Consider the following 107,355-nt stretch of genomic DNA (forward strand, 5'->3'; position numbering starts at 1 on the left):
CACCACTGCAGGAGCTTCTTGTTCTTCTTGTTCTTGTTCTTGTTCTTGTTCTTGTTCTTGTTCTTGTTCTTCTTCTTCTTCTTCTTCTTCTTCTTCTCCTGCTTTTACTGAGTAATAATTCTGGACTCAGGTCTGGAAATGACACTTCCACATTCTGGTCACATGACCCATGCATCCAGCTGCACTATTGGCCGACAGCCCAGAGTGAGATTCATCAGTTAGTGAGAGGACACACACACACACACACACACGCACGCACGAGAGCCACACACACGCCCACACCACCACACCACAACCGTACACACACACACACACACACACACACACACACACACACACACACACACACAGGTCAGTGAGCTGCAATGAAGAGCAGAGCAGATGTAGGGCAGGACAAACAGCATCGCTCCATTACACAGCTCCACCTCTACAACACACACACACACCAACATGTGCGTGCATGTGCCTAATGCATGAGTGTGTGTGTGATTATGTATGCATGTGTGAGCATTTCTTGATGACTAATCTGCTGCACGCTGTGTTTGCGTGTCGCTGCATCTGAAAACCAGATCCACCTTAAAGGACCAGTCCAACTGTTTTAGATAAATCCTCTCACGTTTCACATTCATCTCTGTGTGATACTGGTTAGCTTAGCTTAGCACAAAGACTGGAGGCAGAGGGAAACTGTTAGCTTAGCTCCATCCAATGAGAATCAGTTACAGCTTCAGGTCTGTAACTGATGATTCACATGATTTGTTTTTAGTCTTTGGGTTCTGATAAGAAACCAGAGAGACCACCTGACTCCTGTCCTGGTCTTCACTGGGATCAGGTCTTCATCTTCAGGACCTTCAGTCCAACACAGTGACAGCTACGTCTGACCATGACAGTTATCTCATGGCTGTAGAAAACCTGTGATCAGGTTACAAACATGATGATTTGTTGAGGACATGTCATAGTTCTGCCTGAGGCCCCTCAATGTGAATGTGGCCCCCGGCTGCCGGAGATGAAGAAAAAAGAAAACACAAAAAATCAGACGTGTGTGTGTGTGTGTGTGTGTGTGTGTGTGTGTGTGTGTGTTAACTGGGTTATTTACTGAGATGAAACGGTGGAAGCTGATTCATGTTCACATCAGAGGTCAATAAATTATTTACACTGACGCTGTCTGATGCTTCTGTTTCAGGAGGGGGAGGGGGTGGATGGTGGTTGGGTGGGGGTGTGTTACATTTTTCATTAACACACACACACACACATGCACACACTCAGGTCCGGTGTGTACCAGGTCAGTGTTACAGTTTGTTCTCATTTAAAACAGGAAGGATTAGAGAGGAGGAGAGTGTGTGAGTGTAACACTGTATGTATGTTAGTATGTTAGTATGTGTGTGTGTGTTACTACGTGTCGGGTGTAACCGTGTGTGTGTTGGGGGATGGTCTATGTGTTCATTGTGACTCAGAGCCCTGCAGCGTCTGTTCAAAGCCTCGACCTCGTTTATTCCTCTCCACCTCTCCTTCATCCTCCTCTCCTTCATCCTCCTCTCCTCCATCCTTCTCTCCTCCTCTCCTTCATCTTCCTCTCCTTCTCTCCTCCTCTCCTCTGTCTTCCTCTCCTTCATCCTTCTCTCCTCCACCCTTCTCTCCTTCATCCACCTCTCCTTCATCCTCCTCTCCTTCATCCTCCTCTCCTTCATCCTCCTCTCCTCCATCCTTCTCTCCTCCACCCTTCTCTCCTTCATCCACCTCTCCTTCATCCTCCTCTCCTTCATCTTCCTCTCCTTCTCTCCTCCTCTCCTCTGTCTTCCTCTCCTTCATCCTCCTCTCCTCCATCCTTCTCTCCTCCACCCTTCTCTCCTTCATCCACCTCTCCTTCATCCTCCTCTCCTTCATCCTCCTCTCCTTCATTCCTCCTCTCCTCTCTCCTTCTCTCCTCCATCCTTCTCTCCTCCACCCTTCTCTCCTTCATCCCCCTCTCCTTCATCCTCCTCTCCTTCATCCTCCTCTCCTCTGGGTGTGCACCTGGTCTGTGGAGTCTCAGGTCTGATCTCTGTCCGTCCTCCTGAGACTGTGTTGCTGTTAATAAATGTGATTCAGTCAGAGACGACATTTGTCACCACAATGTAACTGGGAAAATAAGTTATTGATTATTGATTTTCTTCTCCATCTGTCTCCTCCTCTCTTGGTTGTCACTTTATTGTAACCGTCTCTGTCTGTGGCTCTGATGATGTGGATCTGTTGACTTCATCAGACCGTGAATGAGCTCTGCGGTGGTTTACAGCTGAATCTGAAGGAGTCTGGGTGAGAGTGGTTCTAGGACTGGATTTCTCCCTCCCTCCCTTGGAGTGAGTTGCTGCCTCAGCTGAGGGAGTTTAAGTATCTCTGTATCTTGTCACGAGGTTTGGGTGGAGCTGCTGCTCCTTTGTATGTTTCAGCATCAGGTCAGGATCCTCCTGGGCAACTTCCTTTGGAGGTTTTCCAGGCATGTCTGAGTGGTTGGAGACCGCGGTGTAGACGCAGACCATGCTGAAGAGACTCTATGTCTCCTCTGGTCTAGGAAGACCTTGGGGTCCTCTGGGAGGAGCTGGAGAAACTTTGTAGGGACGTCTGGACTACTTTGATTCACCTGTAACCTCCGTGTCCCGACTCAGTGGACAGATGGACAGAGATTCACTGTTAATGTTGAGTGTGAGCTCCAGGATCTGACTGCGCAGAGAGGAAGATTAAAATCTGTATTTTGACGCAGGTGAACAAACACACAGTCTGAAGGCCCTGCAGATAGACCAGCAGGTGAGGCCTCTGCAGCTCGATGCGCACAAAACTGATCACACCATCGTCATCGTCGGGGCAGGAGGTAGAGGACGAAGAGGAGGACAGAGTATCGTCCTGCCGCTCTCATAGCAACAGAACTAAAAATACTTCCTGTTTATTATCGAAACACGACAGGGAGAGGATGGTGACATCATCAGCAACAGCACACACACACACAAAATGCGTTGGTGAGGTCAGAGTGATGTCATCGACCCATCATGCTCATCGCCTGCGAGTGTGTGTGTGTGTGTGTGTGTGTATGTGTGTGTTCATGTATCTGTGTCTTATAAAAATAACATGACAACCAAAGGCTTTTAGGTTGGAGAGTGTAAATATTTCAGAGGAGCTAACACACAATAGAAGGACAGCATGCTAACACACTAACACGCTAACACACATACAGCTCTGATGATTAAACTCAGTTAAATTGTTATAAGAATGTGTCTTTTTAAGCTGGTGATAAAACTAAAGCTACAGACTGGCGAATAACAATGATGATGATGATGAATAATGATAACAAGTGTGATAATAGTTGGAAATGTGAGGGTAAATGTGTCTCATGTCTTGTGTTTCATGTCCATCCTAGGATATATCAAGGTTTACATGTTTATCCTGATAAAAACTAAATAAAGATAATTACACAGAACATAAAAACATGTAAACACTGACAATGGTTTAATGACACAAGAACAGTTTAAACTGAGACCTGTCTGTGGACTGAGCTCAGAGCTCTGAACTAATCAGATCATCTGAGGGCTAAAGAGACTAAACAGAGGAGTTGAAATAAACATAGTGAAAACATGAACTAGTCATTTTAAAGGAAGAGTCCATCAGAGAACTGACACTGCAGAGACTCCTTTTTCTGTTTAAATCCAGTTTAACCTTTAACATCCTCCATCTTGGCTTTGGCCCAGTACACCTGCTTCAGGTGTGTTCAGGGGCCGGTTTCACAAAGATAGACTTTGACTGTGGCGTAGAAGTAACAAAAAGTCAGACTTCAGATAGATGTCTAAATTCATCTGATGCACAAAGTAATTTAATTCTTAACTATCATACGCTGGACTGTGTTACAATGAATTGTGTTCCTTTTTTTTGTTGTTGGTTGCTACTGGTCAGTGCAGGTGTCTTTGATTGTTACCATGGTAACATTGGTCTTAGGCTTGAGTTAGCCTGGGGGTAAAGTGTCCAATGTTTTTGCCTTAAAATGTGTCAGTCTTTATTTTTGTGAACTGGTCTTACTAATTTTTAGACTAATTTGCGAGCACAATTAAGACTGGACCAACAGCACAGACCAGTCTGAAATATCTTTGTGAAACCGGCCCCTGGTCTGGTCTCAGTCTTCACACAACATGGACAAATAGAGTGCTGCAGGAATGATTCCCGTACATTAGGGAGCATTTTAGTCTTTGTGCTTGGGTCTGGTTTACTATATTCATGGGATCTGAAAACCAGGAGCTCATTATACATGTGGGGTCTGACAGCTTTGTGAGGACCAAATCCTGGACCCCACAGGTTTAAAATAGCTGTTTGAGGTTAGGACCTGGTTTGAGGGTTAGAATCAGGTTTAGGGGCCAGGGAATGCATTGTGTTAATGATGGGTCCTCACAAACACAGCAAGACAAGGATGAGAGTGTCATCATGGAGAAATGTGGTTCTAGAGACACCGACTGTAACAGGAAGTATCACAGAGGAAGTTAGGACTTTGACAGGTGTACAGTATATATGTCTGTGTGTGTGTGTATGTGTGTGTGTGTGTGTGTGTGGTGGACAGATGATTTTTATTAGACAGATAAAAAGATGTATTGTTTCTAAAGTCTGTCATATGAAAACTTTTTCCTTCTCTGAGACCTGCTGATCTGAGTCTGAGTCTGAGTCTGAGTCTGACCATCTGACCCTCACTGACCAATCAGAGCAGCTGGAGCCTGTGACTGACGGGAGAGTGAAGCAGATTAATGTTTCCTCTTGGGACTGGAGGCAGACGGGGGGTGGGTGGGGTATCACAGCTGTTGGATCCATTAAAGGACAATTTAACCGTCTTTTTGAAGAAGAGGAGGAGGAGGTCTGGGGGGAGCTTCATCTTACCTCCTTCTCTCCTTCCATCCCTCACACACTAGAAGAGGAGCTGAGGACGGAGCTGAAAATAAAAACCAGAGCAAGAATAAATCCTCACTTCACTTTATATATGAACTGGACCAGATGTTCACAGATGTGTGTGTAGATTTAACATATTAAAAAACATCATCTCACCTGTTCAGTGTGTGTTCTTCCTGTGAAGATGTTTTATATGATCACAGTTTGTTTCATGTGAAGTCAGCAGGATGCTCCTTTAATTCTGATCTGATTTGTCTGAAATCCTCATTTTATATTAAAAAACCAATCTGAGCTGCTCAGGTTTGATTTATTTTGCATTTATAAAACAAACTTCACAATTTTATTTATTTAAATGAAGAAAATCTTAAACACAAACAGAAAGCGTTTGGTTCAGTGATGTCAGAGTCAGCAGAAAGATGAGAGCGCCACCTGCAGGACAAACTCTGAACACACATGAACCTTCATCTTGAAATGTATATTTCTGTATCATCATAACAGTGGAGACAGTAACATTTATATTAAGTGATCGTCAGGTTCACAAATATATATGTATATAAAATAAAAGGCAAAATGATTTTCTCTCATATTTATAAACTGTCTCTTAATTGGTTTTTAATCTTACTTTTTAATCTTTATTCCCTTTTGTTCCTTGTTAATTGTAACATTTTTATTTGTTTATTTTTTTTCTGCCTTTAATGAATAAACTTTATCAATTTATTATCTGCTGAAACAGAAAAAATTTAATGTGAAAAGGAAACTTTAAAGGAAGAGAAACATGATTTTCACAATAAAATCCTTTATGAAATGTGTTGTCTTTAGCTTTATTCTGTAGTCTTTAGGTGATCTATATAAAATGAATGAGTGAATTTTTAGTGTCAAGATATTTCATGATGTTTATGAATCAGTGAACTGTGATTAATTCTATTGTAGATTACTTTCAGGACTCGTCTCTTTATGTCGACCGTCACACACACGTGTGTTAAAAGTGAAACGTGTGTGTGTGCGTATTATAATATTTAATGTTCCAGCCGCTGCTGTTTGACAGCCGGTTTGATGATCGTCATGTTACAAACAACGTGTTTACACAGGTCGTCTACTTGACACACTTCATGTCATATATCATTGTATATGGTAATCACTGGTTAACGTCATTCATTTTGTTAGTCGTCTTCTGTCTTTGTTGATTTGACTCTTTTGACTGTTTTTCAAAGTGAAACTTGATTTAATGACATATTTTATTAATCATCTTTATATTTACTGTAAAAAGAAAAAGAATTAGAGATAATCAGATAAAAGATAATCATCAGATCATTTTCCTTCTTTATCTCCTCTTGTCTTACTCCTCCTCTTTTCCTCTTCATTCCTTTTCACCTCCCCACTTTTCTTTTTCACCTCCTCTTCCCTCCCTCACCTTTCTCCTTTACGTTCTCATTCCTCCTCCTTTTTTATATTTCCCCCTTCAACTCCTCTTTCTCTCTCCCAGCCTCCCTTTTCTTCTCTTCCTTCTTTTCTTGTTTGTCTTTATCCTTCTCTTTTCTTCCTACTTCTTTATCTTTCCTCTTTTCTTTTCCACAATCTTCCATGTTTTTATCTCCTCCTTCATTCTCATTCTTTTCCATCTTATCTCTACAGCTTGTTTCCTTGCTCCTCTCTTCCTGTATCATCCCTCCCTTCTTCTCCTCTTTCCTCCCTTTCTTCCAGTCATGTTTTTCTTCTCTCCACCTTGTTTTCTTTCCTCCATCTCCTTCCTCACCTCATTCCCTCCTAATTTTTCCTCCTCTGTCCATTTCTTTAACTTGTAAACTTAACATTTTCTCCCCCTCCTTTCTCCCCATTATTTTCTTTTCCATTACCCTTCATCTGCCCACCTCCTCCTCTCTCCATTAGAAGAAGTGTTTCTCATGTTTTATTGATATTTATCAGCAGATGGAAGCCGAGTCCTCACACAGTGTGTGTTACTGTGTATGTGTGTTTGTTTACAGGCTGAACTGTACCTCATGTTGTCCCGCGGCGTTGTGGGGTCATGTTACAGTTTGTTTCAGTTTCTTTGTTTTGAGCTTCCCTTCATGTCTTTCACTTCTCTAAAGGATCTAACACATTAGATTTAACAGACGCAACAAGAAGTCAGTGAAGCTTTGAATCATCTGCATTTATAGATAAAAATATGGTCAGATCTCCATCTAAGTTATGACAATTATGAACAAACACAATCTATTTTAACTAATAACACAACTCAGTGTGTTCATATTGAAAACATCATAGAGATTTGGCGCAGACTGTTTGATAATAATGTAGTAATGACTACTGACTACTCCTGTTCTAGACCTCCAGGAGGATCCCTGGTCTGGTTTTGATTGGTTATCTGCAGATTGTCCCTAAATCTTAGAAAAGGACTGGGGATGAATTTGGGTGTTTGTAGGTGTCTAGAGGAACAGGTGAACAGTTTGTGTTGGGTGAGTGTGACAAATTTAATGCAAACAGAAAAGTTATGACACAATGTCAACAGGGACCTGAAGGAAACTGGTCAAATGAGCTGAAAACAACTTGTTTTCCTTTCATGTTTTTATTGAAAACCCTCAGTATTGTTTCTGTTACACCACACAAAAAGTCAAATACAGTTTGTCCCCACAGACGGGACGATGGAGGGAAACTAACAGCTGACACAGGAGTGAGCTGGGGTCAAAGGTCAAAGGCGTGGGTCAACTATCACCTTTCTGCAGAAAACAAAAACATCTGTAAAATTATTTAAGTCATTAACAAAATAAAAACAAACCTGAAACTGAGCTGAGAGTCTATTTACAATATTGCCTTAAAAACCAGTTAAAACCGACCTCAGCAGGTCTGACAGACATGACCTTTGACCTTTACACTCTTAAGAACAACACGCCACGTTAAACACATCCTAATGCCTATGTCATGTTTTTGTCTGGTTCATGTTTTTATTTGAGACGTGCAGTTTGACGACGGACCACCAGGAGTCATTGCAGAGATCCCTCACTGACTTCCCACCCACAAACATACAAATCAAGATTAACAATTAATCTGCTGATCAGTTTTTTCATTTTATTGATTAACTGTTTCGCGAAACCAGAGAATTTTTGCCTGACAATTATACAATTGTCAAAATTTCCTGTGATTACTTCTCTGTTAATCAGCTGATCAGTTAGTTTTGGCTTGGAGTTCATGCTGACAGTAACCACTCGTCAGGTCTCTCTGATGAAGGACGAGAACTAATCAACATTTAAAGCCGACCAGATAACGAGTAGTCATTCATGAGAAAACTGTGCAGTATATACACTTTTCATTTAAATGAAGTTTAATGTATTTAGAAACATGAAAACACGATAAAATTATGACAAATCAATCTGCCCTTAAAGTCAGTTTAGTAGCTGTTCTGGAGCTTTTGATCATATCATATGATTTTCATCAGCAGATGGAGTTGGCTCAGTTGTCAGCTGATGTTGGAACTGATTATGTTAAGGCTTCCAAATTTGACCTCATGTTGAGATCATTTTGTCATCTGTTGTTTCCATTAGAGTGTTTTAAAAAATTGTATTAAAAAGTCAAATTACAAAGAAATATGAGTTCAACAGCTGGAACAGTAAAAACGTTCAGACCTAAAATTGAACATGAGCCAAATCAGAGTACCTGAACCAGAGAATCCCGGCCACGATTCAGGAGCAGAGTTTTATAACTTAAGACCAAACGATTGTTGTTGTCGCAGTCCAACAACTTCAGCTCGAGCGAGTTGAGTTGTTGCACAGTGAAGTATTTTTGTGTACGAAATCAGACGTGGGCGTGTTTAAAAAGATGCTGTTTTTAAGAGTGTAAATGAGAGAAAAGCTAAAAGTTTACAGCAGTTTAAAGTCAGAGCTGTACAGAGTCTGCTGCTCATCAGGAACAAACCGGCATGACCTGGAGATAAATGAGGATCTGTTTCTTTAGGTCTATTCTGTGATGATCATTTCATTTATTTCCAGCCAAGTCTTGTTTGCTGCTGTTTAATAAAGCAGGAGGAAGCAGGAAGTAAAAAGTAGAATCTGAAGCCGTGTCATGACACCTGAAACAGACGCCGCAGGTGTGTCCTGTTTCAGACTCCACCCCCTTCAAACAGGTAAACTACACTGAGAAACTCTGGAAGACACAGCTGTTGCATTCTTTAGTCCTCAATATCCCATAACCCACTGCACATCTGTCAATATGACAGTGCATTCAGGTGATCTCACCAGCTCGTTAAGTCAGAGACAGACATGACTGGGTGTTATATCCAAGGTCTAAGAGAATCCATCACAGGAAGTAAAACTGACTGTCATTGAAGAGACACATTAACCTGCTGCACTGACTCACAGCTCTTAATCACATGATGAAGATGGTACTGAAAGAGACAAACCTGAAATAAAACACCTCCTGTTTGAACTGAACCCTTGAACCTGGTGTTATTCATCTGAATTAATCTGCATTATATTAAACTTTTCATACAGAAATTTTTTTATATTAATTTTTTGATTATTTTCTGTCATATAGAGTTGTAAACAGTTTTCATCCCAAACAGACTGACCTCCCTGACAGGATTCATCTAACGTTTGAGGAACTTCCTGCTGGTGAACTCGGATATTTCTGACCTGATGAGTAGACGAGGAGCACCTGAACGCACCACGTTTGTGAGTCCTTTTTAGGAGGTGGAGCCTAAAGTGTGACACAGCGGCGGCAGTCTGGACATCAGGAGGGACGGGCAGTTTGAGGACGAGCTGCTCGGTTTTACATCAAACTAAAAACAACAGCTTCTGATCAGGGACAGAAACAGGTCTCTGTTAACTCCAAAAAACAAACACATCAGAACTAATAATTCCTCCCACCCGCCCCTAATCTTCCCTGTAGAATCCCTACAATAAATCAAACACACACTGGGAATATTATTAATACGATCTCCTGTGTGGACCTGAGCGACAGCAGGTCTGCATATAGTGGAACTGTGAGACGCGGCAGAGACAGCAGAGTCAACGGGATCACTACTGATCCAGTTCAGGGACAGTTCGGACTGAAACATGACGTGGACGTGGATCCTGAACTGTTCAACACGGCGGGTGGAGACAGAAACATGAAACGTCCCTGATTGGGTGTTAGACACACTGATGTCCTGAAGGGGGCGCTCTCCTCTCCCGTCAGAGTCCAGAGACTGATATGGCTGCAGAAAGAATCGGGTTCTTTTTAAAAAGGTGTGGATCACATTTGATGTGGATGGTTGTTTGAAGCTCAGAGGGACAAAGTGATATGATGAAGGCTCAGAGAAGCATGTGATGATGATGACTATGAAGAAGAAGAAGAAGAAGAAGAAGAAGTAGAAGAAGAAGAAGAAGAAGAAGAAGAAGAAGAAGAAGGTCCTGACATGAGAGGTGAGGTGAAACTCTACATCTGTACCAGGACGGCTGCAGACTTTGGTGGTTTTGAAGGTCTCCTGTCAGGCTCTTGCAGGAAGCTGTGGAGGGCTGGGACAACAGGTTCAGTCCAGTCCAGACTACAAGATCCTCAGACCAGAGTTCACATCTGAGTCCAGGACGTGTTGAGCTGTGGTGATTACAGATTATCCACAACTGGTCTGCATGATTTCAACAGAAACAACGAGACGTATCTGTGGATCAGATTGTTCTCAAGCTGCGTTCACAGCTCACCTGTCTGGTCTGGAGTTAAAGCTGTCAATCAAACTGTTGTGGACCAAACAACTGGACTGAGACGTCTTGAAGGGCAGGGTCTCAGTCTGGGTCAAAGTGTACTCTAGTGGTTTTATGACAGTAGATCTGATTTTAGCATAAGTTAAAAACACAAACTCGTCAATCATCTATTACTGATCTGCAGAGGTGATGTGAGGTAACTATGGTAATGCACATGTGCAGCACCACCTGAGAGCAGGAAGTTAGTTAAAACAACCTGTGTGTCGTACTGGGACTAACAGATGGCGGAGGGTCTTGTAGTCTGGACTGGAGGCTCCTCAGGACTCCAGCTGAGAGAAGGTTCTTATAAAAAGTTCTGAGTGGGACCAGAGACCCGTCCCTCTAGTTTGTACAAATAAACCTGGTTTTGGAAGAGTGCTGTGCTTGAAAAGGTCGTCAACAGCTTCATACGAGCAGGAGAAGAAGACGATAGAGAGCCAACTGCAGAGACAGAAATCTGGTCCAGTGTGTTCTGGATCCTGGTTTTCACACCAGAACCTCTGCTAACGAGGAGCCGGTCCACACCAGGACTTCACCTTCAGAGTCAGCCATCCAGAGAACGTTCAGACGAGGATCAGAGTTCAGGATGTGGAGAGGAGACGGACTTACCGGATAGACAGAAGCTTTGATCCTGAACCAGGTTTTAAAGGGAGACGGAGTCCAGCAGGTACAGTTCTGATAAAATCTTATATATTATCTAAAATAAAGAGGTGATATTCTACCGCAGGAGGAGCTATCTGACATCACTGTTCCTGTTGCTGCTGTTGCTGTCCCTGCTGTTGTTGCCGGTTGCTGCAGTGGCAGAGGTTGTTGTCTGGCGGAGGTCGGGTCCGGAGGTGGACTGAGACGGACAGAAACAGGACAGGACGACACACGGATGGCGGTCGGCCGGAGAACTAGTCGTCTTCGTCATCATCGTCTTCTTCACCTTCATCGTCCACGTCTCTCTTCCTCTTCTGTCCCTGGACGCCCGCCTGATCCTCTGCACCAAGAGAAAAGTCAACCAATCAGAGGAGGCCGGCAGGATTCTGACCAATCACAGCTCTTCAGTTAAAACCTCCGCATGAGTTATTTTACTAACAGGTAATAGAAACTGTCCAAGGTAAAGGATCTTTACAGAACTTTATATCATTAAGGTGAAGTTTCAGAGACATGATGCTACTGATTACTCAAACGGTAAAAATATTTAAAACTATTTTATCGTAATCCATTCATGAGTCCATTGATTAATGGATTAAGCTGCAGATTTTGGTCTACGGGTTCTTAAGGGTCAACCGGAACATCATGTCAAATGACTGAAACCTCCGCTCTTATGATCTGAATATCATAACACACACACTCTGAATTAAATCTTCAAAATACCCATGGTGTTTTACTCACCTTCCTCCTCCTCCTCCTCTCCATAGTCTTCCTCATCCTCATCGTCCTCCTAAAGAAGATGAAACAGTTTAACTTTTTCTCTACATTCGGCCGAAGTTTGACACTTTCAAAATAAAAGACAGGAAGCTTGTTTCTGATTGGACGACACTAATGAAGCTCTACTACTATTAATCACGTCTATGTCACTGTGACCAGGCTGATCTCCATCAGACCGACTCTGACAGCTCGTTGTTCTTAATGTCTTTACAACAACTGTTTAGAAAAATATAAATATATTTACATGTGACAAATTATAGAAGATATAAAAAAATGATGATAGAAGATATGGTGCCGTCTTGGATCAATCCAGGATTGTGCCATGAGAGTGGCAAAAACTATAGTTTATTCTCTAAATTGTAAAAGTACTTAATTATAGTTTGAGTGTTAAAAAAACAAAAACAAAGACAAAATATTTAAAATAAATAAATAAATAAATAAAATCAGTATTTCCACACAGTATTGTTAACTTTTAATATTTATATTGAAATCTTGAACATTTTATTTTGAAAATAAAAAATGATAACACTTCTGCAGAGTTTCTTACTGTGCTGTCTGATTATTGTTGTCAAATTCACTAATACTAGTTTCTGGTTTTAATCCAAAGGAGAGAAATCTGTTCTCAGACGCTCTACTCCCCCTGATCAGAGTCTGGTGTCAGAGGCGGCCATTTTGGTGCTGAACCTGGTCAAGAACACCACTCCTGAGGTCACACCTGAGGTCACCCCACCAAACCGGCTCAGTTCAGACCAGGCAGAGACTCATTCAAATGAACCTCCATGATGAATCACGCGAGCATCAGACTTCATGCTGTGGTTCACGTCTCGTTAACACCACACAATCAGATCATATCAACACATTTTATATGTAGAGCTGAATTCAGCTGCATCTGGTCCTGCTCTGCTCCACATCTGTCTCCTTTTGTCAAAACATCATTTCAGAGTTGATTGTGAAAAATCTGCTACAGATGGTTCTGACTGTTCTATTTGCAGCTTATTTTGAAAAAACACTTCCCGTCTACCTGCAGGAGAACCAGTCTATAAGAAGAACCTTTAACACCTGACCGTCACCTGCTGACACTGGCTGGCGGTTTTGTCTCACCACTGTTCAGTGTCTGTTCTCTGCCTGGTTGAGCACAGGTGCATTATGGGAGGGGACGCACACCTGCGTCTGAGCCGGCTGTGGTTTGACCTGCGGGCCAAAGCCTGAGTTGCCCACCTGATTGCCACGGTTCACCTGAAAGCTCAGCCCCACCTCTCCTCCCTCTGAGCCGTCCTCGTCCTCCTCTTCATCATCCTCATCATCGTAGTCTCCAGTCGGCCCAGCCCCGTCTTCGCCGTCCTCATCTGTGAACAGAGACGATGTTCAGACCAGAGGAGATCAACAAATATCAAACAGTGACTGGCTGTAATAAACATATAGTGGCATTTATAAAATAAATGTTCTCTCTTCTGTAGAAAAATCCATTATTGAAAATCTGATTCAAATTCTTCAGCACCTGCAGGACAGGTAAGAAGGGGGAGGACAGTCTGTGAGAAGTGGTGGTGGGGGCAGTGGAGGGTGGGGTCTCTTATATCAATATAATGTACTTCATTTTTTTTCTTCATACTAATCTGTTATTGGCCAAAACACAGAGGACATCCTCCCTGACCAATCAACAACCAGAACACAATACTGACATGGTCCAATGACACAGTCTCGGGCCTCGCTGCCTCAGCTCGACTCATGGCGGGTCTACGATGTGCCGTCAAACATAAGAAAGTAGAGATAAAGAGCCGACCAGTGTAAAGTCACATGGTGGGCTGGTTTTTTCTCCTGTTCTCACAAATTGTTTTAATCACCAGCTGCCACTGACACAGAGACAAACAACAATATTCACACAGAGACAACGTTCACTCAGCAGTTTCTAAACTAAACTCAGTGTCCCACCTTCGTCCTCGGCCTCGGAGTCTGGAGCCTCGTTGTCCTCCTGGTCGAAGCCGTCCAGGTAGGTGACCTGAGGCAGCAGCTCGAACACGCTCTCCCTGTAGTCCTCCAGGGACGTGATCTCACAGTTGAACAGGTCCAGACTCTGCAGGCTCTTCAGGTTTTGCTGAAGCAGGAAACATCAGGTTAGCGTAGTGTCAGCTACAAACAGATCCATGATGCAGAGAGTGTGTGTGTGTGTGTTCTCACCAGTGCCTCCACGTTGCTCAACTCTTTGATCTTGTTCCCGCTCAGGTTGAGGTAGGTCAGGTTGGGACATTTCTCTGACAGAGTCTCCAGAGAACCGGACAGGTTGTTGTCGCTCAGCTCCAACTGAGAGAGAAGAAGACACCTGTGTTATCACCTGTGGTGGATGTCACATGATCCACAATAAACTAAACAACTACATCCACACACGACTCGGGAAGACAGACTGTTAACACCGCATAGAAAACAGTTCAACACCTCGATACCACGATTCAACCACCAAGTATGAAGGAAAACAGGCAGAGATAACATGGACCAGTTATTCATTATCAGAATTACACAGCTCCAGTTCCTCCAACAGTTTCAAATGGTTTCATGAACGCAGCCTGGACCTGGATGAGTGGCAGAACATGGTTGGATTAAAAATTCTCAGCTCATGTGCCAGGTGAGGAGATTTCAGTCAGGTGATTGCTGCTGATGGTAAAGTCTTTTATTGTTGTATTTGACAGTTGCCACAGCAACCAGTAGACAAGCTTAAAGACAGCTGCTCATTACGTTTAAGACTTTTTAATACTTTCAAAAGATCTTTATAAGGTTTTCCAGGACCTGCAGATACCGTGTGCAGAACATTCAGTGAACCAAACAGCTAAATATAACACACAACAGAAATCAGCTGACAGAAGTGAACACTGACCACACTCGGGTGTGTGTTACCTTGCGTAGTTTGGGCAGTGAGGGCAGCTTGGCCAGCGAGCTCAGACCCACGTTGACCATACTGAGGAACTCGAGCTCAGTGAACTCGTCTGTCAGACCCTCCACCTCCCCGTCTGCAGAGCGACTGTTGTCAACCACCAGCTCCGCGATCTGAGAGGACAGGGAGAACACGAGGGGTGATGGGAAAATGAGGCACAATGTGAACCCAAGCATCACAAAAACAGAGCGAAACCGTTACATTTAATTCAGTTTTAACGTATGTTGTGTGATGTTTTGTACTGATGTAACATAAAGAGGTTCCGGCTGCACCTCAGTGTGCAGACCTGTACTGTGTAATGACAGTAAAGCTGACCTTGACCTAGAAGAGCTTTAACCTGTTGTTCCTCTAACGGCCACCAGATGATAATGATAATGAAGCTGCAACCAGTCGATTCAAGAAATTATTCGTTAAACGTTTCAATCATTTTTAAAAAAGAAACGTCTCTCCTCTGATCTGATGTTCTCAGGTTTGGAGATCAGATCTCTGTCAGGTTTGACAGTACAGTGAATCTCCGACTGTTGGTCGAACAATCTGAAAACATCACTGTGGATGTAAACTGAAAGTGACTGACATTTTACAGACTAAACAATCAATTAACTGATAAATAACTATCAGATTAACCAATGATGAAAGTGTTCATCAGAGCTGCAACAATTATTTAAGTAATTGATCAACAAAAATTCCAAATATTTTTTCCGATGTGAAGAATTTCTTTGTCACAGCACAGTAAACTGAACACTGTGGTTATGGAAATAAAGCAAATAGAATAAGCTCTCTGACATTTTATAGACCAAAATAATAATTAATTAATCCAGAAATAATTAATAGATTACTGATAATGAAAATAACTTATTCCCCTTTTCATTATCAATTAATCTACAGATTATTTTCTTGATCAACTGATTAGTGTTTATCGTGTCTAAAAAATAATGGGAAAATTTGATGCGCTGCCTTCCGGTTTAGACCCAAACAGTCTAAACAGATCGGGTTACTGTGACAGAAAACAGAGGAGAGGTTTAATCTGAACATTTTTACATGAAACTTGACTGAATTACATCCAATGATCAAAATGGTTTCCAGTTAATTTCCCAGTGACCGACTGATCATTTAATCAACTAATTGTTTCAGCTCTAATAGAAAGTAATTATTAGTTACAGACAGACAGACAGGCATGAGCAGGTGTGTCTGATGGTGAGATCCAGGTCTGTGGAGGACTTTGTTCAGACTGGTGGCTGCTTGTATTTCCCACAGTTCCTCTGGTTCCTGTGCTTATATAACCAGCAGAGTGTTAGAGTGTATCAGAGCTTCAGGCCAACAGCTCCACCATTACTACACTGTGTGTGCTGGGGGTTTAACCTACTATAATCTACATGTTGTGTGTGTGTTGGAGGGGGTGGGGGGTGTTCCTCTGAGCCTCTACACACACCATCTGCCGCCCCCCCCCCGCCCGCCTTCGTAAAACATGACACCAGTAAGTTGTCTGCTGGGTTAGTTTGTGATTCTTTGTTGGAGTGAATGAAGTCTGAACCGTGAGCAGGAGTGTGTGTTATTTAACTGAAGCCGGTTGGTTGGCAGTCCGGTTATATAACTCGATCACACACATACACCGTAGAGCTCTGCCTTATAAGAAGGGACGAAAGAATCCGAATAACGCCGATCAAACCCGGCATGTTACTGCGTTCACACCGTGTATGAATGAATGTGGATGGTTTAATAGCGACCACAGCGGAGCGGGCTCCGTCATGTGGAGGTCGATGTGTAAATAAAGCGACATCAGATGTGGATCAGTTACGTCCATTTTACACATCCACAAACGCAGTTTCTCCTCCGCATGGTTAAACTGACGGCGGTAATCTGCCTGGGTCGGTAACGCCATTTTGAGTCGTTACGACACTGATATACGAACACCAACCCTCCGCGTTACCAGGTCATTGCGTTACAATAACGAGCCGCGGTGTAACGCGGCGATTATGAGTCGATTTAACGGTCATTGAACAAATAATCGTCATCTGTGTAATTCGGCGTCGACTCGACAGCTAATCCGCTTCTGTAACGGTAAGTCGGTAACGCGTTACTACCGAGCTCCAGATCCCCACTCAAAATGTCTGTGACCGACCTCCGTGCGCCCCGCGTCCACCACTGAGCAGGGTCGCACCAAAAATATCCACCAAAGCCTCACAAAAGACGTTAAAATTGGTTCTGAACTCAATCTAACGACGCGCGGTTTATTAAAATGTCGGTTTATACGATATTTCCGTCGAAGTTTAAGCCGTTGGAGACTTAAAATGTCCGCTCGCAGAGAACCGAGTACCCGCCGACGTCGTTGTTGTTAAGGTCGATACGCAGTGTTTGTCCGGGACCAAAGCCCGCGATGAGCTCCGAAAACTCCCACTCTGGTTACCTACTACATATAAGCATGTTTAGTTCAAGTTCCTCTTTATTGGTGCGTCGTATTCTCCGTTGAATTCTCTGAGTTGTTCCGAGCGGCCGGTGACTGATTAAAAGTTTAACTTGCATCGTCGTTATCCATGAAGGTGTTTCGGATGAACCATATACACTCGAACGGAACATAACCAATCTGTGTGGGCGTCTTAAATGTCCCAGCGATAAGAACCGTGAATTTAATGTTAGTAAACTCATTCTGGTGATATAATTTGAGCCTCTCGGAGAGAAGGGATTTCACCGGAGAGGAGGAGGAGGGGGCGGACGGACCGAGCCGCGAGATGCTTCCACATCCATCCCGGATCGGTGTTTCAACCGAGCTGCGGGCGGCTGTTGATCAAACTGTAACCTGATCGATAAGAGGTTTAAAGGACCGAATATCCCTCAGCAAAGTTTCCGTTCAGAGTGTTATCGGTGGAGGACTCCATGTGATGAGCGAGGCGGAGCAGCCAGCCAGGCTCCGGTCGCACATCACCTCCCGGGCTATTTCAGGCAACAATTAAAATGTTATTAAAACAAAAGAGGCTCACCTCCGCCGGGTTTCTGCTCCGCAGCTCTAGAGTGATCCTTTTCTTCATGTCCATGTTGAAGTTTCCGTACGAGGTGATTAAAAAGCGTCGGTAAACACTTGAGAAAGTCCCGGGGATCAGAGCGGGGGCTGCTCTCCTCTGACGGCCACAGTTTGCCTACTGATCCTCCATGATACCTCCCGCCCTGCCCCCTCCGCCGCAGCCCCGCCCCCCACCGCACAGGGTTGGCCGCGTGTCTCTGCGCTGCCGCTGATTGGATGTTTGGCACGTCAATCAGGACTGATCGGCCATAATCCACAAACTGGGCGGGAATATCCCAAAAGCCACTGGCAGCCTGACAAAGCCTCATGGGAGCTGTAGTTGTTTAACACCAGCAACATAATCGTTACAGCCGTCTCATTAATGGGCTGATACATCTAAAAAACGATGTGTTTGGGTCATTTTCTCATTGATTGACAGGAGTCTCGGCCTACTGTAACACCATCATGCTCACTTGTTCCACCTCCTCTCCACTCACTGCCTTTATTTGCAGATGATTATTATTTTTTACTATCAATGAGATTTTGTCGATTGAATTACTCCATTACTTCTCTGCTCTGTTAAATGTCTGACCACTGTGAGAAAGTGTGAGAAAGTGTTACACAGATATCAGCTTATTACAGATATATCAGTCCGTGTGTAAACTGTATGTCGGCCAATCAATAACAGTAAATGTTGGTACAAGTCAAACTAGGTTTGAGGTCATTTACAAAATGTCTCCATTACAGAGCTGATCCACCAGAGAGCACTGACAAGATGAGTTTTACACTCGAAAATGACTGACTCACTTTGTATCTGGGTCAAACATCAAGTCCTTAACACCCTAGCTGGAGGGTGGCTGAGTCTGATCAATTATCAGAATGATTGCTGATTAGTTTTTCTATAGATCAACCAACCCCTTAATTGATGAACCGATTAAACTCTATTAAACAGCTGTCTGTATTTATGGGTTTTTTCTGTTCTCACAATTCACTTAACTAATCTGTTGGTTATGAACTGTCTTTGTATTGTTTGTTTATTATAATTATGCCTGCATTTTTTTTTTATACATTTGTGTTTGAGTATGATAGAAAAAATAAAAAATCTGAGTCACTTTTTGTTTTCTCTTATTTAAAAAGTGGACGATTCACCTCATGTTGCAAATATATTAACAAATCTAATTTTGTCAGAAGTAACCAGTTGATTTTCTAAACAAAGAAACTACTTTGCAGTCGGCAAAATAGTCTCACCACAAGGTCCTTTTAGTAGCTTCTCTTGAGCTTTCGACCTCTCTCTGCAGTGGAGTTTTATTGTTTTCAAGGACAAGATGAAGTTTTCACTCTAAGACATGGTGACTGATGAGAAGTTAAAGTGTGAAAAAAAACACCATTTTAAACTGTTTTACTTCTAAGAAAAAAAAACTATTGAGGGAGGCAGGTGTCAAAAGGGAAAAATGAACTAGTGTTATTTCACAAATATTACATTTTTTGAATGTGCTTTTCAAAGCCTGATATCCATTCACATCCACAGTTCATTGTTTAAAAACTATTGAACACATCACACATTTTCGCACTGTGATATATTCAGTGAGTGACACCTTTCAGTGCGATTACTGTTGACTTAAAGCTGATAAATTGACTTCAGGTGTGGTTGCTGGCGTTCGTTTGTCACCTGAATGCCTCGGGCAATGTTCACGTGTCACTGTGAGCAAGCTTCAAAAACACAACAGAGATGATCTTATTCAAAAAAACAAGTGTTTATATTTCAGATTACCAATGCAGGCAGCCATCATCATCATCATCATCATCATGTTGAAGCATTCAGGTACAGTTAAAAAAATACAACTTTATATGTACATAGAAAAAGGTTGGCTTCGCTGAGCTTATAAAAATAACTATCATACTCAACTCAAAAATGACAGACTCATTGATCAGAGGAAGAAAGGGCAGGACAGACATCTGAGAGGATACAGGGTGGTCTAAAGAGATACCCAACATGACAATCAGCTGACGGTAATAATCAATAACTGATTATACACCGTGGGACCCAATAGGACTGAACCAGGACAGGAGAAACTGGGCCAACAAAAACTCCTTTAAGGACCACACATTTGGTTTTAGATGTTTTATCTCCAACTACAGACTGTGTCGACTTCAACCTGTTTCTGCTTGTTCACTCTAGTTTTTAAACTGATTTCCTTCCTTCCACTGATTTCAGCTCATTTCTAAAATCTACAGACGTAAAACCTGCTGTAGAGATACAATTAATCACAGTCAGTGTTTGGTCAACCTCAGTTTTGTTTTACATGTTTTAAAGCAAAAGCAAACTTTGCTGATTTTGAGACGTTAAAATACAGTTGAGACTAATGTTTTGTTCAAATCTGTCACATTCAACTTTGCCTTATTAATATTTTCTCCATCTCAGATTCAGTTTAAAGCTTCTGTTTCTGGTTTGGTGAAATCTATAACTGGTTCTATTGGACTGAAATGTCACAGCAGATTCATCCATTGACAGAAAAAATGTATTATTTCTGATCTTTAAGTGACTTTTTAAAGAAATAAATGAAACACTCCCATGTTCCAGATTCAGTGAGTTCTTTATCTAATTTTATAGTGAACTGAATATTTTTAAGTTTGGTATCATTTGTTGAAAAATTTTTTTTTTCCCAAAATAATCAAGATGATAATCACCACATTAGCACTGCAACAATTAGTTGATTAATCAGTCTATTAATCAAAGACAGAATTGATCGGCAAATACTTGATTGTCAAAAATTCAAAAATACACTGGCTCCACCCTGTCCAACGTGAATATTCATCTTTTTTTAAGTTTTCATTGGTTTTAATGTCTTTAAAATTGTTATTAGTATTATAAGCAAAAATAAGATAATTGCTTCAGCTCCTGCTTCTAACATGAACATTCGCAGGTCTTATTTGTCGTCTATGATGTTGAACTAAATATATTTGGGTTCTTGGAATTCTGAACTTTTTTTTTTTTTTTTTAAACAATTACTAAAATTTTGTGGTCTAAACAATTAATCAATCAAGAAGATCATCAATGCCCTTAAACGTAGCACAAGGTTCAGTTTTAAACACTCAACTGTATTTCTCCAACACAACTTTACCAAAAAATAAAGATGACCAATGTTTACTGTGATAATTTGATCTGCTCATAGAAACTGAAAGCTGCACAGAAGGAGAAAAGAAATCAGAAGAATCGGTGTGTGAAATGTTCAACAGGACATAAAATACACACAACATGTAGTTAAAGAGCTAAAAACATCCAGAGTCCAATTTAAAAACCAGATGAGGTCCTGCAAGATAAAAATCACCTATGCAGAGGAAAATGTTTTTTTTGTATCAGCACACATGAATTTAAGAGTCATGGTAACACATCTGCTGATTATTAATAGGTATCCATTGAAAGAGTTGGTAATTAAACAGTGAAGTCTTGAACTGAGTGCAGCTGAAACCAACTAATCAGTCTATTGACACAACATTAATCACTGAACAATTGTTTGTAAACAAAAACATAAACATTCACATTTTACACCATCTCAAATGTGAACATTTAGATTTTTCTCCTTCTATGATATCATTATTATTATTATTATTTTTATATTTTTGGGTTTTGAACTGTTGGCCAAATATCTGAAGACCTTCAATTGTAAGAAAGTGATTTGAGGTTTTCACCATTTTCTAGACTAATTGGTGGACTAATCAATAGTAAAGAATGATTGAGAATTTCAGTTCTATATGAGTTTGCTCCTGTCAGCCCTGTTAGACACTGATGAGTTAATGATGGAAAACAAAGTTGGTTTTAAAGAATAAACATCATAATTACTGAATGACTTAAAGGTTTCCATGATGGATCTGTTCAGTTCAGGTCAGAAACCTGGACTCTATCAAACTCAAAGCCAGAGATGAGTTTTTCTATATTCACACATTAGTTGGCTTGTTGAGGAGTAACTGGAAACACAACGGACATGAGACAGAGCGCTGTGTCCCAAAAATCTTTCCCTTTGAAAACTGCTCCACTGTCACCATTTGGCTTCACCACTTAATATGGGATTAAACAGGAAGCAAATGGGAAATCTTGTCTGGCGCTCCAAAAGAAAATCATGAGTTTGTCACATCCTGATACATGATGAAGTCACATCTGAAAACTAACGTCCAAAAACAAAAACTATACGCCAAAAAATAACAAAAAGCAGGGAAACAGTTCAGAGTGAGTTATTTTAGTGTCCAGAAACAACAGAAAAGGCTTTTTCTTTGCTTTCACAGCTCTCAGTCGTTGTCTGTACTCTTCTGAGGAAGCAAAATGGTGCAAGCTACAGCAAGGGTTGAGGAACTGGATTTCAAAACGGGCAGCATGGTCCCAATTTATCAAGACTTAGAGTTATGAAGGCATCAGACAAACAGCTATCTTGGTTCAGCGATTTACCCAGTAAAACTGAATAAAAGAGATAGAAATGGCTCTAGTTGGGATAACCATTTGTGTCCAAAACTCTGTTGAAATAAACTAAAACTCTAAATTCCTCCTGAATGTATATCACTTGTTTTAGACAAACCAGCTGCCTTCAGTTTTAGTCATCCTGCCTTTGCTCCGAGTCCGATGGAGAAGCAAAATGGAGCGATAAAGCAATGTTAAGGAAACAGACAGGGCTGCATACACGGAGTACTGTCTTCCTACACCCCATGTCATTATGTCTGATTTGGTTTGGGATCACTGATTACGATAAAAACGAAAAACAAAAAAAACATAAATTGTCCTTCGACTGAAGGTCCCACCTTCTCCTGAGTTTATCTTTTTCTTATTCCTCTCCATCTATTTATACCATTCATCCTGCTTCATTGACATCTGCAGCAGCCATTCTGCATCTTGCTTCAGTTAAGCATTCAGTTACAAGAACTAGTGGGAACCCAAAATGGAGTATGACTGCAGTCTACCATCATGTTTGTGTAGTCTGTTTTCACTCCAGTTTTTTCTTACTACTGTTTTGTTTTCTTGCTGAAGTAATTTTGCTTCTCCCCTCTGACATATCGTTATCAAATCTTTCAAGGATTGAAAATGGTGCGTAACTAAACTCCTCCATCATGTTTGCTTGGTATGTTTTCAGTCTTTCTTTCTGTTCATGCTGTTTGTCATTTTGAAGAAACCACTTTGTCTCCCTTTCTGAAGTGTAGGTATCCAACCATTCAAGGATTCAAATTGGTACACAACTAAACTCCACTGTCGTGTTCGGTTTGTCCTCTATCAACCCGTCTTTCTCTTCCAACTACTTTGTCTTTTTGGGGAGGTCATTTTGCATCTCCTCTCTGACATGTTGGTATCCAATCTTTATGGGATTCAAAATGGTGCATGACTGAGATCCATCGATGTGTTTAGGCCACTGTCAGCCCGTCTTTCTCCTCCGACTGTTTTGTCTTTCTTGGTAAAGCCATTACCTTGTCTCACTGAAGTGTTAGTATCAAATCTTTCAGGGATTCAAAATGGTGCACGACTGAAATCCAACATTATGTTTGTTTAGTCTGTTTTCAGTCTGTCTGTCTTGTCCTACTGTTTTTGGGGAAGCCATTTTGTCTCTCTTCTCTGCTGTATCAAATCTTTCAGGGATTTAAAATGGTGCACACTTGAAATCGTCCTACCGTGACACAGCTCCTCCCCCTCCATCATTCTCTGTTAAATGGGATGCAAACTTGCGAGTCAAACCAACCCTCTCCTGTTATGACGTGTCTTTTTGTCGGTGTCACCCCCTCCTCACCTCTCCTCCTCCTCCTCCCTCTCTGTTAGGAGCTAACCTCCGTTGTCTCTCCTCCCGTCTCCACTAGCGTCACCTGACCCTCCTCCCCTTCCATGATGATGCCTCCATCCTGCAGCACCACCATCTCTCCCTCTTCCTCCACCACGCCAGCCGCCCCCTCTTCCTCATCCTCCTCTCCTCCCACCACCTCCTCTGGGCTGGCTGCAGCGTTGGCGGCGGCCATGGCGGCGGTGTTGGTGCTGGTGCTGTTGGCCTGACTCTGGGCCATGGCCTCCAGTTTAATGCGGTACTCCTCGGCCTCCTGCTCCTTACGCAGCAGCTGCTGTCGGTACTCCTGCGCCTTCCTGTTGGCCTCCTGCAGCTGCCTCTGCAACAACTCCTGCAGGACGAGGAGCAGAAGGTTATGTCACAGTCAAAGCAGCAAAGTCCAACAGGTTCATTACACAACCTTTTACACTGGAGCTGCACTATGCTTCACTTCTGGCTTTTTATAGACAAAACAATTAATCACAAAAATAATCAGCAGACCCTTTGTACACTGGACTTTGGAGCTGATAACCTGATACACATCATGGGTCAATTCTATTGTTTCATGTCTGGTCACCACTGCTGCCTCTTCTCATAGTGTACTAGGGCTGATACTTTTTCCAAAGATGAAATCTGAATAAATTTGAAATGAGACATTTCGTTGAAATTTATTTGAATGCTCCACCTCCCTACACCCCTCACCTGGTACTATAGCTATTATCCTTGTATATCAATCTCTCTCAATCTGACTATTTGACAGTCAAAGGAGGATGTACATTCGACATTGCTCCGCTTGTCTGTGGAGCCTCCACTTGTTGTAGTGTAAGACAGCTGCTTTGTGAGTTACTTTGGCATCTACTGTGTAAAACTCAAGAACTTCCACAGTCTGCTACTCAGATACTATGGTGTTCTGATTGTCTGCCCAGGATGGCTTTCCTCACTAGTGTCCTCCATTTTCATAGCAAACAACATAACACTACTAGCATAGTTTACTGATAGGTCAATAGATTGAGCTGGTGATGAAGTTTTTGAGCACCCTCTGCTGGATCACAAAGCAAACTACTTCAAACAGTCTGTTGTGCTTGTAGATTGTAAATTTTGAATTTGATCAGTTCATTATATATTGAATCCCGTATTCCAATAGTCAACTAATAGTACTATACTACTAAAATCATAATAATAATATTTTTACTCCACTCACCGTCTCTCCTGCATCGTTGTGGTTGTTGGTCACCTCTAGCTTCCTCTTCCTGGAGGGTGGAGGCTGAGGCTCCTCCGTCACCACCTCCTCCGTCACTGTGTTGGCTGGCACTGCCAGCACTGAAAACAAACAAACAAACAGATTCAGCATCAAAACACTGATTTGACTCAGAAAATGTTGAACTGAATGAAGGTTATTTGTCATACTCTGCTGTCCGTGCTGCATAGTAACAAAGAATGGCTGTGCCATCCCTCCAGTGGTCTGCAGGTTGCCGTGTTGGTCTGTTACTATGGTGATGACCCTCTGACCCCCCTCGTTGACAACAGCGGCGTGCTGGATGTTGGAGTCCAGAGCACTGGCCGCCATCGCCTCCTCTGAATCTCCTGAAACATGACATTAAAACCGTAAAATCAAATATCCACATATGTTTAACAGCTGCTAAACGCTGTGTGTCTGTGTTCGTACCTGCATTGGCCTTGTTGAGCAACTCGGCCAGGTTGACCACACCCCCCTGAATGGCAGGTATTCCCTGGATGATGAACTGAGGCTGGTTGGTGGTGGTGCTCGTCTCCACGTTCATGCTCACCTGGTTCATGTTCACCTGGTTCATGTTCACCTGGTTCTGCATGCCCTCCTGCAGACACAGACACACACAAACAACAAACACACACATTTTATTGAGGTGGAGATTTCTATATGAACTCATCTAAATGTGCTTTAATGTTTTAAATGTTTTAAACACTGAAAAACTGACTTGATGTGAAAACTGAAATCTGAATGAGCTTTCAAGCTTTTATAACGGTTTCTTTCAAATAAGCTTTTGAAGAACAGTTTTTTACTCCACTTGAGCAGAAATGAAAACTACTGGATATGAACTGTGAATTTTTGATAATTTATATGTTGAATAGTAAAGACTAATTTTGTCCTCTCTGTCCCTCCCAGGTTGCTTTACAGACACAATAACAATCACTAACAGCCCAGATGTTTGAGGTGACATCTCAGCTGTCTGCACGTTGTGTCTCACCTGCAACAGCAGCATCAGCTCGGTGTTCTGGATGTCGACGGCGATGTCGAACGGCGTCTTGTCGAACTTACTGAGTGCGTGCACATCGGCTCCGTGTTTGATTAGGGTCTCAGCCACGCCATGGTGCCCGTGCTGAGCTGCCCAGTGCAGAGCTGTCATCTTCAGCATGTCTTTGGCGTTGATGTCTGCACCGCTCTGCAATTACACACAGTTTTTTAAAACACGGATGCAACAATGAAAACTGTTAATCAGTCGAGTCAATTTTTAAGCTAATGTGCTAAACACTTGATGGTTGTAGCTTCTCAAATGTGAGGATTAGCTGCTCCTGGTCTTGCTCTACAGTAAACAGACTATCTTTAGGTTTTGACCTATAGGCCAGACAAAAAATTAATTTGAAGACATCATCTTGGGCTCTAGGAAACTGTAATGAACATTTTTCACTGTTTTTGTTTTAAATGTTTGGCTTTTATTAACAGGTGATTACAAGCTGTAACCTGAAAAAATTAAGATTGAAGTGAATATTAATCCTGAGTACTTCTCACCCGGACCAGCAGCTCGACAATGACTGTGTGTCCCTCGGCGGCGGCCATATGCAGCGGGGTCCTGTCCACTTTAGTGCGGGCATCTCTGCTGACGCCGGCTCTCAGCAGGACGTCTGCAGTGGAGTAATGACCATGCTGAGCGGCCAGGTGGAGGGGGGACGTCCCCAACTACAGAACACAGATATCATCTTTACTGTTATTGAGGGACACATGTTGTGACTGTACTGATCTGTTCCCTGTGGTTCCCCCTGCAGGAAGCTCTACATGTAGTAGAAAACAACAGGTCTGGAAGTCAGCTCTGACCTGCTGATTCAATTCTTGATGATTCACTTTCATTGTATAAAAACCAATATTGTGGAAAGAGCTTCTCAGAATTAATCCTTGAATATAAAGTTGTCTAAACTGTAAACACAATTCCTGGCTATAAAACTAGGGACCAGTGATTTAGTTTCCTTGGCAACCTCTGGACTAAAACAATAAATACAAGATCATTCAAATTAAAATTGTGATTAATCATAAAATGGATTTTTAAGCCAGCTCTACAAAAGAACAGAGTGAAATTGGTGTCTCACCCAGTCGGTGGTGAATGGAGCTCCGTTGGCCATCAGGTTTCTGACCTCATCATCCTGACCTTTACGAGCCGCCTCCAGCAGTCGCTTCCCCAGGTCCACCAACGACATCTAATGCACAGAGAAACAGAGGTGTGAAGGCTCGGTCACGTTATATCTCCAACATATGAGCATCCGCTGTCTCAAATCTTTACAGAGTTTTTATAATAAACCGAAATTTATGTTGTTGACTGCACCTTACTACACACAATCTGTTTACAGTACAATTTATTCTACACAAACAAACATTTAAAGTCAAACAATAGCTATTTCAACACATTTGCAGTGGCAATATTCAATAAACAGTGTCTCTGTGAAAATACACAAGTGTACATGTAGTGAAAGAAAGTAGTAGAAAGAATGTAGTTATTTTGTACCCTATTGGTTAATGGAGAAAACATGTCAGGATTAATCAGTAATGAAATAAGATGCACCAAGAGTACAAATATAACAGTTACACTCACAAAATAAAAGCGTCTAGTAACCAAAGTAAAGGTTTCCATTAAAAACAGTTTCCATATTTCCTGTTAGGATATATCAATAAATATCGGACATGTCCCCATCCATCTGCATCTTAGTTTATTGGAACGATTTGTTTATTAATTGATCAACTAATAGATGGTTTGACAGAAAATTGATAGAAATTTGATGCTTTTCTTTTTGGTACTTGACAGTAAGCTGTATTTAGGACAAAACAAAACGACTAAAGGCTTTATGTTGGTCTATGTGACATTACAAAATTAATTTCTCTGTTCGCTGTCATTTGGAGACAAAACCATTAATCGAAAAGGTAACCCACAGATTACTCAATTAAGAAAAGAATCGTTAGTTGCAGCCTGCATCTTATTTTTCTTTACTTTAATTAAAGGGTATTGAAGTTTGTACATGTTTTAAAGCTGCAGCAGTGAAGCTGCACAACATATGACTAACACGCCTCGAAGTGCCAAAACAATGACTTCAAGGTGTCCGACAATGGATTCAAACTTGCGGATTGTTTTGGGCGCTAACATCATTAGCATCCATAAAACAAAACTAAACAAACAATAACCTTATCAATAAACAAATGGGGACTGATTTTAAACATGTAGCACTGGTATGAGTGGGCTGTCGGTGTTTCTACTGGAAACAATGGTTTTCTTTTATCGGGGAGTGGGCAAAGCTATGCAAGTTAGCACGACACTGTGTCCGACAATGGAACCCTGCTGTTAAAGAGCGCTTGTGATTGCGAAACAGGGGAGAAGGACGAGGATTTTCTCCCCGCGGCCGAGGAGCCATTTTACGCGCCTTCATGAACAGAAAAGAGTCCGCCATGTGCCACGTACCCCCGTGTCCCCTCTCCGGGCTGTTATTTTCCACCGCCACCGTTAAACACCGTAACCTCCTCCGCCTAAACATTTACAGTAACACCGACAGGAAACCGTTTGATATTAAGTTGTTGGTTTTCCGGGGGAAGTCAGAGAGAAATTTCCTATTTTACACACGGAGAAAAAACTACTTCCACATCCGGTTAACTAGCTTTCTTCAGCGCGAACCGTCAAACGGCTTACCGGAGACCTGTATGGTCACACTCCTCCGTTACTTCTGGTTATTTCTGTCAGTGCTTAACGTGTGAAGGCTTAGAAAAATATCGTTTTACTCTCCGGGAGAACAGCGGGCCAGATACTCACCGTGTCCAGGTTTGTAAGGAGCCAGCTAGCGCTCCTCTCTGCTAATGTTAGCACGCTAGCCGGCTAGCCAAACAAACCGCCCGGTGTGTGGAGGTTTGTGCGCACTAGAATCACTGCGGTGAGTAGAAACAGCTCAGTAATGTGCACACTTTCATTCACAAGGCGCAAATCGTGGGCATTAGGCACCGCTGCAGCTTGTCGGGGTCCTCCGGACTTGTTTACTGCGGAAAGTTACCGAGAGGCGGCCAGTACCCGCCCGGATGTTACGGGTGTACCCTTCAAAATAAGAGCGCCAGGCGTTTTATTTATGATAAAACAGTTTGTGAGTAATGCTTATAGAATTTAATTGAAATTACTGCATTGCCCAGTGGAGTATTATTTTATCATTGCCCTGATAATTTTGCATATGATATCAAAAGGCTTGGGCGTTTCCTCTGATAAGCAGTGTACATGTGAACACACAGCCCGAAGATAGTTTGTCAGTTGGTATTTTATAGTGATAGTTCCGACAGGAAGCGTGGTCGTCATTACATGTTATTGACGCTACTATTTAGCAGCTAATCATGTTAGCCGTTAGCCTGTGTGCATGCAGACTGTTAGCAAGTTAAACTAAAGCGAGTTTTACCTTCTTCTCTCGTAGATTCCCGCGACTTTACGACTCCTGACGTAAATCAGATTCTGACAGGTGTTCACCTGCCAGTGAGAAGTTTAAAAACAGATATTTTTGTGTTTTATCTGTTACAAATATGGCGGCTCCGCGACACCGGAGGTGGAAGCCAGAGTGAGCGTTAACCCCCCTGTGGGCGGGCTCTGTGAGAGCGCCGAGGAACTGACCTCAGGTCGGTTCGAACGGCTGAGCCGCCGTCAGATTGAGTCATTATAGGACAGACCGCTGACCTCATATCAGCCGGAGAGCAACGCATTCCTGCCCGCAAAGCTCAGACATCAGGTTCAGCAAAACACTGTAAATGTGTCAAACAGCCGAATTACCCTCGAATTATTAATGAAATAGCCAATAAAGTCTCCTTAACCTGTAGTTAAATCTATGGTTAAACTAAACTATGTTTCAACTAAATCTATAGTATGAATGTAAACACGAACTGTGTGCTGTATATTGAGCAGAAACCTGCCTTGCTTCATATATTTAACTTTGAATTAAATATCTGCCATTTCTGTGAATCCGATGTAGAAACATTATATACTAATAATCTTGATTATTGATTATATGTATTGATTGCAGTGTGTAAGACTGCTCTTGGATTTATATTTTTTGTATAAATGTAATGAAGCACCTTTATTGTTCAGTTTACTGGACTGATCAAAAACACATATCATGTTTGGTTATTTAATCCATTTACAATATTTGAATAAATTTTACAGAAAACATTCTATAGCACAATAAGTCACTGTAGAAATAGTGTTATAGAGGATTTTACCCATAGTGAACATATGTAACTGCTGTATGAGTCAATACAATGTGGTTGCTACTTTCCAAATGGATAAATGTAGAATACTTTAAATAAAAAAATATTCAGTGTTAAATTGGAGGATAAAAAGTAAGAAACATCTCAAGCTCAACAGCAGAATGTGTTTCTAATTAAACATGATAAAAAGCACTTATAGTGTTCTAATTAATTTAATTTGAATTGTATTATATTTTTTTCTTCATGTTTTTATGGTTAAAATGAACAGTTGTAAATGGATTTTTCAGTCTTTGCTCTGTGATAATGTAACTCACTCAAGATTGTAAAGATAAAATCACATTTTACAATTTGTTAATTTGCTCTGTATTTTGTATAACAATAAACAAAACAATCAAAAACTTCTTTATTATGCTGAATGGTGTATTTATACACAACGTTGTTTTTTTTTAATCTACTGTCCTTTTTACCTGCCTTTTTTCTAAGAAACTAAACTTGGGTTAATTTAGGCTCTGTAATTTCATAATATTTTTCAAGTTTCCTGGGTAGGAATGTGTAATTAAGATTTAATCACAGGGAAAATAAAGCGTAAATTAATTAGCACTTTCTGCTGGAAGATTCCAAACCTCAGTGGTCAAACTGTTGTTTTTTTTGTTTTTTTTTTAAAACAAGTATTTTGATCAAAAAAGGACATTTTATTGTTGACTGGGTGTACAGAACATTTCTGACAGGACATGATGATCCACAGAGTTCTTCTGATTTGTGGCTCCAGTTTGAGGCCTGCTCATAGTGAAACAATAAAACAGCAGCATGAGAAATAAATACATCAATAAAACAGGATAACAAAGCAGCTCAGGGTAAAAGAAAAAAAGGCACAGATGATAAAAACCTCTGTCTCAACACATCAATGATTCTAACTGGTCTAATAAATAAATCATATTCATTCATGTGACACAAAAGGACATTTCTGTTTAAACTTAAATCAGCTGATGAAAGCTGGATGAATTCCAGGAGGTGCATTATATTCACAAGAAAAACTTTGTTGGAGACCTGATCTGATAATTATGAGCAAAGGTTAGTGGTTATCAATCATCAGGCATCATGGATCTGTCTGATTTAATTGGCTTTTATTTCCTCTGGTTTGAGACATTAATGTCTCTGATAACTGGTTTTATTAATAACAGGACAGGGGTTTGTTTGTTTTTACAGCTGGGGAAAGATTAAAGGAACAGAAAGTTAGTCATGTGACGTTCTACCAGAACATCTTAACTGCTCCTCATCATTAATTCTTCAGGTGTGTTCAACTCTACAGGAGGATGAACAGGGTTCTTCCACAGGACATTCCTTCATTTGGTAGTCTAACACATCACCACAAAATTTCCCATAGGTGTTTAACTTCCTAGAGGACCCTAAACTAAAGGCCAACTAGAAAACCTCCTGTAGGACTACTAAAACCTCCATAATGAAAACCATCTGTAGAACCTCTTCAGTGACCACTTAAACAGCCCATAGAACATCCTAAAGGACCTCTAGAACCTTCCTATTGACCACTAACACATCCTAAACAATCCTGAGAACCTTTCTTTAGCCTGTATTTGTTCACATTTATCAAAATTGAGTCTAAGTATCAGCTCCTGTATGTGGTGCAGCCGTGTTCGTCCAGTCAACATCACTGATACTAAAGAAAACTTCAACATAATGACCCTCATTTATATGATCTCATAATAATGAGATAGTTCCCTCATCTCTCAGTTTTCTGTCTCTTCTTATAATCACATGATGAATCTCCAGATTTTCTTTGGTGAATTTAACACACCTCTGAACAACACAACGATGTAGTGTTTCTAATATTTTGTCCACTTAGTTTACAAACAGACAGGGGCAAACTGGAAAGTGTTTAGTTCAAATTCTCAGTGGGATAAGAATCTGGTTTCTCATTCAAGTTTAAAGACAGTCAGATTAAAATCAGACGGAGATCAGCTGACATGCAGACCTGGTTTAACAGCTGATCATGAAACACATCCTCTCAGATTACAGCCTTCTGATTTAATTCACAATGTTCACACAGATGAGTCGGTCTTTGTGTTTTTAGGAAAACTAGTTCAGGATCAGTGAGTGAACACAAAGCTCAGGGAGTCTAATCTGAACCAGGACCAGTCTCTGTAGACCTCGGTCCTGTGGGACTGTTAATGTGAAAACCAGACTCTTATTTTGGTGACTTTCCTGAAAAAGAAATATGTTCCTTAAATGTTTCCCGGGTAAAGCATTGGGCAGGATGAGATGAGGCAAGGCCTGCAGAGACTGATCCAGGGTCAGAGGTCAGGTGAGGCTGGTCTCAGAGCAGCAGGTTGAGGTCGGCCAGCAGAGTGTCCACGTCAGCGATGGGAGCTCTCCAGTAATTAAAGGAGGAGAACTCAGACAGCTCAACCTGCAGAGAGACACAGTTCACATCAGACCAAAACTCCACCAAGTATCAACACCTGATCTGGAGAAAACTTGTGCATGCAGCAGAATTACAGGTGAGGGGTGGGTCATAGCTCCACCTGTTGGCAGAAGAGTAAAGTGTTGTTTTAGTGACACTGACTAATTTTAATATGAATTTAATTCTAACAATAAAAATCTTCATCTGCTGCTGTCATTGATCATTATCCTGCAGCTGAAGATCACAGTGTGAAAACAAAAACACACATGTCCAAAATTTTTGGTAATGAAGGCAGATAGTACAAATCTGATGCAGGTGCAGCTGACTACCTGGTTAAAATAATCACTGATTGAACACAATTACCCAAACTGACCTGAGAACAGATAGATTTTCAGTCAGCTTCTCACCTGTATTAAAGCTCATTATGTCAAACTGGAAAACATCTTATCCTCTCACCTCCTCATCCTGACTCCTAAGTTTGCACATCTTGTCTTTTCCTCTGTTGCCATTGGCCGGACCGTCAATCAAACCCAGGTCCTCCAGCTCGGACAGGTCGAGGGCCGGGATTGGCTGCCTCCAGAAGAGGAAGGAGTCGTATTGGCTGTTTGACTTCTCCATCATCTTTCACTCTGAAATAAAAACAGATATTCACAGGAGGTTTGGGGGTAATCCAACAATACAAAAAGGTAAACAATCCACCACCTGACCCATTTTTCGTTTTGTCACAGAGTTTCTTATAGATGCAGAGTTCAAAGTGAAGAACTGCACCCTCCATGGTGAGGCCCTGGTCTCGTAGAGTGAACATGAGTCAAATGTCAACAGTTAATAATCACTAATGTTGAGTTCACTGTCAGTTTTATCAATTAATCAACATTTCAGCTCCACAGTCCTGGTCTCATGGTTTCTGTATAGTGGATGAAGACAAGTATAATGAAAAGTTTTTTTTCCTGGGTCCTTCAGGTAGTTTATCTGAACACGGGGCCCCAGGTTGTCTTTGCCCTGCAGGTGAACTGAGGGGCCTCAGCATGTAGATGGGTGATATCTACACTTTTATATTTATATATTTCTGAACTCCCTGCTGCACCATTGAACCATGTAACCCTCTGGTTCTTTTTACAATCACTGGCCTGAGTGCAGCTGAAGTCCGCGTCTGACCAACTTTAACCTTCAGTCTCAGTGTGAAGTCACTGAGTCTCTGCACAAAACGGAAGCCACTTCAGTTTATTTTAAAGCTTGTTTTAGTTTTATTTTTAGTGTCTGCTGCTTCAACAGACTGTTTACAGGTCAGAGCAGTTTACAGTGAACAAGCAGAGCAGGACTACACGGAGGAAACCTGTCAGAAATCTTTTTATTGTCATACAGCTTTTTTTGTTTGACAGTGTTTTACAAAAATGATAAACTTTACACAGGTTGATCTCAGTGACCTCCTGTAACATTTAACGGTAACATTTACAGTGAAGATGGAAAATTCACATATAAATGATCTGACTTAATTGAACGTGTTTCTGAAAAAGAAAAAAAAATGATGTAACCTGATTCCAGTCAGATCCATTGATTTTAAACCTCACAGATGATCTGCTCCAGGATCAGTTTGTTTTTTATTCTGTCATAAAACATCTGACACAAAGGGACAAGTCTCCATCTGATCTCAGATCAGAATAAGTTATCTGTCAGCAGAGTTAAATTAAAAGCTCCCATCAGTCTGACTGAGTCATGTCCATGTAGAGAAACCTATTCACAGCTGAGCTTTTCCACTTCTGACTCAGCCTTTTATAGCGCTGTGGGCTCCAACGGGCCCTGAAGGCCTCTCAGCTGTTTACAGCTCAGCGTAAAGGAGCAGACCACCGATTCTGTTTTCATGAATTAACCATGAATCACCCATCAGAGTGACCCTGAACCCTGCTGCCCTCTGAGAGCAGGTCTGTACTCAGCTTCACCCAGACTGATTAAAGTCCCATATTTTACACTTCTTGTGTTTTATTTGAAGTGTTGATCCATAAGAAGAAATATTTGTGGTTTAAAAACCCAAAAACCATCTCAATGCAGTTTTTCATCTCCTCTCAGGCGTCTCGCTCGAGCTCTAGTAACAGCATGTCGCTGAGCCAATCAGAAGAGAGGAGGCTCTGAGCCTCTCTTCTGATTGGCTGACTGTTTTCTGAGTGATCAAATAAAAATATAGCAGATTTCAGGTAAAGACTCAGAGAAATCCTGCAAGGCTGGATGGTGGGGACCTTTAAATGACCAGCTGATTAATGTCTGATCAGTCTGACAGTCAATCATTCTGACTGTTGAACCTTAAGATGACAGATTCTCATTCATCTGAAACAACAGACAGTCAGTCAGTTATAGAGAGCAGGGGTGAGAAAACATATCGACAGGGGAATATATTGTATTATCTCCTCTTGTGATAAGTTATCAATGTATCAGTATTTTTTAAATAGAAACATGTAAACACTGTATTCATCGTAGGCCGACTTCTGGCTGTGTCAGTGTTAGCTGTTTTCTCCACCATGAGATGAGGATGATGAAGCATGCGGGTGTGCAGGTTCATTGTGTTGCTCCTGTTCTTCACTCCTCACAGATTGTAGTCTTCATCACTTCGTCCCATCGGTGTTTTAAGAAGCTCAAGTGGATCCAGACTCAGCTTCTCAACCTCTGAAATGTTTGACTCGAACAAAAAACACCTGCCCAATAGCGTTCTCTCAAAGCCACCTCAGAGACAGAGGGGCTCAGAAACACTCCAATCTGATTGGCTGTCACTGACAGGCGATTATTATGACTGACAGACACCTGAGAGCCTGTCAGTGAGTGCAGGAGCCTTCTCCACTCCTTGTTCTTCTTACTGTGTTGAAGTGGTGCTTCTCTACAGCAGCAAAGATCAGGTGACACCCAGTCAAGTGACACTTGGATATTTACATGTTTACTTGTTTACCTATTTGTAGAAATCTGCATCTGGTTTGGATAAATTATTGGAGCTATACCAGCTGCAGACAGATGTTGGCCTCTGTACTGATTATTATTATTATTATTGACTAGATATTTTTTCTTTTACTGAATGTTTTATTGTTGTACATTATATGACGTTTTCATGAAAAATGACAGTTTGATAAGTGACCGTCAGTGAGGCTACAGCTGTCATATGTTATTACTGTCAATATTTAAATTTTATGTTAATTGATATTTCTAACTGGATTTGAAGAGAAGATCGTGCTGATATTTAGGCTAAACCAGAGCTCATGATGTTGGACCTGCCCGGGTCCTGACTCACACCAGATTTATTTATTGTGTCAGATGCTGATTTTACTGTGAGTCTAAAACAGAATCTGGGTCACCGCGCCTCAACAGACTGAAATAAACCTCGACACTTCACTGACTCAGCAGTTTCACACTGAACACTTCACCTGCCACCGAACTACATTCGCATTTTCATCCATTTTATTTTCGGCTGCCTTATTCGGAGCTATTGATCCTGAGGCGTTGGCCCGAGTCTCAGATCTGATGACGACCACACGCGACAGCAAAATCTCGGTTAAAACGCGTCCCTTTTTATGTTTGTCTTCACGCGAGGCCGGTTATTGATTAAGACTGTAATTAAAGGATGAATCCGCACATTGATCAGGTTGTGTTTGAGGCGTTGTCCCAGTGTTCAGGCTCCTCAGACACCCTTGCTTGCACCAGATAAATCCACCGGATAAACCCACGTTTACACGATGGATTTCTCACATTTCTTTCATCAATTTATCACAAACGTTGGTAATTTTTCATGTATTTTTGTTGAACACCATTTTTAAAAAGGTTTTTAATACGCAGCGGGATTCTCCATCACCGACTGGTACCGACACAATAGACACGGTCTCACCGTTAAAGGGAAAACGTCAGGTGTCAATGAAGCGGGTTTTTACCTGTTTGTGTGTCCTTCGTGGTTCTGTCTTTGTTCTCCGGGTTCTGGTCGCAGACGGATCAGGTGCCGCCTCTCTGCTGCTGCAGGTTAAATGAGCTCTGCGGCTGCGTCAAATTACCTGAATACACACCAACGCTTCCTGTTAGGCATTTCAAACTAAAAGGAACTATAGCAATGTTTTTACTACTATTTATTTTGATTTTATTTGTTGGTTTATTTGTCAGCGTACATTGATAAACACGACCGTAGTCGTAATTTTATCTCTAGGTGTCCTGGATAGATTTGAAAGACGGTTATTGAAGTAGTTTATGAACATCAGAGCAAAAAGGGAACTTACAGTAATACTTTAAAAACTTTATAAATCTTTACTGATACAGAAAACTAAAGAAATAATTAAAGTAGAAATACAATAATGTGAATAAAGTAGAAAATAAGAACGGTAAAAGAGCAACTCAATTCAAAACAGCAACAAAAGAAAAATATTACGGTTATATAAAAATTATGTCATATAAGATATTCTTATTCTACATGTCAGGACTAATGAAAATATGTCACATTTAAGGCAGTAGTCTGAGAAATTAATTAATTAATTTCATTTCAGTGCTTTAATTAGACACAATAATGTTTACTTTTTGCTGTATTTTTTTGACACCATGTATAATATTATATATGATTTTTAAGTAGGCATATGGTTCAATTTTTTATGATTTCATTTTAATATTAGCAGGAATAGTTATTTGCCATTTATCAAGGTCCAAGCTGATCACTGTCTACTGTAAAACAATATAAATAATAAATAGAAACTTCCTGTCTGCTTGACCCACATACAGGGGTTTTTTTACACAACAAACGTATACCTTTTATTTTGAAATTGTGATTTCCGGTGTGCTCCTGCTCACTCTGGAAACCTGACGGTACCGGCTAACATGACACACACACACACACACACACACACACACACACACACACACACACACACACACACACACACACACACACACACACTTCTGAACCGTTATGGTGAGTATGGCTCTGTAATATTGATGTGTTTTCAACAGAGTCAAAAGGTGATGGACGAATTAATCTGTTTGATAATAAAATACTCATCATAAAATATAAATTGGATCTGTTTCTGTTCTACAGGATTCAGTTCATCCAAAGATCAATGTTATCTTATTGTTATCCAGAAACAAATCAGTAATCAAAATACTTACAAATAAATAATAATAATAATACATCATAATGAAAATTAAAACAGAAAATCTCATTTAAAATCACGGATTTAAAGATTTATGTAATATATATATTCTTTTTACAGATGCAGTGCATGTTTTCAGTCAGAGGGGCGCTGTTTGATGACTGATTTCAAACACAAAGTAAAATGCAGATGATATAGGCTTAACTGATGGATGAATCAGCTCTCTGTACAGTTTGTCAGAGTGAGAATGAAACTCACATTTACTTAAGTGCTGCATTTATGGTTTACTTTTAACTTAGAATTTTGCTTAAAGAAAATATAAGAAGTTTACAAAGCACATTGCAGGGAACTAGTGGACTAAACTATCTAAGTGTGAATGACGTATAGTTAAAGCAGCTCCATCTGGAGCAGCTCCAGGAGAGGAGTTTTTTGCACCTTCACTGGAGCAGGACTTGTACCTGCCACAGAGTCCTGTTAGGTTGTTGTCCTGGTACTTTAACTTGAGTAAAGGATCTTAGTGTGATTCTGCTCTGATGAAAAAGAGTCGTCTCAGTCAGCAGGAGGAGCTGTTGGATTGAGGAACCAGAGAAGGAGGGCAAGAGAACAAGCAAGGTCCTTTAGAGAAAAGGGGAGGATGGGTTTCCTGGTTGGAGCCACACCTCAGAGAGAGGGAGAGAGGGAGAGAGACATTAACAGAGAGTCAGAGCTGGTTAATGATCTCAGTCTGCAGTTTTCAGCCTCTCAGTCGCTGTGTTCGCTGCTGTCTGGTCGTCTCTGGTGAGTCTGCTGCTTCTTTTTCTCTTAAACCTCCTCACAGACTGGATCTACATACAGGAAAACCTCTGTTCAGACACTCAGATCAACTGAATTCACCTTAAAACCTGTTGAAATGTTTCATGTTCAGATGTCAGATTAAGTCAGAGCTCATTGACACTCTGGGTCTAACCACCTCACTGAGGGGTTTTCTCTATGACTGAACATTCACACAAAATTACATGGTGAATTCAGACATTTTAAATGACTGAGTTTATGTGACTGAGTATCTGTGCAGAAACTGAGGCGTGTTCAGGAGTTTTTCAAGTAGAGGACAAGCCGTGTCCACATACTTTTGGCCATATACTTAGAGCTGAAACTAACTGTCATTTTCACAATTAAGTCATTAATATTTTTCCTTGAAAACACAACTAAAACTGTTAATCAATTACCAAAATAGCTGCTGATTAATCTTCTGCTGATCAACTCGACATGTAAGCAGCAGTGATGATACTACAACTCAAGTACCTTAAATCACAAGTTTAAGTTGAATTAACTACCAGGTTTGGATCTTTTTTTATTTAAAGCGTGCTGGTTTGTCTTTTGTCTTTTGGCGTTAGACCAGTGTTACACCGGTGTTGTGTTGAAGCCTGGTTCGCCTCAGGGTCAGGGTTCAGACTGGATTTAGACTCAACGTCTTTGAAGTGGTAATTTGGATTTGGTAATTTGGGGATTTTTTAGATGATCAGAGTTTCTTCTGCACATCAACTCAAACCGTGTCAGATAAGAAGTTTCACCTCTGGGTCCAGAACAGAGACAGAGCCAGGACGTGGTTAGCTTAGCTAAGAGCAAACACTGGAATCAGAGTTAGCTTCCTGTAGCTCTGACAAATATGAAATTTAGTAAAATAAATCTTCTGAAAATCAGTAATTTATAGCCTGATTTATCATAAGACCTGCTGCTAAGTATGATTGTCATTACCATCAAGTTGTAGTAACATTTGCTCCCAAAGCTAACATTAAATTTAGCTCATTATGTTCAAATTATATTTTGGTTGTTTAAAGATGTTGAAATTAAATTTCCAATTCCGAAACCAAAGACGTCAGTTGTTAATTTTGGGCTAACATTTGTTAAAGCTAATGATATGAAGCTGACATGTTAGCTTGCAATAGCTAAAAGCCAACCATGTGACAGGAACATATTTTAAAAATTGTCATTTTAGCTAATTTACTTTTTATTAGTCTGATGTTTCAGATGGATATCAGTTTTATCTCTTTTCAGAGACAGGTACAGTATTTATGATTGGTTAGCACAAAGGCTGAAAGCAGGGTTAGCATAGCTCCACCAAAACAAAAAAAGTGAGAGAATCTTCTGCAAATCTTATTTTCAGCCACAATAATCACAAATATTTTCAGGTGCTGGATGGGCTGCCAAGCAAGTTATGCTAACTGTAGCTGTAAAGTTAATGTGAATTTTGGTACGCCCCTCTGATCTCAAATTATTCTGGCTTTTAAAACTATATAAATTAAACTTAATCTTAATTTTTTTGTTGATAATGAGCTAAGATTTCTTTACTAGAGACTATTATCTAGCTGACACGTTAGCCTGGAAGCCAACAGTCACAAAGGAGTCAGTTAAAGGGACAATTTGGGGAAAACCATAATAGCTATTGTAAACTATTAGCTAACAAGCTAATGTGAATTTTTGTGCATGTATTAAGTGCAAAATATTTTTTACCAGTTCAAAACAAATAATCTATGGTCCACAAACCAGGGACTTTGGATGGTAACTACATTTTAATGCTAAAGAGCTAACGTTAGCTACCTCTCACATTAGCTGGTAACAAGTAGCTGAAGAGTATATTTAAAGGCACATTCTGAACGGTTTTCATTGTTCAGGGAAGCTTTCTTTCTTTCTTTCTTTCTTTCTTTCTTTCTTTCTTTCTTTCTTTCTTTCTTTCTTTTTCTCAGAGGCCAATTAGTCACTTTCTATTGCTGTAAAGTGTTTTCCAGATTCTGTAATTAACATTACAGCTGACCTGTAGTGTGCAGGTTAAAGGTCAGATGTCACAGGGTTCAGGTAAACTCTACTGTAGCTGAGAAATGTTTCAAGAAACCCTGAGCCAAAAATATCCTCTGGTTCGCCTCGCTGCCTGGTGTTTACAGCGTCGTGACGTAGTCAGTTTGGTTTCTGGGTTTTCAGTGTGAAGATCCAGATTTAAAGCCAAGTTACAGGTCTGGAGTCAGTTTAGAGGAAGGAGCTGCTGACTGTGGTGAGGGGGAGGAAAAACTGCAGAGCTCTGTTCTCTCTGTGTTTTCAGGGGATTTACTTGACTGTTATGCTGCGTTCACATGCTGAGGGGAAATATCTGGTAAACCCCTGAATTTAACAATAAAATTGTATGAGATTGAACAGTGTGAAGATCAGAGCTGCAACTAAGAATTTTTCTGCTGATCAATCTGCTGATTAATTTTTAATTTCCCACAGCTGAAGCTGATGTGTTCAGTTTATTTGTTTTATTTGACCAGAAACCTGAAAATTTTCAGTTTACAGTCAAGCAGAACCAAATCCTGTAATTTGAGATGCTGGAACCAGGAAATATAGTTTTTACTGCTGATTATTTTTTTGTTAATCAACTAATCGATTAATCGACTAATCATTCCAGCCTTAGTGCAGATAAAGTTAAGTGTTTGCCACAGTAATTTGCTGTGTTTTGGTTGGGACTGTATACTTGTGTGTGTTTGGGTTTTGTTGACAAAAATAAAAAAATAAAATATGACTAGATCCTTTAAAGCGACTATAATCAATATTCTTATATCAACACTGAATTGACTCTGTGCTGATAAAGTGTCCCTAACAGCCCTGAACCCACGGATACGTCTCTGCAACTCCAAGCAGCTTTTCAGCCTCTTTTAGCTCCTTGTTTTTGTTTGTTAATGTAAAGTTCGTGGAAGAGTCAGGGCTCAGGAATGAACATTTTAAAGAAGCTGTCCAGTCGCACGTGAAGCAGATGAGACGTCGTAGACAGTGTGAAATGTGAAATAAAGAGACCAGATCTGTAACTCTCAGACTGATGAATGACCCAGTTGTGACTTTTACCTCCTCAAAGATAACCCACTTACTGCTGTTTACAGCTGCCACTTTAACCACAGTGTGTGTGTGTCATGTAACCACACTGATGGACTAAAAACTGTATTGTTCAGGATTTGAAGTCAGAAAGTCTGCAGATGTCCAGAAAAGTCCTTCAAATATCTGCAGTTGACTCAGCTCTCCTTCTGCTGAGTGGATTCTGTCAGTGTCACATTAAACATATTTTCTGGGTCTTGAAAACCTATTCCAGCTCTGTCAAGTCATTGTTAGTTTCTGGATTATTTCAGTGACCAGTCAGTGCTGATCTGCTGGTGAAGCTCTGGTTTTGGTTTCTGTCTGTGAGCAGATGGTTCAGGTCCAGCAGCAGATACCTGTCCTGTCTGTTGGTTGCATCACTGCAGGGGTTTTCAGTATGGACTCTGTGTTGGAGCTGTCCTGTTGTCTTGGAGATGCGAACCTGTTGAACTGTGAATCTTTTCATTATTTCTGCTGCTGTACAGACTTTTACAATTATCTCAAACTTTCCAGATTTTGAAGTCCTGTGTATTTCCTGCAGACGTTTAGAGGAAGAGGAAGTGATTCAGAGCAGTGTCTCGTTCATGGCACCGTGTGGAGACTGGACTCTGACCTCAGTGTTTGTTAGTGTGGATTTAACCTTCAGCCTCTATGAACACACAGAGGGAAACATTATCCGCTGCCAATCTCCGCACACTTACTCGCAAACACGTTTGATATAATATAATGCAATTATATTATTAAACAGTTAAATCCATGTTTCTGTTGGTGACATTAAGTCACTTAATGAATGAAGCTTAAACAGCTGATTAGTTAACTCACTGTATACTTATGAGTTAACTATCAGGTCTGTGCAAAGACCAGAACCAAAACCTGAGTCTGGCAGCCTCTGTTATAACTGGCACTGGGCGGATGGATACACTGTTGTTTGTCAAGAAATAGCTCCAGCATGTAATTTCTATAAGAATATTAAGAACAATAAACTTTCTTAAGTTTTGGACCATAATAAGAAAAAGCACAAAGACTGTGTATGCCAAGCTAAACTAACCATGTCCTGCCTTCCTCACTTTAACCAAATACAAAAAAGCTGTTTATTGTCTCTGTTTTTTTAGGTGATGCAGCAGAGTCTGATCTGGTCTCTGCGGTCTCTGATAGAAAAGTAAAACCAGTCCAGTTTAAGGTGTGCTGGTTTAGATTTTCCATGTGAGCGCGGATGTGAAAGTCTTCGTTGTGTTGGAGGGGGAGAGGCTGTTAAATCGTCGGTTAACCAGACGGAAAGTTTTTCCTTTAAATGTCTGAATGAAAAGAGCTCATTGTGGAGCTGCTCTCTCTCCCTGCTGACCTACTGTGGCTGATAGTCTCTCTATTGCTCTGACCTACTCTCTTACTTTCTGCCCACAGTCGTGTTCTTTGTCATGTTTTAGTAAATAAGCCAGAATCAGACAGATACAGACGTACAGGATGTCTGGTGTGTTAGACGTGACAGCTGTCAATCAAACTCACCATGTGCAGGTAAAGTGTTTGAATCTGTTTGTGGGGAGGAGATGATTAGCAGCAACACAGTAAATACACCTGAAATGATACCCCACAAAATACAGGCTCAATGACAATATTGAAAACACATGTGAACTGCTCAGCACCCACCATGTGAAACCATGGCAACGGAGCATTTTAAACAGATTTAAATTCAGCTCCTCATTATGAAATGAGTGAACACACAGTAACTATTCACACAGTAACTCAGCAACTACTGACACACAGTAACTATTCACACAGTTACACAGTAACTATTCACACAGTAACTCAGTAACTACTGACACACAGTAACTCAGTAACTACTGACACACAGTAACTATTCACACAGTTACACAGTAACTACTCACACAATAACTCAGTAACTACTGACACACAGTAACTATTCACACAGTTACACAGTAACTACTCACACAATAACACAGTAACTACTGACACACAGTAACTATTCACACAGTTACACAGTAACTACTGACACACAGTAACTATTCACACAGTAACTCAGTAACTACTGACACACAGTAACTATTCACACAGTTACACAGTAACTACTGACACACAGTAACTATTCACACAGTTACACAGTAACTACTGACACACAGTAACTATTCACACACAGTTTTGCTGTTAGTCAGTGCGCATGTTTCCCTCCTGTTTTCATTCACATATTCAATTTGTGTATAAAAACAGGTCTGAAATATCTGACTCTGAGACTCATTTCAGTGTATTTTACTGAGCAGGTCTTGACATCATGATGTGTGCAGGTGTGAGTGCAGAGAGGTCTGGATTCAGAGTTACCTGTCAGTCATGTGACCTTGTGTCTACAGCTGCTGGTTGGTTTGTAGGAGGACAGGACTTCAGTCCAGGTCTGAGTCTGTTTCTTATCTGAACAACTGTACAGAGGTCAGTTTGTTCATCAGATGTGTTTAAATAAAGGTTTCTCTTCTTCCTCTCTCAGCTGATTAAACTGTCATCATGTGACTCTCTCTGTCTGAGACCTCCGGGGCCACCGTCCATCCATCCGTCTGAGTGCTGCGGTCACTGTCTGACAGAAACAGTCGCGTTGTTGTTCCCAGGTCTAATGAAGTCTCAGCTGATCACAGATCAGGAGGATGATGATCATCACACTGCTGCCTCACCAACACGTTCACTCTCTGTTCTACTTTCTCTGTTCTACTTTCTCTGTTTCTCTCTGTATCTGCAGCTGTTTGTTGTTTACGCCTGGATTCATACGATCAAACTTGACGGTTCAAAGACCTGGATAAAGGCAATAAATGAGAACTGTTTTAAGATGATTTTATCAAACTATGATCACTCAACACACCTCACTGTACCTTCCATGACAAGGATCAGTCTAAGTACTGGTCATTAATCAGCAGAAGAGAAGTGATGTAATGTGATGTTCGGGGCGGATTCAGACCATCAGTGCAGTTGATCCTCATTTTGTGATGACGTTTTGTTGAATCACTTTTACTGTCAGTGTTCACAGGGAAACTCACAATAACACTGACTAACTGACCCACAGGTTTCACAGTGAGGCTCAGTCTGTTTTTTTTGTTTTTTCTTCCTTACTCTTTGACAAACTGTCACTGCTAAACTTCCTCAAACTTAATTTTTCCTTTGATCAACAGACTGCAATACCACTCCCACTTTCAGTTCCTGAATTCAAACTGACAAACAAATGGTACAGGACCGTGCGATCTGCAGGGTGGGGTCAAACTGCAGACAGAGTAGAGGGGGGGCTACGTCTATCTTTATGAGGACCAGTTTGAGTTTTACACCTTTCCGAGTGAGGACATTTGTCTGGTCCTCAAACCTTCAAAGGGATGTTTGAGGGTTGAGACCTGGTTTTTAGGGTTCAGGTTAGACTCAGGTTCAGGTTTTGGTTCAGATTCAGGTTTAGGTTAGGGTTGGTTGGGGGGGGGGGGTTAATGTTTGGGTAAGAGGTTGGGGAATGCATCATGTCAATGAGTGTGTATGCGTGTGGTTCACTGTTCGTCCTCCTCACACTGACATCATGGGGCAAATATTCTACACACACACACACACACACACACACACACACACACACACACACACACACACAGTCATGAGGTTTAAATAGAGTCAGGAAACAGTTTAAACTGCTGTAGGGTGAACAAGAGTCTATCGTCCTGACAGCGCCACCTACAGGCAGGGCTGGTCACCTCACTTGAGGCCCCAGACCCACAGGGGCCACAGATTCAGGTTCAGATTCAAGTTTACTGTCATTTCCACACATGCTCACAGTACATACAGGGAACTGAACCCAGTCTGAAGAGTCACAGGCCGGAAACAGATCCAGAAGAACTTGTACTTCACTGCTACAGTAACAACAGATCTGACCTCCCTCTGCAGACTCCGTGTTCAGACACAACCACAGTGTTCCTGCACCTTTCACTGTGGATATATACACAGTCCACCACAGTCCACCTCCACGAGTCCAGACCAGGATGTCTCCTTGTGGTTTCATTCCTGAGTGTTGCTGTGTAGCGTCAGTGGAAACAAAGATGGAGGCTCCATTGTGCTCGCTCTGCCGACCTCCAGAGGATCCTGTTGTCTGAGCTGAGTTTCTCGGAATAAAAGATTTTTCCAGTTGAAGACAAATAAAACACAGAAACATTCAGTCAATGAGAGGCTGCTGCATCTGCGTACGTTACTACGGCAACTACTGCGCATCAACTGGTTTGTCATATTTTAATTATTTATACATTTGTCAATAAATTTAAATCTATCAAGAATAATATGAGCAGTTGAAGCTACTGTTGCGGCTATGTCTAAACCATGCTCCTGTGAATACAACTGATTATTAGTTATTGATAAACCGCCTCCTCCTCAATGTAGTCTCCCTACTCAGACAGTTAAACACAGAGTGGTGAGGAGACACTGATCATGCTGCTACTCTAATAGAAACGCATCTTCTCTGCGTTTAACCCCCGTCAGTCATCTGTTGACCCCTCAGATACGTAGGTCTCGTGGCTCCTCGGTCAGTCCAGACCTCCAGGCTTGGAACCAGAGGACAGGTCAGGTGGTCTGGACTCGTTCAGTCCACCAGACAAGCTGATGTCCAGATGTCCACGTTTATTTTTCATTGTCTGTTTGACTTTTAAAACTCTGACTGGATTGATTTTTTATGATTTCCATGTCGTCACACAACCTCAACAAACTACACATCAATCTTTTATAACTGAAGAGGAATTATTACTGTCACTTTAGATGACAGACAGATCCAAACGATCCTTTAGTCACAGATTAGTTATTGAGAATAATTCACGAAGCCTCAGTTGTTTATCTCTGCCTAGTTTCACGGGTTTTGTTTTTTCTCTTCATATTCACTTCATTTAAAACTGTCCAATCACAGGCTGTGTTGGGATGACATTTTAGCCAATAATATTAAAGTTCATCAGTAATCAAGTGCTCACTCTCATCCTTGTTCCTTTAATAAATTAATTTAGACTATTTCATAAACAGTTTTTCTTGATTTTATTATCTGGTATTTTTGGACCCTGATGTCTTCCTGAGAGTCTTCCAGTGGCCTTTGTGTCCATGTAAACAGAAGACAAAAACCACATCTGGCCCAGGAACAGTTGAGCCACGTGGACCCGGCAGGATCAGAACTCAGTTAAGAAGAATTCAAAAACGGGAGCTGTGTCACTTTAGACTTGTGGTATAAACATAGGTTAATGAACAGTTTTTATTTTTGTTTATCTCAAACCAGAAATGAAAGTTTCCTCTGCGGTTCGTTCAGGGTCAAACCTGTAGATGTAAATTGCAGATTAAATAATTCTCCTGTTTAGTTCAGACCACGGAGCCTCTAACAGACGGTCCAGCTCAAACAGGAAGTGTTGATCCGTCCTCGCTCAGCTGAGACACAGATGAGGGGATATCGGAGCCTCGGGCTGCAGAGCTGAATTCCTCTCTGCTGATAAGTGTTGGATGTAAAGCATGAAGCTACATGTTTCTGAGAATCTGGCCTCTCACATTCTTTCTTTATCATCTGGTGAAATGAGTTGGACAGACTCCAGATGTTTTCTCCTGCACCACCAGAACAGACTGAAAATAGAAACCTGAGTTTCTGAGTTTAACCCTTTATGTCATTAGGAAACACCGTGGACACCTTTTGCTGGCACCCAGGCCTCGAGGTTTGGGAAGAAAAACAGACACAGTGGAAAACCGAAAGAAACAATCACAGCTCATAAACGTGTAAATATTCTACATCTGAGGTGTTGTGCAGTAATATTTTAGTACTGTATAGATATCTGAAGGATCCTTTATCAAATCTCATCTCAGGTTCCTAATAGACCAGAAAACAGAAGTACAAAACAAACACAAAGGGACCTGTGGTATCTTAAAAAACAACAAAAATGTGAGAAGTAAAAGGTCAGTGATGTATTTAAGTCTGAATAATGTTTCGTATTGTGAGGACTCTGATTAAACAGTCTGGTGGATCACTGCTGAAATCCTGATTTTAGAACCATGGCGTCTTCCCTGAAGATCATGAAGAAAGCTCTGGGCAGAAATATTCCATCCGTTCTGACTTGGCAGTTTGAAAGCCGTCGATGGTAGTGATGAAGTCTGTTGCATCATCCTGTAGCCATGTTTCTGTGAAACACACAACACTACACTCACAGAAGTTCCTCCGGTTCCTCACTGCCTTGTCCATCTTAATGTCCAATGATCTCACGTTGCCCATGATGATACATACTGTTCACTTTTCTCTCTACTTGCATGTTTAGAGAGGGCGGAGCTTAAACACACTGGTAACTCTTTAAACACGTATGACAGGAGAAGAAGCAGGAGCAGACTGCATCTCGACACAGAAAATAACAATGAGGAGGAAACAGTGGAGCTGTTTACCGTCAGTCTGTAAATGACCTTCTTACTGTTTTATTACAGTGATCAGTTATTAGTCTGTTTTGTTTTCATTCTGTAAATGTCTCACCTGAGGGATCAAAGGTCAGCTGTGTGTGTGTGTGTGTGTGTGTGTGTGTGTCAGACACATACAACAGTTGTTGTTTAGTCTGACGCCTCAGGATCAGTTCAGTTTGTTTCATCTGGAAACAACAAGAACAAAACATCCAGAAACACTCTTTAATTTCAGCTTTACAAGACTGAAAGAGAGAGAGAGAGAGTGTGTGTGTGTGTGTGTGTGTGTGTGTGTGTGTGTGGTACTTCCTGTGCTATGTTTGGACCACACCCAGTGTTTAGTCATACTTAATGTGTTCACTGTGTTGACGTCTCAGAGCTTTGGTTCCCATGCTGCTCAGAGAGTGAAGCTGTTCCTGTTCTTCTATCTTTGCGAGGACCAAGTTTGAGTTTAATAACTTTTTACGTCCTGAGAACATGTTGGAGTTTTTTCGTGGAAAGTGAGGATGTTTTAATAGGAGAGGACATATTTGGGAATGTTTACACAGTGACCTCAGTTTTGGTAAACAGAAATTTTAGAAGTTTGGAACACTTTTTTAAAAGTGAACAAATTTTGCAAATGATATTTTTGGTAAGTGAAAAATGATTTTAATTTAGAAAGTGACCAACATTTGCGCACTTCTGGTAAATGTGAAGATGAGCCATTTATGGAAAGTTTGGACATTTTCAGAAAGACAGGATGTTTTCAAATCTGTGGGACTGTTGGACTTTTTTTGGAAAGTGAGGATGTTTTAATGAACATATAAACAGTTCAGAACATGTTTAGAGAGTGAGAACAGTTAAGGAAAAGAAGTTCATTTTAAGAAATAGAGACACTTTTTGGAAAGTGAAAATACTTTTTGAAAGTATAATCTTTTGTTAAATTTTGGGTTATTGTTAAGAACTGATGACATTTTTGGACACTTCTGCATTGTGCAGGACATTTTCTCGGGACCACACTTTGTCAAAAGGCTGTTTGACGTATCGGATTTGGTTTTATAGCATCAAGGGTAGAATTTGATTTAGTCATTAAGATTTCAGGAATTCTTCAAGGAGGTCAACTTCTGATCATAAATTCTAGCCAACACTATGACTATAGATTGCTGGTTCATGTGCTTTTGAAGAACTTTGTATTTCCCCTATTTAATAGTTAATAGTTAATAGTTTCTCCTGGAAACTTTCTAAAAAATTAAGAAATAACAGGAAGCATAAATTAAAGTGTTAAAGACAAAATAATTCATGAATCAATCAATAATTACATCACAGCTCATGTTTCACTGTTATTTTGTTTTCTGTTCTTTCTCTAAATTGTTGATGGTCGTTGATTGATCATTTTTCTTCGGTAAAGATAGTTGTAATGAGTTTCTATCCTGGTCTTTGACAGATTAAAATTTTCATTTATGGGAAAATTTCATTAGTCAAAAACACTTTTGCCTGATTACAAGAGATGAAGTTACACAATCAGGTTTCTCAAGACGATAAATCACTTCCTTAATCCTAAGAAACAAACTGCACAGTTAAATATACTGATAAATGTGGGCATCAGGGGAATCTTAAAGGCAACAGAAAAGACTAGAAAAGACTATACAAATGGAACAAAAAACCTACAAAATCAAGATGAATTAAATAAGAAAAAAATATCAACTTGAAATAAATTGTGAAAATTAGATTAAAGAATGTTTGTTAAAAAGATGTAAAAATGTGTTTGTAATGTTGCTTCTCTGTCCCCTCAGATCAGACCTGAAGCTCAGTTTGGATATTACAACAAAATTTTGGATTTGTCGTTTTTCATCTGGCTGCAGAAAAACCATCAGTGGACTTCAACAGATTTTGGACTCTGTCATTTTTTTTTCTATTTTTATTTCTGAGGATCCAGTAAATTACATTTTTGATCCTTTTGTGTCTGAACTTGTGGATATTCTGATTTTATTTAATATTTTTTTGGATCTGAACTCTGTGGAGTCTAGTGTTCAGTCTAAGGTGGGGTAATTTCAGGGTTTTGGTCCTCTGAGTGACAGTGTTGGTGCAGTTTTTCGTCTGAATGCCCCAGGATTACCCTCAGGCTGCAGTTCCTCACCCGGCCTGCAGGGCAGCAGCAGAGAGCAGCGGCTGGCAGCTGGACAGGCGAAGTGTTGGCATGAGTGACTTCTGGCACAAGATGGGCTGCTGCGTGGTGGCTAAACCTCCACCGGTGAGACACACACACACACGCACGCGCACGCGCACGCGCGCGCACACGCACACACACACACACACACACACACACACACACACACACACACATTTATGGACACACAAACTCGATTAGACATACTTTAGGGATGTATGAATAAACCACCTCCACAAGGGACACCACTTTCTGAGTGGTTTACAAGGAAGATACCACCGTCAACAGATGACAAATGACAACCACATGATGAAAATCACTTTTCATCACAACCATTTTTAGGGGACTAGTATTATTTAACCAACTACTGGGGTCATAAGAAGACACCTACTTTATGGTACTTAAGAGAACCACTTCATGTTTTTCTTTTCTCTCTCTCTCTCTCTCTCTCTCTCTCTGTCTCTCTCTCTGTCTCTCTCTCTCTCTCTCTCTCTCTCTCTCTCATTAGTTCTGCAAGTAACACTTATCACACACACATTCATGTTTCCATCACTCAAAGGACATCACTAAAATTTAATGATTTACCTTATGGGTACTTGCATATTGCCCCCAAAATGGTTGTATACAGATTTATGTCCCTGCAACATGAGTAAAACAAGTACACACACACATTTTAACGTTACTCAAGAGTAAACAGGTGGCAGAATTTCCTGTTTCACTGTGAACTCTGATCTCCTGCAGCCTGACACCCTCTTCCTTTCCTGGCAGCAGAGTCTGTTCCTTTTTTTTTTTACACTTCATTTCCCAAATAACAAGTCCTTCAAATTAAAATGTGTCCATGATGCTCCATGCAGCAGGATAACATCATTTATCTGTGTCTTAGAAACTCTGACAGAGACAATAAATAAATTCAGTTCAAAGTACTTAATTTGTTCATCTGAAAGAGCAATTTGAGACAAGAGAGTTTTCAAACACAAACATACATAAACAGTTTATTCACACAAGTAAAAACTGAAAACTTAAATAAACAAAATATATAAGATTACATCAGAGAATGATTGAAAAACAGTGCTGCTTATCTTTGTCATGTGTGATAGTGAACAGGATATATTCAGGTTTCAGATCATTTATCAGACTTTTATAGACTGAAGTATTAATCAATGAAATAATCTTCAGACTAATCAATGATGAAAATAATAATAATAATAATAATGAACAACAAACCTGTCCTTATCTAACATTGTAGTCTGTTAGAAACCAGTTATTACAAGTATAGGCTACTGATTATACAGGATAAATAAGTGTTACTAACAATGGCAGTTGGTGCTCACCGTTGTGAAAAACACAATGCATTTCCTCTAGTTGTTTCACAAGAAAAGCCTCCATGTCTTTAGCTCATGCAATGCTTTTAATGTCAAACAAAAGCAGTGGGAAGAGATCCCTTTGAATACCTGTCACTTAACTAGTGCTGGAACAATTAGTTGATTAAAAGAGCTTTATGTAAGTTTTTGCTATTGCTACATAGCTAACATAAGCATTATCAGTTTTTTACTTACCAGTCTAGAAGAAACGTTGTGAGCTCACATCAACCTTCCTTTAATTGCCAAGAGCTGTCTCCAGAAGTTAGCATGCTAACCAGCTAGCTCCAGACTGTCTCATCACTTTCTGATACCGAGTCACTGTAGCATCCAGTCTGTGCTGAAGAAGTAGCTGCACACAGGACGTATTATTATGTAAACACAACAATGGCTGAAGCTCTCTGAAAGAATGGTCAGTAAACAGCTGTTAATTCTAACATTAGCTAAGTAGCAATAGCAAAACTGTTATTTGATTTGTCATTCAACATAAAAATAATCAACGTAATTACTGAATAAAAAATAAATAAAAGCAAAAATGGTGAAATATTGTGGTTTCAAAGATGATTGAAGATTGATGAAGATTTTATACTATTCTCCATCCCTATGTCAGTCTAAGCTCTGGGGAACTAGTTTTCTTGATGGTTAATCAATTATTGGAGAAAATAATCAACAGATTAATCAGTCTGTGTAGACATGGTGAGTGTTCAGACTGATGAGGGGAAGTTCTGCTGCTGTGTTTCTCCCCACAGACTCCCTCCCTCCTTCCTCTGTCTGTATTTTTAGAGTTTTCTGTTTGTTCTATTGTGGAGCTGCAACAATACACTTTTTATAAAAACACACACACACACACACACACACACACACACACACACACACACACACACTGATGCCAACAGTGACTTCACTCTCAGGGAAGTTAAACTGAGCTTCTTTTGTGAAGCTCGACTGTGAAACTCAGCAGGTTCAGACAGAGGAAAATAATAAAAAAAGACTTTCCATACATATAAGTGTACATGCCATGTTGGTGACGTAACCCCCCCCCCCCCCCCTTTCTCTGTCGTCCATGTTGGAGGTCTGTCTTCAGCTGTGAGAACACCTGACTATGTCCACTTTTATTTAGAAAGACAATGGAGCAGTCCAGTTAAAATTTATATCTGCAAATGATATTTCAGTTTGAAAAACCTGAGCAGAGCTGCAGCTCATTAAACTAAAAGCCCTCATCTGTAAACTGAACTTTAAATGCTGGTGTACACACACTCACACACTCTTTGATCTGTGTTGTCATTACCTGGCCTCTTATATTTTGAAATGCCAGCTTGTTGCTCTGCTTTAATGCTGATGACTCACTGATTACATGTGATGATGATGATGATGATGATGATGATGATGATGATGATGATGATGATGATGATGATGATGATGGTGATGATGATGATGATGATGGTGGGGGTGGTGGTGATGCAGATCTGCTGTTTATCAGTTCAACACAGTCGTTGCCAGGAGAAATTTTATTCTCTCATGTTTGTTCAGTAAACGAGCAGCAGCAGCAGCAGCAGCAGCAGACTGACTGTTACATCATGAAACTGCTCTCAGATCAGTTTGAGTCTCAGTCGTGTTACATCATGAGCCACAGACAAACAGGACGTTCACTTCTGTCCTGGAAATCCTGGAATATCAGGGAGTTTTCAGACTGAGAGAAGTCAGTGGATTTGATAGTTTGATAAACACTCTGGAGGAGTTGTAAGTGTCAGACTGAACAGTGTAAGACTCGGACGTCAGTTCACATGAGAAAAAACTCCACAACAACAGAAACCAGGAAATAGAGGAGGAATCCTCCAGCAGCACAAAACAGACAGCTGGACCACAGAGAAACACACAGAACCTCAATGACTCTGACAAAGAAAAGACATTTATTCACACACAGAAATTAAAGGTCAACCAATGTCACAAGAAATATCAGGATAACACAGAGAGAAGGCAGAGCTGTCATCATCAGGTCAGCTATACAGAGTGACGCAGAGCAGAGACACCTGGTGCCCAGGTGAGGGGTCTTACATCCACGTTTGTTTGGATTCATATATGAAGTGAAGAAGTGTTTTATCATAATTATCGTCTCCGATGTAAAATCAATGTTAAGAGACACAACTGACAGAAGAGTAATCAATGATCAATAAATTCAATAAATCATTTAAGTCATTTTAACGCCTCCTTGTAACGACAGCTGAGGCATGAGGTTTTATGTTCTCAGGTCGTCTGTCTCAGGAACACCTGGGGGGGAGCTATAAGACATTTCTCACTGTTTACAGATATTTTCAAAATCAAAGAATGAATCAATTAATTGATTAAATAATCAGCAGATTAACTGATAATGAAAATAATTTTTGGATTGCTGTCAATCTGATCCAGCGCCTCTAACGTGAGCTCATGACCTTTGACCTCTGACCCACTTTCTGACTGTTGCCCCTTCCCGTCGTTGCTGTGACAACAGGTCTGCAGTTGTGATTCAGCAACAGCTGCTCGACCGCAGGATGCCAACATGTTAAACTGTGAGTGGACCAGTCTGACGTCTGATGACGTGGAGGCACCAGATGTTACTTAATTAAAAACATGTGGAGGAGGAACTGGCCTATGTGGTTGTACTGGTGTGTGCTGGTTCTGACATCTGATCCAGATCTCACTGACATCTCATTGTGCACCTGAAGCCTCCGCAGTTTTCTGTCCATGTGGGCTCTGCTGTCGCTCAGTGATTAAAAGTGATTAAAAAGAGATGACCTCTTGTTCTGTAGCTCATTAATGTCGCTGGTGCATTATGGGTGATTTTACTGAGTTTACTAATTTATGTATAAATGAGGATCTTTGGATTTTCAGGTGACTTTTGCGTCAGTGTAATGATCAGCTGTTCCCATCGACTTTCTCCATGAAGTCCTGTTACTGACCATTAATTAGGTTAAGTTACGATGACTTTATGTGATTAGTAAAAAAATGAAATAGATAATCAATTAATGATTAAAGATATAGGGAGTCCTTCATTAGTGAAGCAGAGGATTTTGTTACAGACACACAACAGAAAGATTATTGTGTAACAGCTCTGGTTTCACAAGATGCTGACGGACATTAATGATGAAAATGAGACTCTGACAACAACAAGACACACGTCCTGACGTGGATCGATGCTGTTACAGCTGTGAGTTAGAGAGAGGAACTGAACCGGGTCCAGAGTCAGAGGTGACAGATTAACGAGAAGATTACAGTGTGTGAAGTCAACGTGTCAGTCTCAGTAAATCAGATCTCTCTGCTCTTCTTCTCATCAAACACTGAATTTCTTGTCCTGTGCTCGACCCTCTTCAGTCCTGCTGCTGTTACACAAGAGCTCTGAATAATCCAGAGGAACATAATCCTCTTAAACCAGATGAAGTGGTTGTGATTGTGGCTGAGATGTGTTCTGGATCAGCTTGTTAATCAAGATTAACTCTGGGAGCAGAGTGGGTTTTAATGAGCCGGTCACTGGGTATTTGACAGAGTGTCCCTGAACACAGCACACAGTGTCCCTGAATGCAGCACAGCCATCTGTATGATGACACACAAGATGATGCATAAATTCACCAGTTCCTCTCTGCGGCTGAGTCACGAGTTCATGTTTTTTGGACGTGTCAGACCCTTAACGCCTCATCTGCACAGTGCTTCACTGTCTGAGGCTTTTATTCTGAAAGATCTAAATTTAAAGTACTGCTACTGTTACAGCTACAAGTAAATGTTAATGCTAAAGGAACTATTGGTACTACTGCTACTACTGCTAATAGTAGTACTGGTACTACTAATGCTAATGATACTTCTGCGACTACTGCTGCCTTTACCAAAACTACTACTACTGACTTGCTGCAACTCCTAACACTACTACTCCTGCTACTGCTATTTCTACTACAGCTGTCACTGCTATGATGTTTGTTTTACTACTACTGGTACTTCTTCAACTACAGTATACACTGTATGAAAATATACACAAAACTAAATATTACTAAACGGACAAGAAGTTGTAAAGTGTTTCACAATAAAAGTAAAAATCTCAATAAAAATATGAAAGAGAAAAAAAGAAGGATTACCATAAAACAAAAGAGCAAGAATTTAATTTAAGAAAAGTGAGTGTGAATATAGTGGATGGTGTATGGAGAATTTTAAAAATATTGTTGAACTGACAAATTAATGTAACAATTTACAACGATAACGATTATTACATGATTATTATATAACAATAACTGGAAAAAACAACAGTTATAAGAAAACATTTGACATGTTTGTTGCAGAATGAAAACAATAATTATTCAAACTTATTTCCATCGTGCTCTCAACATGATCACATTATCCCATGGATAAATTTACCCAGAATTAAAATGTCAATGGAAAATAGAAAAATTAAAAGAGAAAATGGCAAAAAAAACCCCCCAAAAACAAAACTATTGTTATATTTTCATAATGTTATCATGTGACCAGATCATCAGGACAACTAAAATAATAACAGTTTATTTGTCATTTTCTATTTTTATTTTCCATTTACTGTTATATTGATGATAGTGTCATCAGAGTATGGTGATTTTAACAGCTACTTAAATGTAAATTATGATGTAAACTGGATGTCAGGGGGTTAACTTTCCTCACTGAGCTGCAGGTTTCTGTTTGTTCTCGTTTCTCTTTGTTTCTTTAATGTTGCGTCACATGTTTGTCTCTGACTGACTCTGATTCACGAACATGTTAGAAGCTGAGTGGATGATGTGAGTGTCAGAGTATGTGGACATGTAGAGACACATCAGATGATCTGAGGCTCATCACGGCCAGGGACACAAGTACACACAGAGCTTTAAACTCCAGACCCCAGATCCCAAATCCCAGACCCGCACCTGTTTCTCTCTCCTGCACCGTGCAACAATTAAAACTACACAGTAACACTAGTGGTTGCGACAAAGCAGTGAGGCATTTCATACAGCTGTAGAACTGCTGACATCATCATTTCACACAACAGGTAATAAAATCATACAGGTGTGGTGACAAAGTATGAAAGACAATAGATAAATAAACTCAATGTTTGGCCTTGGTGGAGTCTGAGCTCGACAGAGTCATTCTGGTTACTTTATATTTTACCTGCCTACATGCTGACCTGTGTGTGTGTGTGTGTGTGTGTGTGTATGTAGAAGAAGAAGAGGAGGAAGATTGATCGCAGTATGATTGGAGAGCCGACAAACTTCATCCACCTCACACACATCGGCTCCGGAGAGATGGCCGATGGCCTGCAGCCGGTAAGACCCCACACCTGTCTGCTCACCTTTCTTTTCACCTGTTCACTTACCTTCTTACCTGTCTGTCTGATTACCTGTCCATCTATTTACCTGTTTACCTGTCTGTCTCTTTAGCTATCTGTTTACCTGTCTATCTGTTCAGCTGTCTGTCTGTAGTGTGTTGGATGTGTGACAGTTGACAGTGGAGTGATAATAGGAAATGATGGGGAACAATATAAAACAAAGGACTGGACTGACCCTGGGTCAGTACCTGAACTTACCTAAGACCTCTGTAGACCTCTGTAGACCTCCATAGACCTTAGACCACTGTAGACCTCTGTAGACCTCTGTAGACCTCTGTAGACCTCCATAGACCTCTGTAGACCTCTGTAGACCTCTGTAGACCTCTGTAGACCTCTGTAGACCTCTGTAGACCACTGAAGACCACAGCCACTCAAACTGTAAAGCAACAGATGTACGGCTGCATGTCTAAACACTGACCTCTATTGATCCGAGCTGCAGCCCTGTGTGTGTGTGTGTGTGTGTGTGTGTGTGTGTGTGTGTGTGTGTGTGTGTGTATGTGTGTGTGTGTGTGTGACAGGAAGTGGCACACAGTGCTGCATCCTTCCTGCTTCTATTTTAGCTTCACTGCCTCACATCTCATCTGTTAGAGTTTGAATCAACTGAGCTCACGCACACACACACACACACACACACACACACACACACACACACACACACACACACACACTGACTGAACACAGCTTAGAACACAATAATGAATTCAAATCTTTCAAAATGTTTGAAAAGTTAAAACAAAAATAAAAATAAGAACCTAAAACTGACCTGTTTGTCTTAAAAATTACATTAAATTATAAAACAGTGATTTTCCTCCCTGATTATGTCAGAGGTCAGAGGTCAGGCACATCCTTCCTCACTGACTCTTCCTCCTTTGAGATAGATAATCAATGGATTAATAGAAATCAACAAACGATCGCTTCATTTATTAAACACAAAGACACTGAAAACAATTTGACTTAATTAATCATTAATATTCAACAAAAACAGGAACTAATAGTCATAATGAGTGAAACTATGTGGTATTTACATCACATAGCTCCTGAAGGTGACTGGTGTGTCACATGTTCAGTTGTATTTATCATGTTCTCTGTCTGTGTCTGTGTCTGTGTGTGTGTGTGTGTGTGTGTGTGTGCGTGTTCCTTACAGTCGGGGTCGGTTCAGGAGCAGATGAGGTCTAAAGGGCCTAACATGAACGGCAGGAACAGTCTGTTATAGCTGGTAAACACACACATGCATGCACACACACACACACAGATACACACACACACACACACACACACACACACACACACACACACACACACACACACACACACACACACACACACACACACACACACACACACACACACACACACACACACACACACACACCCACACACACACACACATACACGCACGCACACACGCATGCACACACAAACACACACACACACACATACACAAACACACACACACAGCCCAGATGTTTTAGAGAAAGTGGAGGTGTGGAAGTTAAATGAATTGCTCAGACAGAGAAACATCATGAATAAAGAAAAGTGTTTCTGCTTCTTTAATAATCAGATCTACTTGGATCTATAGAATCTGTTATTAGTCCACTTCCTGATCCTGATCCTTCTGATTTTTCAGGAGTAACTGAAATCAGCCCAGACCTTCTGACCGACCTCCTCTCTCCTCTGAACCTCTGAATCTTCTGTCCTGTATCTGACCCCTGACCAGAGGCTTCCACAGCCCTCCTGCCCTGCTGAAGTGTCCTTGAGCAAAGCTCTGCCCCTCTGCTAGCTGCAGGGGGGGAGGGGGCCCTGTCTAGACCTGAAAAAATCTCAGACAGATCCCCCCTGGAGGATGATCACTTTAAACGAAGAAAGGAGGCTTTCGCCTCTTTTCATCGAAGAAACAGAAGAATTTTTTATATTTTTTATGAATCAGGATTTAAAATCAGGGGCCGCTGTTAAAAATTGTCCAAAAATGAGCCACATCTCAGGTCCAGTAAACCACCAAGGACTACATCCCCCAGAATCCTTTTCTATTCAGGATATCTGCGAAATGACAGAATGTCTGTATTTTAAGAAAGAAAAACTGGCTCCAAAGTGTTTCCCAGAATTCATAGAAAAGTTTTCTCAAAACACTCTGATCCAAGAGGAAGTGAGGATTACTAAATCTCCCATAATCCCTCATTTTAACCCTCATGCTGGTGCAAAGTGCCCCCCTGTAGAGCTGCTCTGGAGTTCCTTCAGTGGACCTTATTTCCCAGGATGCTTCACTCTGCCCAGCCCCACTGCTGGTGCTGAATGATTTAAGACTCTTGTTTTAGGAGATGGGAAAGTCCCGCAAATTCCTGCTACACTGGACTGGTCTGTGTGTGTGTGTGTGTGTGTGTGTGTGTGTGTGTGTGTGTGTGTGTGTGTGTGTGTGTGTGTGTGAGAGAGAGAGAGTGAGAGTGAGAGAGAGAGAGAGAGAGAGAGAGAGAGAGAGAGAGAATTTATATGGTCTTAATAATCCTCCAGTTTAAATATAAACGTTGACTTCACTGAACTCTCAGAGGGGCCTGGACACACAGTTCAAAACTTCCTTTAGAAAATGAGTCATTTTTGTTAAAGTTCTTTGTGTCTGCTTTGTGCAAAGGTTTTATGTCAGACTACTTAGACTGCAGTTTGGGGCCAGTTGGATGTTCAGTTGACACATTGTGAGTCCCCAAGACGACATAAGTGTTTTCATTGTGGGTCCACAACAACATTTTAAACCTTTTGTTTAAAACATCTTTGGCTGCATCTGGTGAAAAGATCAATTAGTATTTAACTGCTTTATATTTTCAGTATTTTAACAATGACATTGTTTTTAATTTTCTGCTGTTTCTAGTGATTTGCTGTATGCTCCTGATTTCACTGTTTTCTATTTTGCATCTCTCCTGCTTAAATGTCCCAACTAACTGAAGCAGGGATGCAAAATGGTGGAGCCGACAGGCAGACGTCTGCAGGTTGTAAACCTTCGGGACAGGGTTCATGTTCAGGTTGACAGTTTGGTTGATATGTGGATGGAGTTGATTTATAAGACTCATAGATTAAATGTGTTTAATATATTCTTGATGAAAAAGAACTCATGTCTGAAGCAGTGAGAGTTTTATGAACTGAAAACAAACTTTTTCTAAGCTTTGTGGAAAGAAAAGGTTCATGAACTCTAGAAACAAGTTTTAAGTTCAGCTGCCATTTGGACAAAAAAACTGATGTAAAACTCGACTCAATGCTTGACCATAAAAACAATTGAATTCCAGCACTTTCTGAAAATCAAAGAGTAACTTCAGTCAAGGTCCAGGATTTAAAATCCTTGAGGTCAAAACTACAAATTCCCCCGGCAGAACCCAACCCACCAACCAACCTCTGTACAAGTTTCTTAGTATTTCAAAATAAGTCACAAATTTTCACACATTATTTATTCGTGTAAATGTTCGATTGCATTTTCCGACAATTATATCTCCCAACATGATACAACATGGTCTACATGTTTCAAAGCCTTCTCTACTCTCACTAACTCACTAACGAACTAACTGTAACTGTAAGTTAATTTATTTCACATTAAAGATTTTCAACCTAAACAGGATCAGCCTTTAAAACTGTAGAATGTAAAATCCTCTCTATAGCATTAAACCTCCACAGACTTATCACTGAGAACATGATCTCGGTGTCTTCAGTAGCTTTGGCCCTGCACCAGACTTCTACTGACAAAACAACACATTTTATATCAACTGGAGGGTCTTTATTTCTTTAAAGCTTAAACCATCTGAGTCTGGTCATTTGATATAGAAATATGATTTGGCTGGATAAAACTAATACCACAATTCAAGGAAGTATTTCAGTATTGATTGATTGTTAACAGTGCTTAATCATCACAATAACTGTGCTTGTCGCAAAACAAACACAAAAGGAAAAGAAGCATAAAGATGTGATGACATCTGTGTACACTCAGACTGCGGAGGGTTTCCCACTCAGCTGTTGTCTGCACTACCCTGGGCGGTTGCTGTGGAAACCACTGAGTCACGGTGTTCCCCTCGCCGTGGTGACCGGCTACTTCCTCCCTGTGGCCGAGACTGAAGAGGCCAAAACATCTATTTAAGGAAAATCTGAGCTGCTGCTGCTCATCTCAGTTTCCTCATGGACAGTGTGGTGTGTTCACTGGAATCCTTAGAGCGTGGGAGGATTTACACTTCCTCTCCAAACTCCTCTGTCGAGAAAAGATTTTCTCCGTTACTCCTCCACAGTCAAACCTGAGCTGTCAGTTAATTGCACTGTGTAGGAGCTGTACCACAGCCAGCTGAAATGCTGACTTTACATCATGTGTCAGACGCTCAGATCAGCTGAAAATCTAAACAACAGCAATAGATGCTAAACAGCCTCTGACATGAAACTGAGTGAGCGTTTTGAATCAGGTTGTTTGGCTGCTCTGTAGCAGCCACAGGTGTGTTCACTGCCTCCTAGTAGTCGAACTCAGGGACCTGTGGTATTAAAACACAGCTGCAGTTACTACCAGTCACCACTGGGGTCACCGAACCAACCAATCTGAAGGTGAATCTGACACCCCGCCTACACAGGCACTACAGTCATCCATCGCCGTCACACATGATGTGTTCAAGTGCAATCCTTCTCTGTAGAGTATGTAAAAAATGCGAGATATCACTCGGCCGGTGTAGAGATCTGTAGCTGTTCTGTCAGACCCTGGTCTTGCTCAGACCACCTGTCCCGTCACTGACCTGCAGGTACAGACTGTAACCCTGGTCTTTCTCTAACCTTCAACCAAGTGTTTCATTTTGTTAACTCTAACCATAGTTTGGCCATAATTCATCTGCCAAACACACAACCTCTCCCCATCCTGTAGCTGACGTGTGCAAATACTGTAGAGAGTGAGAATTTAAAGAACGTCAGTGTTGGAGGAAGGCTCGTCCAGGATCCTCCTTCAGATACACTCTGGTCTGGCTACAGGGCTGAAAATTCATTATCTACTCGTGAGGTCTGAACTCTGTGACCATTGGTACTGTACACACCAACAACCTAATGCATGAACTGTGTAGAGAATATCAGGGACTTTACAGCTCAGTAAATTCCTATTGTTTGATTGTGTAACACTGAGTCTGTAGCTTCAGATCCAAACAACCTGAAGAGTCAGGTGTCAGCACAGTCTCTCTTCAGCCTTCAGGTTGTTGTCGACTTCTTGAGTCGTTTCTCCTCTGATTCTTGGAAACTCAGACCTGTTCTCAGGATCAGTTGTCGGCTGCCAAAGTCTGGCTCCTTTCTGTTTATCGCAACCATAGTTCCTCTCTTCCTCTTCCCCTTCCCCTTCGTCCCCTCCACATGGGATTCCCCTCCTCCTGGCTTACAGTTCAGCAACACTGGAGAGCACTTTCCCCTCAGTCTCGCCTTCAGGCAGAAATAACACATCAAGATTTTGAGAAGATCTGGTGACAAATACCTGGATCTGAAATCTCTAATCCTCTCTGTGTTTATCTGTCTTGGTGAAATCAAGCTTTCTCACTCTCAATTTATTGTTATGCCTTTTTGTTGTTGTTTATCAAAGATGTTGTTGATTTTATTGAACTGTTTGTATTATTGTACACTCTCTTTCTGAATATGTGTTGCGTAGTTAGTATTGTATGAATGCATCTATTAAGAGTATTGATCACAAAGCATTTCTGTGACTTTTGGCACCTTGAGCCTTTGTGGCTCCTGTTGTCCACACCTGCAGGAGCAACAAATAAAAAGTTAACCAAGATGTTTTATTTTTAGCGAATATTCTTCTTACTTTAAATAGACTTTAGTCTGATATGAACAAAACAACAACCTCCACAGCCGAGGTGTTGAGTCTCTGGAGCTGCAGTTCCTCTAATGTCCACCAGAGGCTACAATATAAATTATTCTTTCGTTAAGAAGAAATTCAGCCTCAGATGTGTGTTTGTGGACATGATTGTGTGATTGACAGGTGTCTCAGCCTATCACACTCAGCTGTGGAGGTTGTCGTGGTCTGAGAATGAAAACGGATGTAAAATCGTGATATAAGAAACCTGCTGTTTTAATGACAATCTGCCAACAGGCGAGATTTGAGAAACACCATGAACATGAACCTGATCCTGTTTTAGTTTATTTGAAGAAGAGTAATACTAATGGTTTTCGTTTGCATTAACATTAGCTCATGAAAATCATCACGGCCATGTGAAAGAAACATCCTGAGAAAAAGTTTGAGTTGGAGATTAAAGACTTAGTCCTGATATCCAGGAAGATGATATTTTTATCTCATGTGCACAAGATATTGGATGTTAGATCTATGAACACGAGTTATAAAAACTTGTATTAACAAGAAGTTTTGTGATCAAGAAATAATAAACTTGTGTTAAGATAATTACTTTTGTGAGCATGACATTTGGTGAACATGAAGGAAAAAGATCGTCTTTCAGGACTTTCTGTAAATGTTTTCTGTAAATATTTTTTGAGAAAACATCAGATGTCTGAGATTAAAGCTACACTTTCAGATTTTGTTTTAACGCATCCAAATCCCAAATTTCCTCCGAGCTCCATGTTTGATTTTTTCAAAAAGCAGCAAGTTGGAAAGAATTTTTGGATGTTTCAAAGTGTCTTTAAAGTCATAACAAATTAATCTCATTACTCAATCTATTGTTTTTCACATGACCTTAAAATCTCTTTTTCATGAAATACACACAGTGTTCACACAAAATCTTAAAGTGATATGAATGTGTGATTTTTGTATTTTCCGGTGTTTGTCTTGTGTTTGGTTTTGTTATGTAACCTCCTCCTCTGCAGAAACAGAAATACAGATTGACTTTATTCCTCCTTGTTATGTAACATGAGTCTCATGGCGGCTGAATAAATCTGCTGTTTTCTCTCCAAATGTGTCTGTATTCATGATCGGTTTACTTCAAAATGGACTCAGTGCTGAGCTGGTGAATGTTATCAGTGATTTGTCAGCATCGTCCAAATAGCTCAAGAATAAAGATGTGATATTAGATATTAGATTAGATATTAGATATTATGAGAATAAAGTCACTGTGTTTTAAGAATAAAGTCATAATGTTTCCAGAATAAAGTTGCAATGTTTTCTTTGTGGTGTTATTACTAAATTACTAAATGTCTCATCGATAACGAATACACCTTTAATCAGCCAGGAAGTCAAAACATAATGTGATCATCAGGGGACAGCTGTGACAAAACTAACAGTGCATTAGACCTTCTTATATCACACTGTGGGTGTATGTGAGAGAAACGTAAATGTTCATATATGACCAGGTTCACATGTTCAGTGTTTCCCCTCCTACACTTCAACATCATGTGTCATTACAAGCAGCCGCACAGAGAACACAGAGCTGAAATAATGATGTGTGTGTGTGTGTGTGTGTGTGTGTGTGTGTGTGTGTGTGTGTGTGTGTTGCCATGGAAACCGCAGTCTAGCACACTGAGGGGGAGGAAACAACACAAGTGGAAAAATGAAAGACGTGGTTGCTGGTGGCTTGTTTTAAACTGAGTGTGTGGGAAACACACAGTGGCTTGTGCGTGTGTGTGTGTGTGTGTGTGTGTGTACTTGCATTACTAATGTTGTGGGGACGTACTGTGTGGGGACTTCAAGTCAAGTTATGGTTAGAATGTCAATGTAATGTCCCCTGAAGTGATGGAAACATTACTGTGTGTGTTTCTATTTTAAAGACAACTGTATAAACAGAAGTCACAGTAGATGAGTCACTGGACGATCACTACATGCTAACGTCACGCTAACATGCTAACAGGATGACAACTGAATGGAAACTGAGCTGAAGAACACTCTGCAGAAAAACAGTTTGGTCCTTAACCAGAACATCTGAGACACCAACTTACTGTTAATGAGGTTAGTCCATAGGGACAGCTTTGTGAGATGGTCTGATTCTGTCTTGGAGCAGGACTCATGATGTGGTTAGCTTAGCTTAGCATAAAGACTGGAAGCAGGTGGAAACAGCTAGCCTGGCTCTGTCCAAAATTAAACAGTGGAACCTTTTCTGTCTGATCAATAATTAAGTGTCTTATTTTGTCTTTCTAGGAAACGGATGAATATCAATGGTATCAGGTCAAAGTGATTTCAAATCACTGAGCCCCATTTGAATGCAGTGTATGAAAAGTGGACTAACAGGCCTTCAGTGAAGAAGTTGGCAGGGTGTTGATTTACTTTACAGTCAAAAAAATGGAGAAGTGCCCAAGGCAACTCAGCAGAGCCTGAGCTGACGTCTTCAAATATCTGATTTTATGCTGTTCTACAAAATTTCAGAAAATATTGTCTGTTTATTAACTATTTTCCCTCACCTACAACGTGATTTCATATTTCATATTCATATATAAGGAGCAGGGACTTAAAAACTGAAAACAGCTTTTACCATCAGAATACAACTTGTACACAAAGATAAAGAAGTGTGTGTGTGTGTGTGTGTGTGTATGTGTGTGTGTGTGTGTGTGTGTGTGTGTGTGGGTGGGTCAGAGGTGTTTAGGGTCACGTCACCTCTTATAGACACAACATGACAATACTGGTTTGGTGAAGTGACATCAACTGTCAACAGCTGAACAGCATCACATGATAACAAGTCACACACACACACACACACACACACACACACACACACACACACACACACACACACACTCTAATTTCTGTCTCCTGACTGAGACTGAGGTGTTAAAGGAACAGTCAGATGACTCAGACCAGTTTCAGGTCCAAAACCGAGGTCCATGGACTTGGTTTTTCTGAATCATGGTGTTAACAATGTCAAGAATAAAGTTGTAATGTTTCAAGAATAGCTACTATAAAGTTACTATGAAGTGCTGTTAAGGCCTGTCAGACTGCACAGTTACTGTGGTGTCAGATGGTCCGTTTCTTGTTGTTGTGGTAGCTACATGCAAAAAACAGCAACACACAGCTGACAGGCTCATATCACTGAAGTGCAGCTTTTAATTAAAGTTCAGTGATACATTTATTCAGATAGAGAGATTCAAAGCCACCACAGAGATCCCCCCCCCCCATCCCCTCGTGCCACCACACAGACATAATGACCATGGCAGAACCACACACACATTTACACTAACTGGCAACCACATACTGCATGTAAATCAGACCCTCAACAGGCAGGCTGAAAAACAAGCTAAGGTGAGCACACACACACACACACACACACACACACACACACACACACACAAACTGGTCTGTGTTCCTGTTTGTTGAGTTTCCTTAGCAGCTACCTCACTTCCTTCCTGTCAGGCTCCATTTCCTGACCAGCCACTGGGTTTATACAGACCAGTCCCCCCCCCCCCACACACACACACACACACGGCTGTTTTCCTGTTCTGTATAAAGACCACAGTGTTCCCTGTCACACACACATAATAAATGTCTTCACAGGTACCCTGACGAGACAGGTAACTGGTCTGTTCTGAACTCTTATTGGCTGGCTCAAGTCAGCAGTACCATCTTTGTGTGTACTATGATGGAGGCAGTAAGTGTGTGTGCTGTAATCTGTGAGTCTCAGTCCGTGGTTTACAGGCAGACACTGGCTCAACAACTGTGAGAAGAAAGGGAGACAACACAAGTTAGCAGCTAAAGACAAGTCATTCGTTTACAAAAAGAAGATTTAGCTCAACCAAATTGACAAGAAAATATTAATTAAGGAAAAGAAAGGCCACAGTTGTCATCTGGTCTGCTGGGGAGAGGGAAGCTCCCTCAGGTGAGTGGCTTTATAGCTGGGCACACCGGGTCCAACTATGAACAAAAACCCACAGACGCTTTTTCCACAGCACCTCGACTCTTTTGTTCGTTTACTTTATTCATCATCATATGTACTTTCATTTAAATTTGTGACCACGATCTCCCTTTTGGTTCCTGGTCCATCTCCTTCCCTGTACACACCTGGACAGAAATGAGACCTGACAGGATGTTTTTGTTGCGGTCCTGCTGTGGACCACTGGACCTGCTGGGTAGCATCACTCACATTCACACGACTGAGTGAGTTTCCTGTGCCTGGCACTGGAGGCACCTTTCAACACCCAGCCACCTATCACCTGTTCATGAGACAGGTCTGTTTACCTTTCTCCTCAATCGGTTTAAAGGTCATGTAAGATCACGTCTCCATGGAAACCAAACTCCATTCCTTACTTCAGCATTTTTGCTGTGTCAAGTGTTTCTCAGTAAGAACTGAGACTTTCAACCCTGAAGGAGGAACTGGAACCAATCAATCTAAGTTTGACTCTGACATGAAGTCGTTTCACACAGAAAACACAAGTCACCAGATAAAGATCAAAATAATGAACCATCGTGATTTTATTCAGCACCAAAAACATTAACAAACAATTCTTAATTCAACAGTTCTGAAGCAAGGCACTAACCCCAGCAGGGCTGCTGCTTCAACTCCTGCTGAAAATACTGAAAGTGCAGCATGAAAAAAAACCTTCACCAGCTTCTAAAACTTCGGTTAAAAGAGTTCTGATTCAAAATCTTCTACGCTATTCATTTATTCAACAGGAAAAACACTTTTCACCTTTTGTATGAGTTGAACTTAATGTGTAAAATGTGAAATGAAAACTGACGTGTCCAAGAACAAAGGAATGAACCTGCAGAATAAAGTTTGTACAGCTTGTTCAGTTGTAAAGATGCACATTTTTATCCTGTTCTCACAGGTTAGACAATGCTACGATAATAATTTTTGCACACAATATGATACCTGACACCAATGTGGTTTTAATTTGTCAAAACAAAATTGTAATCCGCCTGGACAAATTATTTGAAAATAAAACTTTTTAGATAAAAAAATAATAAAAAATTTTTACAGAAATGTGTATTTTTTAATGTATATAAATGAAATGAATAAAAATGTGTTTTCTGTAATTACTTTGGAGCTGCAGGGAGCAGGATTACTTCAGTTTGAAACTTGAAGAGCTGTAACACTGTTTTCAAGATGACCTGTGGGTGAAGGGAAGCAGCAGCACTGAGAACACTGAGTTTGTGTTGTTGCTCTGTTTGTTTGCTGCTCTGCAGAGGTCTGCTCACTGACACAGCAGCATTAATCCTTAAACACTGACTAGTTGTCGCTGAGCAAGACGCTGGATCTCCACCTGCTGGATGTGGAGAGGAGCAGGTAGATACATGTATAAAATCTAACAGGAAAAAAACTCCTAGTGATTTGTGTGTTTCTGAAGGATAAAATCCTCCAGCAGTTTCACCTGGACAGGTTCTGGTCATACCTGTAAGCAACAGAAATTATGTTGTTGAATTATGGACTTAGTTTGCACACGCCACAATTGCTGTGTAATGTTTTCTTTGATGAAAGGCTCATTTAAGTGTCCATATGCTGCAGATTCTGGATTTACTACTTTTACCTTCACAAATTAAAATCAATAACAACTGAAATGTAAAACTGACAAAAGCGTCCCTTTAAACGATTAAAAGATTAAATTCCCTGTAAATGTGAGGGACCAATTAACCAGTGTCTGAAGATGTAGCAGAAATGTGCAGCCTTAATCTTTCACACAGAATTTAAAACGCTTCTGTTTAACATGTGAATCAGATCCTTTTCTTCCTGTGTTACTTTGTGTCATATGTTGCCGACATTCAGCCACAACTGTCTCAGTAAAAGAGATTCAGGTGTCGCGATGTCGTCCTGGTTAAACACAGGTAAAGATGAAGAAAGTAATCACTCACTGTCTGACACAGTCGGGGATCTGCACATGCTCAGTGGGGATGAAATGAGACAGATCCTCAAGGCTGTCGGCAAACTGGAGCTTCCTGCTGAACTTAGAGCTGAGGAAGAGGATGAGGATGAGGAGGAGGAGGAGGAAGAGGAAGAAGAAGAAGAAGAAGAAGAAGAGGAGGTGGAGGAGAAAAGAAAATTTGGTTTGGTTTTAGTTTGTTAATTTAGTTAGTCGGGTTCATTTCATGGTTACTAACTTTGTTACAAACTAACCAGCTAACTAAGCTGGTTTAGTTGGTTAGTTTGGTTATTTAGTAGGTTTGGTTTTTTGGTTTAGTTAGTTGGTTTAGTTAGCTGGTTTACATACTTGGTTAGCTAGTTAAGTTAGTTGGTTTGGTTTGTTGATTTAGTTAGTAAGTTGGTTTAAGTGAGAAAGTTTAGCTAGTTGGTTTGGTTTGTTGGTTGAAGTTAGCTGGCTTAGTTGGTTGCTTTGGTTAATTGGTTTAATTAGTTGATTTGGTTAATTTAGTTGGTTTGGTTTGTTGGTTTGGTTGGTTTAGTTAGTTGGTATAGTTAGCTGGTTTACTAAGTTGGTATAAGTTAGCTAGCTTAGTTTGTCAGTTTGGTTTGTTGGTTTATTGGCTTGGTTTATTTTGTTAGTTTAGTTAAGTGGTAGTTTAGTTAGTTGGTTTATTTACTTTTTATTTACGTTTTATTCACTTTGGTTACTGTAGCAGACAGAGTGAGTAATGAACAGACCTGATGAAGGGTTTGATGATAGTGATGAGGGCTTTGATGTACCAGGTGGGATGAACCACGTAGAAACCCTTCAGGTTCTTCCTCAATCTGCACAAACAGACAGGTATATTTATGCTCCTCCTTGGTCTCTGCTCAAACCAGTTGGAGGCGCTATAGGCAGAAATCATTACACACAGAGGCTTCACAGATACTGGGTCTGTCTCAGTGTGAAGTCCACCAAGTTCATATCCATGTACGCTGGAGTTTGAAATTAGGAGTTTAACTCTTGGGGTCAAAACTCAGCCAAGAGGACAGCTGAGACAGCAAGAGCTCGGCTCCAACACATCTGTACCTGTCTGTACCTGACTGTACTGAGACTGAATTATCAAGCTCAAAGGTCACTAACTGACATTAGTCTCAACCTACAGTTCTGTTTGTTGATGCATATTATCCTGTAAAAAAAGGAAGAAAACATAAATAAATGAAATTCAGTGTAGCTTGAGAAAGACCTACTAAGTGAAACAGTGACGGTGAAACAGAGTGATTGAGTGAAAGAGAGAAAAACTTGAATCAACAAGACAAAAAGCAAATCACAGCTGATTCATATTAAATTCATTAGAAACATCTTAAAAAAATAAAATTTATTTTGACTTCATTTTTTAATTTATTTTCCAGGACACTGGGTTCAGCTTGTGTATCACAGTTAAAGTGACTCATTAAGGAAAGACAAAAGCTGCTGAATAAAGATTTGTGTTTCAACAGTGAAGCTCTGGTGCCACCTGATGGACACACTCTGAAACAGCACAGATGTTGAAAAAAACAAAGCCAGATTTTCTACCTACACAAGTTTAACAGATGTAAGTTGACATCTCAACATCAAAAGTTGACATCTTAACATCATGTCAGCTGGCAGTTATCTAGAGAGATTTTAATGTCACCTCACTGTTATTTACTGTGCAGGTAATTATTATTGTCCTCACTGAGATTTTGTTAGAAACTTTCAGCCTTTCAGATGTTTGGACACTTGTAAAAATGTCAGAGAATCAATTTTCATGGTTGTCACGATTTTAGCAACAAATATACAACATTCTGCAAATTTATTTGAAACATTTCTTTTAAAAAGTACAGACAGACTGAAGTGATCTTACCTCCTGTGGATGGTGGTGTAACACTCTCTGAGCCAGCTGATTCCTGGAAGTTTGTCTTTCTGACCTCCAGCACAGAGATACACTATCACATAGTTTTCTGCAACCATCAGATCCAGAGTCCCTACAACATACCTGCAGACAGACAGGTAGACAGAGAGCCAGGCACATCAGCATGTTAGCACCATCGTTGTTAGCATGTTAGCATGCTGCTGTTTGCATTTAGCTGAGAGCATAGCCTCACAGAGCAGCTAACATGGCTGCAGACTGAGTTTGTGGTTTTATACAGTTAACACTTGTTCATAATGTTTATGGTAGGGTTAGTTCTTCTATCTGCACTGTCTGTCTGTGTCTGTGCTTTATTCTGCTGCTTAAATTCTCTGTGTGGGAACAGTCAAGTTTATCGTATGTTTTCACATCATTACCTCAGTGGCTAACAAATGTCAGTGTGAAATAAAAGCAAATTCTGTTGTTTATTGAATATGTATGTTTTCAGACATGGTACTGAGATATATTAAATAAATAGGCCTAAGTGAATTTTATTCATGTTGTAGCAAACATAACAAACAATAAAAGACAAGATTAAATTTAAAGAATTCTATAAGGCTGTTTTTGTTAGAATCACTTTCTATTTTAAACCATCACTGTGAGGACATTTTGTCAGTACAGGTCCTCACAGAAAGACTAACGTGTGTTTTACCTGAACAGATTGTCCATCACATACTGGTAATTCTCCAGACTGTTCTGTGGCAGGTAACAGGAGGAAAACACGATGATGTCATTCAAACCATCTCCATAGTAACCTGAGAGGTGACAGAGAGGGTAAAGCAGGTGTTTAACATGAGGGAGGGGCCAGATGAGGATGAGACCAGGTAAAGCACCACACAGATAACTCCTCCACCTGCAGTGTTGTCGTACCTCCGTGGGACAGCACCCTGAGAAACGGATCCAGGACGCTCATGTTGACCCGGCTCTCCTGGGGAGGGTCACCCGTGGAGAAACAGCGCCACCTGGTACCCTGACTGTCGACCATGTCCTCCCTCTCCAGAGCTCCCAGGCCGCTTTGGTCTAGCCCTGGTACAGAACAGGTCCGGGAGTCAGACCTGGACCTGGGACTGGATCGTCTGCGGCGGAAGGACGCCACGCCGAGACGCCGCAGGTCATCTGCAAAACAGGTCCAAGATGAATATCTAAGTGTTAGCTATGTCCCCCAGCTGTATGACCTCTGACCCCTTACCTTCCAGGTCCAAGTCATAGATGGGGAAAGGCAGCGATTCGCTGTCGGAGGGCGTTTCCATGGCGTCCAAGTCAAAGTCGAGCCCTGTGTCATCATCGTCTTCAGGTGAGGGGGAAAGAAAGGCTGAGGGGAAGTCATCAGAGACGGCTGACTCACCTGAGGATCATCAACATCAACAACTATTATATACAGCCAGAACTGAATCTGATAAACATCATGAGCTGAATCTTTGTGTCAGAATCAGAGTTCAGATGATACAAGGTTTGGTATGGAGTCCTGAAAGGTCCAAAAGTAGAATAGGCCGTCCCTCAGGTATCAAGTTCTTTAAAACAGAGGGCTGCTGGGAACAATTTTAACTGTTTTTGTTCTTATCTTTCTAGAAAAGAGCTCCTTATTCTTTAACCATAACCTCCAAAATAACCCGTGGGATCCCCCAAGGATTGATTTTAGGGCCATTCTTCTTAGTCTATACATGTTACCCCTCTGTGATGTCATCATGGTGTCTCCGTGCATAGTTATGCTGGTGACACACAACATTACAAAGGAACTTTGGACTTAAAACAACTCGTGTTGGCTCAGTGGTCCAAGTCTCTTATTACCTAAAGACAGACTGAGAGCTGGAGCCACTAGGACTTTCTTCTTCCTTGGTCGTGACCCTGACAAGGCCAGACTGCTGGGAGGATCTGCAGCCAGGAAGAGAGGAAACACACAGAGCGTCAAATATATCACTTAAATATAAATATCATTATCTTATATTTACAACTGGGGAGGAAATGAATCCAGGCTTCTGGCTGAATGTGGAGACCTGACATAGATAAAACTGAAGAAACTGAAGAAACAGAAAAACACGTCATCACATCATATATATGAGGAATTATAAAATTATTTAAGAATGTTTCATAGTGAAAATAATTGTTAGTTTTCATTTATGTTCATTTTATTATTCTAATTTTTAATTTTATTTTATAATGGTCTTTTTTAGGTTTTACTACTATTATTTCACAATTTGTATAAATAAGTTTAATTCATTTTTTTGTTTTTATGATATTCTATGCTTTTATTATTATTATTAATGTATACTTAAAATCTTATTAATAACTCCCCCCTTTTATATTTTATTCTGTATAATTTTATGATTATCATTTCACCACCCACTGTTGTACACATTGTTTAAAACTTTCTAGCGGTGTTCTGGTCGCACCTGGTCTGCCTCTGGTCGGAGTCGATGATTTCTGCTGAGACTCGACTTCAGCTTCTCCCGATGACACAAAGAAAGGTCGGACAGAAAATCAGACAAGAAGAAGAAGAAGAAGAAGTACAACAACGACAACAACAACAACGAGAAGAAGAAGATTAACTGGATGGAAATCATACTCATCACCATCACCTGCTGGGCAACAAAGAGAGTAAGACATGATGACAGACAGACTTTAATTTGAGGAAGAGATGATGGTGGATGAGTTTCCTCACCTTCCTCATCTGTAGCGGAGGTTTCTTCCTCCAGCTCCTCCTCATCTTAAAAACAAAAAGATTTAAAAGTGAACACAGACGACAGAAACTGACCGACACAGAGACACATTTCTGTTCCTCTTACCTGCTGACTCAGCACCTGTCGCTGTCATGACAACACTGTTTGCTTTCAGTAGTTTACCTGTTTCCTCCTCCTCTGAGGACAAAGATAAGAACTATTTACATGTGACTGTTAAATCAATTGTATATTTGAGTTTTAAATTCAAGGTTACATGTGTTGTGCCTTATAAGAGAATTTTGTTAAATCAGACCAGGAGCTTTAAAGTTTGAAAAAAAGAAAAAAAGTTGATATTAACAGATTTTTAATTACCCTCTAATTACAAAACTTATGTGATAATAAGGAAATTTTTGATCATTTCATGAGTGAAGTTGATGATAAAAACCTGAAATATAATTTAAAAAAAATGAAAAGGTATAACACAATTCATATTTTATCTTAAAACAGTGAGGAGGCAAAAAAACTCCATGAAGCTGCAGAATTTAGAAAGAACAATAAAAACAAACCACCCAGGAGTCACTTCTATTGATATTAGAATTAAAATCCCAGAAATCACAATTCAGTTTAACATACAGAATTACACAAAAAACAAAAGTTACTACATAAAAACTATAAAATAAATGATAAATACATGATTTCCTGTGTCCTTAGAAAACACCTTAGTACCTGTTTGATCTCCAGATGGAGCACCAGGAGTCACTCTGGTGGCTGAAGTGCTACAAGCAGCTACAGTAGTCTGAGTTGTAGTAGTAGTATCAGTAGTGTAAGCCATAGTAGTAGAAGTAGTATCAGTAGTATTGATAGTATCAGTAGTATCAGTAGTATCTGTAGTATCAGTAGTATCTGTAGTATCTGTAGTATCTATAGTACCAGTAGTATCAGTAGTATCTGTAGTATCTGTAGTATCAGTAGTATCAGTAGTATCTGTAGTATCTGTAGTATCTGTAGTATCAGTAGTATCTGTAGTATCTGTAGTATCTGTAGTATCAGTAGTATCTGTGGTATCTGTAGTATCAGTAGCGTTAGTCGTAATACTGTTGCTGGTGGTGTTGATGTTCTCAGTGTCTTTGGCTGCCAGAAACGACCTGTTCACAGAAACACATGGATATTGAAAAAGTCACAGCCTACAGACTCGACTGGAGAATAATTTCTAATTTTATTATATAATTCCTCTGTTGTGTGAACTCATTCTCCCTCATGTTTTTATCATGTACTTTTAATTCAAGGAATACTTTGCATTCTTTCGGAGCGTAACAAGACAAGATCAATATTAATCTCAACAAATTTGTTTGTGTATTTTGAATAAAGTCGGGCCTTATTTCCCTGTTTACAGTCTTTATGCTAAGCTAGACTTACCATGTCTGGACTCCAGCTGTGATAATCAGCTGTGACACATCTTCTAAACCTCACAAAATCTAAAACATTCTGTTGTTTGTTGTGATGCCATCAAAATGTTTTCAAACAACATTCAGTGTTGTCTCACTTCACCCAAACATCACCCCAAGATCAGTAGAATAAAATTCATCTTAGCTGCATTGACAATGTCAATATTCATAATTAACCATCATGACCTGATGTAGATATTCTCTGTTTGCAGACGACACTGTGCCATTTCTCCAAGACTCCAATAGTAATAACAGGTATACTTTCTAAAGTATATTTCCATCTGCAATGCATTTTGGTCTCTACATTTTCTCTCAATGACTGTCAAACAGTGTTTCCAAAATGGTGGCTCTGGAGAGACACTGTCACTATTTGATTCTGAAACAATTATTTTGAGGATGCTGAAATATTTTTTGACATAAAGCTGTTGAAAATATCTGAATGAAAAGTTCCTCTCATTTAACAGTTTAAGTGGCTAAATGCTTTATGTTCTTTTAAAATCCAGTGAATTAACTTTGACCTGAGAGTGTCGTCCTCTTGTTCTTCCTCTCTGGACTCCATGTTGTTCCTGCTGCTGTCGGTGAGGATAAATACATGATCAGAATTTGATGCTAGCCAGTCAGCAGTACAGCCTGTGGTCAGCTGGTTTAGTTGTCAACAGAGTATAAACCATGGTCGGATTATTGACCAATTTTCAAAACTCTCCATTTGATTATCAACACAATACAACTATAAAGAGATGAAATGCAACCATAAAGAAACCACAGAGGGATGCAAAATCAACAAACTTAAAAGCCCTTTGACTACTCCTAGCATTGTTTAATAAATATGTTTCTCTTATATAAAAAACAGGAAAAAACAATATATAATCTGACTCCACCCAAACAGAAAGAACACACTGTTGACAACATCTCCGCTTTGAAACTGGGAGCTTGCCTGAACCACACCTGAATTTACTGAGCAAAACATTCTTTTCAAAGAATTTAGAGATTTTATGTAAATCTAATTAATCTTTCAATAAATATAATAACCAACATTGATGAAGACTAATCTTAACCATATAACTTAACTTAACCAGATATCTTTTTTGGGTATCACTTGTTAAATGATGAAAATGAAACAAACTCACTAGTCACTTCTTGACCCCCGTACAATACAGGAGGGGTGGTGTCATAAACAAAAGACCTGAAATACACTAAACCACTGTGAGTGGACAGGCGGCTACACAGTGTTTGAACTGCACTTAGGCAGAGTCATATCAAACCGATGAAGAAAACTTTATTTAAACAGCTCTTATCTCAAGACACAGTTCGCAGACAGGGAGGAGAAGGTCAAACTACAAAATAAAAGACAAAGCACAGAGGAAGATGACGTGACACTGTAAAGAGAAAATAAAGACTTACAGCAGGTATGGAGGTCGACGTTCTCTCTGGGAGTCAACAGGAAAGTCACTCACACTCTGCAGCAGCCAGGTCAGGTGAGACAGGTGAGACGGGTTCAGGACAAACAGCCAAGATCACTGAGAGACCTGCTGCTGCACACCTGGAGACTCACCTGATGATATCACACTGGCTTTTTATGACTTTATGAGTGGACTCTGACACCTCACCTGTGTCTCTCCCTGTACTTCACCTCTACTTCTCTGTACCACCTCACCTGTGTCTCTCTCTGTACTTCACCTCTACTTCTCTCTACCACCTCACCTGTGTCTCTCTCTCTCTGTACTTCACCTCTACCTCTCTCTACCACCTCACCTGTCTCTCTCTCTCTCTGTACTTCACCTCTACCTCTCTCTACCACCTCACCTGTCTCTCTCTCTTTCTCTCTCTCTCTCTCTCTCTCTCTCTCTCTCTCTCTCGCTCTCTCTCTCTCTCTTCTCTCTCTCTCTCTCTCTCTCTCTCTCTCTCTCCCTCTCTCTCTGTGTACTTTCAGCCAACCTGACAGCAGAGGTGTGGCATGTGGCAGCGACGAGGGCCCGGCCCCGTTACCTCAGCAACCGTGACTGTGCAAGCAGGGGAGCTGGGGTGGAAACTGCAGCGTGCATGTTCCTACCTGCACAAATGACACAATTTATGTGTTTGTGTTATGAGAGTTTTTGGGTGTGTGAAAGCAGTTAATAGAATAGAATAGAATAGAACTTCACTGTCTACCAGAGTGGAAAATCATCTTTGCCTCACTAGAACAAAAAAACGCTATGACAACAGGTGTTTCACACTGACTGTGAATCAATATGTGAAGTTTTCACCAGAGAGACTCCACAGGATGAACAGCAGCATCTCTAAGAAAAAGTTAAGAAAACTCCAAGGCAACTTAACTCAATTATATACCTCGAGTGTTTTTTTTTACTGGTATGATTGCAAATTCGTTCTGAGTCAAGTTTACACTGGTCTGTGTGGCGCCCAGGAAATAGCCACATCCTCATTCTCTAAAGTCTGACATGACAAGCTCTCACCTTCTCCCACCTGCTCTGCTTTAACATGTCACCAAACTAACTGCCAGTCGTATCATTGAGAAGCATCACAACCTGAAACAGTGTCGCTGAAACCTCAAGGCGCTAGTTAGAGTCACACATAGGTGCTACAACTACAGTAGGTTAAGTAACTTGGGTGTGTGTGCTGAACCCACATGATGTACAGTAAATGAGCGTAGGTACATATGATATGTCATTTTGTCAAACCTCAAGATATCTTCAGCTGTGATGTAATGAGTCACCGTAAACACTGAATTACTGATCCTCAGTTTGATCACTATGACTCAACTGCCTTACACAATAATGGTGCAGGAGGTTTCTGAAGTGCAGACCTGTCTACATCATTTCCACTAGGTTGAAGACCATGTAACTCCTCTGAGACCTGTCATGTATAAAAAAACACATAACAGCCTCCATCATGTTACTATTTTATTTCAGAAAACAAAGGATTTCTGGAGAGTTTTATTTTAATACAATGTATGCTGCTGCATAAGCTAACAATGTTTCTAGATAACTTGAATTGATGAGGAAGGTAAACAAACCCTCAACTGAACTCATGATTTTTTAATATTCTGAAAGTGATAATTAAGTGTATTTACATTAAAGTGGCCCTTAAACACCTTAAACACAACATTAAGAATAAATCCACATTTAACTGTGACAGCTCTGTGTTGTTTCTCTCCTCAGTTTCCACAGAGACTGGACAGGAGCTGAATCAGCTGTGAAACAGAGTCATAACTGATCTCTACAAAATGTGAATGTGCTTTAAGACGGATGTGCTCCAATATTCTTCAAACATAAAATTCTGTTAAAAGAAAAATACTGTAAAAATTACAGCCACACCAGAATGATTGAGCTTTGAACCACCAGAGGGCGACATGATGCAGAGACCTTCAAGAGAAACCAAAACCCAATCTCAGACCATCAGCCCTGAACTGTGTCCCGATGCCTTTATACCCACAGTTCGTATGTCCAAAGCTTTTTTTAATGAATCAAACATACGATGCTTTGAGAAATTATTTTTAAACATCACTTTCACGTTTTTTCTACAGCTGTGATGCAGTGATGAGGGGTTAATAAATCTAAGGCGTCGGCAGGAGTCTGATCACATGAAGCTTTAACACTTGTAATGAAATCTTAAATCAATGTGAAAGCTGTCAGCGAGTGAAGGTCAGCAGGGAGCACTGTGTAATAAGACCTGACCTCAGACTGAAGGCAGCATCGAACTCTGCTGATGATGGAGGAGGTTTTACTGAGGCCAGAACAAAGACAGCTTCACTGATCGAACAGGATGACATCTTTAAAAATAACTAAAACTACGAGTTTTATTAATGTGTCTAAGCTGAAGAGGAGCTGAAAGTCTCAAACTGCAGCATCTGTACATCATCAAGTCTTTGACCAACAGATGGTTTGTAATAACAGAAGTGTGCTCCTGTCAGATCCTCCTCTACATCTCCGGTGTGTGATCAGAATCAGAACCAATTGCTGATCAATTGATAAGTTTGGTCAGATCTAAACACAGTTGTTCACAGGGTTCAGATGTTCCTAGTTTGAATATATAACCCCCTCTTCATCTTTCATCATCATCCATTTTAAGGAAACAACCTTTGCACTGATCCATCCACAGACTCACCAAAGACAGTTCATCCTCTTGTGACCATGAATGTTTATATATAAATGAATTGACATCCCTCACATAGTTGTATAGACATTTCACTCTGAACTAAAAACACAAACACCCGATGGCACTAAAGGAAAAGTCAGGGGATCAACAAAATCACTAAGTTTTATCCTCTAGGGATCACAAATAAATTATTTCAACCCAATAAATTGGATAACTGAACTGAACTTGACTGGTGTAACTAAACCACCAGGATTCATCCACTGGAGACTATGAATATGTTTGAATTTCTATTTTAAGGCAATACATCTAAAGGTTGTTGAGACATTTCAGTAAAAACCTCATTAGCACGTTTCATTGTCTGAGGACCATGAATGATTTTTATCAGTGATAATCCATACAATTCTCAAAAATTCATTCTGGCCAACAAATGTCAAGAAAATGATTGGACTAATTAAAAATTTGACCTGATGATTACATTTTATGGAAATCCAGCCAATATTTGACCATTTATATTTCACTAAAACCAAATATTGTAACCAGCTGGTGGCGCTAAAGGTAAAGTCTTGAGGGTTTATCCTCTGGGCACCGTGAATGTCACAATCTGTCCTATAGTTGTTGAGGTACTTCAGTCTGGATCAAAGTGGTGGATTGACGGACAAGTACCAACCCTCAGAAAATGATACTGTGTCGAGTCCATGAAGAAACCAATCATGTTTCCACTCTCCTCTTCATCCTCCTTTTCCTCCTCTCTAGTTTCCCCTCCCCACCTGCTCCTCCTCCCCCCCTCCCATCCTGCTGAACTTCTCCAGTAAAGCTTCCTGGTTGAAGCTTCCATCCAGCGGGCAGCCATCCACCAAACTGTTCATTGGTGGTGGCGGTGGCATCATCCTGCCGCCGTAATCCTCCTCCACATTCCCATGATCCTCTACTCCCAGCTGCAGCCGCCGCCGGTGGCGATGGCAGGCAGAGTAAACGTAGGGCATCCGGTCAGCGTCAGAGAGGTCAGCTGATTCTTTGTTGACAGGAAACGTGTCATAGATCATCACGTCTGATTGGTCAAGTTGGTCCTCCAGTTCCTCGCCACCTGCCCCACAATGCACTGCTCTGTTCCACCAGTCAGACAGGAGGTGTGTGAGGACAGGAAGGACTTTTCTGCGAGAGGCCAGAGTGTTGCCCTGGTGATAAGCCAGGACGTCCTTGTATGGGCTGCTGGCAGGAGACAGGCAGAGAGCAGGGCTACGAGTGTCTAAGAGGGCATGGTTGATCTGGAGGGCGGAGCATGAGAAAATATGACCTTTAGGCAACCATTAAATCCTTATCTTCATAATTTATTTAATATTAATTATTAATAATTTCCTAAATTTGGTCCTAATCCTAACCCTAGAACTAAAACTAATTCCAATTAACTCCAATCCTTATCTAATGCTGATCCTGATACTAATCCTCATTTTAAATCTAATCCTAGCCCTAATTCCAGTTCCCACACCTACCTCCTGCCTGTACAGCAGGTTGGAGCCATAGATGGCCACCTGCCTTACAGGTTCGTCTGATTGGTCATTGAAGGATATTGTCATGGCGACCACAGCATCCAAATGGTGTGATTTGCAGAAGTGGCAGAGCTCCTGTTGCAGGTTCTTCCTCTGAAAGAACGACTGGAGGAGGAGACAACATGAGGAGCATCACAAGACACAACTATAACTCCCAGCATGCACCACACATGCTGCAAAAATAGTGCAGAGAGGCTCAGATGCACCCCCTGTTGGTTAGTTGCACAGTAACTGAAAACACGATGGAGGTAAACTGATCGTCACTGACGCACAAAAGTTGAAAATATTATTGAAATTAAAAATAAGATAATAATGAGTCTAATATAGAGTATGTCATAATAATGATCTATGTAATATGATATAAAACATATAATATATAATTGTCTTTTTGTGAGATACATTTCTTAAAATTATTTTCCATGCAAGTGTATATCCAGGATTTCAATAACATAATAAATTAATATGTATTCTTAACAAAATGAAAAAAATTATAATACAACAAATTGTACATATACATAAAAGAAGAGATGAGAAGAGAATGTGGGGAAAAAAAAGAAAAATCAATAAATCAATTACAATTAAAATGTTTGAAATATATACAAATGATTCAAATTTAATGAGTTGATATTTACATCCAGACTCATGTAGACGATGCTAACAGCTACTTTCAGGTCGCCACCGGCAACCGTTTTCATGTTGTTCAAGAGGATCTGCTCCGTGGTGAAACCTGACACACATACACACACACACACACACACATACACACACACACACACACACACACACACACACACACACACACACACACACACACACACACACACAATATCATTAATTAACAGAACATCATTTTCAAGGCCGTTAAAATCATCAGCAGCAACATCACAAGTAAACTTTATCACAGACACTAACACACCGGTTGTTACCAGGTACTGTTTCTAAGCTACGACTGTCCAGAGCTAAATGATTTATTTTCTTTAGGACGGTAGGTGAAGACACTACTGTCATATTAACTCCAACCAACCAACAGCTCCTCCTGTGCGTTTACCTGCCAGGTCAAGCTTTGCTGTGTGCAGAGCGGTGTGAAGAGCGTCCCTCTGTGGCAGGTCAGGGAACTGCGTCTGCAGCAGGTGGACCATCTTTCTGTCTTTAACCATCACTTTACCGGCCACAGGAGACAGATTCATACAATCCACTACCATCACACCTGTAACAAGGACACACAGGAGACACATTCACACCTGTAACAAGGACACACAGGAGACACATTCACACCTGCAGTGAAGACACAGTGTCTTTGTAAATCTCACCATACAGCAGTAAAGCTAGCTGTTGGTCCAGGATCTCCGGGGCTCTGGACAGGATCCGCTCTGTTACCAAGGTGGCACAGGACAACACCATCTCCACCGTAACAGGACAGGCGAAGGAGGTGGTCCTCTGCAGCTGGTGGTGGTCGATGACGTCAACTACCGCCCCCTCCAGGTCTCTGTCGGTACTGAAGACCAGGACATAGTTTTTTAGTTTAGCATAAACATGATCTGGACGTTTCATGGTGTTTTGATATTTCAGACCTTGGCAGGATGTTGTGGTCCACCAGTGTCAGTGCCAGCCTCCTGTTGCCATGGAGATGAGCCAGGTCCACCTCGTCTCTGAACACCAGAGTCTCTGTGGCGATGCCGGCCTCCCTCAGCAACAGGAGGATGTCAGCTCGCAGGTGGAATTGCGACCGGGGAATGTTGAGAACTGGAAGAACCAGAGAACAGCCTGGAGGACCAGAGGACGTCTGAGAGAGAGAGGAATAAAATTTCATTATGAAGATGGTGAAGTTAGTCTGACTGTGATCCAGAACGAGGTCTCTCCAGACCACACCAAAATCCTGGTTCTGTCTATGAAAACTGAAAAAAGTGATGTCTGAACTTAAGGAATCAAACCATCGACTCTCTGCTGATCGAGCCGTCTCACCCTGAACAGGAAGTAGGCCATCGCCAGCGATGACACCACAGAGTCCAGGTCACATGACTCGCTGCCCAGGATGATGTGGACCCGCTGGTTGCCATGGAAACCAACCTGGGAGGAGAACAGAGTACAACACCATGGAAACACTCAGGTTACAACAACAACGTAAACAAAGTCTGTACTGGTTTCTGCACTGGTAAATTCACTTTAAGATTCTTTTACTTGGTTTTAAAGACGGAGGAGGAGGTCTATCTGTGATCCATAGTCTCCTCCCTGATATTAAAAATGCATCTTTATTGATTATAGTTATTATCACTGTGATTGGTCACACTGTTTCATTATGATTGAACTTTTCTGTAAAAGCACTTTGCTCAGTACTTGTTGTTTTCAAATGTTTCCTATGAATAAATTAAATAAAATGGATAAATTCAAAAACATTAGAATGTGAAAGGAGATCTCAGTCCCCCTGCAGCCTGTGATCCGGTTCACGTACAGATCATCAGACCTTTAGACCAAACAGAGCAGCTGTGCATCTGCTGTTCACGTCAATGTCACATATCAAATCCAAATATTTGAATATCTGATTTTGGTTCTGCAGGTCTGAAGTTCACTGGGTGTGTGCAGAGTGAGACAGCTGACACATTTAAAATCTGACATCTTCATCACCTGAGCGAGCAGCAACGTTCAACCTAAAAGTCTGGATGTGCAGACTGTGATAGGCTGAGACAGCTGTCAATCAAAACACCCCCCTCTTTAACACATGTAAATGAGACGGTATATTGGATAGCCTCCACACAGAGCTGCTGATTTAATCGGCTTCTCTGTGTGTCTGTAAATATTAGCTGTGTCCTGTGTCCTCAGGTGAACAAACACGTCTGTGAGTATTTCAGCCTTTAAACTCATGGAAACCAGAGTCAACTGACAAATGAAGAAATAATGAACATGAACATTAGCTTTTATTTGTTATATTTGACTCATCTTCAGGGCTGTGGGTGTGATGTCATCACAGTAAACTGACAACAAACATCAAAGAGCAGAGTCTGTGGAGCTGATTCAGACTAGATCCTATAATAATGATTCCTATATATAATAATAATAATAATAATGATAATAATAATAATAATGATGATGATGACCAGTGTTTTTATTTTCAGGTTTCTTTGCTTTCACCCTCTGCCCAGTTAATCCTAAACCAGCTTCATGGGGGTTCAGGTCTGGAGACTGTGCTGGTCTTCATCATGTGACCTACCTACTGTATATCTATACATACAAACTGATCAATAACTGAAGATATTTATTGGTGACCTGTTGCCTCAGCAGCAACTGTTTCCTCAGTTCTGTGTCTGTCGAGGTTGTGTCCTTTTGATGTGGATCAATATAGTTTATTTACAGGAGCCATGGCAACAAGCAGGACACACACACTCACACTGATAGTGCGCCTCAGGTTTATCATTAGCCGACATTAGCAGCAGCTGACTCTTCTGGACAACAACAGTCACACTCACAGGTTTTTAGTTCACTGGGTTTTTTTTAGATTAAAAAAAACTCTAAATAAAGTAAAACTTTATTTTACTGCTTCTGTGTTTTCCAGATAATTTCCTGGAACATTCCTCATAATGTCCTAAAGACGTTCATCACCTGGACATTTCCATTAAACACAGTTGGCCCTGATCAGAAGGGAAATGTCTGTCTGACGTCTGTTTATGAAATAAACTTTTCTCCGTCATTTACTAGTATTTTTCTTATGAAGTTAAATATAACAAGCAGATTCTTAACAAACAGACAGACTGTCAGTATCATTCTCTTGAGCTGATACTGATAAGAGTTAAAGGTAAATGGGGGTTCCTGTGAAAACTATGCATCTCCAAAGCCATCTCCATTTGAAGCTTGTGTGATTATATATTTTTCTGATTATTTGATTCTTTTTGTTGCTTCCTGTGAATCAGACTCTGGATCTTCCAGCACACAAACAGAGAGCAACGACAACAACAACACAAACAAACAGCCACACAACAGTTCACTATATGCCTACAGACTCTGATCTGTCTTTGTAAGGACTCAGGGTCCATGTCCTTGTGCTGACCACTTAAATGTGGGCCCCAAACCTTGTGAAACTTTCCTCCAGCTGTAGTGAGGAAGTGGTTTCATCCAGCTCCTGTTTAAGGGCAGGAGGACGAGCAGAGCTCCGCCTCCTCAGGTATCTGATTATCTGACTGGTTTGTAATGGTTCGTTTAGCTGAAGAAGTGGGATCGTTTTCTCAACCCATGAAGGAATTATGGGTAGTTATCTTCAATCCTTCATTTCATCAGAAAACTTGATTTGGAGATATGAGGTGTTCAAAGCAAAGTGACACTGGAAAAGAAAATGAGATGACAGATATAGATAGACTTTACACCAACACACACACACACACACCCACACTCACTCAGCTTTGTGTTGACAGACCTTTGCTGCAGCTCTGCTCGTCACCAGCAGCTCCTCCATGTCGTCCAGTGTCTGTCAGTCAGGTCAGACTCAGCTGACTGCTGCTCTGACAAAAGTAACATCCACTGTCCCACACTGTCACTACCCTGCTGTTCAAACTATCAGTGCTTCCTGTCTCACCTATCAAAATAAAACCCTCACTTCATGATGTCCACTCTCTCTCCTTTAAGGAGGAGCTCAGCCAGCTCTCACTCTGAGGGCGTCCAACTGGATCTCCAGGGGCCACAAAAGTAGCCCCAGTCTTGTAGAGGGACTCTGAGTCGGGATCAGGTTTAAAGACCTGGATTGTTTCAGTTTGTATTTGTTGCTCTTTTGTAGTAAAGTTGTGTTTTTATCAAACTGCTTAATTTTTTTCTGTTTGTGAAGTGATGAACACTGAGAAAACCTCGGTCAGGTAGTTTTATTCATCAAAAAAGGACCAACAATCATTTACTTTATCAATAATGGAAGATCACATACTTTGCCTTAAATCTTTGCCTCAAAAATTTGAAGAAATTGAAGATTTGAAGAAATTACAAATAAAAGAATTTAGAGTCCAGCAGATTTATTTACCAGAGTAGAGAATAACACTTAGGCTGAAATTTAGGAAGATCGTGTTTACACATGATATAATTCAAAAGTTAAATGGACAAATCAAATGTGAATTTTTTCGTCAAAATAAAGATCCTTCTATCGACTTGAGCTAAAAGATGTTGAGGATAATCCAGTGTATTAACTCACTGTCCCTCCATAAGACTCGATGCGGTGTTTTTAAATACCGCCTGTCCCGAGTGAGCGGGGACTACCACTCCAATCATCCTTTCATTCAGCAACTAACCACCCCGCCCCTGTCGGTCCATCTCGGCTTATGACGTCCAGAGTCTTAACATCATCGACTTACATTTATTAACCGTGTTTTGCCCGTAGAGGGCAGTTTATAAGCGACAATCTCAATTGTAACAGCAGAACTAACCGCACCACCCGTCAGAACTACTCTGTTTAACAAATCCAACACACCTGGCTGTGTCAGAAGGTACACGGAGTGAAAAGGTGGAAGGTAAAAGTTTTGTCCAACGTATTTGAAGCGTGCTTCTGACGTGGCTGTGTTCTCCTCATATTAAGCTATTAACTAAACCAAACAGAAGAAGCCTGGAAAGACAGGTACATGAAACAGTGTGTAAAGTAAAGTCAAGTGCTGCACCTGATATAATTGTCCTGAACCGACGCCAAACACCATTCAAATTACTACTCGGTTTTGTTGCTGTGATTTTTGGGTATGCCTGGGTGAACTGCGGTTAAAATTACTTTACTTTCTTAAACTAGTGGTTCTCTTTTTTTTTTTAACTCCAGCTGTCGGCCAGCGGCAAGCCGAGCCGCACTGACTAGACGTTGTAAAAAGTAGATTTTTATTTTAAACACACACTGTTCGGATACTATGTTCGTTGGATTTAGAAGTGTCTCCTAACGAAGAGGTGGAAATGTTAATTAGTGTGTGTATTTGTACTGGTAAGTAAATTAATCTAATTCACATTTTTAAATGGAGTTCTGCGTGGTCATTATCGAACATAGTGAGGCTGGCCGTGTGCTAGCAAACTTTATTTAAGCAATCGTGGGAACGAACATCGTAGTGACCGCATTGTCAAGTCCAGAGTCTTCTTGTGTTTGTTTTTACTATATCTATAGTTTGGGCTGTCAGAGTACAGAGTGCTTCTGTTTCATTAGTAATAAAAAAAAAAAAAAAAAAAAACTTCAGCGATGGCTAACGGCTAACAGCCTTTTAAAGATGGGCGGATGTGACGTGGGTGCTGTTTGTGCCCTCCGGTGGGCGGGGCCTGTGAGCGGAGAGGAATGTAAACAGCTAGCACGCCCGTTCACCCGCCACAGTTAGCACGGATCAGACGTCCGCACCCCGTGTCAGTAACCAGCATCTTATTTAGCCGGATGTTTGTTGTGACGTGGATGCGGGGGTCAGTGCCGGGTCCCAGGCGGACTTGACTCGGTGTCTCTGCGGAACAACAGCGAACTTAGCTGAGTTAGCTCGGAGAGCTAGCGTCGGGTTGGCTAGCTCCGGTAGCAGAAAGCAGCTTAACGCGGAGCCGTGAGTCGCAGGTTTCAGGGTTTCTGTCCGGTTTCTGCTGAGCTGGTGCGACAGGCCCGAGACCACCATCCGCAGTAAGTACAGACAGTTACAGTGTGTAGTTTCACGGTGAAGTGGTGGTTTGTTATTTGACTGAGCAACGTTACGGGAAACTTCAGCACTTGTTTGGCTGAGTACTGACTGTCCTCGGGGACTGAATCACTCTCCTCCTCCTCAGCCACACATTCTGATGAACTGACAGCCACATGTTCACACTTCTACTCCCTGCTGTACTCCCACAGTAATAGAACAAGATCCGAACTGTGGCGTCAGCTCAGGAAAAGATCAGGTGTGGCAAGGTCACCTGTACAGCATCAACACCCAGTATGTAGCTGGAGGACAGCAGTCAGTCCTGATGTACCTGACATGGATCACTGAGCAGGCCTACGTGGTCCCAGGGGTCAGGGGTCCTGAACCAAAGCCTCTTTATGAAATGACTTGTTGAAAGTCACAGAAAAGACACAACATGACCAAGGTTTAAAGAAACAAACATTAATCGAAAAACGAAAACCAAGCAAATGTAAACAGATGTAAAATAACACCTGGGTGTGCAGCAGGTGTGCCTTAACTTGATTAAAAGTGAAAAACTCCTGCATACTGTTGAGCTCACTGTTGGTGCTACACAAACACCAGTAGGTGTATCAGAAAGGTTTGGACCCGAGTATTGATCTGTACTGAAGTTTCATGACCTTCTGCATGAGATCAGTTAACGTGATGTGTTTTTACAGGTGAGTCACAGGGTTTTAGCCAAGGTGGCACAGACAGGTGTTAATCTGGGATCTGTTTAGTTGGTAGATGACCACTGGGTTTACTGTGTGAAGCAGTGTCTCTGCCCTGTCTTCTCACAGTGAAGGTTTTATTACATTAATGATGTTTTTGTTAGCAGAGGTGCTCCTTATCCTATGTGAAGTGAATGTAAAGGTACCACCACGAGGCTATAACCTGTTTCACCTGTTTTGTCTGACTTGTTGTCAGTGTCAGAAGACATGACATTTCATTTTAACTGTAGCTATGTACAGTTGAACTGTCTGTTGAAATCATATTAATGTCCTAGTGGTGTCATCAGGCTTGGAGACGACAGATCTCTAACATACAGTCTGGGTTACAAACTTTGAAATATGTAGCTGTTCACCAGGCAGGTGATAATGAAAGACATTATTCCGGTGCATTATGGGAAATGTAGAATTCAGTGTTTTCGGGCTTAAAGTCAGGAGATCTCGGCCTCTGCTGCTCAGGTCTGTATCCCTCAGTTTTACTACATACAGATAATAATGTTTTTCTCTCCTTCTGTGACAGTGATGGCTCCAACTGTTGGGAGACAGATGTGAGGAGGCTCCTCCACTCAGAATGTGTTGATTTCAACATAAATTGACAAATTAAGGGTTTATTCTTTCAGTGGTTTGATTTCCTGTCGTTTATCTGAGTCCAGGCATGGGCAGATTGTGAGACAATGAGCCCCTGGGCACAGACAAGTAAAAGGTCCCCTTCACCTCCTATATAGGACCCTCAGACTGAAAGACATAAAAATCACTATAAATGATGCAATGTGGCAACACGATGCGATCTTTGTGTCTCTGTGGTTTTTGACTTTCAGACATGAAAATTTAACAGCCATTAACAGTTATATTACCAAGAGTTTTTGTTGTATCCAACTGGGAAATAAATTCTTGGACTACTTAAAGATTTGTAGGTCTTATTGTTTGCTGTCCACCATTCTGTGACTGGTGTGATGGTTAAACAGGTATTTTATTCCATTATGATTAGTTGATTGCCATTTTAATAATCGATCAATAATTTCATTCATTTTTTGAAGCACAAATATCAAACACCGCGGCTCTACATCCCGTGTGGTGTCAGCTGGTGATGAGATTTACTGTCCAGCAGCATCTTTAATGTTTGATCCCTCTTGTCTCCTCCTCCCCAGGTGTGGCAGGACGTCTGGGACTGTTTTGACGACAAACGGAAATAATCCCCACACTTTATCTGACAGTCACATTTACAGCCACAAACAGGTTCTTTCTCTTCATATTTTCTACCTTCAACATCTGTTTGTTCATAAGGATTTGACCTGTGTTTGTTTTGTGTAACTCTGAGCTGGTGGTCGGCACATAGGGGTCTCCTGAGGGCCATGTTAAAGCTTCAGCTGCTCACTGTCAGCTCCTCCGTCACACCTTCATCTTAAAACAGCGCCTGTGAAGTCTGTGAACTTGTGACCAGAGCAGACGTCCTGACACTGAGGCTGTCTCTGATGAAGGTCTCAGCTCCTACACTTTGTCTTTGTGTACATGAGGAGCTGGTGTTTTCTCTGTGAAGCGGCGGACCTTGTTTCTCCAGAGCTAACCAGTCGATCAGCTGACGATGGCCGAGTCCAGCTCGGAACCGGCAGCTGCAGAACTGCTGATCGAACCCACTCTCACCACAGAAACCGTCTCCAAGGAACTGATAGTAACCACGGTGACAGAGGGGTCGGGCCGAACGTTGGGGTCGGACACCGGAGTCAAGGTCCCGAGCAGCAACGGAGATGCCGACAGTCCTCTACCCAGCAAAGAGGAGGCCACGCCCGCACCACAGGAGTCCTCATTGGTGTCGTCTGAAAACGGGACTGTAACCATGGTCACCACAGAAGAAGAATCTGTGTCTGCTCTGCTCAGACACATTGGGACTGAGGGAAGACAGAACAGAGCAGGAGACCCAGGTGAGGAGAGACCAGGTCCAGAGTAAACCTGTCTGTCTGACTGTAAACTAGCATGTTTCAGCAGTGGTGATGAGTAGACATACATGTACATGCAGCTATCACCCAGAATTCATAGCACCAGAGTTAAGATGTAACTGTTGTTTTAAAGTCTCACAGCTCAAACTGTCTTTTTATCAAACCTTTAGTTCTGTTTCCACAGATGAAGAAAAGATGTTAAAATGTTGCTGTTGATATGAATTACTTTTTTTTTTTTAACTGGTTAATTCATCCATTCATCAACTTCCTGTTGACTGCTCACTCCAGGTTGAGATCAAGTTTAATGATCAGCTGATTATAATATGAAGAACATGTCTGGAAATACTGACAAAAATGTGAAGAAATGCTGGTTTTCATTCATATCTCTCACAGTTACGTCATTGTGATGGTGAATCAGATATTAAATGATATTTATGTGATGTCAAAGAGGTAACCTGGTGAACCTGCCGACACCAGCGATGGTGGCAATGACCTCATAACCTGACCAGACTGTAAAACCTGACAGACTTATTTATGTCAGTGATAAAAACAGCTAACATGACCAAAGTTTACGGTGACTCATCATCACCGGTCATTGAAATGTCTCAGACAATCTAAATTTTTACATGAAGTAATTTTATAATTCGATCCATTCTTCAAAGGGAGGGAGGAAGGGGGAGGACTTGAACTGATGGTCTAACACGGTGACTGTACATACAGCTTAAAAAAGGTGTTGGTGTTCAGTTTCTGTTAGAGATGTTGGTTCAGAGGCTTTGCTGTGTCCCAGCTGGTTAACATTCAGGAAGTGGAGACTGGAGCAGGGAAACAGGAGACGCCTTCAATCAGCCTTTGTTGTTGTGGGATGTGATTGGCTGCAGGCCAGAGTGTGAGAGAAGGCAGAGACTCTGCTTATTAACACAGTGTTCAGATATGACCATTGACTGTGATCTTCACTGGTTCATCTGTCAATGAAAGGTTTTACTGGTGTCTTCAGGACATCAGAGAGCTCTGCTCTCTAATCTGTCCCTGGTCCTGTGTCTGTAGGTCTGGAGCTGGACCTGGAGGACAGCTCGTCTGTAGCCACGGCAGGTGGTTCAGAGGACCAGCGGGAGTCCACAGACTCGGCGTCCTTCTCCATCCCCAGTCTGGAGCTGTCAGACGGGGTCACGGCCACAGGAAACTCCCTGGACGTGGAAGACGGCCTGTCCTCGTCCTACTCTGCTCTGGGCGCTGAAGGCTGCTCTCTGTCCACCGAGGTCCCCAGTCTGAAGGGCGATGAGACGCAAGAAGCTGCAGGTGAGACGTCCACCAATGGTTTTTTTTTAACCAGATTTGATCTTGTAAGGCAGCGTTGTTCATGCTGAGGTGTTGAAGAAGAAAAAAAATTATGACAGAGCTAGTGTCAGGTTTTTATTCCCCCAAACAACAGCAGGTAAATCAGTAATGGAAACAACTAGATAGATAGATATAGATACTTTATTTATCCCCTTGGGGAAATTCATGTGAACTGTTGGTTACACACACACACACACACACACACACACACACACACACACACACACACACACACACACACACACACACACACACTCTGCTGGCTACACACACTCAAGATTTGTGTGTGTGATGCCAGTGTTTTATGTGTTGGTTCAGTTTGTCTCCAGGACGTTTGATGTAAAAGGAGGAAGCAGAACTAGAGAGTGATGTGCTGACATGTTGACACACAGAAACACACACACTCAGCAGTGATGTCAATGTTACTCACAGATTGTTCACTGCAGCTGCAGCAAAGATGGCCTCACTTGACAAACAAGATTTACTGTAATCTGAGTCCACTGTTACATGAAGTTCACGTACATGGACAGGTGGTTTTTGAGACATAAAGAGAATTTGTCAGTTTCTTTTTTCATGGAAAAATGACTGAAGTAACAAACTGTTAAATTAATGTCACGTAGATTATTTTTCTAGATTAACTGAATAGAAGTAACTTCTAGTTCAATCTCTAATATCCATAAATATCCACTTCTGATCGTCTCACAGACACATCAGCCTTGTTGATGTTATGAAGATAAATAAAACAGGTTTGTCATCCTCTGCGTAAGATGCATCTTACACATGAAAGACATGTTTTTTTTTTCTTTTTTCAGGCTGAAATCAAAAATGTCTCTGTAGCGTTTTTTACACAGAGATCCCAGTATGTTACTGTCAAGACCCTTCATTATGATGCTTTTACTTGTTTACACTGAACCAAACGAAGTCGATATGATGCCGCCCCAGTTTGTGAGTTTAGAGCATGTTGACGTTCAGGAGTCAGAGGTGTAACACAACAGCCGGCATCTGTCCCACAATGCCAGCTCTCACTTTTACACGGATGTTGTAAAAGTGAGAGTGACTTCCCCCCCACCAGAACAAGAATGGCCTTCTCATTCTGTGTTTGTCTGTTTTATACCAAACTCTGAGGCAGAGTAAAGCCACGACACTCTTCCCTATGTAACAGGAGTTTGTGTGTTGAGTAAAAATAACAGAGCGTCTCCAATTCTGTCTGTAACTCCGCTGTGACTTGTCCTCATCAGCTCCAGTGACTCATTCCTCATTTACAGGCTTTAGTCTGATTTAGTTCAAGCAGAAAAACAGTGACAGGGTGAACAGGGCGAGGTGAGCCTTCACAGAGGTGAATCACAGGAATAGAGTGGTTCAGTGAGATTAGAGGAAATTACAGGATGGAGAACCAGAAAACACTGTGCTGCCCGAGTCAGTGTTTGAAACAGTGAGAACTCATACGGAGGAAGATGAAGAGACTCTGGGCTGAAGAGTTTGTTTTCTTCTGTGGATTAAATTGATCCCTGAAAAATGCATGTTACAGCAGCACAGAGGCAGGTGAAGAAAAAACAAAGAGCTCTTTTAATAAGAATCTAAAACAAGATAAAATCAAATAGAGTTGAGATTAAGAAATATATATTAATATGCAGGTGAGATTTGAATAATAATGCACATAAACACTGTAATATGAATATGTACAATATATTTAACAATGTACACACTGTACAGTATTATAGAAATATGATGTAAATAAAGTAGAAATCGTAGTGAACAGTGATTTTAACCGTCAACACATCAGAACCAGGAAAAACCAGCTGTGGAAACAGTTGAAGTCTGTGTGTGACTGTAGTCGTCATCTTGTCCACAGGGGGCGCTGTCGCTGCTGCAGCAGCAGTTCCTCCTGCTGCCGCTGCCGCTGCCTCCTCCTCCACAGCTGCTGCAGCTGTGGAGCCCAGGCCGTCCATGCCCGCGTACTACCTGGTGAAGTGGATCACCTGGAAGGAGAAGAAGACCCCCATCATCACTCAGAGCGAGAACGGACCCTGCCCCCTGCTGGCCATCATGAACACACTCTTCCTGCGCTGGAAGGTAAAACACACACACACACACACACTCGTATCTCTAATCAGGTTTATTTCTCTCTCTAAGTATTTTAAGTTTGGCCTCAGATCTGGATGACTCACCAGGAGCGTCATCATCAACACTGAGTCTCTTTAATTACACTGTGATTATTGACTAAAGCCCCATACAGTCAGAATGAACATGAAAAGGAGGGGGTGGGCAGGGGTCGCAGGTGTCTTCACTGTAATTTAACTCATGGTTCCTGACATTTTAACCCTGGTGAAATAACAGGATCTGGTCTGTAACAGGCACAGGCATCCAGCAGGACAAAGCCTAAAGCCTCTGCAGGGGGACGCTGCAGAGCATCACCTGCTACCATGACACACAGTTAATATGTAGTTTATATGAGTCTTTATACTGGATCCGTGTCTTTGTGAGGGGGCAAAGACTCTGTGGTGTAAGTCTGAAGGACGAACTGCAGTAGTCAGACCTGCAGAGCCTCTGATCCTCTGTTTACTGTCCACACCTGTGTTACACTGGGAACTGTTTATGATTCAAAGAAAGGAAAAAAACCTGGTTAAATAAAGTTAATCTATAAATAAAGGTAGAAAATCATTTGTATGTGGCTCCCTGTAAAAACCCATGGTCCTGATCCAGCTCCAGATCCCAACTTTGTTGCTATGACAACAGCTCCAGATAAATGTTTAACCAGCTCTGAAGAACCAAACAGCCCTGCTCTGAGTCTGCAGGTAAACCAAGACTGTGTACACGTCAGTGTGGTCACATGACTGATGACTGTGATTTAAGTGAGCTGACACTTTTAATCCTGTTCTTTGTTTGTTAAACCTCAGTATCATTTGTACTCAGTGTGTGTGTGTGTGTGTGTGGTGTGTTCGTTCAGGCGAAGCTTCCTGCTCAGACTGAAGTGGTCACCACCGAGGACCTGATGGCTCACCTGGGTAAGATCTCACGCACACAGAGGTGTCATCCAATCAGCTGCTGATTTTACCTGTCAGAGGGTTTTAAGGGTGGACTGCTCTGCTCTCAGTCAGTGTGAATAAAGGTTCAGTATTTAAAGGAAAACTCTCACCTGTCTGACTCGTCTATAGTGACATCGTCATCAGTAATAGCATGATGCAACAAGCCTCTGATAAATTGATATACCAATGATGATTCCCCCAACACCTGGAGTCAGAGCATCAGTGAGAAATCCTGACTCAGGGACAGGCCGACCAGCCTTTGTAGCTCCATCTCTTTCCCTCTGCAGCTGGTTCAACATGTAGAAACCATGAAATTCAACAAAATGCGATGACATCACTCCTATCTTCACCTTCCTTCATTGACCACCTGTTAATTATAGGATTGTTTTTAACAAGCTCTTGCTCCAAAATACATTTCTGAACTCTTCAGTTGTTGTTATGTGCCGGATCACAGGTTTTCTGTGTCCTCAGTGTCAACCCTCTCAAAACACAAACGGACATTTTAATATCCACAGCCTACAGTCTGGGCCACCTTTAGTGTCTGTTGCTGCATGTGTTGATTTTATGTTTTATTTATTATGAACTTTATTGTTGTAATTTACCTGCTCGGGTGTTGCTATGGAAAAGGAGCTGTCAGCTGTTACTGTCTGATGTTTATCACATGATAACAACAAAGTGATGCAGTGATGTGTGTGTTTGTTCTGTAGGAGAGTGTGTGTTGTCTGTCACACCCAGAGAGAAAGCTGATGGGATGGAGCTCAACTTCCAACAGGTAAACACACACACACACACACACACACACACACACACACACACACACACACATATACACATACACACACACACACACACACATATCTGCTGAGGCAAACGGCAACATGAAAATTTATCTTTGACCTTGTAAGTTGTAGTTTGACAGAATAAGCCCTTAAGTCCTTAAGTCCCTTACCTGCTTTTTCCAGAGCTTTCAACTGCATCAGATAGTCTTCATCAGTGAAGTAACTCACTACAGAGGAGCTTGAGTTGAGATTAGTTTGTCGAACATGAACACTGACTGAACAAAAGACTAACTGTGGAGCTATGACTGACGTGTGTGTGTGTGTGTGTGTGTGTGTGTGTGTGTTCAGAACATGAGTGATGCCATGGCGGTCCTCCCTAAGCTCTCCACAGGTCTGGATGTTAACGTACGTTTCACTGGAGTCACAGACTTTGAATACACACCTGAGTGCATCGTGTTCGACCTGCTGGACATCCCACTGTACCACGGCTGGTTGGTCGACCCACAGGTAACACTCAGCTTGTGTGTGTGTGTTTCCCCTGTTTGTATGTATGTATGATGGAGCATGAGATGGAAATATCAAATCTCATGTTCAGACTCAATCCAACAATGTGTGAGTCCGTCTCTCAACACCTTCCCTCCTCTGTCTCTCAGCTCTGAGCTCATTGGTTCCTACTGAAGACGTAGATCTCAAGAAAACTCCTCACAAATATATAGTTTAGTGTACAGCTGCTAACTGTAGTTTTTATCAGACAAACAGGAGGAAATATATAAAGCATTTGTTGGGGACTGTTTTCAGTGGTGGATTAATCCATGTTTGGTGCTGTAGTGAGAATTTGTGGCAGCAGGACTGTGTGTGTGTGTGTGACTGAGTCAGAATAAACTACAGTGTGTGTGTTCATGGTGATGAGGGAACATGTCGCCCAGGGACACAGTGAGACACACACAGTGTTTTAATCAGATTCGGGTTCAGATATAACATTAACAGCACTTGTTAGTATGAGGCAGTCAGAGCTGTTTGGTTCAGCTCGTGAAGAAAAAGTCAGAATGTGAACAGAATTTGTGAATTTGTGAATAACGAGCCTCCATCTGTCTGAAACTTGTTCTGTGGTTGTGTTAATGATTCTACAGCAGTGATCGGGTTGTGTAAGTGAACCTGTGTGAATATGAGAGTAACAGAACAAACACACTGATGTTTACTGTGACTGATGAACACGAACCAGTGAAACCAGTGGAGCTCTGTCAGTCTATAAACAGGGATGGAAAATGTACTGTAGGTAATTAGTTGTTAATGATTCATTAGCAGAGATTGTGACCACATTATCCTTCGTGTGTGTGTGTGTGTGCATGTGCGTGCAGAGTCCAGAGATGGTGGCTGCTGTGGGGAAACTGAGTTACAACCAGCTGGTGGAGAAAATCATCGACTACAAACACTCTGCTGACAGCAGTCGAGTCAGTGAAGGTAACACACACTTGAACATGAACGAACACACTCATAAAAACATGACCACACACACAGCACACTCTGCAGACACTGACTGTGCACAGAGGTCTGATGAATCACCCTGTTTGTGAACCAACAGCTCTCACTGTGTGTGTACATATCTGTGTGTATGTGTGTGGTGTCTCTACATGATGTGTGTGTGTTTTCTCCAGGTCTGGTAGCAGAGCAGTTTCTGGAGTCGACAGCGACTCAGTTGTCGTATCACGGTCTGTGTGAACTCAACACGACGGCCAAAGAGGGAGAGATCTCTGTGTTCTTCAGGAACAACCACTTCAGTACCATGATCAAACACAAGGTGGAGACACACACACACACACACACACACACACACACACACACACACACACACACACACACACACACACACACACACACACACACACACACACACACGCGCACACACACACACAAGGAGGCTAGCTGTGGGTCAGGTGAACTGTGTTCCACCTGGTAACACATGAACATGGATTTTTAATGCTGAAGGCGTTTAGTGTGGACAGACACAAACTGTTACTGGCTGCTTGTAATAAATACCTGTTGTTAATAAAGTTTTCTCCTCTCTCTCAGGGTCACCTGTACCTGCTGGTGACAGATCAGGGTTTCCTGCAGGAGGAGGGTCTGGTCTGGGAGTCTCTTCATAACGTTGAGGGCGATGGGAACTTCTGTGACTCTGACTTCAGACTGTGTCATCAGAGAGCTCCGCCCACCTCCACCCTGCCCCCCACGGCCCAGGACCAGCAGAGACAGATTGACCAGGTGAGACAGACAGACAGATGGACCAGGTGGTGCTCTGACAGAGCTAGTTTAACCAGTCACTGACTGATCTTGTTGTTGGTGTTAGGACTACCTGGTGGCGGTGTCCCTGCAGCAGCAGCAGGGCGGGGCCCCGGGGCCCCTCAGTGACCTGGAGTTGGCCCGTCAGCTCCAACAGGAGGAATACCAGCAACAGCAGCAACTCCAGCAACAACAGCAACAGCAGCAGCAGGGATCAGTGCAGGCAGCACAGCAGGTAACGGAGACTCACAGCTGCAGCCCCACAGGTCTGTTAACGTGGTTGGAGACTCTTTGTCTTGTTTCTTAACATTTGGACATTGTGGACTTTTTGAATGCACCCTGAGTCACATCAGACAGCATGGGCTTCCTGAATTAACCTGAAGTGTTGCCATAAAACATCTTTACCTAATTTTTAATGTTTGTGGCTCTGAATTCATTAAGCATGAAAATGAGCTGTGTTCATGATGTAGCATCTGTACCGTCACTGTCACTTCTTCAAAACAAATTTGAATGAATTGGAAGTGAATCCATTCACTGTATGAATAAACTGTTAAAGCTGTCGCTGTAACAGAACGGTCCCAGGGTTGAGGTTCGTTCAAATAGATTAACACGTGTGTTTTAAAGGAGACTCCACAGAGAGGAACTTGTTAGTTGAGGATGTGATCATCTGACCTTGCTTCATTATGTCACTGAAAATGTCCTGGAAAATTATCTAAGAGGCGGCAGAACTTCATTCAGAATCCTCCTGTTTCTAAGTTTTCTTCAGTATCACAGTGATCCAGTGACAGCTGTCTGTACGTCCATGATACAGTGCAAACAGGAGCTGATCACAGCTGATTTAGCTGCTGTTAATGAGACAGATTGACTACATGGAAACAGATACAGGCTCAGGTTATAGCCAACAGCTCACTCAGTGACTCACCTCTTGTTTTCCTCCCCGTTGCATAACTTCACATTCTGCAGTGTTTTTAAAACAATGATTTTATATCTTTTGCTTCTGCTTATGTTTGAAATCTGTGAACCCTGTAGTAAATGTAAACATTGCCATCTTTTAAATATATAATATCTAAAACTGAACAAACCTTGTAGACCTTGGTAACCACTGAGATAAATCAGCGGTCTGTTCCTTTAAACACATGGTGACTCATGTTGGCTTCCTGTTTGCAGGTCAGAGGTCAGGGGTCACAGCAAGCCAGGAGGAGAGACAAGGACTCAGACTGTATCCTCCTATAGACTCTTCATCATCTTCATCATCTGTAACACACACACACGAGCACACACGAGCACACACACACACACACACACACACACACACACACACACACACACACACACAGTCAGCTCGATGCCAAACCCCAGTGCTTTGTTCCACAGGTGACAGTTTGGGATTCCAGGTTTGGGAACGTTTGTAAATTTGTAAGAAATGAAGATGAAGTCTGGTAGAACACACAGGTACAACTGTAACAGTCTTTATAAAGGGTTTGTAACACATAACTAATGTCTTTATTAACAGTCAATAAAATCATTTACTGATGTTAAATTGATCAGTTATAAATCATATATAAGATACATTTACAGAGCGTGTGGAGCTGAAACAGTTCAACAAAAAGAAAATCTAAAATATTTTGCTATTTTCACAGTTGTTTTAGTGCTTATAGACAACAACATAATGAGATCAGCTCTGGTTTACTAATTTAATTAAATAATTACAAAAATTAAACTTTCTAATTAGCCATCAGTAGAAGCGAACCAGTCATCTGCAGTTACAAAAGTTCAGTCATTAATTAAAGGCCTTTTTAAAAATCCAAGAGGTGTGTGGATTTAAATATTGATCAGTGGTTAAAACACTGATTTTGCCTCCGATTATCTTTGGCTTTTTGCAGAAGGTCAGAGGTTAAATGATTCATTTGAACGTTTTACCTGAAGGAAAGATGCAGTAAAATTCTTGCTGGAGAAAGAACAGCAGCCACAACTGACAACCCAAAAGTTTTTCTTATTGATGGTTTATAGCTGATCTATAAAGCTTTGATAAATGATTTATTAACCGTTAATGAAGTGATAAGTCACAATTGTTACATTGACAATGGCACCAAGCGATGATGAAGGAAAATTGGTGAAAACCTGTTTATTTGATCTGTAATCTCTCTTTTATTGACCAGAATGACATGAGCAGTTTTTTCTGATGAGACCAGTTTCATCAGCTGAAGCCACGTTTCTGCATTAATTCATTTTTCCTGCTTGTTTTCACACCAGTGGAAAATAATAATGGATCAGAGTCATTTTACATGTTTTAGAAGAGTCGGACAGTCTTCTGTAATTCTTCTCTTTTATGAAAACTTGAATTTATGGAGCTTTTTAACCCTGAAAGTGCATTTACAAAAGTAAAAGAAAATCAGGTTTTCTCCAAATTCCACTTCTATATTTCATGATTTTGACTTAAATTTTTCCATCCTCTGTGAATGCTCCACCACAATTAACATTAAAAAGTTCCTGTTGTTGTTGTTATGTGACCTCCTCTGAGGAACTTGATCCTTTCCCATTAATCAGCCTCACTGCAGATGAAACTAAACTTTAAACCAGGACGTCAGCAGAGACCAACCATACAAAACTCCCTCCACTGATTTTGTTTCCATTGATGCACAAAATAAGCTCTGAAGTTCAATAAAGTTTTTCATTTTGATAACTGTTGATATCTGGCTCCAGTTATAGAGGAAGCTCCTTTTTAAACCCATGTCAGTCATTATTCATTTATTACTAGAAATTGAATCTGTATATATTTCTGGAGTGAGACCGGGAACGTTTCAGCCCCTGTTCATGGTCAGACTCTTTCACTTCAGATTTGTAACCGTGGTAACGGGACTGTAAGGCAGCAAATGGCTTTACCTTTATCCACAACTTTTCTAGAGACGGCGTCAAATCCAACATTTCTCAACAACTGATGAGCAGGCTGCAGTGGATCAGAAGGACAGTGTATCGTGTGAACACCTGAGTTTTTTAATCAGACTGATCGTCAAAGCTCAGATGTTGTCACTTTTTTTCCTCCTTTAGTTGTAGTTTGAATTTTAAATTTCTCTCCTGCTGACAGTTAATTGGAACTTAAGGCTGAACTCTCGCTAAAATTAGAACCAAATTAAATCTTACTTCTTTGAAGTTGTTCATTAATAATTTACCTGTAAAATAAACAGTTACGTAAAAATAAATAAACCAAAATCTAATGTGACATTTTGTTGTTTTACTTAAACTGTGTTTCATTAAAACGTGTTTAATTACAGCAGGTAATCTTTTATGTTGGTGCCAACATGAACCTTTTTCATTCTGACATTAGAGCAACACTTTTTTCTAAACCTTGTATAAAAACATTTTTCTACAGAAACAACAATACAATCTAAAACTAAATGTCACAGCTGCTCAAAAACATTTCCAATATAAAATACAGGGGAAAAAAAGATTGAAATGACAAATTTGTGATCACAGCCCGAGTCAGGACAGAAATCTGATGATGTGTTCACTGCCACCTGTCAGTGCTCGTCTGTTCTCACAGGTTTGACAGCTGGTCACATTTGTTGACTGCAGAGCTTATGACTGAGCAGAACTTTGATCTGTATGGAAGCTCGAACCTGCCTGGAAAATAAACAGATAAAAGAAATGATACAAGAATAGTTCTTTTGAACTAAATATTTTTTAATAGAAATATAAGTAGAATTTCTATCCTGCTGTAATAACCGAGATTTTCTCATATCTGGACTTTCTGATTAAATATTTTGACTGTAGTTATGATTTAATTTCAGATAAAGTTTTCTCTTATTATCTCATCCTAATGAGCTCATTTAAAACTTAGTATCTCATAGTTTTGTCAAAGTCAAAAAAAATGACAAAGGTTCTCAGATTTGTGACTTAATTCTTTATTGAAAACACATTTTGATTTATATATTTATGACTCAGTATCAGAGTGTAATTTTGTCTTAAGTCAAAATGTTGATGTATTAATGACTTAAAATTTGGACTGTTCATCAAGATTTTTAATGTATCTATCTTATTATTCTTTAATACTTAAAGTCAGAATTTTAACATATTGTTGGCTTAATATAATCTGGACTCTATATAAGAATTATTTTTGATTTATCTGTATTTATATCTGAAAATTTTATCTTAAGTGAAAATGTTGATTTATTATCCTATATATAATTTATCTGATCATTTCTGACTTAATATCTCAGAATTATATTTATAAGTTAAACAGTTGGTTCATTATCTCATATTTGTCTCAAAATTTTTGTATTCATGTATTTTTGTCTTTTCCTGGCAGATTCAAGCCTCTGTACATTTAAATCTGTTGTGGAAACAAACTGGACGAGAAAAAAAAGTTTTTTGATTCTTTCGACTGAATCCATGTTAATTCTGCTGCTGATTCACAGTCCTGGTCTTAAGGCATTAACAAAAACCAGGGCCAGTTCTGGTCTCTGAAATGAACCAGAACAAAATTCAGTAACACACTTGTCCTGATTTAAACAACTTCTTTAAGCCACGTTGAACGGTTAACATCTTAAACTGAGAAATAAAAGTGTTCTCTAATCAGATGTTGGTTTCAGAGAAGTGCATTTAGCACTTACAATTTTCCCATCATGCCTCTGTGAGTGTTTCGGGGCATCGTCGTTACTTTCTGTCTGTCATCTGGTATTTTTTTCTTTGGTGTGATTGTTGAGCTTCAGTCTGACTGTCTGACCGCTGCCATGCTCTGTTCAGCTTTGTATTTAATTTGTCATGATGTCAAATTGTCAATAAAAACAAAACCAAACCTTGAGGTGTCTTTCACTGATTTGTTGAAAAATACAGATTTAACCCAAAAGAGTCTCAAGTCTTGTGACCCGTTTAACTTTTCAACCATTTTTCTACGTTGAAGTATGACGCAGCAGTAGAGCTCCAAAGTTGGTTGTTTTGAAGACGTCTCCCCATTCATTCGCTATGGAAATCTTTTCGCCTTTCATCACCATTTATGTCGCCATGGTTACTCAAATTGCTTAGAAAAGTCATAGCACACCATTCCCGATTGAGCCACGCGCATTGATATATATATATATATATTGTCTGGGTTTTCTCCACCTAGCATGCTAGTTGGTATGGTGCTGTCCTTGCATGTTTTAAACATGCCTTTGGTAAAAAATCATAACCTCCATGCTAAATGTTTAAATAAGTATTGGCCAATGGTATCCTGAATACTAATGAGAACCTCAATCCATTTCAACCTGACTTCACAGCCCTTCACAGGACATGACAAGGTTACAAGTTACTCTCTGACCCTGGGGAAAGTGCCATCTTGGTTTTAATAGATCCTAGTTCTGCCTTCAACACTCTGGATCATGGCGTCCTTTAACTCATCTCAAACAGTGGGTTGGTATTAAGTCTACAGCACTAAACTGGTTTAAACTGGTCCCTTCTTTGCTGATGATTCACAGCTGTACCTCACACTAAAATTTAGGGATTCAAGGGCATTTAAGGCTGGATGGTAAATAATTTCACACACTGTTAAACTCCCCATAAATATTTTTATTCTCTTATTTAACAAAATAATGTTTCTCTGAGAGAGTTACAGGTGGGGAAAATCCTTTGTAGTCGTCCTTGTGTCCACAGTTTACTGCAGCAGCTCAGGTGGTAAAAAGGAAGAACAATAAATAATATTAATAATAGTAATATTATATGAATAAACGGGCATGCCACTAGTATAAACATTAGTATACATTACTGTCTCTACATTATGTTATATTGTAGCTCATTTTCTTTAAGTCAGAAGCTCATACTCACCTTTTCTGTCCTCAGTAAACAGCAGCTCGAGTGTCAGAGTAGGAGGAGTAGTAGGAGTAGGACAGAGAAAAAAATAATGGTTAGTAAGACAAATAGTCCTTGAACTTCTAAATAAGTGACATTATATTTACATGAATAAACAGGCATGTAGCTAGTATACCTCATACTCACCTTTTTCATTCACAGTTTACAGCAGCAGCTCAGGTGGTAAAAATGAAGAACAATAAATAATGGTTAGTGAGACAGACAAATTAAATTTTAATGAATTATTACACAACAACTGATATATGTATAAACAGGTGAAGCACAAAGTGTGTAGCTAATATTACTTCCTCTGTTTTTATATTAAAGTCTATTCTAGATCACTGTTTCTTCCAGTCAGAAGCTCGTACTCACTTTTTCTGTCCACAGTGAAGGGCAGCAGCTCAGGAGGCAGAGGAAGAGGAAAATAAATAATGCTTAGTGAGGCTAATTATCAAGTAGATAATAACAATAACAATAAATATGCGTAATATAAGGAGAAACAATAAACAGTCAGAAGCTAATACTCACCTTTTTTGCCCTAGGTCAGCTGGGATCGGGTGGAGCTGATCCCAGCTGACTTTGGGGCGAGGGTGGGGTTACACCCTGGACAGGTCGGCAGTCTATCACAGGGCTGACGTATAGAGACAAACAACCATTCACTCACACTTACACATACCCGCACTTTAGAGAAAATCACCTATACATTTTAATTAAAAGTCATACTTTACGTTAAATCCAAACATTTTTGTTTCATTTGCCAACAATGTTCTGTTTATTCTGGTATTTATGATAAAGAAAATGAGTTTTTCACATTTGAGAAACTAAAACTGCCTGAGAAGTAACTGAAGCGATTAATTGATTAATTTTCTGTTGATCAGCTAATTAACTGCTCCTGCTCCAAGAACACAAAACTCCACAGCGGTTAGGAAACAGGTTTCAGGTTTATTGAATGAGTCGCCATGCAGTTTAGTGAGGACACGTGACAAACTGTACGATGTGTGTGTTGGTTCTGTACATGATTGAAATTCAGGAGACACACAAACTGATCGATTTGATCGGCTGAGCTGTGAGCTGATCGTCAGCTGCTGTGAAACAAACTGAGAGGATCCTAACGGACAAAATTAAGTGGACGTTTACAGGTTTACATTCTGAGTCTGTGTGAGGAGGAAGAGGAGGGTGGAGCTGAAGGAAAGGCTGTGCAGAGAAATTTAAATTTTGTGTTTCATCAAATGTGTTTCAGAAACCGTCTTGAGCTTCAATCTGAAGGTTTTTCTTTCCAAATCGACTGTAATTTAGAGGAATTTGTGGTATAATCGTAAATTTTATATTATATTTATATTATATTTTTATATATTTATATCTCATGATTACAAGATAAAGATCTAATAATTCTGAGTATTCTCATACTTAACTTGTAAATTCGATTTTGTAATTACGACCAAAGAGCTTGTAATTATAAGCTTTGTATATGTCATAATTAAAAGAGATCTATTAAATGTTGTTGTGTAAATGTGTTGACTTTTGTATTTTTTAAAACTGAACGACGCTTGCCTTAAGATACAGACCTGAGACCAGTAATGTCAGACCAGGTTGTAGAGTTTTTGGATTTCAAACTGGAGAACAACGAAAGAAAGTTCCCTCTTTCAAAATAAGATTTCCTGCTGTAAAAGTTTCCATCAGTGTTACATTACATTACGGTCAGCTCTGCCTCCTCATCCTCTGCCTCATTATGAGATGATGCTGTTTGTAAAAAGACAGAAAATACCTCAGAAATCGCACTGAAATCCAAAGTGTTTTCATCTTGGTTATTTTTCTTCACACAGTGAAAAATTAAGATTTCATTAAGCCGTCAGTTTGCCTCACATGACGTTAGCATCATTAACATTTTCCATTGAAATCAAGACAACTAAAAATCCCATGTTGTTCTGCTTGAGTTCAATAGAAACTCAATAGATGCCTCGATAGAATCAAACTAAATAAGTTGTTTTAATGGATTTAGTGCTGAATGTTTAGTACCAAACAAAATTAAAAACAACAAGGAATCTTTTACAAATGACAGAAGACTTTTTCATTCAGGATAAATGCACTTAAAGAGTTTTTCACATTGAAATTCTTGAATGTGTTCAGAGCTGATGGAAGGAAGAAAGAAGGCAATGAAAGGTTTATAGTAGCAGGGACGAGTTTCATCAGTCCGCAATGTCCTCCTCTCCGGACCCACCAGACTTCACCCAGAAAAACAAGTTTTAGCAGCTTTAATTTTAAATTCATATTAAAAGGCATTTTTGCATTTATTTGATAGTTAACAGTGGGAAACAACAAACAAGGATTACTTATTCAAAATTACACTTTACACTGCTTTAAATTTGAAAAGTGTCAATTCAGCTAAATGTTTCTGTTATCAAATTGTGACCAGAATAACTTGAAAATATGAATAAATTATTTTTCCATCGTGACTGATGAAGGAGAGGAAGATATTGAGTGTTGAAACTAGTATCTGAAGTGGTCAAACGTCTGATAGAAAAGCACTTCTCAGGTTTGGGACCCGAACACCTTCGTCCCTCCTGTTGCATTGATAAGAGTTTGTACCTTCTGTACATCTCAAGGCATCTGTTTTTCTCACAGGAAAACGAACTTAGTTCATTTACATACATACATATTCACAAATGAATGAGAGAAATAACAAGAAAGAGTATTTGCTATTTAAGTTGCTTATCAGGTAAACTTTAGTCACAGCTGCATCTTTGTCAAGCGCGGTTGCGTATAAAGAAGCAGGCTAACAGTTAGCAGAAGGTAACATGATGCCTCTTTTACAAGAACAGATCTGTGCTTCCTCTTCAATAGTGGTCAAAACACAAAAAACCCGCAGAACAACTGTACAGATGTTAATTGTATGACAGTAACACACAACATTGGCTTTATTCCAGTGAAAGGCTTTTATAGTGTATTTACAGTTAAGCTAAAGTAGATTTCCACCTGGTTGCAAACAGAAAAACAGCATGTTATCTGATTGGTAACCCATTTTTCCTGTCGCAGTTCAGGACACGTTAATGCGCAGGAATAAAACATAAAACTTGAGATTAAATATAGAGAAAAAAGTAAAACTGATTGGTTATCTTATGTGCAAGATTACAAGCAATTTTCATCACTTTTAAACACTTTATAGACAAATCAAACTGATTGATTGAGAAAATAATTGGCAGATTAATTGAAAATGAATCGTGGTTGTTTGTTAGTCATTAGCACGACAATGACCTTAAATGCTTGCTAGTCAGGTGTGTTTTTGTTCTGTCTTCAGTCGATCATCATGTTGTTTTATCTCTTAGCCATAACTTGACTTATACCTCCATCAGACATACAACTTAGTTATGAATGTGGGGTATAAAAGCAGTGACTAGCTAACAGCTAGCTAGCAGCCTGTTGGCTTGCTGCTGGCTATTAGCTAGCTGTTAGCTAGTCACTGCTTTTATACCCTCACTTTTACACATCTACCTCATGTTTGTACCTGCAGTTATGTTTACAGCAGAGGAACATGCAGGGAGTTACAGACCTGAACAAACTGTTAGCGAGCTAATTAGTGTGACAATAAATTCAGTAACACTAGCTAACACGGCTGCCTGCTGGATTTGCTAGCTTGTCTACTAAGATCAACTGAAATTTTTCTCTAGAGAGAAGAAATAATCTCACTGACTTCTCACAGGCAGAAAAGCAGTATTTCTATGTACAAACATACAGGTGTGAAACACTGGAATAAAGCCACTGTAAAGTGTTACCAGCAATAGTAACATTATTATAAGCGTTACAGTAGAGACAAGCAGAGTTTGCTTGTCAATACTGAGAACACGTCTGTTTCAGTTTTAGTGGACGGTTTAAAAAAAAACAAAACATTCACATATCCAGGAAACTGATCCTTATTGATCTCCTCGGAAACACAGAACCAGAGTCCGTCGCTCTCATTAGTCTTGAGTTAATCACAGGAATGTATCTTGTGTTGAGTGTTTGTTAAATATGCACACATATTGTTATCAGACATGTTAATTCAGTTCAGTTATACACAGATGGGCAGACTGTAGATGATGACGATGATGATGATGATGATGGCTCAGTCTGGACAGGAAACTATCCAGGTCCTGGTCCAGTTCATCTGGAACCGTGTGTTCTGTTACACTGCTTCCATGTAAATGCTCCTTTTGAATTCAACACTGTTTTGTTTTCATTAGCATCATTAGCATGTTGTGTAGCGAGTGTCTTGACAGAAACTCAAAATGAAATTAATCTTGGACCTTCCTAAACCTGGCTTAATCCTGCAGATTAAATAAATTGATGATCTGACACGATCAATTTTAATTGGTTCTTTTTCTCACCAGATGTTTCTAGTTCTTCAAGTTTCATCATGTACGTGAAAATTCATGAGTCTTAAAAGCTCTTAAAATGTAGGAAGGTAGCGATTAGCACTGCGCAATACATCTGATTAAAATAGTGACCTTACGTTAAATCTCAGCTTTACTAACACTGCTGATAAAACAATATTAGCTCTGGCAAAAATATTCTTCTTGTACCAAAAGTAGGGTTAAGAGAGCTTCTTAATCTCAACAACTGCACATCAAACAAGCTAATCAGCTGATCCAAACTCCCGCTGAGTTCAAAACCAG

General features: G+C 40.7%; 7 protein-coding genes and 1 long non-coding RNA gene across 12 annotated transcripts; 2 read left to right on the forward strand and 6 right to left on the reverse strand.

Annotated features, from left to right (window-relative positions):
• Window positions 1-7,415: 7,415 nt before the first annotated feature.
• LOC111223330 (acidic leucine-rich nuclear phosphoprotein 32 family member E-like) lies at window positions 7,416-18,080 on the reverse strand. The gene is made up of 7 exons (XM_022747435.1): window positions 17,913-18,080; window positions 14,901-15,050; window positions 14,190-14,312; window positions 13,944-14,106; window positions 13,233-13,360; window positions 11,979-12,027; window positions 7,416-11,580 (listed from the first exon to the last, which is right to left on the reverse strand). Exons 1-7 carry the CDS (start codon window positions 17,964-17,966, stop codon window positions 11,495-11,497), a joined length of 753 nt encoding a protein of 250 aa, XP_022603156.1. The 5' UTR covers window positions 17,967-18,080; the 3' UTR covers window positions 7,416-11,494.
• Window positions 18,081-20,876: 2,796 nt separating this feature from the next.
• On the reverse strand, window positions 20,877-29,468 carry gabpb2 (GA binding protein transcription factor beta subunit 2). 3 transcript variants are annotated; one of them, XM_022747422.1, is made up of 8 exons: window positions 29,389-29,468; window positions 27,061-27,168; window positions 26,489-26,656; window positions 25,947-26,141; window positions 25,388-25,556; window positions 25,129-25,305; window positions 24,923-25,041; window positions 20,877-24,073 (listed from the first exon to the last, which is right to left on the reverse strand). In XM_022747422.1, the coding sequence occupies exons 2-8, from the start codon at window positions 27,166-27,168 to the stop codon at window positions 23,720-23,722; spliced, it is 1,290 nt and encodes a 429-aa protein (XP_022603143.1). In that variant the 5' UTR covers window positions 29,389-29,468; the 3' UTR covers window positions 20,877-23,719. The 3 variants fall into 3 exon arrangements, with proteins under 3 accessions (XP_022603143.1, XP_022603142.1, XP_022603144.1); XM_022747421.1 differs by lacking the exon at window positions 29,389-29,468 and adding an exon at window positions 28,764-28,849; XM_022747423.1 differs by lacking the exon at window positions 29,389-29,468 and adding an exon at window positions 28,644-28,690.
• A 1,390-nt stretch (window positions 29,469-30,858) lies between these two features.
• Window positions 30,859-36,594, reverse strand: mllt11 (MLLT11, transcription factor 7 cofactor). The gene is made up of 3 exons (XM_022747445.1): window positions 36,509-36,594; window positions 33,063-33,235; window positions 30,859-32,612 (listed from the first exon to the last, which is right to left on the reverse strand). The coding sequence occupies exons 2-3, from the start codon at window positions 33,225-33,227 to the stop codon at window positions 32,520-32,522; spliced, it is 258 nt and encodes an 85-aa protein (XP_022603166.1). The 5' UTR covers window positions 33,228-33,235; window positions 36,509-36,594; the 3' UTR covers window positions 30,859-32,519.
• Window positions 36,595-38,434: 1,840 nt separating this feature from the next.
• Window positions 38,435-59,249, forward strand: cdc42se1 (CDC42 small effector 1). Of its 2 annotated transcripts, none has more exons than XM_022747442.1 (5): window positions 38,435-38,482; window positions 49,753-50,210; window positions 56,668-56,772; window positions 57,979-58,050; window positions 58,462-59,249. In XM_022747442.1, exons 2-4 carry the CDS (start codon window positions 50,061-50,063, stop codon window positions 58,045-58,047), a joined length of 324 nt encoding a protein of 107 aa, XP_022603163.1. In that variant the 5' UTR covers window positions 38,435-38,482; window positions 49,753-50,060; the 3' UTR covers window positions 58,048-58,050; window positions 58,462-59,249. The 2 variants fall into 2 exon arrangements, with proteins under 2 accessions (XP_022603163.1, XP_022603164.1); XM_022747443.1 differs by lacking the exon at window positions 38,435-38,482 and adding an exon at window positions 48,375-48,611.
• Window positions 59,250-67,680: 8,431 nt separating this feature from the next.
• Window positions 67,681-73,964, reverse strand: bnipl (BCL2 interacting protein like). The gene is made up of 12 exons (XM_022747424.1): window positions 73,842-73,964; window positions 73,242-73,313; window positions 73,118-73,162; window positions 72,849-72,899; window positions 72,247-72,330; window positions 71,648-71,803; window positions 71,329-71,574; window positions 71,111-71,213; window positions 70,414-70,545; window positions 69,287-69,373; window positions 68,539-68,637; window positions 67,681-68,081 (listed from the first exon to the last, which is right to left on the reverse strand). Exons 1-12 carry the CDS (start codon window positions 73,945-73,947, stop codon window positions 68,057-68,059), a joined length of 1,206 nt encoding a protein of 401 aa, XP_022603145.1. The 5' UTR covers window positions 73,948-73,964; the 3' UTR covers window positions 67,681-68,056.
• A 174-nt stretch (window positions 73,965-74,138) lies between these two features.
• Window positions 74,139-76,244, reverse strand: LOC111223346. Of its 2 annotated transcripts, none has more exons than XR_002665170.1 (3): window positions 75,962-76,244; window positions 75,079-75,129; window positions 74,139-74,260 (listed from the first exon to the last, which is right to left on the reverse strand). It is a non-coding gene; the product is annotated as an uncharacterized LOC111223346 (long non-coding RNA). The 2 variants fall into 2 exon arrangements; XR_002665169.1 differs by having other exon boundaries at window positions 75,079-75,132.
• Window positions 76,245-78,674: 2,430 nt separating this feature from the next.
• Window positions 78,675-84,677, reverse strand: LOC111223319 (exopolyphosphatase PRUNE1-like). The gene is made up of 8 exons (XM_022747419.1): window positions 84,602-84,677; window positions 82,162-82,266; window positions 81,771-81,982; window positions 81,510-81,694; window positions 81,248-81,406; window positions 80,832-80,926; window positions 80,143-80,304; window positions 78,675-79,917 (listed from the first exon to the last, which is right to left on the reverse strand). The coding sequence occupies exons 1-8, from the start codon at window positions 84,638-84,640 to the stop codon at window positions 79,402-79,404; spliced, it is 1,473 nt and encodes a 490-aa protein (XP_022603140.1). The 5' UTR covers window positions 84,641-84,677; the 3' UTR covers window positions 78,675-79,401.
• A 1,799-nt stretch (window positions 84,678-86,476) lies between these two features.
• On the forward strand, window positions 86,477-101,684 carry mindy1 (MINDY lysine 48 deubiquitinase 1). The gene is made up of 12 exons (XM_022747411.1): window positions 86,477-86,791; window positions 88,681-89,451; window positions 90,511-90,762; window positions 92,654-92,874; window positions 93,749-93,806; window positions 94,535-94,599; window positions 94,955-95,113; window positions 95,965-96,067; window positions 96,262-96,404; window positions 96,677-96,865; window positions 96,951-97,118; window positions 98,051-101,684. Exons 2-12 carry the CDS (start codon window positions 89,115-89,117, stop codon window positions 98,114-98,116), a joined length of 1,761 nt encoding a protein of 586 aa, XP_022603132.1. The 5' UTR covers window positions 86,477-86,791; window positions 88,681-89,114; the 3' UTR covers window positions 98,117-101,684.
• Window positions 101,685-107,355: the final 5,671 nt, after the last annotated feature.

This window comes from Seriola dumerili, unplaced genomic scaffold (genome assembly GCF_002260705.1).
Source record: "Seriola dumerili isolate Sdu_G_001 unplaced genomic scaffold, Sdu_1.0 BDQW01000110.1, whole genome shotgun sequence".
NCBI lineage: Eukaryota > Metazoa > Chordata > Actinopteri > Carangiformes > Carangidae > Seriola > Seriola dumerili.

Excerpts from the sequence above, each read along its gene's own strand:
- LOC111223330 (XM_022747435.1), bottom strand. The coding sequence starts at position 17,966 with ATGGACATGAAGAAAAGGATCACTCTAGAGCTGCGGAGCAGAAACCCG. Across the intron at positions 15,051-17,912 it reads GGAGCAGAAACCCGGCGGAG|ATCGCGGAGCTGGTGGTTGA; the intron begins GTGAGCCTCTTT and ends CTGTCCTCTCAG. Across the intron at positions 11,581-11,978 it reads AGAGGAGGAGGAGGAGGAAG|AGGATCAGGCGGGCGTCCAG; the intron begins GTGAGTAAAACA and ends CTCTTGGTGCAG.
- gabpb2 (XM_022747422.1), bottom strand. The coding sequence starts at position 27,168 with ATGTCGTTGGTGGACCTGGGGAAGCGACTGCTGGAGGCGGCTCGTAAA. Across the intron at positions 26,142-26,488 it reads TTGTCGAGCTGCTGGTCCGG|AGCGGTGCAGACATCAACGC; the intron begins GTGAGAAGTACT and ends GTGTAATTGCAG. Across the intron at positions 25,557-25,946 it reads AGCTGATGCTGCTGTTGCAG|GAGGGCATGCAGAACCAGGT; the intron begins GTGAGACACAAC and ends CTGTGTCTGCAG.
- mllt11 (XM_022747445.1), bottom strand. The coding sequence starts at position 33,227 with ATGATGGAGAAGTCAAACAGCCAATACGACTCCTTCCTCTTCTGGAGG. Across the intron at positions 32,613-33,062 it reads TTAGGAGTCAGGATGAGGAG|GTTGAGCTGTCTGAGTTCTC; the intron begins GTGAGAGGATAA and ends GTCTCTCTGCAG.
- cdc42se1 (XM_022747442.1), top strand. The coding sequence starts at position 50,061 with ATGCCCCAGGATTACCCTCAGGCTGCAGTTCCTCACCCGGCCTGCAGG. Across the intron at positions 50,211-56,667 it reads TGGTGGCTAAACCTCCACCG|AAGAAGAAGAGGAGGAAGAT; the intron begins GTGAGACACACA and ends GTGTGTATGTAG. Across the intron at positions 56,773-57,978 it reads TGGCCGATGGCCTGCAGCCG|TCGGGGTCGGTTCAGGAGCA; the intron begins GTAAGACCCCAC and ends TGTTCCTTACAG.
- bnipl (XM_022747424.1), bottom strand. The coding sequence starts at position 73,947 with ATGGCTTACACTACTGATACTACTACTACAACTCAGACTACTGTAGCT. Across the intron at positions 70,546-71,110 it reads GTGATGGACAATCTGTTCAG|GTATGTTGTAGGGACTCTGG; the intron begins GTAAAACACACG and ends GTCTGTCTGCAG. Across the intron at positions 69,374-70,413 it reads TACACCACCATCCACAGGAG|ATTGAGGAAGAACCTGAAGG; the intron begins GTAAGATCACTT and ends CTGTTTGTGCAG.
- LOC111223319 (XM_022747419.1), bottom strand. The coding sequence starts at position 84,640 with ATGGAGGAGCTGCTGGTGACGAGCAGAGCTGCAGCAAAG. Across the intron at positions 82,267-84,601 it reads CGAGCAGAGCTGCAGCAAAG|GTTGGTTTCCATGGCAACCA; the intron begins GTCTGTCAACAC and ends TTCTCCTCCCAG. Across the intron at positions 81,983-82,161 it reads TGGCCTACTTCCTGTTCAGG|ACGTCCTCTGGTCCTCCAGG; the intron begins GTGAGACGGCTC and ends TCTCTCTCTCAG.
- mindy1 (XM_022747411.1), top strand. The coding sequence starts at position 89,115 with ATGGCCGAGTCCAGCTCGGAACCGGCAGCTGCAGAACTGCTGATCGAA. Across the intron at positions 90,763-92,653 it reads TGAGACGCAAGAAGCTGCAG|GGGGCGCTGTCGCTGCTGCA; the intron begins GTGAGACGTCCA and ends TCTTGTCCACAG. Across the intron at positions 96,068-96,261 it reads CAGCAGTCGAGTCAGTGAAG|GTCTGGTAGCAGAGCAGTTT; the intron begins GTAACACACACT and ends TGTTTTCTCCAG.